The 144179-nt window shown below is 28.5% G+C and overlaps 5 protein-coding genes and 1 long non-coding RNA gene across 7 annotated transcripts; 3 read left to right on the top strand and 3 right to left on the bottom strand.

Moving 5' to 3' along the window:
* The first annotated feature begins 12494 nt into the window (after positions 1-12494).
* Positions 12495-14083, top strand: LOC135922282 (uncharacterized). The gene is made up of 3 exons (XM_065456688.1): positions 12495-12728; positions 12796-12897; positions 13898-14083. Exons 1-3 carry the CDS (start codon positions 12528-12530, stop codon positions 14054-14056), a joined length of 462 nt encoding a protein of 153 aa, XP_065312760.1. The 5' UTR covers positions 12495-12527; the 3' UTR covers positions 14057-14083.
* A 9407-nt stretch (positions 14084-23490) lies between these two features.
* On the top strand, positions 23491-41690 carry LOC135929403 (kinesin-like protein KIF23). Its single transcript, XM_065466000.1, has 23 exons — positions 23491-23504; positions 23574-23640; positions 23682-23804; positions 25583-25688; positions 30156-30292; positions 30459-30595; positions 30705-30869; positions 31076-31175; positions 31798-31932; positions 32367-32469; positions 32734-32969; positions 33959-34222; positions 34360-34512; positions 34883-35077; positions 35298-35520; positions 35880-36136; positions 36393-36446; positions 37126-37225; positions 38398-38540; positions 38673-38773; positions 39607-39722; positions 40270-40348; positions 41616-41690. Exons 1-23 carry the CDS (start codon positions 23491-23493, stop codon positions 41620-41622), a joined length of 3015 nt encoding a protein of 1004 aa, XP_065322072.1. The 3' UTR covers positions 41623-41690.
* A 28731-nt stretch (positions 41691-70421) lies between these two features.
* On the bottom strand, positions 70422-81909 carry LOC135922550 (uncharacterized). Its single transcript, XM_065456940.1, has 7 exons — positions 81801-81909; positions 77367-77522; positions 77220-77280; positions 76105-76246; positions 72753-72903; positions 72081-72164; positions 70422-70521 (listed from the first exon to the last, which is right to left on the bottom strand). The coding sequence occupies exons 2-6, from the start codon at positions 77478-77480 to the stop codon at positions 72144-72146; spliced, it is 489 nt and encodes a 162-aa protein (XP_065313012.1). The 5' UTR covers positions 77481-77522; positions 81801-81909; the 3' UTR covers positions 70422-70521; positions 72081-72143.
* A 543-nt stretch (positions 81910-82452) lies between these two features.
* LOC135931045 (uncharacterized) lies at positions 82453-82757 on the bottom strand. Its single transcript, XR_010572918.1, has 3 exons — positions 82691-82757; positions 82589-82652; positions 82453-82549 (listed from the first exon to the last, which is right to left on the bottom strand). It is a non-coding gene; the product is annotated as an uncharacterized LOC135931045 (long non-coding RNA).
* A 19724-nt stretch (positions 82758-102481) lies between these two features.
* LOC135922601 (F-box-like/WD repeat-containing protein TBL1Y) lies at positions 102482-123529 on the top strand. Of its 2 annotated transcripts, XM_065457006.1 has the most exons (15): positions 102482-102608; positions 102658-102803; positions 102851-103118; positions 103279-103402; positions 103542-103700; positions 104746-104932; positions 107085-107148; positions 116406-116503; positions 117166-117226; positions 117707-117828; positions 118908-118982; positions 119620-119747; positions 120587-120791; positions 122650-122751; positions 123307-123529. In XM_065457006.1, exons 1-15 carry the CDS (start codon positions 102551-102553, stop codon positions 123415-123417), a joined length of 1908 nt encoding a protein of 635 aa, XP_065313078.1. In that variant the 5' UTR covers positions 102482-102550; the 3' UTR covers positions 123418-123529. The 2 variants fall into 2 exon arrangements, with proteins under 2 accessions (XP_065313078.1, XP_065313080.1); XM_065457008.1 differs by lacking the exon at positions 120587-120791 and having other exon boundaries at positions 123307-123450.
* Positions 123530-124065: 536 nt separating this feature from the next.
* LOC135922812 (zinc metalloproteinase nas-34-like) lies at positions 124066-138745 on the bottom strand. The gene is made up of 11 exons (XM_065457292.1): positions 138707-138745; positions 137894-138049; positions 137596-137833; positions 136664-136791; positions 135663-135857; positions 132873-133002; positions 128144-128265; positions 127467-127621; positions 127269-127396; positions 126200-126596; positions 124066-124360 (listed from the first exon to the last, which is right to left on the bottom strand). Exons 1-11 carry the CDS (start codon positions 138743-138745, stop codon positions 124066-124068), a joined length of 1983 nt encoding a protein of 660 aa, XP_065313364.1.
* Positions 138746-144179: the final 5434 nt, after the last annotated feature.

Raw genomic sequence — 144179 nt, 5'->3', positions numbered from 1 at the left:
ATATAATTTTTTTTTTGAGTACTAACTTTTTGAGGTCGAATACAAAATGGGGGATTTGTAGTTTAATAGCATATCCTTGCAGGTGATAAATTTTGCGTCAATTTTGGGTTGTAACCTTGGGTTAGTAAAGTTTATAGTGTCATGTGCAAGATTGAAGGTTGTAACGCTGTTATTTCTCCAGATTGTCAAAATTAAAATATTAGTCCTTTGACTCCAGGGAACTATTTATGTTTCCGCGAGTCATTGGGGAACAATTTATTTCTCCAAATTTTACATTGTACCTGTATAATGGCTATATTGGCTGCTACGGATATTACTATAGACACGAAGTATACATTGTTAAATCTATGAATATATCGTAGACAAATCTCTGCTCATCCAAATGTTCGTAAAAATCGTAGATAATAGTTAAGTCACATTAAAAATCAAAGTGTTTCAAAATGTTTAGATTTCGAACGAGGCCATGACAACCCATACCTCATAAATAGCTAATTTACAACTGAAATTATTGAATTTAAAGTTTAAAGGGTTGTTCTATATTCTTCTGCACCCAATAAATCTTGATAATTGAGAAATTCAGCGGGACATCAAATGAGTAAATAGTTTTCGGTAAATACAAACTTTTTAAAAATGAGAAATACGGTTTATACAGTACATCAAGATTTGCGTGAATTGATATAAGGTCTCCTAATATGCTACTAAATAATTTTGAAAGAATTGAGGTGATTCGCTAATTGGTGACCCATAGGCGTAGCCAAGATTTTCCTAAGGAGGGGGGAATTAAAAAATTACTGGGGGCTTCGCCCACAGACCCCATTGGGTTACCTTAGTCTATATATAGTCATAAAATATTTTTACAAGATAGGAGGTTAATTTTAATAAAATAAAAATAAGCCTAGAACAAATATGAAATATATTTTTATTAGTTTATATAAAATATAATAAATTACTAGTATATACATTAATATAAAAGCATGGTAATAATTTATTCCAAACAAGTATAAGAAATTTATTTATAAAAAGTAAGTAGACATATAGTTGATATTCCTCTATTATATAGAATTAGTTACAAAATACTAAGAAAAATTCCACTTTTACAGACATATTTGACAGTTAGAAAATATATTCAGTTAATATTTTAACAAATTTTACTAATCAATGCTCTTGATAATATATATAGCAATTTGCATTCAATTATTTAACGCCATCTATTTATTTTAAATAAAAAATGATATAAATAATTAATCTTCATATTATTCATCCCACAATGTCTTTAAAAGATATTTTCTTATATCCTTGTCAATATTTTCTAGTTTTCTGTAAAATATATAATTTGCTATATTGGTAAAAATTACTTGATTGTCATATGATAATTGATAAAATTAGAAATACTGTAAATCTACGACCTATAATATTCCACTGTTTGTATTGTGCTTTAATTTTTTTATTTAATTTATGATTTAATTAAATCTATAGTTTTATAATTATATTTTTCTTTTATTGAGATAAATAAATTAAAATTACTCACTTTATAAAAAAATTTATTTGATATAATATATTATTTACTAATTTTATGGATCTATTATTAATAATTATAATACATTTCATTTTTGTCTTAATTGGCTTATTCCAAAAAAGCATTTCTGGTTTACTTTTTTATATATAAATGCTTTTTTTCAAAAATGCATAAATTATGATATAGTTTTATAAAAAAATATCAACTTTTACATTCTTTCTTTCATATTATTGTTTAAGATATATGCATACATTTTTGGGGGCCAGGGAGTGGGAGGAGGACTAAAGGGGATATTTTTTATTAGCTAAAATGTTCACAAAATGTAATAAATTACTGAATAGGGGGAAATTTCGCCTTGCCCTCCCCCACCGGCTACGCCTATGAATAAATATATCATTACCATGTAGCAAGAATTGTTTGAAATCGACTTTTGGGGCCAGAAATGAGAACCTAAACCCAGTCTTCAACAAACTTTTATTGGATTATAACCAAATTTTTTATAAAAAAAATTAGCGATCATATTCAACCTATTGAGCGTTTATGAAGGAATCTTATCACCAGAACTGGAAGAAATACTTCCTCTCATTTATATATATATATATGAGAATATTTTTATTTTCGTAATATTAAAAATATGTCAAATTTAAGTAATTTTAAATGATATAAATTTATATTGAACTATTTATGTTTTTCCTTAAAATTATATAAGTTTATATATTATGCTTATTTCAAATAAATTGCTTAATTATCTAGTATTTGATTTAATAGCCCAAACTTAGTAGCATCCAATATAGCACACGCTTTTTAATTTTTTTTAAAAATAATATACGCTATTTTTAATGTAAAATTTAAGAATTGTGAAAATTTTCACAAAAAAATTATAGTCCTAGCTTAATAGTATAGCACATACCTTTTCCATTTTTAATGTAAAATTACTTTGAATTATTAATACAAAAAAAATTTTCAACCATATTCACAACGATCGCAAAAAATATTCACCTTGAAAATAACCCAAAATCGATTTTTCCAGCGCTTACAACAGACTTTCCAGCAACACTTTCTCAAATTCCACTTGCTCTTGCTTCCCTGCTTACACCAAATTTTTTTCTTCTTGCTACCATTCTCCAACAATTTTACAATTAAACACGGAAAAAATACTTTCAGTCGAGGGTAATCAACAAGGAGACCCTCTATCTAGGATCCCTTCTTTTCAGTAGGAATCATTGATATAATAAAATCAATAAACTCCTTTTGTACACTATCGCTTCAAGCTTGGTACATCGATGATAGAATCTTAAGTGGTTCCCGCAGTGAAATTGACAAAGCAGTTAATATAATACAATAAATGGTTACTGCTATCTTACTATCTCTTAACTCGAGCAAATCCGAATTCATCCAATTGAATTCAAACGCTTCAAACACTCATAATTTCAAATTAACTGCTCTTGATGAATTATCACATCTAGGTTCTCTTGTAGGAGGACATGAGGCAATTTGTACCTTCCTTCACTCCATTATTTACATCATCCTTAAACTGGAGACATCTTTACTCTTCTTCCTTCAAACAAGTCCTTTTTCTTTTTAAAAATTTTCTTTTTTATACCAAGGATTCATTATGCATTCCGCTCAACACCCATTTTTAAAAATCCATCCCCACTAAAAACATACGAAAACGGATTAAAAGACCTAACCGAAAAAAAACAAACATAAGATTCAAAGAATCCGCCTGGGCCCAAGCTTCGCTCTTTGCGAAATCCGGTGGATTTGACATTATATCTCCTTATGGCTTAGCAATAACTTCTTTCATATCGAGTAGTCTCTTGTCAAAGAAAATAACCAAGACCCATCATTCTAAAAAAGACCCTTCCTTAATTGAGGCCATAAATATTTGGAAAACTCCGATCAATGCTGATTCTCATCCACCCACAACCATAGACACAAGGACTGGGATGCTCCGGAAGTTGCTCACTGCGTTGAATCTCTCTTATCTAGCAAACAATTAACTGACCGCACCCTATTCTCTTCGCTGTTAGATGGTTCAGAGCATGAGTTTCGATGCCATTCCTTCTGTCAATCTTCAACTTCAACTTTCCAACAACAAACTTCGTCTAAATTGCAATCACCCACCCTCACATCTGTTTGTAACTTGCCCGTTGACATGAATGGAAAACATAGATTACATTGTCGCTCCTCCAATAGTCGATTCATCAGACAGAGAATACAATTCAATCACCCAACATGTCTTGTAATAAGCACAAATCCCATCCCTATTAGAATCCCAGGGTATTTTTTAAATCTGATGGTAACGACCTGACGGGATCACTCAAATTCCATGGAGGAAAGGCCAATAATTTGTACGGGACAATTCATGGATTAAGCATCTTGTCCCATTTAACCAAGTCCTCACCATCATTGACCAGAAGGAACAGCTTAAATCCTCGAAATTCACAGAAATTACAAATGATCATTGTTTCATTCCAATCAATTAAACCACACTTTCCACCTTCAGCAAACCCTGCCTTAGCCTTTTTCAAAAATTTAGGATCTCACGTACGCATGCAGTCCGAAGAACATCGAAAGGGTTTTTTTTTCGACAACTGGCCATAGCAATTCTTAAAGCCAATTTTATCATCTTCAGTGATATTCTATTAGCCAAAGAACTATCATAGACCCTTTCTACCTCTTATTTTTTTTATCGCTTTATACCATCACCAGTCTTCATTGTTATTTTTTAAATTTTTCGTACATATTCATTTTGTTCTGTAGACTATAATTATACGTTCATATATTCATTTTCTGTTTTTAAATAAATAAAATAAATATTAAAAATTTCCCCGAGTTTCAGTGAGTTTCCAAAATTTTAAACGAAACGTATTTTAAAGAATATTTTAAATTTTGGACCTAAAAATTAGAAAATGGTAGCAGAATAAGTTTAAAACGGTGTAAATGGGCACAAAATTGTACAAATTGAGTTTAAATAAAACGTGTGCAAATCGTTACAAAATTTAGTACAAATTGCGTTTTAAATGGTATAAATGGGTATAAAAGTGAGTGTAAATTAAAAGAAGTCATTAGGAAAATAAAAATTGATTATCGCTTTATTTTGAATATTTAATCATGATATAATATGAATAAAATAATTATATCAAGTATATAAAAAAAAACATATAAAATATTTAATAAAAATAATAAATTACAAAAATGTAGAAATTTTATAACAGTTTGTATTAAAAATTTATTGTAAATAACTATATTTGATGAACTAGGAGGGAAATGGGAGTTTTTCGAAGAAACATTCGAAGTTCCCCATAATAAATATGCGGTCGCACAAATAAAATTTGATATTTTTTTCAAGTTATAACAATCTTAAAGAAAATGGATATGATCATTACCCTGAATTCATAGTGGCGCGATTGCGATCGCGATTTAACAGCTGATTGATTTTTAAAATCTGTTTATGAGATCAATTATTCTTTATTAAAATCATTATTTCTTAGATTATTATTAAAATTTGAATTAGAAAAGAAGAGAAGAAAATTAATATTAATAAATAAAAATTGATCTCATAAACAGATTTTAAAAATCAATCAGCTGTTAAATCGCGATCGCAATCGCGCCACTATGAATTCTAGATTACTCGGTCAATCACAGCAGAAACTCTATAGACCTAAATGATATATCGACCCATACTCAACGTATTGCGCGCTTATGGAGGCATTATTAAGGCGAGCATCCCGGAACTGAGAAAATCTTCATTCCTCCCATTAAATTTTTTAAATGATATAAATTTATATAGAACTATTTATGTTTTTTTTTCTTAAAATTATATATATCTATATATTATCAGTTTATATTATGTTTATTCAAATAAATTGTTTAATTTATCTAGTGTTTGATTTAATAGTCCTAACCTTAGTAGCATACAATATAGCGCACGTCTCTTTAAAAATTTTAGATAAATATACTCTATTTTTTTAATGTAGAAGAATTGTTAAAAAAAATTTTTACAAAAGAAATTATGGCCCTAACTTAATAGCATTTAAAACAGTATATTCCATTTTTTTAATGTAAATATTTAAGAATTGTGAAAATTTTTACAAGAAAAAAAAATATGAAATTCAATTTTTGAAAAACCTTTTGAGTAATGGAAACTTCGAATTATTATTACATCAAAAAATTTCCACCCCATAATAAGTAAAAAAAATAATAATATTAAAAAAATTCCTCGAGTTGTTTCAGTGTGTTTACCTTGCCTACTAATTTTCTTATAAAATACGTGATAGATATTTAGGTTAAGTAATATTATATTTGTTGTAATAGTCAAATGAGTTAAAGAAAAATGAATAAAAAAGATTTATTATTCAGATTAAATAAAGTTCAAGATTATTTCAGTTTGTTTTTTAAATATTATGTATATGAATATTATAAAAGTATATATAATCGAGGATATTTTTCATGTTAAATATAATGATTTTACGAACTTAATTTTAATTTTTTTTATATTATTTTAATTTCTTATTTTAATTTCTTATGTTAGTTATAATTATGTAATTAGTATTTATATTAATTAATAAAGTATTAAGTAGTTAATTTATTTATACTATTTATTTTATTCTCTAAATTCTCTCAACCACTATATTTGCTGGCCGAAACATTATGTTCTATGGACATATTCAGTCAACTTAAAATAAAAAAATGTTACAATAATATATATATTTAGTTATGAAATACACGATGAATATTTAGTAGTGAATTTTTTTGTTAATGTTGTTAATGATCAAAACAATGAACATCTTATTCTATAACAAAGCAAACAAACAATTTTAAAAAATTATAAACGATAATATCATCTTTCTACAGAGGATAACAATTTATTTTAGTTATAAGATTGGGAATTTTATTTTTAATTTTTCTACACCAGTTGCACCTAGCAAGCCCAGCCCGGCTCGGATACACGGGCAGTGGTGTATTTTAATTTTGATATACCCATACCCGATGAAACCCGACCTGAGCTCGGCCGAAAAATTTTTTTGGGCAAAATCCAGTTCAGGGGGTACGAATGTTATCTCTGAATGTCTCTGCGAAAAATGGCAATGCGTTTAAAATCAGGTTGGCCAGGTTGGCCTCATAATTTGATTTATCTATTGGAAGTACTTTTTAATTTGATTTTTACCATCACCGTTTTTGAGATATTCAAAGAATAAAATTTCGGGGCCAACTTCAAGGCTATCCTGTATTATTAGAATTTAGAAAATAAAACGTATATAGGTCGCTAGATAATTTTATATTGATTTTTTTTTACTGCATACTGTCACAAGGAGGAGATTTGACATTGGAATCAAAACCTAAATATAAAAAGAAATATATATATAAAAATAATAATTAGGAATGTTGAAAGTGGAACTTTTGAGACCTAAAAATAAAAATAGAAAACAAATATATATATAAAAAAGAAATTAATAAAAATTAGGAATCACGAAATCATGAAATCAAACAAAATTATAAAAGTAAAAATAATAAAAAAGATTAATAAAAATAAAAATAAAATACAAAAAAGTTAATAATTATAAAAGATATTTTTGTATGGTAAAAATTGGCCTTTTTATACTTTTTTCAATCTTCTTTATAACTAATATTCATAACTATTCAAATATAATATTTTTATCACGCGTTATAATAATAAATCCAAAAGAATTCTTTTTGCAAATTAAATATAAAGTACAAATTTAACTAATCTAAAATTTACAACACCTCCCTACTTAAATTAGACCCAACATTCTGCGAATAATCAATCTTCTTTCGATTTCGACTTTACTGACCTCGTATATACACCATATCTATTCTTCTTAATCTTTGCTGTCTTCTAAGTTCTAACGAAGGCTGACTTTTGTCTAGTATTCTTGGTTTCGAACGACCGTCTGTATTCGATCATCGCTTGAAATTTTTGAATTCTATCTTCTGTCGCTTGTCACCCTGTGCAACGATCAGCTTTTTATCTATGTAGGCCACTGACGAACTTGATACACGCCTGTCTTCCACTATCCACGATTGATGAACGATTATCGATGACATCCAGTTTCTTTTTCATCTCTTGTTTTTTGCTAGTCTGTCTTAATTGTTTTCTATCATTCTCTTGTAATCCACGATTAGCTCTTTATCTCGATAAACAATTGATTGGTCTGCGATAAACGATTGTTTTCACGAATTCTTGTTCCTATGATTGTCGATTTCCGTATCTTAGACTAAAGTCTCGGTAATAATTGGCTATATTGGTCAACGATTAACGATTGTAGCATAACGTCTTGACCACTTGTTCTACCTAGTCGCTTGTCCAGATATCCACGTTGTCTTAAGATCTCTTATACGATAATGATTTCTTGTATCTTTTGATCCAAAATAAAAAATCCGATCTCTAATTGAGCTCGATTGCGCATAAATTTTCTAATGACGAAAAGCCGTTTCTCTATGAATATTTTGGTTAATCAACAACCTGATATTTTGCTAAATATTATCAACTTAAATAACAGTTAATCGTATATCTTTATTTATAACGAATTTCTTTTAGCTACATCGATCACTTGTACGTATAACGATCTCTTGTGACGTATTCCTTTTAATTAAACGACTAATTCTATTCTTTTTCGAATTACGACCATTGATATTGACACCATGTTTCATTGACCTAATTCTTTGTCTTTGTGTCGATCGTCATTTCATACATCCCCTAATCTTTTTTCAGAGTTAATTAGACTGAATTATTGTAAAGGGCCGGTCTCCTCCGCTCTCCAGCACCAATGTAACATTTAGAAGTTTTTCTAAAGATTGAGTGATTAGAACCGTTGTCAAATAAAGAAAGGTTAGAACTAAAATGATACTAAATCAGACTAATATCCTCGATTATATATACTTTTCTATAATATTCGTCAAATAAGAAAAGTTAGAACTAAAATGATACTAAATCTTTATTAAATAATAAGATAAAAACATAATAAAAATAAATTAATATAAATTAAAATAAAAAATAAAATAAAATACAAAAAAGTTAATAATTATAAAAGATATTTTTGTATGGTAAAAATTGGCCTTTTTATACTTTTTTCAATCTTCTTTATAACTAATATTCATAACTATTCAAATATAATATTTTTATCACGCGTTATAATAATAAATCCAAAAGAATTCTTTATGCAAATTAAATATAAAGTACAAATTTAACTAATTTAAAATTTACAACACATACCATTACCGTTTTCAAATGTCTTTGTTATATTGATGCCAAAAGTTTAAAAAAATTTATGATAAGTTTTTTTAATAATAGAAAGCGATGGAGAATCGGTGCCTTATAATGAATTTTATCTTCAATAAAATCAAATTTGAAATATGGTCCCCAATCTATTTGCAATATCCTATTTTTTAGTACCTTAAATACCCAATCGCCACATTTTAAACTCGAGTCACACTAGGAGATAATTTTCGCCCTAGAAAGTTTTAGTGGTAAAAGATAAAATAAATTATTTTAAAAAAAAAATATTATTTAATAAAAAAAGGAAGAAGATAGAAAAATCTTTCTTTCCTAATAGTATTGTTAAATTTTGTAAACTTACCTAACGTTAGTCAACCATAAACCAGCGTAACCATATTTTTATTTTTTAAAAAAAATAAATATTAGAATCCATCTTCAAGCTGAGACTCAACTTAGAATCCTAATCAGTTTTTGGCTAAAAGCTTGACTCAAGCCACAATAGAGATAGTCAAAGTTAGGTAATTTAACAACTCTTTAAAAATAGTTTTTATCTTTATTAGTTTTTCTTCAAAAACTTGAAAAAGAAATAAATGTAAACGTGAAATTTTCATATATTTATAATATATTTTTAACAAAAAGGAACCCATTTGTTACCTTTCTAAAATTTATTTGTAACCATTATCATTTTTTTTAGAGATATTCGCGTTCAAGGTTATGGCGCCCAAAATAAAACATTTTTAAAAAAATTGGCTTAAAACCTTTTAGCCTTCCTAAACCATAACTATCTTAAACTTCATTTCATTTCGTTTGTTTTTTTTTTAAAAAAATAATACGTTTTTACTTAGTAAAGTTGGGCTAATTTTTTTTTTTTGATTTTTTTAAAAGAGGTTTAATTTTACGCGATTTGCATCATTACCCTTTTTCCGGATATCGTTAATTTTCATATGCCAAAAAAAAATAAATAAATATTCTAGATAAAATCCATTCCCCCACCCCATAAAAATTCCCCATCATTTATCGATATCCTACCTACACAAATGGCATTCGATTTTAAAATTAATATGGGATTCTTATGTTTCGGTAAAATTCCCATGGCTTGTGGGGCAACTAATTTTTCTAGATATTGCAAACCTAAAAAAAAACTTTTTGACTAAATTTTTAGATATTATTTCACCATTTTTCAATCGTATGGATTTTATAAAAGATGAGATTTTTATAAATCACACGTGTTGTTTTAATAGCGTGAAAATGGAGAAAAATGCAACTTTGTAATTATTTCTTACAAAATGGATAGTTGTATTTGGTAGATGCAATGCTGAGATTTGGCTCATGAGGAATATGAAATGAGCTATTTATTTGTGGGGTTTCAATATGGTTTTTTACTTAAATTTTGTTAGAACTTTCAAAATTACTAAATGTATATATGCTTTATATTTAAATATTTTCTTTGTATTTTGAAAAATTTGTTATTTAAATTTACATTTAATAATTGTGCGATAAGTAATCTTCGTATTAAGATATCATAAGATGTAAAGTAGTAACAGAAATCATATTGTTTATATATGTGGTTTGCACACTAATCCCATTATCGAGTAAGCATAATTTTGGCACTCTTTAAATGAAGCCATTATGTGGGATCATGATATGAAAGCTTTAATTCATGGTCATTGCCATAATAATCAAAATAACATCGTAAGAACTGGTTGGAAAGATATTAGTTCTCAGAGATTGTTTTATAAGTATATGGGATGAAGATATGAAAGCTATAATCGTTAATAATAATAATAATAAAATATCGTATAAGAATTAGCATTGATTTGGAATGTTTCAACTCCAACTAACATAAATATTAGGATTAAAATAACTATTTTAATTGCAATTTTAATTTTTAATTTGTGATTTAAATGTAAATGACTATTCAAATTTCCATGTAGTAATAATTGGTTGAAACCCTAATTTTAGTCAGAAATGAGAACCTTAACCAAAGTTATCAAATTTAGTTTTGTTAAACCCTATACCAGAACCTTTTTTAAAAATATTAAGGATTGAGGGTTGTTTATGGTAAGATTTTCTATTATTTAAAAAAACTTTTCGTTTTTTTTTAGAGGAATTATTTATATTTCAATTTTGTTTAGAAAGGGTTATCTATTTTAAAAAGCAATTTTTTTTTATAAAATATCATTTAAAAATTTTAAAAAACAAATATAATGTTATTTTATTTTTAAAACTTACTTATAAATAGTGAATAAACATTATTATCTTATTTACTGCTTAAAATAAATATCTTTGATTCTTGTTCAATTGGATCTCTAAAATCCCTTCGTGGTAGAGGATATGGGCCAGGCTTTGTGCAAGCTGGTGGGGAAGTCCCAAATAAATCCTGCATTTGCATGGTATGGTACTAAAAACGAAGGGCCGCTTATTGAAAAAATTGATGATTTGATAAGGTGAAAACAATTTTAGTATAATTTCTGCGTTTAGCAATGTTATGGTTACTAAAGACAACACATGGTATTTTAATAAAAACGATGATAGAAAACAATTGCCTTATATTCTTGCGCTCTCAATTGATATGGTATATTTAAGACGAAGAGTTGCGTATTGAAAGCATTAAATTTACACATTATTTGTACGTTCAAAAATCCATGAATTTAATTTTTTTTCTTGTTAAGCATTTAAATTGATAATTTTATTTTAATAACAATTGTTATTCAATATTTTTTGAATTTAACAAAATTGGTAAAATTAAATATAAATATGTTTTGTTATGATTTTCAAGTGAAAAGAAATATTAAAAAAAACAAATGATATTTGTCATAATTATTATTTTTAAACTTTCCTTTTGAAGAAAATAACTTACGTAAATGTTTGTATTTGATGATTTCGGTGAAAACATGGAGGAAGGGGGGAAGGGATTTGCACAGTTTTTGATATAGGTTCTCTTTAATATTTTTTTAGAGGAAAAAAAAGCAAAGGTTTAATGGATATTTTGGTCAAAAAAAATATTATAATTTTGATTTTGTAAAAAACGAAAAGAAAAATAACAATGCTACCCCAACACTTAAACCAAAAATAGAATGACTAGTTCCAAAATTATTAAAAATAAGTATCGAAAATAGGTTAATCCAGGGAACGGACTTATTTTTTTTTTAAACTACGGTTAAAGGTAATCAAGAAAATAAAGAAATACCTTCTAAAATAAATACATTTAAAAACTTTATATAAATTATTTAATTATGTTAGCACCGATTCACGATACTTTTAAGATTTCCGGTTTCTATATAAAAAAAAATTTAAAAAAGAGTTTTTTAGATTTGTCTCGGGTTCCGAGTGTTAATATATCTAATAATATGAAAGGGTTGCTTTTAAAATCGTATCATCTCGCAGAAAAATTTTTACGAATATTGTATATAAATATGTGATATAACTTTTTCTTTATAATTTTCTTATCTTTAATTAATTTCTTATTCTTCCGAAAATAAGTTTTTAAGTCATGTTTACCTTGAAATATGTGAACGTTTAGTTAACAATTAAATTTGTCAAATTTAAAACAAATTCTTTCAAAACAAATTTGTAGATAATTTGGTAGTTATAGGATGAGGTTGTTTTAATTATTTATTTTTGTCCGAATGTCGCTTAACAAGCCTTATGGTCATATTATATTTTTGTTAATAAGATTAATTATATTTTAAATTTAAATTTAGTTCAATATATGTTTTAATATGATTATTTATTAAAAAATTGTTTTAAATTTTGTTCGAAAATTCGATGTACATGGAAACAGTACCAAAATATCAATATCTCAAAATTTTAAAAATAGCCAAAACTTTGGAAAGCCATCTAAGGGCTCTTACTGCGTATAATATTAAATTGTTGGAAAATAATGAGTCAAATTCACATCATGCATCATCATGCCCTCACCAAGAAGAATCTTGCGCCAGTGACTCTGGCCTTAGTATTGAAAAGCCGGTAAAATTTTTCTTCGCCCACAAAATAAACTCTAAAATCCAATTTTTTTTAAATATATAAAATAAAGGATTTAAATAACTTGAGCCTCGTTTTGAAAGAGGCTTCTAGTATCATCGATGAAAGCCTGTACCAATTTTCTAATGCATCAGTTTCCCGCGAGGACTCAAAGGTTCGATTATAAATAACCTTTATATATTTTAGCGTCAATGTGTTTTTTTCAACTTCATATCATTTTTTTTTTAAAAACTGATTTTACCGGAAACGTATTTCATCATGTTTGAAATACCTACCATATAAACTTCAGACAACTTTGCCATGATCTTTTCGAATTTAATAAAATTTATATTAGATTTTCTATAAAATTTTTTTATAAATTATAAGGCCGCATTCATAGTGGATTCGATCCGACACGATTTAACAGCTGATCGATTTTTAAAATCGGTTTATGAGAATCAATTTTTCTTTATTAAAACCAATATTTCTTAGGTTATTATCATGTATAGAATTAAAGACAAAATTAATATTATTACAAAAAAATTGATCTCATAAACAGATTTTAAAAATCGATCAGCTGTTAAATCGTGTCGGATCGGATCCACTATGAATGCGGCCTAAATTACTCAAAGGTTAACTTCAAAGGAATTGCCTATGATTCATATAAGATAGGCATTCCAAACAAGGGAGAATCTATTTCCCCCTAAAATTAGATTTTTAAATTTAAAAAAAAAAACACATTTGAAAAGAACACATTGCAGGAAAAAAAACACATTGAATCAACATATTTCATAAAGTCCCATCTCTAAATCGCTTAAACTTGGGTACATTTCTTGTGTACATCGTTTGAGATGTTGTCATTTGAGTTAAAAAAAAATAATGAATTGGGTATGTTTTTAGCCTAATATAAACTAACAAGCTAATTATGAGCCTAACCTTCTTAGCCCTATTGCATTATTAATAAAAAAAAATATTTTGCACCCTTTAACATTTGAATTCGGAATTCCCTTTCTTAATTCATAATATAAGGTGATTGTTACATAAATAGACTTGTAAGTTTTTAAATTGTTTCCCAATTGCAAAAAATAGTAACCGTCAATCCATAATAAGTATTCTTTCGCTTCTGAATATAATTTATATATATATATAAATGTATTCTATAAATTTCAATACAGTCTCTTTCAAACCTGGAGTTCCTACCCGACTTAGGGTCTTCGACACCTGTTCGCGTTACGGATGACGATGCAGATGCCGTCATCCAAAAAGTAGACGAAGTTTTTAAAGAATTATATACCAGCTATTTTACCAGCGAAGAGAACTATAATCCAGAATAACCCTTCCACTACCCCCTCTTTACATTTGTTACCCTTCCTACCCATACATTATTTAACCACCGATTATTATAATTATTATTACATATTATATTTCATATATTTATCTAGTCAATAATATTTTTGTGATTTTGAAGTTTACATTTTTCTCACAATAAACGATAAATGACCCCCACCCCCTTTTCCCACAAGATAAATACGTCATAAGCATATTGATTTTACATATAAATATTTTTTAATCATATGCTATAACATAATTTAGTGAAAACCTTAATGCTTTGAAGATATTTTAGGCCCCTCCTAAAGGAAAAAGAAAGTTTATTGTCTCTAATTTTTAAGGATCCCTCCCTCATTTTAGTTTATAATTTTAAGTATTTAATGGCAAACACTTTCTTCTCGTTGGGATTGGTTATTTTCGAAAACAGAACATTAAGGGTATAGGTAAATGTACGTTCTATAAGTTATGAAAAATTTAACCTACCCTTCCTACGATAAACATTACTAACCAGAAATTATAATAAATAATATTTAAGATCAGCTGTAAAACCCTCGCATCTCCCCCCCCCTTCTATTTTTAATGAATGTTATATTAACTTGATATAAAGTAAAATCTATAATTTTTCCTATATTTATATAAAAGCTTGAACCCCCTTTCCTTTAAAATTTAGTAGTTTTATAATCTACATATAAATTTATGTCAAATTAGGAAGTATGAAAATGAACGAGTGGTAGAAACTTTACATAAGAAATGTTCCCTCCAAGTTTAGGCCTTTCAAGGCAAATTATAAAATAATAGGCAAACTGTCTTGTTTACCCTATACTGGCATCCAGCCCCGGGTCAAGAAATAATTCAATAATTACAATTCCTTTTTAGAGGCATAAACAAATAACCAATGAAGGTATATTTTATTTTAATATCAACCTTTTTTGTTCACACACTTGTTCTTTTACAAAATATATCCTTGAATTTTATAACAATATAATCATTTAAAGAAAGAAAATCTACTGAACCATCAAAAGATAGTCAACACAATTACTATATCATCTGTGGTTTTATTGTCACCCACTGACTTTTATCTTCACAAATGATATCATTAGTATATTAAACGATTAAAATACAATTTTATAAAGAATTTATGAATCAACAATGGTTGTACTAAGAAACTATGGAAAATGGCTCATAGATCCAAATAGCTGAAATAATGACCCTGCGTATGTTGGCTTATTTCAAGGCTGTAATTATCTAACCTAAAATTTTCCGATTTTTTAAAGTTTGATTCCAAATGAATCCTGAGATTGATAAGAACAATCACGATAATTTTCAAATTTGTGAGTTTTGATATTGAACTTGATTTTCTTACATATCTAGAAGATAATAGAGATCAAATAAATATGCTGGAAAGTTTTAAATGTCTTTCTATGATAAAGTCCAAATACATATGTTTGCCTTTATACTTTTTTAAAATTTTATTATTATTTTGATATCCTCTAGCCTGATTGTAACTGCCTATCTAAATTTAATAGTCAGAAGTGATCATATTGTTTTGCTTGAAAGGATCTCATGCTATTCATAACACACTTATACATAACCAATAAACAGAGGTTTGCAAGAAGTAGTTCCATTTCATTGCTGGAAAATGCATTCCAATCCTTTTGTGAGGGTTGTTGGATAATTTGCTCACTCTGTTGCATATACTGATCAATTCATTCCATATATGAGTAAAAAGGAACTTTAATAAAAGTAAGTGTATTATTTATTAAGCAATAAAAAATGGCAAAAGTGAAAAATACTTATGATGCACCTAGATTTTAATATTTCTTCCCTAACTTTAATATTTCTGTAAAACCAAAGGTTGTTCAAAAAGATGACGCATAAATTTGTAATTTCTTTTTCTAGAGGGGATACAAATTTATTTTTATGAAGTGTGAAATTTACTCATTTTTTTTTAAATTGTATTACTCTATTTCTTTATAAACCTAAAGCAATTTGTCCCTTTTGCTGACATAATATAATTATTATTTCATACTGCCCCAATTCCCATTTTCTGTAGTCATGAGCAGGGTTGCCATGTCTCCCTCCCATCAACTGGAGATTCCCGCAATTTTTAAGTTTACACGCAGACATTTTTTTTATCATCACAATGTACATCGAATCTTTTTCTCATGATATATAACAACTCCAATATAAGTGCAAACCTTACTTGTGGCAGAAAAAAAATGCGCAAGGCTATCACATAGTATCTGAATCCTGAGGTAAAATCTAGACGATTTGAAAGATGGGCATCTATATGCAATTCTAACAGATGCATCAAGGGATAATATTAAAACATTTCCCTCGATCCTTTGCTATTTCAACAAGAATAACAATATTTCAATAAAACTGTTAAAATTTTTTCCTCGGATAGTGAAAAATCCAACAATGTAGCTAGCCACATAATGGTAAATATAGCTGATTCAGGGTTATCAATGATTTGCATGTCAGCTTTCTGCGCTGCTAATGCCTCTGTAAATTTTGGCAAAAACCAAAGTTACCGAATTAGGGCAACACAATAATGAATTAATACCAATTGGCTGTATATGCCATATACTACATAATTCTTGCAAGAAGGTAATGAATGTACTATCAGTGGATGTTGAAATAATTGTGATGAAATGTTTTAACGAATTTAGTTCATCAACTAAAAGAGTTAATGAATTAAAAGAGTTGGTAAAGTGGTCTGACTTGGAATGGTGTAGTTGTTTAGATATATACCTATCCGGTGGTTATCATATAAACCTGCCATATATTGAATTTTAAAATTTTACAAACCCTTAAAAAAATACTTCTTAAATAGAAATTTTAAAAGCTGTCCTAAAATTTTAATTTGGGATTCGTTTCACATGTAGGAAATCTACTTCACACAGTTAATATTCAGTTGCAATCAGAATATTCTTTATTAAAAAAGATTCATAAAATCATGCTACAGCTCTGTTCATCTCTACAGTTAAAAATTGATAATAAATTTTATGGCGTTATTGCTAAAAATATTATATTAAAATGTTCAAATAATACTCTAATTAGTACATTTTTATTAAGACGATTTTAGAATATTTACAATCAAAATTTGTTTTTAATAACTCTATTTACAAATGTATAAATATTATGACCTTGGAACAGAAACCATCAATTGATGGTTTTTATAATTTAATAAATATATTAAAAATACCGAAAGACATTGATGTCTTGTTTGAGGAGATTGTAATTCTCTCTATTTTTTATGATTCACCAAAATACTTAGTTAGATGGTCTAAAAGCAAAGGAAAAATGGGTAGAATTTTTTCGTAATAACGATAAATCCCTATGCTTGGAAAAAATATGCGAGTATGTCTTCTCCTTACCTATTCTAATGCCTCACCCGAGCGCATTTTTAGCCTGATAAGGACTGCCTGGAAAAAGGAGAGAAATCGGATTGCTTTAACAACATTAGAGGCCGAGCTAACGGTTAAACAAATATATAATATGTCATGCCAGAAATTTTATAAATATCTCTATAACGACGGTAAATATTTAATTCTATTATTTAAATCTCTAATAAAATATAATTAAGTTTTAGCAATGGCGCCATAAAATTTATTGTCAAATATTAACTGTAAAGATAAACACATCTGCAGCATAATTTTGTGAATCTTTGTTAAGATTCTTCTGATTGCAACTACACATTAACAGCATGTAGTAGATTTCCTACATGGAAAATCATTCCTAAATATACTTCTCCCATTTATTATTTAAAAAAATTTTCAATATGCTAGGACAGCTTTTATAATCTTTATTTAAGAAATATTTTTTTAACAGTTTATAAAATTTTAAAATTCTACGATGGCGGGTATTAGGAACATATCGCATCCAACATTGTGCTGACTCAATTCTGTAAATACATTCTGTTTTTACAAAATTCACTAGCATTATCAAATCAGAAAACTGACATGCAATTTATTGATAATCTCGGGAAAAGATTTAATAGTTTTATTGAAACGATCTTAATTTTGTTGAAATAGCGGAGGATCAAGGGAAATATTAAAATATTTCCCTTATTAGATGCATCTGTTAGAATTGCATATGTATGCCCATCTTTCAAATCATCAAGAATTGACCCCCTGGATTTAGGTCCTTAAATTGATGATAGATAGCCTTGCTGATTTTTGTTCTACAAGTATAGATTTCATTTATATTAGAGTTGTTATATATTATGGGGAAAAGATTCTACCAACATTTCTCTGTGAACGTTGTACTACAAGATACAGTTTTGTGATAATTTAATGAAACATATTGACGATTATAACACTAACACCCATCCATATAAAATTATAATCTATGCAAAAATAATTAAAATATAGACAAAGCATTATTGAAATTTCTTTATTTATTCTTTTGTTATTTTAATTATTTTAGACAAAGATTATAATTTTATATGGATGGGTTTTAATTTAATCGTCAATATGTTTCATTAAATCATCACAACACTGTAAGTGATTACAATTACCACAACTGCAGTTGCATCTGTATTATTTATTTTTGAAGTACCTTATTATGTATTTAAACGTGATAAGTGATAATTAAGCGCCTATCCCTATAATGTTATGCATACACACGGTATATTTCAAATTGCGGTAGTTTTGCGGGACATTCGCAAATAATATATTTTTAATTGTAAAATTAAAATCGTTTTTTTTATAAAATTTTATCTTGTTTACATTCTTTTATATTTAAAAAAGATCGTTGGTTTTTTTTATAAATTAATATATTTTAATAAATCAAGATGTTATTTTATTTTGAAATAGTTACCGACTTTATATTTTTATAAACTAATTATAAAAAATAATAGGTGGGTAGGCCCGCAAAAAATTTTTGTTTAGCAATTTTTATATTTCTACCGCAATTTTCATATTTCTCCCGCATAATACCAAATTTCTCCCGTAACCTGAAGACTGACCCTGGTCATGATTCATGACTTCTTTGGTAAAGCTATGTTATTAATTTACAAATCGAATATTTATTCTAATATTATTCATCAATATAAATTAGGATTATTCGCTTCTCGAATAACATCTATTATTTAATTTTAAACTAATTGAAGTACCGAGATGGTTTGCTTAAATATCTCCCCCTTTTCAAGGACCTAATATAATGCTTGCCCTTATTGAAATAACTGTGCCTGCCTTAAGCATTTTAATATCGTTATATAAATTTTAATAGTAACTCAAGGGCATGGACATTAATCTTTTCTTCTTTCCATGCCACGTTCTATTTCTTAATTTTTAATCGAATTAGTCAAATTATTTTTAATTCAAGCACCGAAATATTTAGCTATTTATTGTTTGTAATAATATTTATTCATCTCGTAACTTCATCCTTTATCACGCTCATATAGTAATTTCTCTTCTGAATGCAATTTATGGCTACAACCTTTCTAGTAGAGTTATACATTTGCTCAGAATAAAATCACTAATCTCATCGTAAAATTTGAAGATATTTTAGTTTAAATTTTGGGCAGATCTTTTGAAGATTCTTTATTTAAAAATATTGTTGATCAATTATCTTCAATGATCTTCATATTTTAAAATGTTAGAGTAAATTATTATTTTTACGATATTTTTTTGAAAATTAGTTTCTACATTATAAAACATATGCAGGAATCATTTCACTTGAATTTAATACCCCACATTTAATCGATATTATAATAGGTGTATTTTTAATATTCGTACTGATCGAATTAATTGCATCAAAGTTTATTATTTTTATAAATAAAATAAAAGCAGAAAAAAGTAAAGAAAATCAGAAGAAAACAGGGTATATAAAAAAGATTACATCCATCTAATGTGGAATGAATGAGATTATTAATATTTTATATATTCTTCATAGTTAAAATAGAGGGTGTTATACCATTAACTGTTATTCAATTATATAAAGCATTGATTGATGCATTTTATAAAAATATTAAGATTATTATATCCTCTAACTGTCAAATATTCGTAAAATGACATTTAAGCTAATATTCTTTAACCAATTCCATATAATAGAGAATTATTTTAAAAAAATTAAATAAATTCCTCATTAATAAAAGGTCTCTTGGATATTATAGATTAAAAGTAAAAATTAACTAAATATTTAATCTTATTATTATAGATATTTTTTCATTGCTTGGTTATTTTGATATAAATTTTATTTCAATATTTCTGCATAATGGTTAAAACATTTTGTAATCTTGAATATATTTCAATATTTTATAAATCTTGCAGAAGAATAATTTAATGGCGATTATTTTGACAAAATTACTTTTATTTTCACTGCATTTATTTCTTTTTATAAAGTCAACAAAATACATGGCTGTTACATTATAGGAATTAATAAATTAAAATATTTTGGTTATTGAATAGTAATATGTTTTAATTTATATAACGTACATTCATTATGTTTATTCAAATTATATTTTTATTTTTATTACAATTTTATTTTATATGTTAACTTTTTAATATTGTATTCTAATTTTAGTTTATAAAAATATATATATAGCTGGTTATTATTCGGTAAAAGTTAGATATATTAAATAAAATAAATTATTTATTATAGGCTCACCATCATGGCTAAAGACTAGTTTATATATATTTATTTATTTAATGAAAACCATAAATACATATAAATTTATTTTTACATTTATATTACATTAATTAATAATTACAAACGTAAATTGCAATAATTATCAACTATAACTCTAAAGAAATTTTTAAAATATAAAATAAAATTATAATTATTTCTATAATTACGATGCTTTTCTTTAATTCTAATTTTCACCGGATTTAGGCTGCATTCAAGTTGTAGACGGATCCGTTTTTTACATCCGTTCCGTCAAAAGTCAATCTCATTAAAAATGATATATATTGATTTTCATTTTTAAAAAATTATAAGTAACGTTATAACGCTCTATAAAATTTGCCGGATCCGTTTTTAAGACGGGAGATATGGAACGGACGCACTTTGAACATATATATCATTTTTAATGAGATTGACCTTTGACGAAACGGATGTAAAACCCTTCTACTTTGAATGCAGCCTTGATTAATAAATTTTTTCATTACACCAATCTTAATTTAAAAATATGAATTTATAATAACTATCATTAGTTAAATTTAAAAATAAAAATCTTTTATATGAAAGTTCCTCTTGATGTTACATGTCAAAGAATAGAAATTTTAAATACCGGCCCGTTAAGAATATTTGCATAAGGTGCCTTGTCCATTCTACTATATTTATTTCTCCTGCCATTATAATTATTTCAAAAAATTTCCAGGGTTAGCCTTTAAACTTTTAAAAAGTAAAAAGCGGCCTAATAAAATTTTAAGAGAAGTCAGCATTGAGCAATTAAATGATTTTTTTTATGAACTTGCCAACGTTCTTAATATCGATATCTATTAAATTTATTTTACAAATGTCATTTAAGGCTCTTTTATCTCTACTTTATCGCCAAATTAATTGTGTTTGATATCTCTAATTGTCTATTTATGATAGGATCCCTTCATAAATAACCTGTTTATTTTATTGTGAATTTACCATATATATTATATATTAAATATTTTATTTAGAAACCTTAAAATGCAAAGAAATAAAGATTGATATTAATTTTCAAATAGTATTCATCAAAATGAAAATATTAGCTAGAAATTCAAAAAATTATATCTAAATCTTAATGTTCGGAATGGCCATTATAATTTTATGAAATATCGAGGTATTTGTATTAATTTCTAGCTTGGCCAGGTGATTATCCCTAAGGGAAATACGGTTGACTATAGAACACCCAACTAATTGTGACATAGTTACTACTTTTCAATTAACGCTTTGTAACATATATGCTCTATAAATCTGGCATTACCGTTTCCATTAAAAGTATTTTAAAGTAGCCAATGTAGTACTCATAAATAACACGCAGGCTTTAAGAAAGGCATAACTTGAAATACAGAATAATTTTGGGAATGCCCTTTAAAAATTTGAAAATACTATTTAGAAAAAATTCTCACAATATTGGTATTGTTGCTAAGTGCTTCCATATTCTACAATAAATAGAATTAGAAGTATTCCGGTCATATGTAATTTTTACACAAGAGTAAATGCCCCTTAAAAAATTTTTAAATGTTTTTTCATACATATATTTTTATTAAGTTTTAATTTTTATACTTTATATATATATATATAGCTCAGCTATGATCTATGTATAAGGCTCAACATTCCCTTTTCATTACCATATAAATGCAGAAAATGTCATGCTGATGATAACAATATGGCGCTAGATCTTTTACATTGCAATCATAATCCCGATCGGCAAACTTTACACTTGAAGTGCAATCAAATAATATATCTCTCAGGTCAGCTTGTTTTCCTACTTCATTGAAGCCGTGTATTCTCTTTTCCAATGGTAGGCGTACTGATGCAGTCTCACGAATCCCATGGTCTCAAGGAAAGTTTCTAATATTGGATTTCTCTTGTCTGTACATTAATTCCCCATCGAATTTTAACAAGAACGCTCTGAACATAGCTCTAAATTTTAAGATTGGCAAATACAGCTCGTATTCCTCTAATTACATATTCATACCCATCATTTGCTCCACCTTAACTACATATGATGATTTGGCTAAAAACATTTTTAAAGACATTGGTCGCCTAATCAGAAAAAATTATGGGGGCCTCGCGAAAGCTTTTACTTAAGGCAGAGGATCGCTATAGCCATTCTTAAGTCTAATTATGTTTATTTTATTAATTCGATCTCTCCTGATGAATAGGTGAAGGAGGTTTTGAATAATTGTGCTGCTCTCGCTCTTATTTATTTTGTATTTTACATTATTTTATGAATTATGCTCAATATTGTCCTTTTGTTATTATTATTTTTTTTTCGAAATCCTTTACTAATTATATACATATGAGATATAATTATTAAAATAAAATATAAACAAAATATATTATGTCATATCAAAATATTTAAATATAAATAAAACAAATTATTTTATATTAATGTTTTAAATTTTAAACTAATTGAAATTTTAATATAAAAAAAATATTAAGACTTATAGATTTATATCTAATATATAATTTCTTTTGTCATCTTTAATTCATTTTATATTATAATATATGATATTAAAATTATAAATTTTTTGGAGTATTATTAAATAAGTATAACTCCCAACTTTAAAATACATCAAAAACTATAAATATAAATAATAAATAGGGTTCACCTACATTTTTTGTATATTATATATATAATATATACGATAAAATATTGAATAAATTCAAATATTTATTAACTATTTTCCATCGGGTATCATTAAAAACATAAAGAAAAATAAATAATTTTTATTGGTCAATACATCAAAGCGTCAAATTCAAATGCCTTCTAAATATTAAAATTCTAAAAATGAAATCTGCTATGTAAGTGAAAGATTTTAAAATAATATAATATATATATATATTTTAATTGTATCAATACCTACCTTTTAGAAAAAATATTAAATCCATAAGGAAAGGGTTTAATAACAAGAATTTAGACAACAAAGATCCTGTAGAAGTAAAGTTAAGATTCTATATAATTACATAGCCTTAATATAGGTATATTGTCGAATTAAGCCTCCTTCAACCGATGATATTTGTTGTCAATATATTGATGAGAAAAAAATATTGCTATATCCTCCAGAAAATATTCAGAATATAAGAAATGTCAATATTAAAGAGGTTTAATATAATCATTTTAAATTTATGAAATATAACAGAATATTTATTATACAAAGTATAAATAAACGTTTTCTGAATTTAATCTCTCCCTACTATGAAATTATTGTAATAGGATTGTAAATCTATATTTAATCAAATATATTTAACCCAAAATTATGAATCAGAATCCTTAAAACTTGGACAAATATAGGAAACAGAACCTCGAACTCCATATTTTTTAAATTTTCCAAATTTGAACAAATGTATACATGTTCAAAATGCTGTGTGCTTTATTTGAGAGAATTTAGTGTTTATTGCAGGAACGGGGTTGGCAGGTCTACCCAATTTTTTTTTAAAGTGCACTAAATCAACTAGTACAATTCTATCATATTTTGAAATTTCTCAAACACCAAAAAAATTCCCACAAATTCTAAAAATAAATTCATAATTCATGTTTTTGATATAAATATTTCATGTAAAAGAGAAATTTTAAAAATCAAAAAATTCAATTCCTTCTTTTTATTAGATCCCCTATTCTTAAATTTAATATGTTTTATCTGATAACTAATAAAAATACTGGTACAAATTTTAAAATTATAAAACAATCACCAATAAAAACTTAATAACCCTTCACTACAAATCTTATAAACAAGTCACTTTAATATTGAAATTATAAAAATTAAGACAATATAAAATTTTAAATAATTTTAGAACCAATTGAGCTTTAGACAAACACTTCAAATTTGATGGGCAAAATGTGCAAATAGTACAAATAGATTAGGGAAAATTTCCCCTTACTTCTAATGAGTTTTCCCCTAATATACTGGTATAGAGGATATCAAAGAAAAAATACATATTTTTTGATTATCATTTGTAATTTTTACCAACAAGCTGTTCTAATTCATGAAGATAAGAGAATTTTTATGGGAAAATATTTTTTAATAAGAATAAATAATAGGAAGAAAATTATTATTTAAAGCTTGCCTAAATATACAAATTTAATTCTTGCCAAATACACTTTGTAATATTTACTAATATACGTAGTATACCAGGGTTAGGTAAAAATTCTCTCAATTTTAAAAAAATATATGAAAAACAAATTTGTAATTAGTCTTATTTTTATAAAAATCTGCCACCATCAAAAAAAAATTATTTGACAACCCTATGGCTGTGATCACTCTAACAAATATTGGTTTATTTAAACAAAAAAGAGACTTTTGAAACTGATTTGATGCTTATTAAAATTATTTAAAGAGAACTTTTTATTTAAATTTTAACACCTTTTCCTAAAATATAATACCATATATACAATTATTGATTTCAAGATTTTATTTGTCAAATTATCTATAGAAATAATAAATTTTATGGTTGAGAAAATTTCTATTATGCTAACAACAATATACAGAAATATCTTTTAATCCAATTTGATTGTTAGTATTCTTTCATGGAATTAGGATATCAAAAAGTTCAAACGTTTTTAGTAGGTTAAGGTTTTAGTTACAATAATTATTTTAATGGTTCATGTTTGGATTAGATTCTATAAATAATATTCCTTAAAGCTGTGTTAATGGTTTTGTTCAGGTTTGATTTTTGTTTAAAATTGTAGGAATCAAAACCACTTTTTAAAAAATATTTTGGAACCAAAACTTTTTTAAAAATCTAGGCTCTAATCTTCTAAATTTCACACTTAATATTTATCATTTGGTTAGCAATCATATCCAAAGGGCTTTATACATATATATTTTCAAAATTAAATTACAAAAATAATATTTTTTGGTTATAAAATTTTCTTCTTTCAGTCAGAATATACCTTCACCAAAGTGTTCCCACCAGAAGCTAAACAAAAAACGGTGTTTAGAAGTGTAGCAAAGCCACTAGTACAAGACTTATTAAATGGGAAAAATGGTAATATTTCTAATAGTATTTTTATTTTCCTATTTAAACAAACAGTAGATAAATATTTATGTACACGTTATACTTTAATCACATCTAATTTAATACCATTTTTATTTATTTTTAGTATACATCAGAGATCTGCAAAGTCAGCTTGGTCAATTTGAAAGTTAAAATTATTTTGCCAAAGTTTGCAAGCTGGAATATCTTTTTAATTGTCTGCCCAAGCCTGATAAAATACTAACTCCTTACCCCAGCCTGTTAAAATTTTGAAAAAAGTTCACCTTGGTTTTTTAGTTTTCTGTATAAATTTTCTGTCTATCATATTTATAATCTATATTTAATTGTTTCCACTTCTCAATCAAGGCTCTTATATCTCTACTCTATGAATATCTACTTCTCTAACAACAGTTTTAGAAATCAATTGTGTTTTGACAACCGTATTAATTTGGAATTGGATCATATCACATATAACTTTTTAATTTTTTTTTTGTGTATTTATTATTTTATTTGTAGATTTATTTTAGCTTAAAATGCAAAGAAACAAGCATATTATTTTAAAGGAATATTATATTCAAAATAGTAGTTTTGAAATTCAAAATTATATCACAAACTAAATGCCCAGCTGGGTACATTAAAATTTATTAAATTTCTGGCCCATCCTATAATTTACTATAAAATAGGTATAATACTTATAAGATATAATTTAGTTAAGCACTTCTTTAAAGCTATGTTCCAAAAAAAAATCAGATTTGCAAAATTTTGAACCTATATCGAAAAAGAAGAGATAAGCTTTTTTAAATATAAAATTAAAAACATGTCCAAAATATAAACCTAGAAAATTACAAAAATTTTCGAATTTTTATTGGAGATAAAAATATAATTTCAAAAAATATTTTAAATCCCGCCAGCTCACTCAAATGTATAAAAATATTTTTACTCGCCTGCCCTGTAGAACCTCTAGGACAGATAATGACCAAATTCAAAAAGTGCTTTTCCATTCTTTAAATTATTTTCTTTCTAACCTAAAATATTTCTTTCCATTCAGGTGCTAAATCTTTTTTTTTGATCTGCCACACGCCCCACTTTATGGTCGCGTCATCCGCTAAATGTATTTATGTTCCGCGGAAAATAACAAGAGTAAATGTCGGGCTAAAGTGTTTAAAATCCCTCCAAAAATCATAAAATTTTATAAGACGTAAATTTTTTAGAAATTTTAAATTGATGTTTATATTTTATATAATATTAGCTGGAAATTATATTCATATTTAATCAAATTTCTGATATTTTATTGAAAATTGACTATGATTGTGAACTAACTATATTCCCAACTATTCTATTAGGACATAGAGTAATGAATATTCTTAGCTAATGTGACAATTCCAGTGTTTATTTTTAATTTAACTCATACTGACGGCATCTAAATAAATTAACGAATAATTTCTGATATGGCTGTAATTGCAACTAAGAAAAAAAATCAATAACTATTTAGCGCTACAAATATATTCAACAGATTAACGAATAAAGTGAAGAAGCTTAAAATTCTTTATTACAGATATGTATGTTGTCGAATGGTAAAATCTTGCGAGGAACGTAATTAGTTCCTGCGAATTTTCTAGCCCTTGAAAACTTTATCTAATATATTATCCGCTAATTTTAAAAATATTTTATAAGTTGAATTACCCGAAGCATATCTTGCTTGGCAACATCTACTGTGTGTCATGTTCATTTAGATAATATGATTTCAAGATGAATTAAGTAAATGATAATCAACTTATTAGCACCACTAATGAATATGATGAGAATCTTCGCCAAGTGTTCTCATCTGACACACAAAGTCAACTTGAAAAAATATAGTCACTAAATTAAATTTCAAGGAAATGTAACTAAAGACTCATTTATGAGGGAAAGCATTATTTTAAAAATTCGCCGCGAATTCGCACTAACTGTGAATGCAGGGTTATGATAAAATTTGAAAAACAAATGTTGCCACGTATATTTAAAAAATTATGATAAAATTTGAAAAACAAATGTTGCCACGTATATTTAAAAAATTATTAAACGCTACGAAGAATTAGCCATGATTTCGATAGCGTTAGATAAAGCAACGCTTGAACATAACCTACTATAAATGAGGCTTTACTGTTAATTAAAATAAATCGTTGAATAGATATATTAAAAATTTTATCTAATTTATTTATATATTGACTTGTAAAAAAAAATATGACTACTATTAAAATGTATATTGATAGATATGTAGTTTATGATTGGAAATTATATTAAAAATTTTATCTAATTTATTTATATATTGACTTGTAAAAAAAAATATGACTACTATTAAAATGTATATTGATAGATATGTAGTTTATGATTGGAAATTTAATTAAAGTTCTATAAATTAGAAATTTTTTTCTCACAAACACGTTCATACCGACTTAGAAAATATGGCAGGTCTACCCACAGCTAGGGTCAATTATGTAGAGGCTCTTCCTCGCGTAATTATGTCGTTTTTTACAAGGGTATCAACAAGCCTTGTTACTCATTAAAGTAAATTACTTTATGAAGGGTGGCCTCTAAGAAACTTATCCTATTTCATTGTTTATTTTTTTTATTATAACCTCTACTCCCGAATATCCACAACAGTAAAGAAATAATTTGAGCAAAATTTAGGTAATCAAGGAGAATATCAATGCACTGAATTTCTACATTATAATTCCAGAAATTTATTTTACCTTAAATTATTTAACTATATCGTCTGTTATAATGAGCAAAAATTGAGCGCGTGCGCTTAAGAGAATTGGTTTTTTATAAATTATATTATCGTCTGCCTTTTTAATCCATTATAAATATTCCATTTTAAAATGATAGACTATTTTTTATAAAATTAAATTTACATAAAAATAAATTACTAGGCACGGATTTTTAGTGCCCCCCCCCCCCCCCATTATTGTATTCCTACAAAAAAAATTGAGTTAAAGAACTGTTAACAATTTTACTTACTGAGACATTTTATCATATCGTCTGTTATGCAAGATTTTATTAATATTTATTTAAATTAATGTAGATAGATAGAGGGTTAATCTTAAATATCAATTAATTTTTAATCTGAGTTCTAACTATTTAATCATTTTTTTAAATTTATTCCCCCACTTGGTTTCAAAGCAGGATTTTCTGGGTTGTTTCATATGCTTCTTCTTAAAAAAAAATTCTCGAATTATTTTTCCGTTGTTAGCAATTACGTTAAATCTTTGCCACGTCGTTCTTATTTCTCTTAACTTATTTTTGTACTTATTATAAAGGTTCTTAATTATACCTTCCACCCAAAACGACTTTGAATGGCCGTCCTAAAACAAACCCATATGACTTCCTTTACTTGTTAAAAAAGATAAAATAAAACAACTCATGTTTTCCATATTTTGTATTAACTACTGAAGCCCAAAAGAATTTAATGTTTTCATATTTTGTGTTTTTTTTTAAATAAAAAACAACTATGTTTTCTAAATTTTGTATAACTACTGAAGCCCAAAAGAATTTCATGGTTTCAGATTTTGTTGTTTTTTAAAAAAAAATAAAAGACAGCTGTTTTCCCATTTTTAAATATGAATTGTCTTATCCTTGCCTTTCGAGTGGGGAGGGGATAATAGCCTAAAATTTCAAAACTAACATTTTCTCACAAAAAACGACATTTTTTAGAAAAAAATTGAGTTTTTTTCCCCTTGTAATCATTTCAAAAATAATTTTTTAAGTTACCATTCACACGGAGGTTATAGGTTGTTCCCCGAGATAAATTAGTAGTGTTTTACTAAAAAAAACCCATGTTTAAAAATGGCTCCGATTAAGATTTTAGCCAAAATAATATCTTGTAAGCCTATGGCAGATAGGTTTTGAACCTCTAATTATACCAAATCTCAAGATTTACATAATTTTATATTGGCTAAAATCATAATCGGGCCGTTTTTAGGAGTCGACCCAAATCGGCCTTCTTAACAACACTAGTAGTAATCAATGTATCGCGAATGATTGGAATCCATAAGATTTTTCGGTATTCTTTATTGATCCTAAATAAAACGTTGAAACCCCTTTTAAGGGATTGCCTTACCTATTAATGAGGCTATTTATTTTAATTGATTGGTGTCGGATTTAAACTAGGGATACGTCGATCCGATCATATAAATAAGATACCCCCCAAGGGCCAACACTTAATTTTTTTTTAAAGTATCCGAGTAGGGCCAAAAATTCTTTTTTAAAAAAAAATAACCGGGCCGGACCGGATATTTTAAGACCAAATATTTTAAATCGCCATTATTAACTAAAAAAATTGATAATAATCCGAGCCGCGCCTGAAAAATAATAGTACCTTTGCAGGTCTATGATATAAATATTGTTTCCGTCAAATCAATTATACACATAAAATGTTACGAAAAACGACAAATATAATGGAGGAAATAAATTATATTTATCATTTACGTTTTTTTTAAGGTTTGGTGTTCGCGTATGGCGTTACGGGGTCCGGCAAAACCTACACCATGAACGGGAAATCCAACGATGAGGGGATCTTGGTTAGGTGCCTCGAAACGGCTTTCGATAATTTGAAGGATCTTCAAACGGAAAGATTCGTAAAATCATCACCATTTTTTTATGGAGGAGGATGGGCCAGAGAGATAAGATAGACCTCTTTGCCTCTAGGTACGTAAGATTAAGTAGTGGCTAAACAGGTGGTGTAGTTTGACCAAGAAGCATTTTTCCTTTCAGCACCATTATATATTCTTAAAAATTTTTTAGGTTTTCAAGCCTGACAAAAATAACGGCTACGATATTTTATCCCCGTCAGAAGTCCTCTACGAGAGGAACAAAGCCTTGCAATACTCCTCTTCCAATTACAATAGCCTCCCTAAATTGCCCCTGGCGACTCCTAGAAGGTTTATTTATACACACGCAAGGAAAAATAAAAATTTTAAGGGGGAAATGGGAGATTGGAAAAATAATGGATTTTATTTTATCGCCTTTCTTTTTTTTCCCCACTACCAGAGCTATAAGGGAAGAATTCTTTACTTGCCTTTCGCCCAACACCACGATGCTGCAGGAGGTTTGCGAGGATAACGCCTACGCCATTTTCGTATCCTTCGTGGAGATTTATAACAACTACATTTACGATTTACTGGAGGACATTAGCTTGGACCAGATTAACATGAAGTACGGGTCACGTGATATATTTTATGTTTTTATCATTCATATTAAATGAAGGGAATCTACTATTTGATAGGCGTTCTTCTTTGTCATAGTCACATGATCTCTTAAGTTTGATTTTAAATACGTGACCCTTTATTTTAAATTTTGGTTAGGAAAAATTTGGATATTGACAACCTTCGTTTTATATTATATAATTTTTTTGAATTAAGAACCCAAATATCTAAGACTTTGAGGGAAGATTCAAATCACTCAATTTATGTTAGTGGCTGTACAGAAGTTGAAGTAAAAAGCACGGAAGAGGCTTTAGAAGTTTGGTTTTTTTATATATATTAATTTTTTTCTCTCTCTTTTGATATATCTTTTTTGGCCGCACATCGTTGATAATGTCACGTGGTAATCATTGTTGCAGACTTTTACAGTCACTATATTTTCTGATGAAAGTGACTGCTCTCTTTATAATTCACTTGTAAAACGTATTAAAACGTTATAACTGATAAAAGTCTGTAAAGACAGGACCCGCTCAACCCTAAAATAATAATCTTTATTTTACGAAATATAATATTAATTATGCTGCTTTTAACGACGGGGGGTTTGTTTGTCCTCCAATAAGTGGTTTATATCAGGGATATCAACCTGAACCCGGATTCAGAAATTGGAAATTGTTTGGTTGGGCATTTTGAGACCTCAACAAAGACCAATTTATGGACAACGCATCGAACCCGGGGTAAAATGGACCCGGGGAGGGTTCGAACCTCTTTGGTTTATATTACTGAAATGAGTAGTCGAAAAATTTAAATCATAAACAAAAAACCCGATTTCGGTTTACGATTTGTTTGTTTTTTATGATATTTCAAAAAAATTTATTTTTCTCTCAAAACAGTTTTTCCTTAAAAAAATAATAACTTCTTAAATGGCGGGATAAAAATAAAAGGTCCTGTATAAGGGCATCAAAAAGAAACGCATGGCGTGCACGCATCTAAATACGGAGAGTTCGCGGTCTCACTCGGTCTTCAATATAAGATTGGTTCAAGCCCCACTGGACCCCACCGGGGAATACGCTATAGAGGTATGCATTTTTATTTCATTTTTTTTTTCGTGGAAAGAAGAGAAGGAAAGAAAGAAGTTGTTTCCTTTTTTAAAAAAAAATTAAACCAATATCGAATAATCCATCATATTTTGTGACTCCTATCATCCCATATTGTTCCGTTCACGTGATTGACTTTGGGCGCACTATTTTGTTTGGTTCATTTCCTGTGGGCCTTCCGTTACGTTTTATATGCACAGTTACATTTTTTAAACTAATTTTTAAAAAATATCCCTCCCAAAATGATATAGATAGGTGGTAATATCGGTATATTGATACCCGTTTTATCTGGATAGGGGATTGAATAGCCCTATAAAAAGCGATATCGATTTTTATTACCAATAATATTAAAAAGATTATGTATTACATATTCTTTCCTAAAATTTGTCTTCCCAAAAATAAAAATAACTAAATAGGACAAATCGAAAATATGCATGAGTCAACTCGCTTTGGTGGATTTAGCCGGGAGCGAAAGAACAAACAGAACTAATAATGTAGGGGATAGGCTTAGGGAAGCAGGTTAGCCATTATCATATTTTATATGCATTACTTAAAACTTTAATCAGCTGATCCTAAAATTGCCTAAATGGCATTCATACCAGTATTTTAATATTATAAATAAAACAAATATTTTTCAAAAAATTTATAAGGTAATTGTTATTATTTATTATGTTTCATATTATTTTTGCTAAAATCAGTTTTCTAAAAAAAAATAAATACTGATTATTTAATACAATAAATAACGAGTAAATTGTATTTTTTAAATACAAATTATGAATCCAGGAAACATCAATTCTTCACTTATGGTGCTGAGGAATTGTCTCGAAATTCTACGTGAAAATCAGAATTTGTTGATGAAGGAATCCTCTAAGGAGACTCCCAATGGGCAAACATACAGGATGGTTCCTTACAGGGACTCGAAGCTGACACATCTCTTTAAGAACTATTTTGAGGGTCGCGGCAAAGTGCGCATGGTAGTTTGCTTGAACCCCGATGGGAAAGATTTCGAAGAAAATATGGTTAGCTATTTTTTTTGGTTTGTCTTGGGGGCGGGGAATATAGTATAGTCAAAAAAATCGAGAAAGGGATAAAAAAATAGACATAAAAATAATCTTAAATAGGAATATAATAGGTTTATCTCATAATAAAATATAAAGTATTCAAAGTATTTTGATCAATTTTTGATGTGTACCCCTATTTATATATCATCTGACTAAATGTGTCGTAATAGCTGATATGACGTCCAGGTGAAAGATCTTATTGACAGATTTTCCTTGAGATCGTCTTGATTGAATATTCTTATATTCTTGAGTGATTGATTCGAGGATTATTGAAATCTTTCTGTATTGTTACCCCAATGAGTATTGGGGTCCGATATTTGATTAATTTTTAACCCAGTCCCAACAAATAATTTTGCATGAATTGTCTAGCCTAACCCTTAATAATTTTTTATGAAGAAAAAGGGCATAAATTGGCCCAATTAATTAGGCCTAGCCTGTAAAAATATTTTGCACAATTTTTTAAAGTCCAAAAATCTTTTGGCATATGGGCTCAGATTATTGGGGCCGGTTCATGCCGAGCTCTACTCTGTATTAGTATTATTCATAAACATTTCTCAAACCCATTCTTTAACGCGAGAACGCCAAATACTTAGAATTTTTTTTTCCAAAATTGATTGGATCTAACTTTATAAGTATAAGGTTTATAAACTTTGAATATCGACATATGAAATCAATCCCCCCCCCCTCATTGGCTCTCAAGCCCATTCTTCAACGGGAGATCGCAAAATACTTTTTTACAATAAAAAATCCAATTATAATAAGCGGAAATGGATAAACTTTAATTAAGATAAGGAATCAACTGACTTAACTACCCGAAGGAAGATGAAATAAATTTTTAAGAAGGAACGAAAAGGAAAGATATATTATATATAATTACAATTATGAATCTCGAAAATAGACCTTTTATTTCTAATATACCATACGTTGTACACTAAATATATACATAGCAAGTAGCGAGGTTTGCTGAACTGACCCAAGAAGTCCAAGTGAGCCGAGCCCTGCCTATCTCTATCGACACAGGGCTTACCCCTGGTCGGGGCAAACTGGCCAAGACCCGGCTTAAATGGGATAATTACGATATTCTCAACGAGTATATGGAGGAAGGCGAGAAGGAACCTGAAATGGAGGACGACTGCGAATATAAAATAGCCACACCAGCTACAACGCCTCCCCCGGAGTTTGACCTAGGTCCTAACTTGCCCAGCCTGGAGGTATTATCATATTCTTATCCTAAAAAAATCTCTCATTTTGGTCTTCTTTTGAAACCTGACCAATTTTGAGTGATTCTCTTACACTATCTATATTTATTTTTTTGTTTTTCAAAACTATCCGAAAATTTTTAAAAAAGTTGATTGGCAGGGATCTCAATATGATAAACGCTTTGCGGAATACGTTGATCCAAAAGAAGGAAAGCGTATCAGCCTTCCACCGCTTGACGTTAGCGAATTTTTCCAATTTACAGGGAGGTATGGGCGAGAAAGAATTGAACAAATTAAAAAAAGTAAAATAATTTGTTAATTAGAGATGGATAAAATTATTAGAAAGAGAAAGAAAGGGAATAAATATAATTTAAATATATGGCTAAGTGAACGTTTTCACCGTTTAATTTATTTTTTAAATTATGAAATGAGAATTCTATTCTGAAAAGTACTTAGGACACCTTATATTTTATTTTTTATACCATTAAATTCATCATAAATCTTAGTCTAAGGTTGCCTAAATGCATTTTTATTATTCTTCCTTTTTTTTAGTCTGAAAATCGAATTTTATTTCAGCTGCCTAGAATTCTAAAAGGGAGTCAAATCAGATGAGTCAGAACTCGGCTTATTATTTATTTAATATAAAATTATTATCACGATGTTTTAAAAAAGGGGTTCGAGGAAGCCAAAGCCGTGATTCTAGAATTGGATCAGCAGAACATTTCCCTGCAGTCCAGAGTACAAGATCTCCAAAAATTGAATACCGGTTTGAGCCGGAAGTTGACTTGTTTGGATAAATCTCACAAGAATTTCGAAACCATCTTGGACGAAAACGAATTGGCCAGGAAGAAAATGGAAAAAGACATGGTAAAACACCCTTCTTTATTAATTACCTCATTCCACTAGGAGGGGTAAATACATAGCCTAGGTTAAATGATTTCTAAAAGAAATGTCTTAGCTGAACATTGCCCCTTTCTTTTCGGCCACGTTAAGAAGTTTTTTTTATGATATAACTTAACTATAGTAACTTGGGAACCGACAATCCTAAGAAATATAAACCTAAAGCTAACATTTATATAATAAATAGGAACGGCAGATGAAAGCTAAAGAGATCGAAATGGAAAATTTGCTATGGGCTAAGAACGAGAAATTGAGGCACCTGAAGCAAATAGTTCAAGATGACGATAAAATGTGGCAAGTAAAGAAGGAGGTAGTTGAAGGTGGCGACTACGAAGCTCAGAGCGACGTTGAAGATGATCAACACGGTCCTAGGGTAAAGCGTTCAGCCGCATGCGAGAACGTTTTACAAGGTTATTTTTTTTTAAATAAAAATTAGATATATCGTAGCCTAAATTAGATTATGCTATATCCGCTTTTTGTAGAAAATAGAATTTTTTGACGTAAATCAATTTTTTTTTATAATTATACTATTCTATTTACACAAAATAAATTCCAATATAAAGGTTAAAGAAACTATAGAAACTTAATTTTTAAAATTTGGTCTCCCCTAAATTAACAAAAATTGGAGATAGGATAATCTAATTTTCAAGCGACGATATTAATAAATAGAAGGAAAAAATGCATTTGTTCTAATTTTAAGTTAGGTGTTGGGAAAAGTTTAAAATTAAATTATTCGAATAAACCGTCTCAAATTTATTTTTTTTTGCAGTCAATGCTCCTCCAACATGCGGAATTCGTGTAGAAGAGTCTCAAAAAACTACTATCACCAACAATCTGGCACTGCCTTATATTCCTCCAAAAAAGACTGCTTTAAACAACCATCCCCTCAAAAGCCTTAACCATTACCTAACGGTGCCCAATCATCCGTATTCTAGTGCCAATCCTAAAAGCAGCAACATCAGAAGCGTAATGATGAGTGCTCAATCGACCTCCAAACAACCAGGCGGTATTAATAGACTAGCAGGGGTACACCATTATTTTGCTATAACAATATTTATATTTGCCCTTTTATAGACATTATTATAAAATAGTGGCTAAATTTTCTTTCTGAGATGAAACGTTTTAGATTAAAAAAAATATATTTGCGTTTAAAAAAACGCAAAAATAGAACATTTGCCAATTTACGGAAACTATAACTTACCTTGGTCCACTTAGGACCTTTCTAATTTGAGCCCCACGTGATACAACTTATTTATTTTTTCTAAAATAAAATAAAATGAAGCACGTTGCCTCGGTAGCTAGAATGTATGACGCGAAAGTTGCTAATTTAGTGAAAGTAAATAATTTTATTTATTTTTTTTTAAAAAAAACATCGGTTCGGCTAAAGATCAAAATATTAAGACCCATAGGATCCAAAGAATCCCCATCTTGATACATGGTCCCTTCGTAGACACAGTGTTTCCTATTATCTTTGAAAAACTTTCTTTTTTAAAAAAATTAAAGGGAAGATTGTAATTGGAATTAGCCGGAAATTGAATTATAGAACGGTTCCATTTTATATGATTTTCCGAATAATTAATCTGCCATGGCCTGTTTTCGCGACAAAAAGAAATATTTTTTATATGGTTGGCAATTAGTGCTGTTAAAATGCCCGATTTTGGGGTCCGATTTTTCAAAATGGCCAGATTTAGAATATAGCTAAAGGTAATTATTATGTACTCATCGAGATTTGGCAAAAAAAAGATTTCCAAGCATTTTCCGCCAGCTATGAGCAGAATTTTTAGTATCGCATCAATATTATTTTGGTTATAATCTTTATCTTTTTAAACAACATTAGGTCTATTTCTTATATACCTAAAACGATTATTTGTTATTCGATATTCGATTCGGAATTTCGAATCGAATACGAATAATGCAATTATTCGATTAGTATTTTTGTAGGTATAATTTCTAATATAATAATATAAATATATTTATCTTTCTTTCTTTTATAATTGATTTTTTTTTAAATGAAGGGAGGCGTACCAGTGGCTAATTTCAGACACAGGCGGCGCTCAAAATCTGTTAATGACTTGAAATACTTGGAGCATCGACCAAAATATCAAAGCAAAACTAGTAATATTTTACCATTTAATATTTTTTTTTATTTATTTAAAACTTATCCTCCAATAATATAACCGTCCGAAGAAGCGCTAACCAATTAATCTAACACCCCCCTCCCCCACTCAACAATTCTCTTGACACATTTTTTTTAAAAAAAATAAATTATGAGCAAAAATTATTGAAGATCTTAAGGAAAATTGAAATAAATTTGTGATTTCATCTTGAAAAATTTTATTTCCCTAATCACGTGCTTAACCCCCCCCCCCCCCACCCCCTCACCATTTCTTTGGGTATCATTTTATTGGAAATTTTCGGTTGTGTCGTTAAGCAGCTCTATTTAGTCACTTTTTAAGTAAAGATTTTAGTGAGCCAAAATAATGCTAGGCGAATCTAGAGATTTTGTGTTAATAGATGTCCAAACATTTCTACCAGCTGTGAAAAAAAATCTCCTAGCCGGTGTAATATTTTTTTTGGCCAAAATTTTGGAATTAAAGCCGTTATGGTAATAAATAAGTTGATAGATTTGCAAGAAATAAATATGGAAATGTAAAGAAGGGTGTCCTTTACTATCAACCTAGATCTTGCATGAGAGCTGCGGGGATGTGTGTATATTTGTGTTAAGATGGAGGCCAATTGAAAATGTCGAATACTGTACAAAAATGTGAAGGCGCTATATATAAACTTTTTGACGCTATAAAAGATTTTTTTATCGTTTAAGGCGTGTTGAAGGCGTAAAATTTACGAGTGTTTTTATAAAATTACTTAAGCCACATTTTAGAAATAATATGTAAATTTTTATGATTTTAAAATGCACATGATATTACTTTTAAAAATCAATTTTTTAAGTAATAAGAAGAAAAAAAGACTTACGTAAAATGAAATGTTCTTATATAGCGCCATCTATATGTTCTTTATACATTAAAATTTTAGTTCGTTTGCCATTTTTTTTAAAAAAAAATTGAAAAATTAAACTTTTAACTGGACATAAAATGAGGGAGAGAGAATTTGTAGCAAAATCTCTCAAGTAAAATAATTTACAAACCAGTTTAAATTTTCCTTTTTAATCTAACTAGAACATATATGACAGCCTTACAAATTTATGTCAAAATTTTAAGGGGGTCTGGTCAAGATCTCAATTTTCTTGCTCACTTCATATCTTATTAAAACACATATTTTTTTTAAAGACGATGTTCTTAGGCCTAGAGTCAAAAATACGACCACAGCGCATATCTTGCAAAAGAAGGAGCTAAAGAAATGCGACAAATACTTCTTGAATAAGCAAGAACAGGATTCTCAAACTGGGGACCTTCGGACACAAATTTATAAAGTAATTATTACTTTTTTTTTGTTCATTCATTTATTTCGTCTTTTCCTTATTTTATTTTTATTCATTTCTTTTCTTTAATTTTTTCTTCTAATATATTTGATTAAATTTATCTTGTAAATATATATTTTTTAGGGTGATGTCATTGCCACACCATCTGGCGGAAATTCAATTATTTTCGACGATATTGAAGTACACACCCACGAGAAAGTAGAGTCCGACACATCTAATAGCAAGTTTTCAAAAATAAAATTTATTCTAATATGACATCCCCCCTCACCCTCCCCCCCTTCCTCCCCCATTTATTTTTCTAACATAAATTTTTTATTTTAATATTAAATTTATTAATCCAAATTTATAAATTTTTTTTTTAAAAAAACAAAATTTTTTAATGTGGCAACTTATACGAGATTTCTTAACAAATGTTAAAATATTTTATTTTCCTCTGATTTAATTCAAAATTAATTATGTAGGAGGTTAGCAACTAATATAATATTTTAAAAAAAATTAAAGTTTCTACAATAACCCTAAAAGAATTTAATTCTAGTGGTTATTAATACACATAATACGACATCAAAAGTAGCTATTCTATTTTGACGAGACCTGACAAGGTCGAAACCGGTCTACAGCTAGGAATAGTGTTGTTAAGCGGCTCGATTCGAGCCGAATTTTAGAAACGTCTAACCCAAAAATTTTATCCAGAAAAAATATTGCGCTAAGCCTTAAAAATTTTGGTCGAAGATGGCACGAAAGTTTGGACACCTATATTAGCAGAAATCTCGAGGTTTAGGCGATATCTTTTTTTCTGGCTGCTAAAATACTGAGTTGGCCGTTTTTAAAAATCGGCTCAAATCGACCCGTTTAAACGGCACTAATTGATGTGATAATATCGGTTTTTAAATTTTCTGTAAAACTTTTCTAATAAAAATTTAATTTCGAAAGCGAAGCTATGTTGCCCCAAAAAATAAATATAATTTTGACCAATTTACAACGTATTATTTTAATTTAATAAGATGTAAATTAGTTATAATTTATTAATTCATTTTATTTTTAAAAAAAACGTTATCAGGAAAAGGCTTTATCCCGATCTCGACGCACATTGTCACAGGGAAGACACGTTGCAGAAACTTTTGAGTGACCCGGATGGGGAAAGTCATATGATAGATTGGGAAGAGGACAACGAAGGTAGAATATTTTATTTTTTTGGCCATAATTGAGGATTCAAAAATGGTCGGATAGATAGTTTATATATTTTGTGGCAACCTTTAAAAAAATTATGATCGCGGGAAAGTTATTTTGATATTTCAAAAAGAGTTGTAAAAAAATAAAATATTATCAATCTTAACTTTAAAATAAATGTCAATCATTAAAAAGATTACTTCGTTAAATTACCCGGAAATTATTTTGAATTGCAGATAGGATTTTTTTTAACGGATCAATTGGAATGGGTCGGATTATGGAATCAGTAGGAAGAATGATAAATCTACACTCCCCACCCCCTTCTCCCAGGTCATTGTTTAAGTTATAAAGAAGATCTTCCAATTAGATCTTTTTTTACAAAAAGAGGCTACAAATTAGATTAGAAAATATTACTCTTTGGGTTAGGAAGATATGAATTTTGGCTATTTAGATTTATAATATTATAAATCTGGATACCTATATTTAAATATTGCACGATTACTTTTTAAACCATTTTTTTATATAAATTTTGGGAAAACTTGTTTATAAAAAGGAGGTGAAAAACCTAACAAGACGAGAAATTCCAATCCTTCCATCCTGGTTAACAAGAATGACTCAAAATCGAAATCTAAGTAATATCCCTTCCATTTTTATACAAATTAGGGCCGCAAAATTTTTTTTTAAAAAAAATTAAGTCAGATTTCTATTCATCTCTCTTTTTATCATTGCGCATGCGCCATCTTTTTAAGCACGGTATTGGTCGATACAATGGATACCAATTATCATTTTTGGAATAATAATAGTTCAACCTAACCCAAAGAATGTTTAATTGAAGGACATTTTTTTAAATGGGTCAGATGTAGTTAAAATTAAACGAGTATTTGAAATAAGGAATAATAGTTCCAAATTGAACGTTTCAACGCAGCGTTTTAAAACGCATATCAATAATTTAAAATACAAAACGCAAACGTACTCAATTTAAACGAATGCAATTAAAATGCATTGTTTGCGTTTTATAACGCAGCGTTGAAATGTTCAATTTGTGCGCACTTTAAGGTTTGTGGTTAGAGAGATATTGGGTTAGGGCTAAGATAGTTCAAAAAATATTTAACGTTTTTATTAATAACCCGTCAAATCTGACAAACCATGAGATTATTAAATGGCCAATATAAATTTTAACGAATCAGCTGTTGTAACAGAAATTTCGTGATAACCCATTTTTGGGTATCTATTATAACGGAATTGTCGGTTGATACCATGCGTCGTTCTCCCACTTTTTTTTATTCTGAGATTATTAAATGGCCAATATAAATTTTAACGAATCAGCTGTTGTAACAGAAATTTCGTGATAACCCGTTTTTCGGGTATCTATTATAACGGAATTGTCGGTTGGTACCATGCGTCGTTCTCCCACTTTTTTTTATTCTCCCACTTTGTATCTAAGTTTTGAAACCTAAATCCGAAAAAATTTTCCGATTTCTATAATTTTTTTAAAACAAGTTGAAGTTCCGGGTTTTAATTTCTCACCGTTCATGGTGTTTTGATTCCAATCTTTGCTTGCCATCTTTCCTTTTCCTACTCCCCCCCCCCACCCTAACCTTACTCCTTATACATATTTTAAACCTTTATAGCATTTTTAAACTTTATTATAATTTGGTTTTAAATAGAACCTACAGGAATATATCGTTCGCCTAAGTATGTAACAAGGCTGTTTTATTAAATCGAAACGGCTGTAATGTTGAATTGGGAAATATTTATAGACTTAATTCCATAATCGTTTTATTTTTTCCAAAAAAAAACTTGTTCATAATTGCAGAATTAATTTATTATTATCGTATATTTAAACTTTTTGTATGAGAAGAGAAATTAAAAAATATAGGTAATATTATTTTGTTTTAGTTCCTAGACCGCAGAAAACTCGTTTCTAAAGCATCCATCTCTGACAACAACCAAAAAATTATAAATGAATAAACACACGTATTTACCCCTTCAAGCCATTTTTTTTTTAAAAAAATTTCCTTTATATATAATTGTAATTTACTTTGTAATATTTTATTATAAATTATAATATAAAATTTTTTGCTCGTAAGCTAAAATACCTTCCCCATTGTCGCCATTTGAAATTATCCAAGCATTTCACCTTGGAAAAAGATAGAATCTTAAGGATTCGCGACTTTTGAGGATATTTAATAAAAATTTATTAATATTTAAAAAAAATCTCATTAAATCATACCATTCAAAAAAATCATTTTTATTTTATATTACAAATATTAGATATATTATCTATGTATTATTATTTTATGTAAACCTTCAATATAGATTTATTTATTTTTTATCATTTGCCGCAAATAGATATATCTTTAGATTATTATTCAATATTCTCCTTACTCCCCCTCCCCCCCCCCCCATTTTATGATAGAAAACGCTTGCTAATTTTATTGATTATGAAGATAATAAATATAATGCCATTTTATTGTGTAATAAATTCTAATAATACGAATATATTTTTTTCTAAATTTGTTTTCTTATATAATAAGTATATAGCTTAAAAAAATATATATATATTAATATTGCATGCGTTGATTTGGTTACATTTGTCTATCTAAAGATAATTTGTTTAAAGGGTTGTATATCATTTCAGCCAAACTTAATATTTATTTATAGCGAATACTATTATACACAAAGACTATGGCGTTTTTTATTAATGAATATTTTCACCAGCGGACTCTTATGAGCGATATAACAGCCAAACCATCAATAATCGTGAAAATTTTATTAACGGAGTCGTTATCAAAAAAGCTATCAAAGACCTTCATGGGCGGCCAGTCCACAGGCTCATACCCGTTTATTTTTATTAAATACAATAAATTAAATTGACAGGCGTTTTCCCCCGGGCTTGGGAAACTTTTTTATAAATAAGCTTGGACCTGGCTTAAGTATTAGATATGGGCCAGTCTTAGCTCTAATAAAAAATTTTACTGTGGGCCTGAGCCAGACTTGATTTAAAAAATTAAGGCCCATAAGGTCTCCGTATACTATACTTATGACTAATGTTTAAATGGGTCGATTTTTTGGATATCGAAGTTTACATAATAATATTTAGGCTTACTTTTTAATTTCGACCGTTTTTAAAAATAGACCCAATAGGAAGACAATAATAGCAAAAACTCTTTCCCTAATTTATTATCGTGAAAACAATACCACGATAACCGTGAATACTATCTAATATATTTTTGAGACCATATTAAGTAGGGGATACCGGGGTTATATTGTCCATAAAAAATTGAGAGGCTGTGAAAAGGAGGAGAAATAATTTATCAAAATAATTTTGATGTTATTTTATTCTTTATATAATTATCTACGGTAGAAATTAATATCTAATAAAAAAATATTATATATTTTTTTAAATTTTAAAAAAATGAAAATTTTTGAGTCATGAAAAAGAGACGGGGGACGTATTATCCTTTTGTGGGGCATGTTTTAGACTATCATTTTCTAAGCATTTTATTCATTTTTTTTCATACAAAAATCATAACAAACATATAATATTAACATAATACAACACATTTATTACATATAAAAAATGGATTAAAATCACAACATGATCCAGCCCATAAATGACAATTACGGCATTGGAACCAATCTTCATTATGGTGGTGAGTTTGATAGTTTTTGTGGCACACTGAACAAAATTCTTTTTTGCCAGCATTCATATTTAAACTTTTTTTATTATTGGTTTGATTTTTTTTCTAGATTATTAGTCATAGATCTGGCTATTTTTCTGTAAGGTGAAGAGGTTAAAATGGCTGAAGTCATTTGATTACATGTTGTTTTTTTAAATATTGTTGGATGGGGACTAATAATTTCTGGAGCAAAATCTTTTTCCACGTGAGAAGATGATGGAACAGGACTATCACTGACAGATGGTTGCGAAATAATTTCAGATAAATTTAAATTCTCATTTAGGATCGTTATTCTTATTATAATATAAAGGATTAGAATTTTCGTCATTAAAAATTAAAGTATTTAGGGGCCATATACCTGAGGATTCAAAACCCTTTTGGATATTTGAAGCTGAGGTGGCTTTTGGAAGGACATCCTTTACTACTCTAGGGATATCATATTTACTAAAACTTTTCCCTGGATGCATTCTAATCCAAGCATCCAAGGCACTGTTGTAATATTTTTTTAGAGGTTCAAAAACAGTTCTATCCAATGTGGCTATACTTGTAGCCTCTGGTGTTCTCAAAGAAATAGTTGGATTTCTTTTAATAAATGCTCCAAACCAGTCTTCACCAGCTGATTGAGTTATTTCCTAAGATTTTGGTACTTGTAAACTATACCTCTTGGCCATTTGATAAGCTAAAACTCTAACCTAAATTTAAACATAAGACATTAAATTATTTATATATTAAGGCAATTTAATTAAAATCCTAATTCTTAAATTTTATTCTGAATTTATTTTATAATTAATATAATAAAATATATCATACATAATTAAACCTCTAATGTATAGGTAAGAACCAAAATATGTTTTAATGCATGATATAATTTATGCTGAATCAATGAATAAATCATTTTAAAATTAATATACATGCAGCATCGTTTTATTTTAAATATATATCATACACACATAATTAAATCTTTAATATATAGGTAAGATATGATTTAATGCATGATATAATATATATAATGCTACAATTAATAAATCATTTTAAAATTAATATTAATACATGGCAGCATCATTTTAAAATTAATATATATACATGGCAGCATCATTTTATTTACATATATATCATACACACTTAAATAAATATCATTCTAATGTATAAGTTAAATTCTTACTTTAAAGTATTTTATAACATATAATGTTAATAATTTTAAAAAAATTTCTCAAGTTTATTATTATTTAACTAAAGAAATACCATGGCATAAATTTAAAGATTATAAAAAAATTCTGCTGACCATAACAACTATTCATTATTGTATATATTATAATGTACAATAATATTATCATCTATTGTGTATTAGATAAAATAAATTACTGTCGTTATTTTCTAATTAAAAAATAAAATTTTCAATTTAAATTTTTTTTTACTCTAAGACGCCATTTAGCGGATAAAATATTATCATTTTAACTTTTATAAAAATGAAATTTAGGTTTATACTTAATATAATTTTTTAAGAGTTGTGAGTGTTAGAGAAGGACTACGAGGTTGAGAATAATTGATTTATTTAAAGATATTATATAATGAAATCTAATTAATGTAAAATACAATCGATTAATAAATTTATTTTAAATATAAAATTAACAATTTCCTATATAACAAAAAACATAATGCTGTTTTTTTTATTTTTTCATGCTTTATATATCTATGCATAAAATATTTACAAAATATAATTTTTATACTTGTTCATATAACAATTCCTAAAATGTAATACTTTTCTTAATTTTGAATAATCATCTATGCTTGAACTTATCTCTTATCAAATATATTTTCTTTTTTGCTTAAATATTAAAAATAATCATTTGCATAATACAACATAATCTAGTTGCAATATTAATTAAAATATTAATAACTCGCTCATAATATGCTGAAAAAGATTGAATATAAAGTATATTTTAAACTTTAAATTTGTACTCTTCAGCATCATCTAATTTGAAATATTTAATTTTGTTACATATTTGTAACAAATTGTGTTCTATAATGACTTTTATTTTTGTTATTATTCAATTTACACTACCGGCCATAATTGACTGCCCACCTTGAATTTTTACATAAAAAAATTAATAACTTAAATTTTTTTTAACTTATTTGGGTAAAAGCGAATTGTTTAATTAATTTAAGATGTCTAGACATGTTTATAAATAAAAAACTCGGAATTTCTATAAATCTTTATAAAATTTTAGCCTTTGAAAATAACATGTCAAAAATGACCAATTTGGTAAAATAGGGTTCATTACTTTTTCTCAGCAAAAATTTTAAGTTGCTTATTATTTTTGGAAAAAAGTCAATAATCACATTCTAAATCTGCTTATTAATACCTATTTTTAATTATTATAAAAAAAATTCCTAGATTTTTTTTTTGCTTTTAAATCATTGTTTAAAGAAACTTTAAAGTTTCTTAGCACCGGAATTAAATTTATTTCCTCATTACCATTTATTTTTCAAACTCTTTATAGCCCATGAAATAAATGATTATAAAGACACGTTTTAATAATTTAGTTGATTGTTAGCCACTTTCTGAGGTTTTAAAACAATAATATCATACATATTAAAATTAAACATCTAATAGTTAAATCTAAAGCTTAAGAGCCGATTTTTAAAAACGATTGCAAAGCCTTAAGATTTTGCTCATAAGGTGGCACAAAGATTCTAACATCTTATAACGAAATCTAGAGGCTTTAGCTGGCTTATCTTATTGAGTTGTCGGTTTTTAACAAATCGGCTCAAATCGAGCCGTTTAAATATATAAAATAAAAACCTACCACTATTCGTTTCATATTTTACAGCAGCAAATAAATACGGATAATGGAATTATTCGATTTTTAAAATTTTCGGATCAAACACGGAAACTTTTATTTTTTAAAAAAAAATATTAGTTGTTTCGTGGCAATAATTGGTGTTGTGAAACGGCTCGTTTTGAGCCGATTTTAAAAAAAACGGCAAACTCAGTAATTTCATCCAGAATAGTATTACGTGCTAGCCCGACGATTTTAGTTTGTGGAAGGAACAATGGTTTAGACATCTATTCAGCGTAATCTCGAGGTTTAGGATAATATTTTTTCTGGCTAAAATATTGAGTTGGCCCTTTTTAAAAAAATCGGCTCAAAACGAGCCGATAACGTAATTATTTTGTGAGACTTGAAAATTATTTTTTTTTAAAATTTTTCTAAAAATTATAATTTTCAAAATTATTCGTAACGAACTCCTTCCAAAATATTCTTTTTAAAAAAAAAAAATGGAAAAGAAAATTGAATTATCGAATCGATTATTCTAGAAAAATCAAATAATGGTTTTAATATTAGTAGAGATAAGTGAAATTCATGGCAGGTGAAGATACCCAAAAAATCAAATTTTGGAGTGGAATTCACTGGCAGGTAAAGATGCCCAAAAAATAGAGCTTTTTAATATCCACCCCCCCCCACGCCCCACCTCAATCCTCCAAAAATTTTATTAGCTGGAAAGATTTATTTTTCGATTCTATTATAATACCTATATTATATTATATATATATATAACATACATAACTATGAAAAACTAAACTTTAGAAGAAAAAAAAGTAATAATTTATTATAGATTAGAAAAACATTAGAGAAAACTTCATTCGTAGTTGAACTTGGTATATAAAGGATGGGAAATATTTATTATTTTATACCCTTTAAACAATTATTTTATAGATCCTCCAAATCGATACCAAAAGTATAATTAGATCTTCTTACCTATATTTCAGTACACTGGCCACCCACCCATTAAGAAATCGATTGTTTTCAAAACTCTTAATATTTTAGAAAATAAAATGTCATTTTAAAAAAAAATAAAAAAGGATAATATTCGGTGGCGTAACTACGGGGGTGGTTTTCGGGTTTGGACCCCCCCCCCCAGTGCAAAAATTTTTTTTTAAGATTATACGTTCAAAAGACTTATAAGTGGTGACTTTATATCAAATAAATACCATTAATATTTATATATTTTTTTTGGTTTTGATGTTTGTGAAAGGATTTTATATTACTATCGAAATTATTCTGGGTAGTATTATTATAAAATTGTGAATTTATCTACTAAATTATAATAACATATTATTGATACATTTAAAAAAATATATTTATTATATATTATCGAAGATATGGTTATGATTTGTAAGATAAACCCAGGCCGAAGGCCCGTTAGGCTTTTATATGTATGGACCCCCTCTAAGGAAAATTCCTAGCTACGCCACTGATAAATATTAGATATTGTGTCTGCTGTTTTGAATATAAAAAAAAGAATAGAAAATTTTTATCTTATTTGGCTTTATAAAGTCGAAACACGAAAAAAAATGTCAATATTGAGTAAAATTAAATTCAAAAAAATTTTTTTTTAAAAAAAAATATTAATATTTCTAAAATTGGGATTTTTATATTTTAATATGATTTTTTAACGAGAAATGCATTTCGATATACGTGTACTTTTTAGATAATTTTTCGATAAGCCTTTGCTTATTATTTTATATATATATGTCGTATGGGGATTCGGAATCTCTTGATTTTAAATCCTTTACCGAGGGCAATTTAAAAAAAAATTTAAAATCCGATTAAACCGGTAATGTATTCTAAGCATGCGTAGAGTATTTATCCTTACAAATTTCAGCCAATTACAGCCATAGACATTTTAGTATTTTGAAAAATCCATATAAAAAAATTAATATAAATTAGAAGTAGTTTCTAAAGTTCATGGCAAAATTGGCTGAAATTTATAGGGTGTAAATACTCTACGCATGCTCGAATACATTTCCGGTCAAATTCGGATTTTATAAATTTTTTTAAAAATCGCTCTCGGTAGAGGATTTAAAATCAAGGAGATTAAGCATACATGGATTCCCTATTTTTTTGTATTATTTATAAGAATTTTGATAATTTATGAATATCAGTGACAGAACTACGATGTCAAATAACCTTGGAAATTCGATAAAATATGGTTCAATTTTGTAAAATGCTTTTTTTAAAATTATTATTCCTAAATATAAATTAGAATATTTTATCTGTAGTCAGAGTCCAGGGTCAGTCTTTCACAAATATAGTTGTGATAATTTATCAAAGCGTGAGAAGATCACGTGGGAACGATATAAGATATGTCGAATTTGATAAATAGGCTAAAATACTCGTACACTTCTTTATAAATTACCATTTTTTTTTTGATTGATATCTATCATCTTTTATGAATTTTAATAAATTCGTTGGAGGAGTTTAAAGGTGATGTCTGGATTTCATAATTTTATAGAAGTTTGAGTGATGATGCGCTTGAAGACACTGATTTACTTTATAGCCTACGACTTGTTAAAGCTAATTTTTTTTTAATCATGAATATAAAATGGCTTCTTTTTTTTATTAGCTCTCATTCGAGATACTCATTTTTTAAAATGAGACGAATTGATAATGATGATAAAAAGAATATTTGTAAATCAAATCTGTTGCTGAGTGAAACACGTGCTATTATTAAGGACAAAGTCGCGTTTGACCATTCTTTTAATTTCATAATCTTTTATTGTTAGAGGATGATTATCTTTGTTTTAATAATGTACCATCTAAAAAAAATGATGATGTTGATAAAATTGAAGTAGAAATAAATTATACCAAAAGATTCCTTGATACCAACAACCCACATAAATATTCATAATATCAAAAAAAATAATCTAAGGAATAACACTATTTTTTCCCTCTTCGGGACCAGTTGAATAGCTAATTATATTTGCAAACCTTGTCAATAGGCAAATTAGACAGATTATCAGATAAATCATTAATATTAAAAAAAATAAGTTTTTTATAAGAAATTTAATGTAGTTTATGTTTTTTTTAAAATATATATATGACATTACCCTTATAAATTACTTTTATAAAAATATACAATATCTTACAAATAATTGTAATGTACAATATTATACACTATATAAAAATATGTGAAGTGAAAAAATGAATGTAAATAAACTGTTTTGTTTAGCATTATGCCTTTTTTTTTAAATTAAATGTACAAAAATATATTATCTCAAATTATGTCAAATTTTTTAAATTATCTTTTTGAAGTATCAGTATCTAAATTAGTGATCTGCATCGGGGCAAATTTTTCAAGGCAGGTCCGATCTGAAATTTTTTCAAAAAGTTTTTCCCTCCCGGCCCGAATTTATTTAAATAGAAAATTAATTTTTATAATTACTCATAATAAAAGATTTATGTTATATGACGTCTTATAAATAAAATCAAGTATTTTAATTTTAAAAATTCAACTTAAAATTGTTAAATTTTAAATATATTTAAAAAAATAGTTATTATTTGATACCCATATCTATATTTTATTTTGATAAAAATATTCTTGGCCCACCAGACCTAGACTCGCCCATTAATGAGATTGACCTCCAGTTGAATAGATCTTTTGATTGGCTATCGAACGATACCTTATATTAGAGACTTATTTCATAAGGCCAAAAAAAACAACATTGAAGAAAAATATATAACAATTTTTTTTAAAAAAAAGCAAAAAACGCCTTTTAAATTAAAATTTTTCTATATCATGGTTCAAACGTGATAATAACGTATAGTTCTTTATCCTTTAAAAAATTGAATCTTAAAGGGATCCCTTTAAAACCCGTGACGATCCCGGATAGTTCTGAATCCCTTTAAAAATACGACATATCATGTTTTTAATTGTGCATTAGATAAAATAAATTACTGTCGTTATTTATTTATTAATTAAAAATAAAATTTAAAAAAATATATAAAATAAAGTTTTTCCATTAATTTTTAATTATAAAAAATTTTAATCTTAGACGCCATCTAGCAGATAGAATATTATCATTTTAACTTATTATAAATAAAATTTATAAAAAAAAAATTTTAATAAAGAAATGGTTGAAAATTAAAATATCTTATATATTACCCTTTTTCATGTCCTGACATTTAGGTTTATACCTAAATATAATTTACTTACAATAATTAATTCAAAAAAGTAATATCTCACTTAAAATATATAGAAAATTGAATATTATAAACATAAAATCGAATTATAAAAATAACAACTGTAAAAAAAATTGAAAAAATTATACTTGGTTGTTGAATACCATTGAATTTTTTATTTTTCTATAATTTTAATTATTATTACATATGAGATATCTGTTTTACATTTAATTTTTATCTTTTGTTATTTTAATATTTTTTTGAATGTTTACATTTTTATAATATTATATGAATTTGCCAATTGAAAGAAACATATGGTAATTTGTCATCGGTATTTGAGAGAATTCATGTAGAATTATTGACTCTTAATGCCGTAGTTAAAAAGAATATTGATTCTGAATGAATCATATAATATGTCTTTTATTATATTAAAAGGACTTTAAGCTAAATTTCCAAAAATGACTAAAATAATACCTGAAAGGGCCATACAAATAAATAATATTAATTAACAAAATGAATTTCCTCAATTATTTACCAAAGAATTTGGCTGTTTGGAAGATTTTAAGGCACAAATATTTATGAAAAACGAGAAACCAATTATCTGTAAATCATCTCGCGTACCATACGCATTTAAAGAAAAAGTTGAAGAAGATTTGAACAGATTGCTAAAAACAGGAGTAAGGGTAAAATATTAATCATTCACTTTATGCATCACCCATAGTAAATGTTTAAAAGAAAGATAAAATATTACGAAAAAGGGGGGATTTTAAAATAACTATAAATCAAAATATTAATTATGATTCATATATCCAATACCAAGAATCCAAGATTTATTAGCCAGTTACGGAAAAGATGAGGAATTTTAGATCTCAGATTCCTATTTTCAAATTAAAGTGGGGAAAGAGTCTCAAAAATATCTTGTAATCAATACGCATATGGGATTATTTAAATACACAAGACTATCCTTTTGGTGTATTGTCTTCTCCAGCAATATTTCAAGTTGCCATCGAGAATTTATTGAAAGGTTTAGAAGGAGTAGTTTTTAATTTTAGATGATATTATGTTATGATAGCCAGAAAAAAATAGAGGAAAGCACGAAACAAATTGGAAAAATATTTATAAAAAATAGTAAAATATTTTTTTTGTGGGTGTATGATTATATGTTCTATTTTCAAGAAATATTACCTTCCACCCTCACCCATTTCTACCTCCCTTAAAATTCGGTTGACCATAACAACTATAATGCACAAAATCATCATGTTTATATTTTATTATAAATTACTGTTTATTAATTAATTAAAAATAAAATACAAAAAAATAAACAATTAAAATAAAGTTCATTAATTTTTAATTTTTTTAAAAATAAATTTTAAGACGCCATCTAGCAGATAGAATATTATTATTTTAAACATTTATATCTAAAATTTCATGAAAGATTTAAAATTTATCGGAAAAATCTATTTTTTATAGAAGATTTAAAAAAATTTGAAAACATGCTGCCACCATAAAATTTAGGGAGCCACTGAAAAACGATACAAAATTTAGAATTATTTAACAAATCGTTTCAGGTTTGGTTTTGCTGAGTTAATAATCAAGCTAAACCTTGATATGAACTAAAAAGATTTTACAAAAAAACCATTGTTGAAACAAATAAAGTCATTGAAAAAATACAACAAATAAACTGAATTGTATTATTAAAATGTTAATTTTCATATATTTTTCAAATCCCGCATAAATTTTTTGAACTCTATAATTGTCCCATATATAATATTCTCTATAAAATTAAGATCTAGAAAATAATTTTCTATAAAATAATTCTCTACAATGTAATTCTCTACAAAATAATTCTCTACAATGTAATTCTCTACAAAATAATTCTCTATAAAAGTAATTCTCTTTAAAATCATTCTCTATAAACAACATTCTCTATATAAAACATTCTCTATAAAACATTCTCTATAAACTACATTCTCTATAAAACAATTCTCTATAAATGCATTCTCTGTAATTGTTTTCTCTATAAATGTTTCTCTATAAAATACATTATCTATAATGGTTTCTCTATAAAGACGTGGAACCATCTGTTTTACATTTAATTGTTTATCTTTATTTAATATTTTTTTGAATTGTTTACATTTTTATAATATTATATGAATTTGCTAATTGAAGGAATCATATGGTAATTTGTCATCGGTATTTGAGATAATTCCTGTAGAATTATTGACTCTTAATGCAGTAGTTAAAAAGAATATTGATTCTGAATGAATCATATAATATGTCTTTTATTATATTATAAAGACTTTAGGCTAAATTTCCAAAAATGACTAAATTAATACCTGAAAGGGCCATGCAAATAAATAAAATGAATTTCCTCAATTATTTACCAAAGAATTTGTGTTTGAAAGATTATAAGGCACAAATATTTATGAAAAACGAGAAACCAATTATCTGTAAATCATCTCGCGTACCATACGCTTTTAAAGAAAAAGTTGAAGAAGATTTGAACAGATTGCTAAAAACAGGAGTAAGGGAAAAATATTAATCATTCACTTTATGCATCACCCATAGTAACTGTTTAAAAGAAAGATAAAATATTACGAAAAAGGGGGGATTTTAAAATAACTATAAATCAAAATATTAATTATGATTCATATACCCAATACCAAGAATCCAGGATTTATTAGCCAGTTACGTAAAAGATGAGGAATTTTAGATCTCTCAGATTCCTATTTTCAAATTAAAGTGGGGAAAGAGTCTCAAAAATATCTTGTAATCAATACGCATAGGGGATTATTTAAATACACAAGACTATCCTTTTGGTGTATTGTCTTCTCCAGCAATATTTCAAGTTGCCATCGAGAATTTATTGAAAGGTTTAGAAGGAGTAGTTTTTAATTTAGATGATATTATGTTATGATAGCCAGAAAAAAATAGAGGAAAGCACGAAACAAATTGGAAAAATATTTATAAAAAATAGTAAAATATTTTTTTTGTGGGTGTATGATTATATGTTCTATTTTCAAGAAATATTACCTTCCACCCTCACCCATTTCTACCTCCCTTAAAATTCGGTTGACCATAACAACTATAATGCACAATATCATCATGTTTATATTTTATTAATTAAATGTTTTCTTGGTATATTCTTTGTTAATTAAATATTTTCTTGATCTGTTCTATAATTTAAGAATCTCCATTAATTATATAATTTTTTGGTTTCTTTATTAATTCAATCTTTTCTTCGTATCTTCAATAATTTACAAATCGAAAATTTTCTTCTTTTTTAAAACAAAAAACCAATTAATAATTGTTCCCATTGATTATAGTGAGTGGGCCACGCCTTTGGTTCCGATTAGAAAATCAAATGGAAAGTTAAGGCTTTGTGCCGACTTTTGGGTCACTCTCAATACGCGGGTAGTGGAGGTTAAATATCCATTATCTTGAATTGAAGAAATTTTAGCTAATTTAAAGGGAAGTAAATATTTCTCTAAAATTGATTTTTCCACAGCATACTTACAATTACCTCTTAGGAAAGATATACGTAAATTATTTACAATTACCACGTCTAAGGGTTTATTTGCGTTTTGTCGATTGCCTTTTGGTCTTAGCGTATCAGCTCCAATATTTCAACGCACAATGGCATCCGTTTTTCAAGGTTTAGAAGGGGTTTTCTATTATATGGATGATGTATTGATTACGGGTGTAACACCAGAACAACATAATCAGAGGTTAGAAGAGATTTTTAAGAGAATATTTGAGAAAGGTTTAAAGGCCAGTAGAGATAAGAGTGTCTTAGGAGTAACTGAAGTAGTTTATTTGGGACATACCATAAAGGGGTTGGAAGTAAGACCTTTAGACAAAAGTTTAAAGAATATAGCTAATTTACAACAACCCAAAAATAAGTCCGAAGTTCAATCACTCCTGGGTATGGTAAATTATTACCATAGGTTTATAGGAGAATTTGCTAGTATAGCTGCTCCATTGTATTATTTATTAAAGAAGGGTATTCATTTTGAATGGAAAGAATCTCAACAAATGGCCTTTGAATTATTGAAACAAAAGATTAGTGAAGAGCCAATTTTAAGTTGTTTTAATAATGATTTACCCATAATATTGGCTGTGGATGCATCTAATAGGGGTGTGGGCGGGGGGGGGGGGGTGCTTTATTACATGTAATAAATGATATGGAGAGACCTATTTTATTTTTTTTCAAGAGTTTTTCATGATGCAGAAACCAGATATTCAGTGATTGAGCAAGAGGCATTAGCGGTAATTTTTGGTCTAACTAAGTGTAGGGAATATTTAATTGGCAAAAGATTTACAGTATATACCAACCATAAGCCGTTAATTTATTTGTTCAAGAAAAATAACAAAGAATTAATGCTATCACCTAGGCTTCAAAGGTGGTTATTATTGGTTGGTAGTTTCAATTTGGAGTTTAAATATCGAAGAGGTAGGGAAAATCGTCTACCTGATATTTTATCCAGATTGGGATCGAACACTGAAATTTTTAAAATAAATAATATAGAATCTTCACAAGAAGATGCAACAATAATCCGTAATTTATCTCAAATATTAAAAGGGGGTCCTACTACGTGGGATGAACTCAGGAAACATAGTATAAGGGATAAGGAATTAAGACAGGTAGATTATGTTTAATAGGGACCATAAGGTGGAAGAATAATCTTAATAATTATAAAAGGAACAAACAGAATTATCTATAGTGGATGATTGTGTTATTAGAATAAATAGAGCAGTAATTCCTAAAAAATTAAGAAATAAGTTGTTAATAATTTTACATGCCGGGCATCAAGGCATTGAAAGAATGAAACAATGGGCTAGGGAATATATATGGTGGCCGGGTATGAATGAGGAAATTGAATATATTACAAAAAAATGTGTGCCTTGTAATACTTTTGCCAACATGCCACATAAGGAAGTAGGTAATATTTGGCCAAAAACAAGTCTTCCGTGGGAACGAATACACGTCGATTTTTTTGATTTAAATAAAAGATCATATGTAGACTCATATTCAAAATGGATTGAATATGAGGAGGTGGGCAAAATTCGGGATTCCCGAAGTCATTGTTTCTGATGGCGGTCCAGCTTTCATTAGCGAAAATTTTAAACAATTTTGTGCTAACACACAAACCCAACATATTTTGGCACCACCATATCATCCTAGTTCTAATGGACAAGCTGAAAGGATGGTGGCTGTTGTTAAGGGTTGTTTAAAGAAAACCAAATATGAAAGGGGTGAAGTGTGGATTGCACAATTTTATTATAATAATTCCAAAAACAGTGGAGGTTTTACTCCAACTGAAAGATTTTTGGGAAGAAGGACGAAAGTATTATTAGATCTTATAAAACCAAAATGTGATATAGAGGTTTTATCAAATAAGACCAATAGTCCATTATATCATGTAGGTCAAATAGTATGGGCTAGATGTTATAACAATAAGGATAAATTATGGGAAAGAGGGATAGTAATGGAAAATTTAGGAAAAAAATTGAATCGTATAAAATTTGAAAATGGGACGGAGGGTATTCGTCACCATGATCAAATGAAAATTAGAATAGAATAATTTATACATAGATCTTAGAATAGAATAATTTATACATAAAACTGGGAGGGGGAAGGTATATATATTTATTTTTGCATTTTTGAAAGATTTGATGGCAAAAGTTTCATACTTGCATTTTAAGACACACATCATGAAGAATGTGATATTACCCATGAATTATTATCCGTTATCGATGAAGTGGGAGGATAGATGGAGACAACAAATGAAAGGAAACACGAGGATAACGTGGGAGAAATTGCTGGAAGATGAAAGAGAAGAAGAATGTATGTTGTCGAACAGATGTGATATAAGACGGACGCGTCAATGTTTTCGTTGTAGAAGGTGGGGACATGTAAAGATTCAGTGTCAAGGAAAGAGATTCAGGAATAGAAAGAAAAGAATACAAGGATGTAAAATAGATTCTAGAAAGTTTCAATTTGAAAAGTATCCTTTAGGTGTCAAGGATAGATGTACAGAAATTGTCAATAAAGTGAATATAAGATCAAAGAAAGGAACATTAGCGAGTATGACTAAAGATAAAGATATACGGATACAGAAGGAAGAAGAGGAATTATTGGGTGAAATGAGAGGTGAATGGGAGATGGGGTATATCATGAGTCATATAGAAGAAATGACATTGTTGGAAGAAGAAGATTATATACACTAAGCCTCAATAGGGTGAACATGTTGTAATATTAATGATTATTTATAATTGTATTAAAATGATAAAATTAATTATTATAATATATATATTATGAACCTGTTGTTAGCCATGTATTTTGTTGATTTTTGTGAAAAGAAATACAAGTGGCAACAAAGGAAAAAGGATTTTTATTCATTAATTGGTTTTTTGTAAGAAGAAAATTTTATGATTGGTGCAAAGAATAAGGTTGGTGACGATATGGTGCGAGGTTCGAGTCAGTAAAAATATATTTTATTAACTTTATTGACTAATTTCTTTTTCTTTTCTTAAGGTATTTATACGTTTTATAAAATATAAATTAGAATATAAAAAATAAAATAATATAAAAAAAGTAAAGTTAAACCGAAAGTTATATAAATAAGGTTACGCAAAATAATAAGTAATATAAGTTGAATTACAAAAATAAAAAGTTAAGTTGAAAAGATAAATTTGAATTCATAAAATGTAATATAAAAATAAAATTAGATTACAAAAATATATAATTATAATAACGCAACATTCTCCCTCTTCTGATAATTTCATCGGGGAAGTCATAGAGAGTTTGTTGTTCTAGAAGTTTTTCCCGTTTCGATTGTATTCGGTTTCTTCTTGGTTAGCGCATAAGTCTCAAATGTTCTCGTAGGTTTGATGAAATCGTTGGACGTTATCGTTAGCTTGATATCCTTCACATTTCTCAAATTTCATAATTAATCCAGTCGAATATTGGAATTTGGAATAAATCAGAATATGTAATTTGGAATAGTTGATCAAATCAAATATATGAATAATATGCACGAATAAAATTTTGAATTTCGGAACAATAAAATATGTAATAAGGAATGATAAAATATGTAATAAGGAATGATAATTTATGTAATAAGGAATGATATTTATGTAATAAGGAATAAAATTTTAATCCAGAATAAGGAATGATAAATTATAATAATTATTATATTATTTTTAAGTTAATCATAGCGTTTTATACTTTTAGCGTTTTATATTTTTAGCGTTTTATATTTTTTGCGTTTTACATTTTTTAGCATTTCATATTTTATAAGCGTTTAATTTTTCGTGTTTTAGTGTTTAATTAATTTTTGTTTATTTTCTATCTCCCAGGTTAAAATATGCAAATAATATATTATTCACATTTCCCTCTCTTTAAATAAAATTTTAAATTTCACACCCTAATTTTAATTCAAAAAAAAAAATTCTTCATAAGATGTTTTGAAAATTCACCACATAATTTAAATATATTTTTCTAAAATGAATGTTTTTTTACATAACTTTTTGTTATCATATTAAGTATTACTTATAAGGGTTATTTGAATCAATCATGTGATTTAAAAATTACATTTTAACATATTTAAAATTAAGTTTTATCTTCTTGTTTAGGATTTTTAATATTTTTAATTATATTTAAGAATTCATCTTTAGGTTTATGTTAATTTACAACAATTGGTCATCATTCAAGAAATCAAAAAATATCAATATTATCCATTATGATTTTACATTTTAGTAATTTTAAAAATTTATAACATGCCTTTATCCTGGCATAAAATTTTAATTTATAATACTTCTTACGTGGATTAGAATAATAAGTAACCATCATTGGTCTCACAAAATAGAATTCATAACCTATCGTTCAACTTCCATATCAGTTCTTCCTAGGTTGTCACATTAGGTTAGGTGCTGGCTATTATATTCCAGTCCAACATCCAGAGCCGGGACACCATAAAGAAAGAAGCTTTTTGCATGAAAGAACGTACTAAGGTTTGATTCTTGGTCATCTCAGTAGTTTAGGTAGTCACAATAGATAAGGTAGTCATAACATCACAATAGATAAGGTAGTCATAATAGGTAGTCATCTCCATAGGTTAAGCACAAGGTAGAGTCATAATAGGTAGTCATCTCCATAGGTTAAGCACAAGGTAGAGTCATAATAGGTAGTCATCTCCATAGGTTAGGCAATCAACACAATAGGTAGTCATATAAATAGAGTCATCTCAATGGATTAAACAATCGTCACAATAGGTAGTCTAAATAGAGTCATCTCAATGGATTAAGCAATCATCACAATAGGTAGTCATATAAATAGAGTCATCTCAATGGATTAAACAATCGTCATAGATTAGATGGTCATCTCAGCAGATTAGGTAGTCATCTTTTTCTAGTCCACCACCCAGGGGCACCATGCAAAGAATAAGGTTGGTGACGATATGGTGCGAGGTTCGAGTCAGTAAAAATATATTTTATTAACTTTATTGACTAATTTCTTTTTCTTTTCTTAAGGTATTTATACGTTTTATAAAATATAAATTAGAATATAAAAAATAAAATAATATAAAAAAAGTAAAGTTAAACCGAAAGTTATATAAATAAGGTTACGCAAAATAATAAGTAATATAAGTTGAATTACAAAAATAAAAAGTTAAGTTGAAAAGATAAATTTGAATTCATAAAATGTAATATAAAAATAAAATTAGATTACAAAAATATATAATTATAATAACGCAACAATTGGAAAAATTATTGAAGATAATTAATAAAGAGACCAAGAAATTATATAATTAATGGGGATTCTTAAATTATAGAATAGATGAAGAAAATATTTAATTAACAAAGAATATACCAAGAAAACATTTAATTAATAAAGGTAAGGAGATTTTCAATTTAATTTATTTTCAATTTTATAAAAATTTTAAAAAATAATTTGTTCTAAATTTTATTCATAAATTTTCTAGCGTCTATTATTGTCTTCCGTAATTTTAAATAACTTTCATGTATTTTATATATAAAGTAAAAAAATAATATTCTATCCGCTAGATGGCGTCATAAACTTGAATTTTTATTTTAAATAAAAAAAATTAATGGAAAATTTTATTATTGAATGTTTATTTTTTTATATTTTATTTTTTAATTAATAATTAACGAGCAGTTATTTATTTTATCTAATGTACAATTAAAAACATGATAAATATTGTACATTATAATAAATACAATAATGCATATTATTTATGGTCAACCCCTTAGTTAATAATTTAAAGAGAGTGGGAGAATGGGGTCGGAGGTAATATTTCTTGAAAATAAAACATAAACATTTTACTATTTTTAATTAATATTTTCAAATGTGATTAAATATGAAAAAAATATAATAAACTCTAATATTTCCATAAGACAATAAATTAAAGGCTAAAATGGGACCCTTGAAGAGTATTTTTGGGGATCAGATTAAATTTTGATATAAATTTTTCAGGCTTAATCTTTATCAAATCGAATGAATTTTTGACTTAAAATATTTTATTTGTAATTATTTAACAAAATAATTAGTATATACTACATAACTATTTACTAACCTAAGATACTTTTAATATCCCAGTAAACTAAGATAGCTCTCTCGGAATACAGCGATTTGAGTTGATGGAAACATTATAAAAGAGGATCCATGATCACCATTAATTTGATAAATTTTTTTATATAAAATAAAATGCCCCTGTGAAAAAAAAAACTCTCAATTTTATAGTATAACGTAAAAAAAATGAACTTAAAAAAAACAAAATCTCGTAATCTTAAGTAAACTCTTCTAAAAAAAAAATTAAAACAAAATTTACGCTAAAAAAAATTATATGAATTGAATAAGTAAGACAAGGTTAAATATCAATAAAAGACCGGCCCGGGCGCAAACTTCGAATAATGATTGGTCTATCATAAGGTCCGATTACTGTCCAAGACCTATAGGACCTGACAGCTAGCGTTCACCAACTCACCGCTCTCTATATACCTTACAACTTTATTTTATGGCATTTTAGGAGAAGAGTCCCTTTGATCAGAACAATTAATGGACGATATAGAGTTTTTCTTTTTTTTTCTTCTTTCTATAATACGAGATTTCCGGTTTTTTAAAAATCTTACATAATATAAATGTTTTATAAAAGAAAATGTTATCCCTTTAATGGAAAAGGCGACGAACAAAACTGAGAAGATTTTCATTCCATCTGTTAAAAATTCCGTATTATTTTTATTAAATGGACTGAATCATTTCATCATTGAACGTACCATTAATATTGTTAGATAAAACTTTGCATTATTATATATATTTAGAATGTATAATTTTATCATGTTTATTATTGTGCATTTGATAAAAAAAAATAATGTCCCCTTAGTTTAAAATGTATTTTAAAAAAAAAGATTCAAAATAATGAAATTCATTATTAAACCAACTAGTATTAAAGTCAATATTATTATACTGACCTTTATAAATAAAATCCATGAAAATGTTTGATAATAGAAATGGTTATGCTCTGATATTTAGGTTTATATTAAATATAATTTACTTGCAATATTTATACCAAAAAGTTATAACTCACCCTAAAATATGCAAAAAAATATAATGTATAAAACTTCTCAATATTTAAACACAGTAGTTGAAATGTGTTAACTATTTTATTGGTTATTTCTATTTTTTTAATTTTTTTAAATATTGATTCTTTTTATTTATTCAAAAGAAAAATGATAAAAACAATAAAATATATATAAAAAATATATAAAATTACTAAATAAATATATATTTTATAAGTATCGAAGGCTCTAAAAATACCTAATGAATATGTACCTAAAAAATAAGTATAATTGAGTTAAAAATTTCTAGTTGATTGTTTAAGAAATATGGGTTCGCCATTTTCGTTTTGCTATATTAAAAAATTTTCGTGATAAAGTTTAAAAAAAAAGAATATGTAGACTGTAAAAAATTGCCGTTAGTTGATATGACTATTGGCTAAAATTTAATTTTTAATATTTATTAATTTTTTTATTTTCCCCACAAAAAAAGAGGGTTTGAATTAATTGATGAAGGAAAGAAGGAGACGCAGGTTGCGTCCCAAATAAGGGATTTCCCATTGGACCAGGGGGTGCAGGTTAAACCGTCGGGTCTGAGGCCGTCCTGTAATGAGATGTTGGTAGGTTCAAGGATGTTGGGTATTTTAGCCTTATTAAAAGCGTTATGTTGGGATGATTTTATTAAATGCTTTATGCCGGAGATAGCGACCTTGGCTGCGGAGCAGTTTCGGTCGTCTCGGGCGTTAGGTTGAACCGGTAAGTTGCATTGGTGGCAAGTGTGTGGCTGTGTAAGAGGGCATCCAAGTCTAAACCTTATAGTAAATCAATTTTTTTTTTCTATTCAAATTCATATAATGGTAATAAACCATTTATAATCTTTGAATAAAATTTATACATTGTAATTCCCAAATCTCACTGTTCTTAACCATATGAATACGAACTCCAAATTGGCAGACTTCGACAGCCACATTCAATTAAATCTTATATCAAAGAATACAGTGTAAAAATATGGAGGATTCTCTTCAAAATGCCGCGCCAAGCTTCATTAAGAAAAAACGTTGCTATAATTGTAATTTTCACGTGATGGGACAATGCTTTTATCCATATAAAAATAAAATAGAAAACCGAGCTGAAAGTCACCAATGGTTTCAAGATCGATAACCAGGGATCCCCGAAAAATTATGACCAAACGTCAACAAAACGCTTGATTAGGGAGTTCGTAATAAATTAGTCTAAGACCATCAATATCTCCCAATGGGCAAAGAGCTTCCATTTCTCAATTGAGGATGGATGTGCAAAGACCGGCTATATTCGAAATTTATATCCTTTATTCACCTCAATATCCCAATCAAATCCCCGAGAGCTTTGTCAAGTAAAATCTACAATTACTGATCAAGAGGAGAGATTAACGGCCGCTTCAATAATAAATCCCACCCACGTGCGGTAGGAGAATCTGATGTTACTATATATTCAGTCCTAGGTAAAGATATTATCTTACCTCTACTTGTAATATATTATTATTTTTTTATTGTTTTTATAATAATATCTTAAGCTGGGTCTGCTTCTGGTCCATAATGGGGTGAAATGAAATATCATGAGTAAATATATGTCTTCCTTCCTTCCTTCTTTCCTTCCTTTTACGTGTAATTAAGCATGCCTTAAAAAAACTCTCTTTTTTTCTTTCTATGACCGGTAACAAAATCACAAAACAAGTTAAATTTTTTTAAATTAAATTACTAATTTTTTTTAAATTGTATTCCTGCTCAACATATTATTCAACAAAACCCAAAATCTACCAAAATATTTTTAAAAAAAAAACAAACCAATTTAAGATTTTTTAATTTATGTTAACAAATATTTTAATTGTTTTTAAAAAAATTAGATTCCACGGTTAATACTAGGATTTGGTGGAGATATTAGATCAATACAGTAAAGCTAAAATCGAAAGAAAGTTGGTCGTTTGCAAGAATGATGGGTCTAATCTAAGTGGAAGGGTGTTGTAATATTGCTAGTGAATATCATTCAAATGAAAACCTTATTCAAATTATTACGATATTATTATTATACACTATATATAAATTAAAAAATATATAAATATATTTGAGGTTTTATGGATTCTAATTAATTAAATCTTTTTAGTTTTGTTAATTTTTTATTTTTAAATATTTCTTTATTTTTATTTTTAGTTTTTCTTTATTTTTATTTTTAGTTATTCTTTTTATTTTGTATACCTTTATAATGTTAATTAAATATATTTTATTTTATAATTTATTATTTATATAATTAATAGAACAATAAAGAAAAATATAAATTATGTTAATTGTTTTAAATTTCATATTAATTATTTTATTTATCTTTTTTATTTAGATAATAATGATATTCACAAAACTATACCTAAAACGAATTATTTGTTATTAGATCCGTATTTTACGAACACGAATAACACAATTATTTAAGAAAGAAAGAAAGAAAGAAAGAAAGAAAGAAAGAAAGAAAGAAAGAAAGAAAGAAAGAAAGAAAGAAAGAAAGAAAGAAAGAAAGAAAGAAAGAAAGAAAGAAAGAAAGAAAGAAAGAAAGAAAGAAAGAAAGAAAGGAAAGAAAGAAAGCGAATCAATAATCGCCGATTAATTTTTTATCTATTATTAAATCGAATTATTCGAGATTATTCGGCTAAAATAATTTATATATAAATTATTGGAAAATAATCATACATTTTATAATTAGGAATAACCTTGAAATTATTCTTATTTAATGAAATTTCCTATAACGACGAAACATTTTATATTTTCAAAAATTGTTGTTAACGGGTGTTTTAATTCGAATAACTTCATAATCCAAACCTCTGAGTTCAATATTCTTTATATGTTACAAATTATATTTTTCGGCATACTTTAAAGTGAGTTTATTAATTTTTTTTTGAATTAACATTGTAAGTAAATTATATTTAATACGAATCGAAATATCAGCAAATATAAAAAAGAGTAAATCTATAAGATATTTTAGTTTTATTTCTTTAATAAAAATTTACCGTTAAGATTTATTTATAGAAGTCAAATTGATAAAATTTATTCCGCTAGATGGCGTCTTTACAAATTTGGAAATTAATGTTTCTTTTTTAAATTTTTTTTTTAAGATTAATTAAATAATTATTGACAATAATTTATTTTTTTATAATGCATATATAAGCATGATAATATATTACATTCTAATATATTCAATAATGCATAGATGTTATAGTTATAGTCAGCCCCTTATCTAAGAATTCAGGATGGGGAAGTAGGGGGGGGGGCGGTGGATAGGGAGAAGGCTATATTTCTTTGAAATAAATAGTCAAACACTGGTTAGAATTTTTTGCTGATTTTAATGAATATTTTTAAATATGAATAATTTATAAAAAATATAATACTATAATGTGTATAAATAAGACAATTTTTACTTTTTGACATACAGTCATATGATTGTAGAACCCCTCTCAAATTTGGAGATTATACAATTCCTTCTGATAAGGGTGTACAACAAGGAAAAGTCCCGCCATATTTAGCTTTAGCAACTAATTCATTTTTTTACAAACTCATTTTTTTTTAACTTAGACATAAACATATGGTATCCTGGATCTAAAAAATATCTACCAGTGATAGATTATATAGAGTTGAATTCTCTAAATATAGGACTTAATCTAATATTAACTCCAAAATATGCTTTTTTAAATTCATTTACCCTTGAAGTTCAGGGAGTCTAAAACATTAAAAAAGTGAAATTAATCTTCTTACTCCTTTTAAGCAGTTTCTCCAGCTGTGAGGTATTCATGGAGAAAATTAACCCTTTCGCGCCCGAAATATTTCCCATGAACAAAAAATACTTGTACTTTGATATAATAAAATAATGATTTTGACAGGTTAATGATAAAATACGAAATAATAAATATTGTTTTATAAATTAATATCTCTAAGTACCAACCATTAGTTTCTTTAAATATAAAAATTAATTGATTAAAAATTTTGATGACAAATGATCTCGCTGGGCGCGAAAACACTTGAAAATATAATTAAAGAAATACCTTCACACCAAAGTTTTTCTCTTTTTAGAAGAATATTCATTTTTTATTAAAATTTTACTTATTTATAGATCTTTTTTTTAATATATAAATAATAATTTGGAAGATTTCAACTTTTTTACGATTACTCTCGAAAAATGGGAGGTTTAGATTTATATCCATTATATCTGAAACGATAGATTATTTAGTGTTGAATTCTCTAAATAAACTCCGAAATATGCTTTTTCTAAATTCAAATGCCCTCGAAGTTCAGGGGATTTAAAATCTAAAGAAAGTGAAATTTAATCTTACTTAATTTATCTTTTAAGCAGTTTTTCCAACTGTGAGGTTTTCATGAAAAGATTTTTTTTTTAAAGTCTTTATTAGGACTCGAAAATATTTTAGAGGAAATACATAACACTATAGTTTTTCTCCTTACGAAATATATTCATTTATACCAAAATTTTACGTATTTTTAGATCTCTTTCCTTTTTTTAAAAAAAAAATGAAATTACTAATCGATTTCATGAATTTTTTAAAACTTTATTAGAAAATATTTTAAATATTAAACTTAAAGATTTTAAATGGGTTTTTTTTAAACAATTATATTCGAAAAATGGGAAGTTTCGATTTAAATCCATTAAAATTTGATATCTATTTCATCATTTTTTGTTGATAACAAAGGCCATGATATCTTATTTTATCACTCCTAAAAATAAACTTTTAAATTCGACCATGACTGCTTGTATAAAACCTCTCCCTGAAGCTGTTTTACCGATAGTTTTAACACCTTAATCAATTTTTAATTTTTATTAATTTCACTCATCAAACCTCCTTTTGGAATATGGAATATATTCAACTATTACTGTACTAGTGGTTATAAATGGTTGGAGCAATACCAAGCCATAACCTCTTATCCAGATGAATAATGTTGTTAAACGGCTCGTTTTGAGCCGATTTTCGAAAACGGCTAATTCAATGTTTTCGCCAGAAAAATATTGACTAAGCCTGGAAATTTCGATACTATATGTCTAGACCATTGCTCCTTCTATGAACAAAATTTTTAGGCCTGCGTATTATTTTTCAGGATAAAAAATGGAGTTAGCCGTTTTGTAAAAAATCGGCTCAAAACGAGCCTTTTAACAACACTACAGATGAACAATTAAGTTTTGCCATAGGCCAGAATCTACATATATGCATAAAATGTAAAACAGTTGTTTCCAAAGGGAGACCATTGTTTTAATTGTATATATATATATATATTTTAAGGAAGACATGCAAGGCATTCAGCCCGTAATTCCGTTATTAACCGCTCTCTTACGAGTCTTGAATATCAAACATCCCAGAGCCTGTCAGATGAGTTAATTCAACTTCTGTACCTTGGTCTTTAGGTGAATCCTAGATTTTAAACTTCAAGCGCTTCTCTTCATTTCTAATAAATGCAATTGAATCAGCCGAGAAAAATAATAATTAAATGATGTTTTTTTTACCAATAGTTTTCTCTTCCCCCCCCCCTACTTATGTCAAGCGGAAAATGTAGGCGAGAAAATGAGAACCTTACATTGGAACCCACGGAATTTCATTTTTTTTTAAACAAAATATTCAAATTATCTTTATATATAATTATTCGTGTTTTTTGGGGAGTAACTTATAGTCACAATTCCCTGTTAATCAATGACTCATAATAATACCTAGACTGACGATGCATTCTCAATAATGTATTAGCGTCGTTGTATGCAAATCAGCTGAACCCGCCATTTTGGTAACCCTTATAGTGATTATTCTCATATTAAAAACTACTATTAAATTGATAACTTGATTCATGGTCTCGATGATCAGGCAATTTTTTGATAAAGTTTGCGTCAGACATAGGAATAAATTGGCCTCTCGTTTAAAATTTTTAACACTAATATGGGTAACCAAAATGGCGTCTCCAGCTGTTTTCATTGATGCACACTTTTATCGAATGCATCGTCAGTCTAGGTATTATTAAATGTCATTGATGTTAATAGAATGAGTTTTTCTAAATTATATTATTATAGTTTATGATTGACGCAAAAATTATTTTTCAACAAACAATGGACCAAATATTTGGTTATTTTATTAAGAAGTTTTATGCGTTATATTTTTAGGCACATATTTCAAGCGAGAAACTTTTTATAAACTCTTATTGAAACTGAGTTATGTTTAGTATAAAATAAATGTCAAGGCAAATGTACAAAAAAAATTAATAATTTATAAAATATTTTAGTTTCAGCCATTTTTTTTGTAAATACCTTTTTCTTCCATGAATTTTTATTTATTTTATAAAAGTCAAAATATAAATATTTTATCCGCTAGATGGCGTTTTTTGGAAAATTAAAATTAATTAATTACTTTATTTTGAATGTTTTATTTTAGTATATTTAAAATTTTTAAAATCAGATTAATAAATAACGAAATAATTTATTTTATTCAATGCTACAATTTTTAAACATTATAATTTTGTACATTATCGTCGGTCTAGAATTGTAGTGCTCCACTCGACATCTTCAAAATTTTTGAGTTAGAAGTGGATAATAACTTTTTTCAATATATATATATATATAAAATAAAAACTTGAATTAATAAAATATTAATTTTTGCCAGTTATAGCTCTGTCAAAATTGACCAATAAGGTTTTCCTATTATTGATTTCAAACCTTAGCTGATTTTCTCATTTTAAACATTCAAAATAATAACTTTTTTATTCCCAATATATATGTAAAAAATTAAAACTAGAATTAATAAAATATTAATTTTTGCCAAAGTTATAGCTCTGTCAAAATTGACCAATAAGGTTTTTCTATATTTGATTTTAAACCTTAGCTGATTTTCTCATTTTAAACATTCAAAATTTTTGAGTTAGAAGTGGATAATATATAAAAAATAAAAACTAGAATTAAAAAAATATTAATTTTTACCAAAGTTATAGCTCTGTCAAAATTGATCAATAAGGTTTTCCTATAAATTAGGAGGACAGGTTTGGCGGGGCCTTAGACGCAGCAGCTTAGATATTTTATATGAGATAACTGATGATTCAACCCGACCCTCTTCGATTTGATTTTAAACTTTAATGTTGATTTTCTCATTTTAAACATTTGCGCAAGTGGAGCACTCCAATTCTAGGCCGACGTTGTTTTTCATTAGCCATTTGAACCAAATTTTATTTTATTTTAACTTTCATCGATAATGCTCGATAAAATCCAGCTGAAATTCTTCATATAATTCTTATGCTACTATTTATTTGCATCTGATATTAATAATATTATATCGTGTTTTTCTTGCTACTTCCACCATATATTAAGGTTTAGTAAGGACTGGGGCCATTTGATCTGCAATAAAATAATTTGGGGCAAGAAAGGACAATGTTATTAAAACAAGAAACGAGGTTATAATCGTCTTTACTTCTAAAAAAAAAGGTTCAACAAAATAATAAATTATTTCATAGATTCCTTTGTTATCAAGATTTATAGGGGGTTTTAAGAAAAACCTTCGTGGGGGGAGCGGTCAGATTATTTTTTGAATATTTCTGCCATATTTATTGAGTAGAATGAGTTTTCATGTCTTTTATATTTTTAATACATTAATTAAAAAGTTAACACAATTCCTAGAATTCTAGTAACTATCGAACTGAAGAGACCTATTTTTTTGGATCGAATTGTTAATCGGTGTTTCATTTAATTTACAACGGCCAATATAATATATATTTATGAATCTAGACAAAAGGCCAGTAGCTTCGACCGAATTAAATCATTACTACAAGTCCTTGCATCTATAAGAGAATGTGGGGGGAGGGGGACTAGCGGAGGCCTTTATTAACTTTCCAAAAATTATATTAGATAGTACCTGAAATTCAAAAAAAAAAATTTGAATCGGAGAAAAACCCCTTTTTACTTCGTGATTCGAAATCAGAATAAAAACGCTGTCCAACCCTTGATGCAAAACATTGATATGAGATGTGAGTTCTCCCGCATCGTCAACAGCTATTGTTCTTATACATATCATTATTGTTAAATTTACTATTATATCTCTACTTAAAATTGTTATTATTATTATTATTGTAATAATTAAAATTTCCAAGGCGTGAATTTATAGTTTTCAATTTAGCTTATAACTTGGAATTTTGTTTAGTTACGCAAAAAAACTGATTTACGAATTATAAATAAAAAAAGTTTTATTTAGGCAAATAAATATTGGCGTGTTTCATATCAATTAGCTTCCAATTTTCCACTACAAGTTTTTAACCTCTCATGATAAAACATAAAAGAAGGAAACTAGTGTTGTTAAATTATCTAACTTTGACCATCTCTAATTGTGGCTTAATGAAGCTTTTAGCCTAAAAAAAATTGAATTAAGCCTCTAAGTTGGATCTCAACCTTGAAGATTGATTCGAATATTTTTGGAGTAAAACATGGCTACGCTGCTTTATAGTTGATTAAAGTGTTAGGTAGTTACTAAAGGAAACAGTCATGCCTAACAACATTAATATAATATTCATTTTTATGTTATAAAGTTTATTATATAGGAAAGAATACACATTTTTATTTAAAAAAAATATTAATATCATCGTTTTATTAAATTTAATACACAGAAAAATGGGCTTTTAATCTATTCTCGTCATAATTAACAAATTTAATAAGCGCGTTCTAACATAAAGATGAGAAGGAAATGGGGGGGGGGTGGAGTAAGTGGAACATTAATGATAATTTGAGGAATATTTCTATTTGCGGCTAATGATAAAAAAATAATCAAATATTGAAGTTTTTAAATGGTTTTCGCTAATAATAGTGAGCACAAATTGAGCGTTTACTTTTTGTCGTATAAAAAACGTAACGCGTCCCTTGTTTAAATTGAGGTTGTCTTTTTATTAATATCCGTCGATTCAAAATTTTAAATAAGTTTCTTTAAAAAAAAAGGATTTGTCTTTTGAAAATTATATTTATCGTCTGCGTTCTTATTTCTTTAATTTTCTAAAATATTTCTTCTTTTTAGGATTATAAGTAAGTTATTTAATATTACATTTTATATTATATTACAAAGCGAAGAATAAAAAAATAGTAATGAATAAGCAAACTTATTTGCATTTTTTTTTAAATGGTTGCTAACGCCAAATGGTAAATTTTACCGATTTGCACGAGGCCATTTTGAAAGGCATCATTGGCGGTTGAAACACAGCGTTTGATACGCTCAATTTGTTCGCACTAACTTCCTTAGATTCCATCTTTGTTTTTAAGGGTGAACGCTTGGATAATCAAAATAACAACAACGCGGAAGGTTTTTATTGTTAGCGTGTAAAATAAATATATATATATTTATAAAATTACTAAATTTATATTTTAAACGTTTTTTTTGAAATATTTTTATATATAAATTATAAAATTTATTTGTCATAAATAATAATAAAAAAAATTGTATAAATCAAATAAAAAATTTATAAATAATATATATTACAAAAAAAAATGCGATTTTTGGTTGTTGATAGAGATGGATGTTTTTTAGCAACGAGCTTTCAACGGACTAGGAAACTAAAAAAAAAAAAGAAGAAAAACAATAAAACATATGTTTTTTAAAAAAAAAATTTATTTATCTCTTCTCATTTAAAAAGTTTAAATATCCGATAATAATAATGAATTTATCCAACAATTATGTAAATTTTTAAACGGCCCGGTTTGGGGGTCGATTTTTAGCAACGGCTAACTCGAAATTTTAGCCAGAAAAATGCTGCCAAAACCTCGAGATTTCACGCCAATAGATGTCCAACCCTTTGTGCCATCTATGACCAGGCTAGCGTAATATTATTATAGATAAAATATTGAGTTAGCCGTTTTTTTTAAAAAATAGGCTCATAACAACACTAGTATTTTAGCCAAAAATAATATTATGTAAGCGATCTTGACAAATAGAGGTTCAAAAAAACTTATCTGCCAATCTACGAGTAAAATCTTCAGACTCGCCATAATATTTATTTTGGCTAAACAACATTAGTAAAAAGGAGGAGGTTATTTTTGAAAGAAAGAAAGAAAGAAAGAAAGAACGAAAGAAAGAAAGAAAGAAAGAAAGAACGCCGTTTACATATTTGAAAACAGCTGTTGCTAAATAGTTAGGCGAAAGATATTATTTTTGCGGGTTCAATTTAAAAGCGAATTATACAAACAAATTTTTAAAAAAAAATCCCGTTTCTAAATTGCCAAAAAATATAAAATTAGGACTTCCGGTTATATATTCTTTGGGAATCTTGGTGATATTTTTTCCATTTTTTTAGGGATTTTTTTTTAAAATAAACTATATTTAAATACAAGTGTTTCCCTAGCATTTCATAATATTATTTTAAAAATTTTGCCATAGATTAGAAATTTGCATATAGATGTACTGGAGAGCACGAAAAGTAAAAAATAGCAAGCAAAGGATTGGAACCGAAACTTAACGACAATGAGAAACCGGAAAGAGATTATTTTTTTTTAAATTATAAGGAGTCAAACATTTTTTTTAATATTCAGGTTTTAAAAGTTGTGAGGAAATAAAAAAAAGCGAAAACCGACTCACGGAGTCGGCCGACACTTTCTGTTATAACCGATACTAATGGAAGATACCCAAAAATGGATTATGGTCCAAACTCAAGGAAATTTCCGTTACACAACAGTTGATCCATTTATTCATCTATTTATAAACACACTGGCCTTAAAACTATCTTTAATGTATCTTAAAACCTAACTCATTCTTAATAGTTGATCTTAACCCCACTATTTCAAATACATGTTTAATTTTAAATTACATTTCACCCAATTAAAAAAATCTTCTTCAATTGAACATTCTCTGTACTTCAGCTATTATTATACAAAAAATTTGTTACATTAATAATTTATTTAGTATCGTTTGTAATCGGCCAATACGGCGTTAAAATATGGCGCATGCGCAATGATAAAAAAGAGAGCTGATAAGAAGAAAAGATGAATATAATTTTATCTTTTTTTCATATTTCTTCAAGCAAAAAGTTATTTTCCTAGAGAAATTTTAATTTACATCCCCCCCCCCCCCCAAATGGGAAGGGCATATAAGAGCAGTATTGAAATTTATTTTTAATTACATAGTTTTCGATCTTGATTTTCGAGCAATTGTTGTTAACCAGGGATGGAAGGATTTGAATTTCTCATTTTGTCAGATTTTTCGTCTTTTCAAAATTGTCAAAAAAATAAATAAAAATGGTTTACATTTTAAAGTTGTTAAATGATTCCATTTTTTTCTAAAAAAGTGGGTAACCAACATATCCGCCGTAATTAATCAAAAAAATATGGTGGTTGGTTAGCTTTGATTTAAATCAAATTGATTTATAAATCAATGATTTTATTATATTTTTTTTTACTGAGATATCTTATTTTACTGGATTTTAATCATGAGAGGCCCTACTAGCTTGCTTTTTCATGTTGCATTTAAAAAGTCTTCCATATTTATTTATTTTTGTGTTCGAACATTCTAAAAAAGAGTATTTGCGTTTTTTCTTGCATTGTTGATATATGCATAGTTTTAATAATTTATAATGCGCAAATATAAATTCACTTTCAAGAGCTGGGTTTTAGGGCTAAAAAAATAAATAAACGTTTTAAAAAAAAACTTAATCAATTTTGGCATTACATAAATTAAAAACAAATAAACACGATACAAGTTTTGATTTTTGTATCTTTTAACATTATAAAAATTTTCTTTTTTTTGGCCGTTATGCATGTCCGGGCAGTTAAATATTAATGTTAATACATAATACCAAGAATCGATTTCTCCTCTTGGCGAGATCTTCGTCGTAACAAATTATAGCTTCTTCTATATCTCCCATTTTTATCGCCATAAGCTTGTCCGCTTCATTTTCAGGGAGAGTCAGGTGATTTGATTTGGAGACTTTTGAAGTTGCTTTTGCGCTTAAAATATTTTTTTTTTAAAAAAAATAATGTTTTTGTTGCATTTTAAATTCATTATTGAAGATATTATAAGACTTCCCCCTTTCACAATTTGAATTTTGTTTTTTTTTAAAAAAAAGACGTTAGTTATTAATATCCACTAGGAAAAACTTGCGAAATGTTAAAATCATTTTTTTTCCAAAACATAAAAAAAAATCTAACGCAATACGAACACAGCCAAATCGATAGCTTTGGTAACTCACCCCCTCCGCCACCCATTACGCAAGCCCGCCTTGAGGGATGTTATAGAAAATATTAAGAAAGAAATTATGAGTAATAAATGGGTAGGAAATAATGAAAGGACAGAGGCAATTATATGTTATAATTGTGGTCAAGGCGGTCATATTTCACGAATGTGTGGTAATAAACCTGTGAATTGTGTAAGATGTGGTCAAGGGGGGGGGGGCATTTAGAAATAAATTGTAGAGCCATAAGATGCAATAAATGTAATAAGTTTGGACATTTAGAAGATAAATGTTTTGTAAACATGAACATATGACTAGATAATAATAAAATTAATAGTTATAGATTGTTATTAAGTAGTAATATAGATAATGAATGAATTGATAATAGTAATAATAAATTTAGTGATAGTGATAATTTAAAATTTTGTAATGATATAAATTTAGGTAAATGTAATAAAAATATAAACAGGATAGATTTTGAGGAGCTAGAGGATAAATGTATTAGGATGTAGAGTCAAATTTTTGTTAGATACGGGTTCGGTATTCAGTGTCATGATAAGCAATTCAATAAGATTTGGCCGGGGCATACATTTACAAAGGAAAAGATGAAGGTAACTCAGTTTGATCGATCTATAATAATAATTTTAGGATTTTATGTAATAAAAGTACCAGGTATAGATAGTAGTAATAAATTATGGTTGACCACCCAGAAAACGGAACCGATATTAGGATGGGATAATATTAAGATTCTAGGTCCAAGTAATGCATGGTAAAATTTATTTAAGGTACAAAAAAGTAAGGAGAAATTTTATAAAAATTGTGTGAATAAAAATAAAAATAATGGTAATATTATTGAGAAATATGTTGACGATGAACATGTTAAAAATCGTATTAATAAGGAGGATAATGAATATAAGATTAATGAAAAAGATAAAATAAAAGTGGAAAATTATAATATTAATGGTTTTCCGAGATATATGTGTGCAAATAAATTGTATAAGATAATAATCGGGGTAATATGAAAGTAGAGGATGAGTTTAAAATTAGTAATAAGGGTATAAAAGTAATGAAAGATTTTGCATGTTCGGAATTGAAGGAGGTACTAAATAATAATAATTTTAGTATGCCTGCTGTTTCCTTTTGGACTAGCTAAAATTTCATCGATTCGCGGCAGCGGAAACTTGATCTCCTGCACCCATTGATTTATCGTGATCCGGAAATCAAAACATACACGCAGAGTACCATTGGGTTTTCTAATCGGTACTAGTCACCCAATTACTATTATCCACTGACGCTATAATTCCCTCCTGTACCTATCTGTTTAACTTCTTTTCTATATCAACTCGCCATTCAAAAGGAACTCGACAAATTGGACAATATTTAGGTATCGAATTATCTCTCAATTTTATATTCACCTCAAAATTGTTTAATGTACCCAGTTCCTTTATAAAAATATCATTTAAGCGTATCAATAATCCATTCATTTCTTGTGTATATTTATCTTCCAGCACCTTATCTGCTTCCTATTATTGTCATTTATTACTATTACTTCATTTCCGTCTTTATTCATCCAAACCTTGTTCCCCCTTTCAATATCTTCTCCCGTATCCTCTATTTCATTATTTTCCCTTAAACCCCTCTCCTTTTCAGAATTCATATTTACATTATCATTATTTGTGTCATTTATTTTATCATTATTTTCGTTATCCGTTTCCATAACACCATTATTACTTTTGCATATTTTATCTTCATCAGTATCTTTGTTATTATTATGTTTGATATTATCTTCTCCCTTTGGTAATTTGTCTCCCTCATTATAGTTATTTATATTATCGTCACTAATCCTTTGTAATTGTTCATCATATATTCTCTTTATTCAGTAATCTATATTTAAGAATTTATCCTCGCCACAAATATCTTGAGAATGGAAAGAAGCTGTCTTATCCTTCACGTTTCCATGGCAAAGACTTCATTTTCAGGCATACTAAAATTATTAATATTTAGTACCTCCTTCAATTCCGAACATGCAAAATCTTTCATTACTTTTATACCCTTATTACTAATTTTAACCTCATCCTCTACTTTCATATCCCGATTAATATCTCCTTTATACAATTTATTTGCACACATATATCTCGGAAAACCATTAATATTATAATTTTCCATTTTTATTTTATCTATTTCATTAATCTTATATTTATTATCCTCCTTATTAATACGATTTTTAACATGTTCATAGTCAACATATTTCTCAATAATATTACCATTATTATTTTTTTTATTCACACAATTTTTAAACTTCTCCTTACTTTTTTGTAACTTAAATAAATTCCACCATGCATTACTTGGACCTAGAATCTTAATATTATCCCATCCTAATATCGGTTCCGTTTTCTGGGTGGTCAACCATAATTTAATACTACAATCTATACCTGGTACTTTTATTACATAAAATCCTAAAATTATTATTATAGATCCATCAAACTGAGTTACCTTCATCTTTTCCTTTGTAAATGTATGCCCCGGCCAAATCTTATTGAATTGCTTAACACTCATGACACTGATTACTGAACCCGTATCTAACAAAAATTTGACTCTACATCCTAATAACATGACATCAACTCTAGGACATTTATCCTCTAGCTCCTCAAAATCTATCCTGTTTAAATTATTATTACATTTACTTAAATTTATATTATTATAAAAATTTTAAAAATTTTATTATTGCATATTCCCCCCTTCCACCTCCAAGATCGAAATTTTTTAAAACGAAGAGTGGGTGGGCTTATTGGCCTAAAACCCGATAGGAACTGGATTAGCGATATGGATAAGTGATGTTTTATACGAATTAACTATAACGGTTTGGGTTATTAATAGAGGGGCGATAATTTCTTAGGGTACGGCAACCAGAAACATTGAAAATCTCATCATTTAAAATGGAGGCGTTCCATGTGTTCGTGGATAAAAAAAAATTCACTTTTGGATCAAAACATCGATAAGTTTTTGTAGGGTTTCTCGACTCAACGCAATCAAACGCTCCAACGTATTAGATGGTACGGCAATCTGGCTTTCATCGATAGGCGTCATCTTCAAATCGTTCAATCCCTCACATATACTATCTGTTTAGAGAAATAAAATGTTTATAGTAAATTTCAAGAGGTAAAAATATTTAGAAAATTATCTAAGTTCTATTTCTCTTCCTAAAATATTTACTCCGACGTTTTTTTCCATTCATACATCAATTATTTAGAGATACGTCGATACTTATTGTATCGATCAGTATCGGAACCAGCTGGCTCATACTCATTTCGTTAGATCTTAATCTATTTTTTGACGAGAGTGTTCAAAAAATAACCTCGTGGCAGTTTGATCGAAAATAGATTAAGAAAGTTAACAAAAAGTTAAAACAATATTTTGGACGTATCGGATCGGTTAATATCGAATCGGTTTTCGCTTAATATCGGCCCGGTTTTGGGTTAATATCGGATTGGTCACTATAATATTTTTAGCGGATGAAATTTACTAAGAAACTTTATTGGGTTAAGGTGCCGATCTCTGAAAAAATATAATATTTCGAGGATTGCATATTCTAGTTTTTTTTTCTTCCTTACATCAATTATTTAGAGATGCGTCGATACATATTGTATCGATCAGTATCGGAGCTAAGTGACTCATACTGTTCGTTAGCTCTAAATCTATTTTTGACGCATGTGTACCTCGTGGCAATTTGATCGAAAATAGATCAAGAGTTAACGAAAAGTAAAAGTTAAAAACGATTAGTTATAACTATTTACTCAATTTTAAAGGGTTTTAAGATCAATTTATTTTTTTTGGCTAAAAGATTGGCTTAGCCATTACGGAATGGAATTTGTCCAAAGTTGGGAAAGTAGGGGGGGGGGGGGGGTATTTAATTTCATTATATATAAAATCCCTAAATCTTACCCATCAAATCTTATAATCTTCCGTTTCGTTAAACGTGTCATTCAAACTCCTAATATAACAATCATTATTCCAACAGAAAATATGATGATTGGTAAATAATCCATTCGTACCCCCCAATAATTTCAATTTGTTTTAAAAAAAAAGATTTACTTAAATTTGTGGGCCGCAATAAGGTTTGAGGTGAACAGCTGCCTAACCGTTTCATAATTTCCTAATGGATGCATAAATTATTGAACAAAATATTTAAAAAAAAACATATATATACACAATTCATTAAAACGATTATATTTATATTACGATGAATGGCACGAGTTGCATATTAGTGAGCTTGTCCATCTCCTCCCCAAAATCAGCTAAAATATTAGCGATTTCTTGTATCAACGCGAAATTATTTTCCAGCATGAAGCTCATAAATTTGAGCCTCGATCTTTGATGATTCAATGATGTCAAAATCTAATCGTTATTTATATATACATATATATAACATCTTCAAGATAAAAAAAAATACGAATTTGAAAACTATACTATAAAAAAAAGAATGATTGGCATTATAACTTAGTGATCTGTATCGCCCGTCGGTTTGAACTGTAAAACGCGAACCCCTTCGTATCCGAACATTCTTTTTTCTTCCCCCCCCCCCAATCAAAAATGAAATTTATCAGGAATTATCTTGCACTCTTTCCAGGGTTAGGCTTTTTTTTATTACAGTACACTTTTAATGAATGCATCGTCAGTACAGGTATTATTATTATATGTCATTGGGCTCAACTTGATCATAAATAAATTTATTCGAAGATTCTCGAAAAAAAAATTTTTTTTTCTTTATAAATCTTCCGAGATCAAAAAATATTACGAAAATATTCAATTTTTAAAAGTAACCATTTCGGAATTCTGGTATTTTTTTTTAGTTATTTAACCTACCGTTGTTAAACAGGCCCATATTTAACGGTCCGAATAAAAATTTAAGCCTAAAAAACGGACCGAATAAGATTTTAAGCCTAAAAAATGGACTGAATAAGATTTTAAGCTTAAAAAACGGACCGAATAAGATTTTAAGCCTAAATAAACGGACCGAATATAATTTTAAGCTTAAAAACCGGACCGAATAAAATTTTAAGCTTAAAAACGGACCGTTGAAGATTTTAAGCTTAAAAACGGTCCGAATAAGATTTTAAGCTAAAACGGACCGAATAAGATTTTAAGCCTAAAAAATGGACCGAATAAGATTTTAAGCTTAAAAACCGGACCGAATAAAATTTTAAGCTTAAAAACGGACCGTTGAAGATTTTAAGCTTAAAAACGGTCCGAATAAGATTTTAAGCTAAAACGGACCGAATAAGATTTTAAGCCTAAAAAATGGACCGAATAAGATTTTAAGCCTAAAAAATGGACCGAATAAGATTTTAAGCCTAAAAAACGGACCGAATAAGATTTTAAGCTTAAAAAAGGGACCGAATAAGATTTTAAGCTTAAAAAAGGGACCGAATAAGATTTTAAGCCTAAATAAAGGGACCGAATATAATTTTAAGCTTAAAAAACGGACCGTTGAAGATTTTAAGCTTAAAAACGGACCGTTGAAGATTTTAAGCTTAAAAACGGTCCGAATAAGATTTTAAGCTAAAACGGACCGAATAAGATTTTAAGCCTAAAAATGGACCGAATAAGATTTTAAGCCTAAAAACGGAACGAATAAGATTTTAAGCCTAAATAAACGGACCAAATAAGATTTTAAGCCTAAAAAAAGGACCGAATAAAAACTGACCGAATAAGATTTTAAGCCTAAAAAGGGTTCGAATAAGATTTTAAGCCTAAAAAACGGATCGAATAAGATTTTAAGCTTAAATAAACGGACCAAATAAGATTTTAAGCCTAAAAAACGGACCGAATAAGATTTTAAGCCTAAAAAACGGTTCGAATAAAATTTTAAGCCTAAAAAAATGACCGAATAAGATTTTAAGCCTGAAAACAGACCGAATAAGATTTTAAGCCTAAAAAAATGACCGAATAAGATTTTCAGCCTAGAAAACGGATCGAATAAGATTTTAAGCCTAAAAAACAGACCGAATAAAGATTTTAAGCCTAAAAAACGGATCAGATTTTAAGCCTAAATAAACGGACCAAATAAGATTTTAAGCCTAAAAAACGGACCGAATATAATTTTAAGCCTAAAAAACGGTTCGAATAAGATTTTAAGCCTAAAATAATGAGCGAATAAGATTTTAAGCCTAAAAACGGACCGAATAAGATTTTAAGCCTAAAAAAATGACCGAATAAGATTTTAAGCCTAGAAAACGGATCGAATAAGATTTTAAGCCTAAAAAACAGACCGAATAAAGATTTTAAGCCTAAAAAACGGATCGAATAAGATTTTAAACCTAAATAAACGGACCAAATAAGATTTTAAGCCTAAAAAAAGGACCGAATAAAAACTGACCGAATAAGATTTTAAGCCTAAAAAGGGTTCGAATAAGATTTTAAGCCTAAAAAACGGTTCGAATAAGATTTTAAGCCTAAAAAAATGACCGAATAAGATTTTAAGCCTAAAAACGGACCGAATAAGATTTTAAGCCTAAAAAAATGACCGAATAAGATTTTAAGCCTAGAAAACGGATCGAATAAGATTTTAAGCCTAAAAAACAGACCGAATAAAGATTTTAAGCCATAATAATAATATAATCTTAGCCTCGAGCTCTGGCAAAGGTTCCTAACCTTTCTGCAACTTACGGGGCAAAAATCTCCAGTCTTTACATTAATGTTTATTTTAGTTAAAATCTCAAACAACACCAATTTAATCGAATAATTTAGAGGAAAGTTATTTAAAGTATACCCGTGTTTTGAAATACAAGTAACTTGTAATTTTATTTACGATTTTTTTTTCAAATAAGTATACAAATTACATGATACTTTTTATTTATTATATTTTATTTTAAAATTAATTTTTGTGAATCCGGTATTTGGAAGGAAGGGGTAAGCAAGAAAAATCAAGATTTTATCTTTCTCGACGTCTTATTACATTAAATTGAAAATTGAAGAAAAGAAAAAATAAAAATTTTGAAGAAGCATTTTACAATATGCCGTTCATGAGGGATCCGAGATCTTTAACTGACTGGAACCTATTTCCTTCATTCTCACATTTATCTAACTATATTGAAGGAATAATGACTCTTAAAGAATGTCATCCAAATATCAATAAAATTTAAAAAAAAATTTAACAAAGGTATTATTTCAATGTTAGTTACATGGCTCGTTTTTGAGCCGATTTTCAAAAAACGGCTAACTCAATCCAGAAAAAAAATATTACCCAAGCCTGAAGATTTTGCTCATAGAAGGAACGAAGGGTCTAGAACATATATTATCGAAATTTCGAGGATTAGGCAATATTTTTCTGGTTAGAGCCGTTTAACAACACAACTCTCATCCTTCTCAAATTCTATACTTCATCTAAAAAGAAGTTATATATATAATATCTCTTTAAACCTTATATTATAAATGCATTAATATATTCGCGTCCCGGTGACGTCACTTGTCTTGGGCTAAAAACGTGGCCATGCATGCTTTATAAAAAAAAAATACTAGGCGCGTCTTTATTTATTTTATTTTTTTTTCTAGGGATCCAAAACCGTAACAATTATCGGTTCGGTTCACATAAAATAAAAATAAAGATTCGCGATTCAGGTTCGATTCGTAAAAAAAAATAATGATATCACTTCCGGTCTGAACCTTCAAAAACCGGTTCGAACCCTTTCCGCGTATAAGCACAATTAGGAATTATGTAAATAAATACTGATAAATTATTATCAGTCATAACCGACTTTTTAGCCAAATAACTATTATTGAAACCCCCTCCCCATCTTTCGCCAAAAAGATGGCCAGATCCCTTCTAGTACGTTTTAGCGTAATCTCGGGGATTTGGGTAATATGTTTTTCGATAAAACCGTGATTTAAAAATGTCCTAAATCAAGTTATTTAGCAACACTAATTTTAAATAATTCAAATTATTTCTTCACATAAAAATGGTTGAATTGTTAATATTAGTATTATAATTTAAGGTAAAAAAAAACATCAATTTTTGGGTTTAAAAAAAATTTGCTTTTTTTTCAAGACAAGTAATTTAGGCGTGCTGCCATGTGGCAACCAATATTGGTTGTGTAAAAATTTTATATTTTATATGAGATATAAATATATATTCAACTATATAACTCAGGTTACATGGAAATAATTGTACTAAGCATAAAGATTTGGCAAAGATGTGTAAGCATTTCGAGCAAAATCTGTAGTCTTACACAATGTCATTTTGGTTTTAATCATAATCAGGCAATTTTTTTAAATCAACCCAAATCAGGTGCTTTTTAATAACACTAATCACCACTCTCTCCATCTTATCATTCTGATAGTTTTAAAGTAAAAGGGCTAGTGCAGATAATTTTTTCATTGTCACACAGATTTAATACTTCTAAACCAATTTTCAATTAGAGACAGTGCGGTGTAAGACCACATTTATAGTAACCACAATGATGATAAGATGATTTAAGGTTAATGGCTAAATTGTAACCGTTATATTTGATAATTATATAATATTATTAATTTTGTTTAAGCAGCTAAATAAAATATCACGATATTTTGTGATAGCTATAAATGTGAGGCATAAAGTAAAATCTTAGCATATTTTAAGTAAATAAGTATTTTAAATTAACTAAATAATATAAATTTTAAAATAAAAAAATAATAAACTTTAGATTGTAATTTTAATATATAGGAGTAAGGTGCTTTAAAATCTGCATTAGCATCATTGATAATCAAGCATTTGAGGCAATCTTCCAATTTAGGTAAAAATTTTAAATAATTTATTTTATAATTATATTCGGCATTATTTAATTCATTGACTACATTATCTACCCTTGATTTTGTTGTATCTCTATGATTCAAAATTAATTTATATTATTGAAACATTTAAACTTGAAGATTTCTTTATAAAGTAATTTTATATATTCATTCAAAGTTTGCATATCATTGCAATTATCATTTATATCTTGATATAGGGAAAAATGTCCATTAATTGCATAAATTTGGCATGATAATTCACCATTCTTTATATATAAATTTGATAGACTAGTTATATAATGATCAATGGTTGAAATAATAATTTTATACCCTTTTAAAATATGTACTATATCCAAATCATAAGTTTTATGGTCTCCAATGGAATATTTATGAATGTTAATGATAGAATTATCATGAATAGACTAAATTAAAAAAGTAGAACTAAGTTTATTATGCAAAATCACTTCTAATGACTTGATATCAGTAAAATACATCTCAGATATAGAATTATATAAAGATGATTCATCTTCTATATAATTTTCTAAAATAGTTTCTTGGCCTTTTATAGCCAGTTGTGGATTGAGAATTAAATTCTCATTAAACTTAATTTCTGATATATCATTTAACTTATTACCCATTATTCGTAACTGGTCCACCTCCTAATATTAATTAATAAAACATTCAAAAAAATAATATACTTCAATCAAATTAACAGGTATAATATTGTTATCAACATTTTCATTAATGGTTTCAATTCTCTCTCTAAATTTAAATAAAATATGCATAATCTGTATAATTACTTTAGATCACGGTTAGTTTGTTGTAGATAGTTTAACTCAATAGAAGAATTCTGGATTAATTTATCAATATGTTTTTCAAATCTAAAAAATAATATAAATAAATGATGAAAGAGAACAATACAATCCATCTATTTCTTTGTTATTTATTTCTTCTGTGTAGTATTTTAACATATTGCATATTTTATAAAAGTTTTGAGAATTATTTTCCCACATTTCAATTTTGTGAATATTGAAAACTACCCTATAATATATATTGTATTTTAAAAAAAGCAAATAATAAATTTATCATTCCCAATAAAATATAAAAAAATTCATTGGTTGAAAAAAAATTTTTAAAAATTTGAAATTAGCGAAAATTTATAGAATATACACTACCTAGTATAAATAATGTTTGACTTGACAGGAGAGTTTGACATAAGAATATTTATTTTTTGTTTTTAATAGATATTAATTAGTTTTTTTTACTTTTTTATATTAACATTAATAAGAGACATTAAGATTTTTTTTTAAATATATTTACATTATATAAATTAAATGTAAACTTTGGATTATTATGAGCGCATGTAAAAAAATAGTAATATTTCTTGTTTTTATTGGTAAAATAAGAATTCAAATGTAAACTTTTGATTATTATGAGAACATTTATATTATAATTTTCCGATTGGATAGGTCATGTTCGGTAGGTATTTATTATCTTTGTAATTATTTTTCTTTAGAAAAACAAATAGAACTAAGCCTCAGTTATAGTTAATGCACTATAGATAATAGCGAATTCGATAAAAAGGTGTATGATTTTTATTAAAATATAATATTTATCTCTATTTTCGCCTTATCTTAATTAGTTTTTTAAACTGAAACTGATGATAATAGTTTATTTTATATTAAGTTTTATGAAAATTGATATATTTAACAATACTATATATTTTAGGGTAAAGATTATCAGTATATGGACTACATAAAAAACATTCTTCATTATAATATTCGCTATTATTATAATATATACCTTAGTGTTTTAATTAAAAAGTTTAATATTATGCTTGTGTTACCTCATTTTATTATGGTTTTTCTTTTGATTTATGTACCACATCATTAGATAAAGCATTACTAAAATTATTGCTTGTGCTTGGCTCAGTAATTATATGAATTAATCGCATTTTGGTAAAAAAGTTAAATTTCCGCTAGATAGCGCAAGTTATTTAAAATAGCTATAAACTTTATTTTTGTAAAATTTGTCAGTCGAGGTTTTTATTTAATTAATATTTATTAAATTAATTCATAGTAAAACTACTTATAGTATGGGAGCTATATATGACATTATAAATTGATATAATTACTGAGCCAAGCTAAAGCAATAGTAATTTATCTAATGGCGTGGTTCATATTAGTGTTGTTAAATTGCTGGGTCGGGTCGGCTTGGCCGAAAACCCAGCAAGGTTTGAGCCGAAAAAAACGACCTAAAACCCGAGCCAACCCATTTAGCCATAGATCAGACCCGACCCGACCCAATGGGCCACATGAGCCGACCCATTGGGCCGACCCGATGAGTCGGCTTGCTGGGTCGGCTTGCTGGGTCGGATTGTTGGGTCGGCTTGATGGGTCGGCTTGTTGGGTCGGCTTGGTGGGTCGGCTTGCTGGGTCGGCTTGCTGGGTCGGCTTGCTGGGTCGGCTTGATGGGTCGGCTTGATGAGTCGGCTTGATGGGTCGGCTTGTTGGGTCGGCTTGGTGGGTCGGCTTGCTGGGTCGGCTTGTTGGGTCGGCTTGTTGGGTCGGCTTGCTGGGTCGGCTTGATGGGTCGGCTTGATGGGTCGGCTAGTTGGGTCGGCTTGGTGGGTCGGCTTGCTGGGTCGGCTTGATGGGTCGGCTTGCTGGGTCGGCTTGCTGGGTCGGCTTGCTGGGTCGGCTTGATGGGTTGGCTTGCTGGGTCGGCTTGTTGGGTCGGCTTGATGGGTCGGCTTGATGGGTCGGCTTGTTGGGTCGGCTTGCTGGGTCGTTTGCTGGGTCGGCTTGCTGGGTCGGCTTGCTGGGTCGGCTTGTTGGGTCGGCTTGCTGGGTCGGCTTGTTGGGTCGGCTTGCTGGGTCGGCTTGTTTCGTCGGCTTGCAGGGTCGGCTTGCTGGGTCAGCTTGCTGGGTGGGCTTGCGTTAAAATTTGTCATAATCGTCATCTTTAGGTTTTTTCGAATTTTTTTGAAGCAAATAGGTAAAAATATATTTTGTGAACATGAATTAAATTTTTAGTGAATATGTACCTTAGAAAAGTGACAATTGTCATAATCTTCATTTTTAAGTTTTTTCGAATTTCTTTGAAGCAAATAGGTAAAAATATATATAATTAACATGTTATATTAAATTTTCAGTGAATATGTACCTTAGAAAAGTGACAATTGTCATAATCGTCATTTTTAAGTTTTTTCGAATTTCTTTGAAGCAAATAGGTAAAAATATATATATTAACATGTTATATTAAATTTTCAGTGAATGTGTATCTTAGAAAAGTGACAATTGTCATAATCGTCATTTTTAAGTTTTGTCAAATTTTTTTGAAGCAAATAGGTAAAAATATATATTGTAAACATGTTAAATTAAATTTTCAGTGAATATGTACCTTAGAAAAGTGACAATTGTCATAATCGTCATCTTTAAGTTTTTTTAAACTTTCTTTTAATCTTAGTGGTTTTTAATATTATAAAGTTCAAAAATTTTATTTTTTTTATCACCACGCTTGAAATGTAAAAATTAAAAAAACATTTTATTTAGGTTTAAAGTCTTGTAAAAAGTTTTGGATATTTAATAGATTTTCTAAAACCATTGAATCTAGTAATAAGGTGTCACTGCAATTATATTTTATTCCAATGAGGAAAATTTTATTTAAAATTGTTTTAAGCCTATTTAAAAAAATTTTGATATTGGAAAGATGTTATAAAATATTTGGATTCAGTAAGAAATTTTTTCTTTCATTACTTTTTGACTCCACCCTTAAAAATCTAGAAATATAAAATAAATTATACTTATTTTCAGACTAGTAAAAAGTTTTTATAATTAGAAAAATATTTCTAAATCTCTAATATTGATACTGCTATTATATTTCATTCTTTTTTTTTTTAACTTGAACTTAGTTTATAATATTTGTTATTAGATATGAGTGGTATATCCTTTGAAACTTTTTAAAGGATTGCTAGATAATAGGAAAATACAGGGAAAATTGAGCAAGGAACTCATTTTTAAATTTAAGACATTCAGATATATTTTTTCTAATCTTATAAAAATATTAAGTAATATGTAACTACTATAAATTTTTTATATCAAATTTGATTTGAAACACAAGATTTTAATTATTATTTGATTTAAGATCATGGATATAATTCTTGACAAATTTTAAATTATTTTTCATAATTTCTGAGTTTTACAAATATTTTGTTTACATATCACGATTGTTAAAGCGATTGTTAGCGGGCCTTGCTAAACCCCCTAAATACTTTCTACCACTATTGCATCATTATAAATTTTAATTGATTATTTTTCTTTGGTAATTGTGTGGATGACTTATGCAAAATCCAATTATTCATACTTAAGAATGAATATCATAGAAAAAATTTGGAAAACATTTAGATCTTCAGAGATACTACTAATTAGGAATTAAAAATTTTTTATCTATAAACCCCCCCCCCCTTTTCTTTTTAGAAATATTAACTATTATTTTTTTAAAAATGATATATTTATTATTCATTTATCGCAAGTAGGCTCTTATATTTTATAAGTAAAAATTTACAAATGCAAAATAAATAAGGCACATTTTCATATCTTTATTATTTTCATAAATAAAAAATAAAAATTATATGAAATCAAATAACAAATAATTGAAAAATAACAAATTATACAAAAAATTCGTCACGCAAATTTAAAACATTAACATCTCATGAATTTATACATAGGCATTGTTTTAACGTTGAGGCTGACATCCTATTCCTCTTCTTAGTAATGGTTGCGCCGCCTCGAGAAAAAATACGTTCGCTTGCTACGGACGTAGTTTGTTCGCATAAGTAATCCTTGGCCATTGTCGACAGCTTTGGAAAACGATTAGCGTTTCGAGACCACCAATCTATAATATCAACAGAGGTTTGAGCAACCGGATCTGTTAAATATTCTTCGATTTCTTCTCCGTCTAAATTTGGCATAATGTATGATTTCCTTAATATAAAATATTTAAATTAAATTAACTATTTATTATATAATCAAATCCATTGTAAAACCTTGTAACAAACATATTTTAAAAATGCCTATTTTGCAACTATATGCTTTATTAATTTTATAAGTTCTTAAGTCTCTATTTTTTAATGTTTAATAAATATTTATATTAACTCAAATAACTATCATAATTTTTGTTTAATGTAAGCATAATATTTAAATTTAGTCACTCCAATATAGCTTCAAAAATGTTTGTTAGAAGTTTTTATGAGTATTCTATATAATTAAGTATTTATATTTACCTTCTTAACTCATTCAGAATATTGACAGACATTAGATTGGATTAATTATTATCCTCCTCCTCGAAATCATATATTGATTTCGATGTACCATAATCATCAAATACTTTTTTGAATTTTTCATAAAACCCAAGGTTATTTATGAAATTTGGTAAAGATGTTTTCTTAATTCTTGGATCAAGAAATGATGATGCATAATTTGAAAATGTGGTGAAATATTCGATATAAATATTACATTTTTCTTTCATTATATTAGCAGCACTTTTTATAATTATATTTTTATGTGATTGGGCATTAAGCGATAAAGAATTCGCTATATTATCTAAATATAAGGCTGACATCCCAATTGTAGATGATGACGCCGAACTTATTTCACATGTGATTTTATAGAATGGATATAAAAATGACTCTAGCTCAATCAATAACTTAGCCTCCTCCTGGTTCAAATTATCTTTATTGGGTAAATATCGCCTACTTATATTAATGATGGCATCTATATTCTATTAAAATATGATTATAAAAAATATCAAATAATAAAATATTACTTTATTAACAGTAGTTATCATTAAATACATACTGTTCCATCTAGTGGCTATATCTAGTGGTATCCTACAACCTCCACTTAAATTGATATACTCTTGCATAAACTTTGGGCTTTTATGCATTTTGCTAATTAAAATATGTTTGGCAAGATGAGTAGATAAGCTGTCTAAGCCCGCTTGAACGATAATATTAATTACGTGTGCTAAGCATCTATTATTATTTGCATTGGCGTTACCATTATTTATGAAATAATCTACCAACAAATCGGCAGCTACTATAACATTTGCAGCATTATCATGGGTTATAGATAATATTTTTTTTTCAATTTGGAATTCCTCAAGAGTTGATATTATCAACTCAAATATATCTATTCCCGTGTGAGGATGCGCGAATTCTATTATATCTAGTAAAAAAAATTTCAACTTCCAATCCTTATTTATAAAATGGACTGTTAGTGCACAATATGATAGAGAATTTAGCCCAGTCCAGATATCTGTAGTTAATGATAACTGACATTCTTATATTGTATTATAAAAGAAATAACAGTGTTATTTATAAAATAAAACTAATATTCATAAAAATGTAAGATAAATTTTCTTTTAAATATTTTAGATTACATTGACAAATATAATTCATCAGGTATCTAAAAAAAATTTCAGGCTTAAAACAAACAAATTTTGATATTACAATCTATTCAAGGTATCTGTCATTTTCAATAGAATTGGTTAATTTTATTTTATTTTACTAATTTTTAAAATTTATTTAGATTAATATTAATAGTGACAAAGAGGGAGAAAGAAGTAATAATCAATGAAGCATCAACAAGTTCCGACATTGTTTATCCATGACAATTTATAGAGCATATTTTAAAAAATATTTCAAAATAATGAAAACATATCTGCCATGTCTACCAAAAAATATGAAAATTTTAGTTAGCATTACCTCAACTTGCAAGTTGCAACACTGCAGCCATTTTCAGTTGTTGAAAATGTTTCATTTATAAAAATAATCAAAACATTAGCTCCACAAAAAAATATAATTTGCCGACATACAGTTGTTGGCCGATTTTTTCAGCAACCCATAGCAGCAGATATGAGTGTTTAATGATTTAAATTTTGATACAAATTTTAAATTATTTTTTCAAAAAGTCGAGATTTTAGTATTTTTAAGCGCCGAAAGACTTAGTAGTATAGCTAAAAATGTCTTTACAAATAAACGAGGGTGCTTTAATGACCAAAATTTTGAAAATATTTTATTACTGAAATAAATAATTATTTATAATCATATATTTCGATTTCCATATATTAAATTAAAATCTAGTGTTGTTAAACGGCTTGAGCCGATTTTTTTAAAAGCTGAAAACGAGCTGTTTAACAACAATATTAAAATCTAAAAATCATTATTTTAGTTATATTTTGATAAATATGATAACGAGTCAATATTTTTAGTTCATTTCATTAATTTTTACAATAGAATCTAATTTAAGATTATACAAACTATATTAGTAGTGTTTAAAGTCCGGTCGGACGTCGGGCCGACGGTCCGGTCCAAGTCGGTCCCATCATGCTCTTGTGTCTAATGGGACGGTCCGGTTCTACAACACGGTTCTGTGTTCCGGTCCGATTGAAGACCGATTAAAGAAAATAAAAGTTTACAATACTATGATTAAATTAAATTTTTGGAAATGATTGAATACATAAATCCTAATATTAAAGTGTTCACTTATAATACCTTTCGAAAAAAAAATTCTAAACAATTACCTAGGTAAAATGAGTCATAAATATTCATACTAGCAAAATTGCCAGGAAAAACTTTTGTAGCTTAATAAAAAAAATTATATGGGACCGACCGGACCGAACCGATAGTCACACGGTCCGGTCTCATTTGACTTAACGGTCCATTATTCCGATCTTATTTTAGAAAAAAGGGACCGGACCATTGCAAACACTATATATAAGAGTATAATAAAAATTGTATCTATATCTAGATAAATTTTCAGACGATGTATCCGTATCTAGATCCATTTAAAAAGTATCTATTAACAACTCTGATATAATTGATTATTGAGTAGGTATTTTATATTTAACATGTATATTTTATTTTATAGTGCTATATATAACTATATTTAATACAAGATATATATGTGCAATGAATATGAATTTAGATAATCAATTTAAAACAAAATATATATATGATGTCATACTATTATTTTTTTTAAAATGTAAATAGTTAGTTATAAAAATCATATAATTTGAAGAAACCATTTAAGGGAACAAATGAGGCCGTTATAAATGAATGCCCACGAGGCCGTATCGTAACGAGTCCACCCCCTGCCGGCGCGGTTTAAATTTTTTAAATTATTAAGCCCGAACTAAATTATTTTTATAAAATAGGTCTCGGGCCAGGAATGTTTAATATATTAACTTGTAGTTATAAAGAATATTTGAGCAACCTAATTTAGCTAGTATACTCATGTTCTGAATAAATTTTTTCACTCAAAATAGCGATGGCACACTATTTCTACATAATTATAATTTTTAACTTAAATCTGAATAAATTTTTTCACTCCAAATGGCGATGGTACACTATTTCTACATAATTATAATTTTAAAAATTATTAATCAAAAGTAAATTTTTGCTGAAAAGTCGGCTAGAGCAACTCCTGAGCCAACTCATATGGCTTATTGAGCCAGCTTGTATCTGAGTAATTTTTCTACTCAAAAACTGGCTGAGTTCGGCTTAGCCCTTTTACAACACTAATATTTTATTACGTAAAAACAAAGGTACAATAAGGTAAAAAAAATATATTTAATTAAATCATTCGTTAAAAATTTTTATGCTAATTTTACGTATTTTATATATTAAAAAAAATTTACTTGATGATGTACTTATGCGATAGGTTTTGTTACACAAAGTACATTTTCTATTCCCTTTTCTTGGTGTATCCAAAAAAAATTTTTTGACACAAGGATCATTGGAAGATTTCAGCGGAACCAAACTTTGATCTATGGGTCAGGATTTAATGTTCACTTTAGCTAACTGAAATTAGAGACCTTCATGGGTCGGGCCGGCCCACGGCATTATAAATTTTCTAGAGGGCGTGGGCCGGGATCTAGACCCATGAAGGTCTCTAACTTAAATATAATTTTACCTGAAAATCTTCACCAAATTGAGAATGACTTGAATTTTCAAATGGGGAATCGTATAAAAAAGATAGAATGTCAGATGGAGAGGAATCCATAATAAAAAGTAAAAAAAAATTTTTTAATTTATAAGAGTAAGGAAAAAATATTATATTTTAAAAGTAATAAAAATATTATATTTTTTGAAATAATTTTGACGGGTTTCGTTTTGTTAAACCAAACCTTTAAATTAATAATACCCCCATGTGGGATTAAAAAAAATTTTCTATACCAGCGATAATAAAATGACGGTTTATGGTATGGATAAAAAGGGAAGATTTGAAATGTAATTTTGTTATTTATTAAAAATAAGTCATAAAAAAAATATAAATTGAATAAAATGATTATTTTTTTGTTGACCATTTTTATTTAAAAGAAAGGAAAAAAAGAAATGTGTGTTTTGAGATAAATAGTTACAATAGGTCATATTGAAAAGTGATTTGGTTTTTTGCTTTTTTTTAAAAATATTTTTTTAAATTTAATTCGAGCCGTGCATGTGTTTGTTTTGTTGTGAGTATACATATAAATTTGATTGTCTTTTTTTTATTTTTTTTAAAAAATATGAAATGAATCCTTTGACTTTGTATAATTAAAATTTATAATGAAATAAACAATTCATCAATCTGGATGATTAATATATAATTTAAAAAAATTAATAAATTAATAATTTATTGTGATTTTATTTTTAGTTTATTTTTAGTTTATCAAAGATTAACTGTCAATGCAGGGTAAAAGAAACCCCCATTTTTCTCAAAAAAAAAAGAAGATATATATATAGAATAATACCACATTACAATTGGCCAAACTACCCCTTCTACCATATATTTTCTTTTAAATTTCTAAAAATCTACTACCACACATTTTTTAAAAAGACAGAAAAAAATGGCTAATTTGAAAAAAAATATCAGATTTTACTTCGATTTTTATTTATTAATGTTGATCTTGATCTTTATATTTATAGATCAATAATTACATCTAAACTTCCTTAAAGATATTCTCTAAAGACTATCATTTATATGTGTGAAGCGGTATTAATAATGTCTAAAAATTAGAAATGACTTATACTCTCATTTTTTATATTTAAATTAGACAGGTTTAAGGTTTTATTTCTTTAAACAAACAATCGTTGCCAAAAATACGTATTTCCTGATGACAACCCCACATGTATAATATACCTATTAGAGATCTGCAAAGTTAGGCCCGGCCCGTACCGGGCTCGAGTCAGGCCCGAACGGGCTTCGGTCCGGGCTCGGGCCTAATTCTATTTAAAATAATCGGGTTCGGGCCGAGCCTAATATTTTAAAAAAATTTGGGCTAGGTCGGGTCGGACCTTGCAAATTTTATTAAATATATCTAAATTTATCAATTTTATATTGAAAATTTTTGATTTAATTTATTGAAACTAAAGGCTATATAACATATGTCTTTTATTTTAAGTAATTATAAAAATTAATTTCTATATTTGAATAAATTCGGGCCAGGTCGGTCCGGCTTTTTTTAAAATAAAATTTTCAGGCCCGGCCAAGATTTTTTTAAAATAAATTATATTTATTTTTGATTTTTATAGCGAATAATAACGATTTCAAATATAGGCTGTTCTAAAAAATACAGCCCGGCTTGGGTGTTTTTTTAAAAATTTTCGGGCCCTGGTCGGGTATATTTAAAAAAATCAGGTCTCCGAAAAACATACCAAGAAGTACAACATCTGAAAGTAGATTTAAAGGTTTGATCTTTTGAATATTCATAGGCATTTGACAACAAGCAAGAATGAGATAATTGAAAAATTAGCTCAATCACAACGAAGATTGGATTTTACATTGTAAATATATAACATACAAAATGCAATTATTCCTAAGAAACTTTTTGTGTAAAGGCTCAAAAAATTCAAATTTCTATTTTGGGTCATTTAAGTGATTTTTTACATATAATTTTTTTATAATTCACATTAATTTAAAATTGTGTATTAGAAATAGTTATTAGTCCTGATAAATTTATGCTTGATATTTTTAAAAAACAATAATATTTCTTCAAAATTTATTATCCCCCCCCCTCCAGACCGAATTCCCGCGTACGCGCCTGAGTCGATATATTTGGTATAATATGGGATTCAAATCATATTACTTATATTTAAAGAGCAATAACTATTGTTCTAGTAATCTTCAGTTTAAGATTCTAAAAATATTAGCTATAGGGTTGTTAAACGGCTCGATTTGATCCGATTTTTATCACATCCAATATTTTAAGAAAAATATTGTCTAAACCTCTAGATTTTTCTGATAGATGTTTAAATTAAAGGTCAGCAACAGGCGAGTTATCTCATGCCAGCCTATGCCCGGCTATAAAAAATTATTTTAAATATTTTAACATCCTTACAATATATTTTTTTAACTATTTAATTTAAAAAAATTCGAAAAAACTTAAAAATGACGATTATGACAATTCACTTTTCTAAGCTACATATTCACTGAAAATTTAATTTAACATGTTTACAATATTTATTTTTACCTATTTGCTTCAAAAAAATTCGAAAAAATTTAAAGATGACGATTATGACAAATTTTAACGCAAGCCGACCCAGCAAGCCGACCCAGCAAGCCGACCCAGCAAGCCGACCCAGCAAGCCGACCCAGCAAGCCGACCCAGCAAGCCGACCCAACAAGTTGACCCAACAAGCCGACCCAGCAATCCGACTCAGCAAGCCGACCCAGCAAGCCGACCCAGCAAGCCGACCCAACAAGCCGACCCAGCAAGCCGACCCAACAAGCCGACCCAGCAAGCCGACCCAGAAAGCCGACCCAGCAAGCCGACCCAACAAGCCGACCCAGCAAGCCGACCCAACAAGTTGACCCAACAAGCCGACCCAGCAAGCCGACCCAGCAAGCCGACCCAACAAGCCGACCCAGAAAGCCGACCCAGCAAGCCGACCGAGCAAGCCGACCCAACAAGCCGACCCAACAAGCCGACCCAGCAAGCCGACCCAACAAACCGACCCAACAAGCCGACCCAGCAAGCCGACCAAATGGGTCGGCTCAACAGGCCCATTGGGTCGGGTTGGGTCGTGGTCGATTTTTCAAGATTTCTACGACTTCGGCTCGGGTTGTGGGTCGTAAAAAACCAACCATTTAACAACACTAGTTCATATATCAAAAGAAAAAAAATTGATAAAATGAGGTAACACGAGAATAATATTTATTTTTTTAATTAATAATTCAAGAAATATATATTATAATCATAGCGAATATTATAATAATTGCGAATATTATAATAATAGCGAATATTATAATAATAGCGAATATTATAATAATAGCGAATATTATAATAATGGATATTTTATATATAATAATAAATATATTTTATTATATAAAATTATATAATTATCTTCCATACATAGGTTAGAATTATTTAGATTTTATTGATAATATATTTATATGAACATTACAATATTTATTTAATCATATCATCCATTTAGATAGACTTCATACTATAGTGATACCTGAGAATATGATTGTAAAACAGTTGATACTAATCCACTGCAATGGATATGCTATCTAAGTGATATTAATGCTAGTACCACTATTACAATAGGAAAGCACTTATTGACTCCCTCTACAGGTTTTATACTAATATACATAAATAATAATAAGTTAAATTTATTCTTTTCCTCCTTTCCTTCCTTATCTCTTTCCCTTTTCTTCTATTTTCTTTTCCCATTCATTCTTCCTTTTTCCCTCTTTTTTCTTACCTTTTAATCTTTTAGGGTTGTTAAAAAGCTGATTGGGGTCGATTTTCCAAAACAGCGCGATTAGTATTTTATTTATAATAATATTATGTTATCGAAATTTGGCAAAATAGAGGTCTAAACCTTGATGCCATACACGAGCAAAATCATCAGGCATACACAATATTATTTTATCTTTTTTAAAAAATCGAAACAGGCTTTTTAACAACCCTATTTATTTTCCCCCTTTTCTTTTTCCTTCCCATTTTTCTTTCCCCTTTTCTTTTCCTTATGCTTTCCCTTTCTTTCGATTTTCATTTCTCTTTACCCCTTCCATTTCCTTTGCTTTTTTCTTACATTTCATTTTTCTTTCTCCTTTCCTTTCCTTGATATTTAATTTTCTTTCTCATTTACCTTTCCCATTTTTTATCCATTATCTTTTTCTTTCCATTTTTCTTTCACTTTAGCTTTTCCTTTTCATATATTTTTTCTTTCACATACATTTTTTCTCTATTTTTTCTTCCTTTATTTCATATTCCCTTTTCTTTCTATTCTTTTATTTTTCCTTTTTCTCACTTTCCACTTTTATTTCGCCTTCCATCCCATTTTCCTTTACCTTTTCTTTACCTTTTTGTCCTTCTCATTTATCATACCTGGTTTCTTTTTCTTTCATAATTCCCTCTTCCCTTTATTACTTTCCTTTTTCATTTTCTTCTCTTTTTTCTTTCCCTCCTAATTTTTATTTTCCTCTTGTTTCCTTTTTTTCTCTTCCTACCTTTTTTTAAATTCTCCTTTGAATTTGTCATTTTCTTTTTCTTTACCTTTTCCTTTTTCTTTCCCATTCTTCCTTTATCTTTTCCCTTCTTACTCTTCTCTCTTCCTTTCCCCTTTCCGTTTCTTTGTCTTTCCTTATTCATCTTTCCTTTTTACCTATTCCTTTTTTCCTTTCTTTCTAACAAATAACAAAATATAGAACGTAAAAAAAACGTAAAAAGGACAAGACTCAATTTATAATTAAAGATTAAATTAATAAGAAAAGTCTATAATACTAAATATTAAATTAATAAGAAAAGTCTTTAATACTAAATATTAAATTAATAAGAAAAGACTTTAATACTAAATATAAATTAATAAGAAAAGACTTCAAAAGTATTTATATTTTATTAATTTCATCAAATTAAAAATCATTTTTTTAAGAATCAAGAGAAAAATTAATAATTTAAAATTTAAACACAAAATTAATAATGAATTAAAATTCATTTTCAAAAAAAAAAACGCGATAATCATCAAATGTCAATCACTAATAATTGATATAATATAAAAATGTTCATATGAACAAAGAAATATCTTACAAACTATGACACTTTCCATTTTTTTTCTTTCTCCTTTTCCTTGCTCTTATTCTTCTCCTACTCCTTTTTTATTTCCCTGTTCTTTTCTTTATCATTTTTCCATCACTTTCACTTTAATCTTTTCTTTCCCACATTTCTTTCCGTTTTTCTTTTACTTTCCCTCTTTTCTTTTCCATTATCTCCCCTTATCTATTTCTTTTCCTCTCTTCCCTTTTTAATTTTCCTTCTCTGTCCCATCTCTTTCTTTCTTTCTTACTTCCTACTTTTTAATTTTTCTCTTATTATCTTCTCCTTTATTCTTTTTTACACTCCCATTTCCTTTCCCTTTTCCTTTCTTTTTTCTTTATTCTTTCCCTTTACCTTTCTTCTTTTACTTTTCTCTTTTCTCTTTTCATTTATTTATTTCTTTTCCTTACCCTTTTTCTTTCTCATTTTCTTTTCCTTTCTCTTTCCTTATTTCTTTCCCTCTAGCCCTTTCTTTTTCTTACTATTCTTCTTTCCCTTTCCCCTTTTCTTTTCCCTTCTTTTCTTCCCTTCTTATCTTCCCTTCTTATCTTCCCTTCTTAACTTCCTTTCCATTTTCCTTTTCTTTCTCCTTCCCTTTACCTTTACCTTTTCTTTTCTTTTCTTTTCTTTTATCTTTTCTTTCTCCTTCCCTTTACCTTTTCTTTTATCTTTTCTTTCCTTTCCTTATTTTTTTTCATTTCACTTCCTTTCCCATTTTTATTTTTTTTTAATCAATTTTCATCTTTATTTTATCTATTTCCTTTTTTTTCACCCCCCCCCCCCGCCAATTTCTTTACACCTATTTCTTTTATGGTCTCTCTCTTTAGTGTTTTCTTTTACCTCGTTTCTTTTTTCCTTTCATTTCCTTTACTCTTTTATTTCCCACTTCTTTTCCTTTTTCTTTTACCGTCACCCCCTCCCCTCTTCCCCCGTTATCACTCTTTCCCTTTGCTTTCTTTTTTTCTTCCTCTTTTTTATTTATTTCCTTCCTAATTTTTTCATTTTTTTCCCCTTTCCTCCATTTCTCTGTTCCCTTTCCTATTTTTTTCCCCTTGTTATCTTTCTTCTTTCTTTTTTCGTTCCCCTTTCCCCCTTTTCTATCCCTTTCACTATTCCCCACCAACTACCTTTCCCTTTTTCTTTTCAGCTTTTTATTTCCTTTTACTTTTTCTTTTCATTTATGTTTCAAAATTCCTTTCACTTCTCTTACTTCTTTCTATTTCTATTTCATTTTCATTTTTTCCTTTCTTTCCACCTTTTCTCTTTCTTCTTCCTATTTAACATTATAGTTTTTATTCTTATAAAAACTTTAATTTTAACTGATTCTAGCTTGCCATTCTCTTCCGAGCATTTGTAATTTCTCGTTTAATATCTGATCAAAAAAGGAAAAGTTTCAACCAATAAAGGAAAAAGGTCACTGAAAAAAAGGTGATGGTCTGATCAAAAAAGAAAAAAAAATAATCAAAGAAAAAGTATCAATTAAAAATAAAAAAATGGCCATATCAAACAAAAAAAAAGAGAATTCACATTCAAAAACGGTAAATCGTTAAATTTTTAAATATTTTTTTATAATTATATTGTCAAGGATCCTGCTTTATAGATAGCTCGTCAAAATAGTTCTCTAGCATATATACATAAAATATACTCATTTATATCATGACAATACATAAATTAATAATTTTATTTTTTCATATGCCTCATCAGCCTTATACCTATATTATTTTTGCATAACTCTAATATCTCATGATTTGTAATGCATCGCCATTTGTTCCTCGCAATTTTTTTATATTAAACCTATGATTTACTTATTAAAAGTCAGCAGAATATCTATAAAATTATTTTTAAATTTTTTTAATATTATTTGAGTTTTGTGAAACAATAGAATCGAATAAAAATATATTATATAATAATAGATATAAGTTTTTATAATAAAAAAAAGAATATCTTTAAGAATAAGAGAAATTTGTGATTTATATACAAAAAAACTCAGATATCCTTATTTATTACCATGATTATTTCGACGTATAAGATTTGAAAAGAAATATAGAATCAAATAAAACTAATTTGAACAATAAATATTATATAATTTGGAATACGGAAAAATACATGTATTAATTTTAAATTAATAATTGTGAAATTAGATTTTAATAAATGTCTTGAAATTTTTAAATTTTAATTTGATTAAAATTAAAAATTCCTTAAGAATAATTAATAATCACGCACCAACCAAAAATGAGGTCTAAGAAAGGTATATAATTATAAAATATGTTTCTTTAGGATAAATTAACATATATGTGTATGTATATAATTTATTTTTTATTGGGGGATTTTATTTTGTATCGGGCATAAATTTTCTTTAGGAATTTATAAAATAAGTAATCTATATTATAGAAAATAATATCTCATTGAAAAAATGTTGGTATTTTTAAAATAATATCAATCCTCAATTTTGATCTATTTTTTTTTTAAAAAAAAATCGTGACTATAGGGTATTATTACGATAAAATGTGAAACAATTTAATGGATAACATTTGATTTTAATATGAAATAATTTTTAAAAGTATACTAAATGTAATGAATAACATTACATGTCAAAACTTTAAATACTCGCCTATTTTTGTTAAAAGTTCTATTTGGATCAATTTTTAAAAAGATTAAGATTTTAGCCAAAATGATATTATTTGTGTGGCATTTAGTTGATATGAAGGTTTTAACATCTATATGAAAAATCTCTAGCGACTAAAATCATAATTGATATTGCATTTTACGTGATACGTGATATATAGCGCTTATGCCCTCTAGTGTTGAAATGCAACAGAGCTACGCTAGGTTTTCCTCATTTTCACCTTATTGGAACAATTAAATTTGGGTATAAAAGTTAAAATATGAGGAGCCCTCCACACGTTTGTGGGCAAGCCGCACGTACTTGTAGGCGCAACATTTCGAAAAATATTACTTAAACCTCTATAGGCTTATATAAAAGGGAATGGGACAAAAAAAGAGCCTATATCCAATAACTACAGTGAAAGTTAATTACGTTGTGGTGGGTTGAGGACAATTTACCATTAAAAATATTTACTATATTAAAACAATTTTTAGTAAGGACATATAAAATATACTTATGAGAGGATTTGAATGTATGATGGTATTGGAAATGTTTGATAATGATGAGTTTAAATTTTTTGAAATTTATTACGATGGTAAATATACTATAGGATTAATGGGTGATGATAATGTAACATACATTATGAGAATGTATTTTTGTATTTATTGAAGGTAACTTTTCTTGATGCGAAACAGTTTTTTAATGGATCTTTTATTGTTGTTCAGTTTAATGAATTGTTTCATGTTAACGTTTAGATCCATTATATCTTTTATAGTTTTATAGTACCATAATGTTTTGTATTTTGTGTACTGTTTGCCTTTATATGAGTACAGCCATGTTATGGCATCATGGACTAAATTATTATCAGAGTTTCTTATTACATGGCCTAATAACTGAATCCGTCTTTTCTTAAGAGTAATATTCACTGGTGTGTGAGTAGACTTCCTCCAAAGATTCGAGTTAGAGATTACTCTTGGATAGAAAATCCCGTGTATCGTACGAAGACAATTATTTATAAAAGATTGAAGCCGTCTAATCTCTGTTTTGTTTGCCTCCCAGATATCTCCACCATATAATGCAATTGGAACAATCAACGAGTTGAATATTCTCAATCTAGTAAACACTGAAATTTCGCTAGCTTTCCATATTTTCATATATCTGTTGAAAGCACCTCTAGCTTTCTGTATTCTCATCTTCATCTCATCTTCATCTCATCTTTACAACTTCCTTTGTTATCCAAGATTACCCCTAAGTATTTTATATTCTCTACTATTTTCACTGTATTCCCTCCAACTGTAAAATCTTGAATTGAAGGCGCATTTGGGGAGGGAAGAATAACCGTTTTGTTAAAGTTGATCCTAAGTCCAACTCTATAGCTTACTGTCTCAATTAGATAAAGTAGATTTTTGATCTCTTCAATGCTTTTCGAAATCACTACAATATCATCTGCATAGGATATTATCCTATTAACAAAAAAAATTTTCTCAACAGATCCTATGTCTACTAGATCTGCAGCTCCCAATACTTCTTTTATTATTTTATTGATGATTATGTTAAACAGGAGAGGTGAGAGGGTACAGCCTTGTTTTACCCCTTTTTAATCCTGAAAAAGGGAGAGATTTTATTATTTATTTTGAAACAAGCGAATAAATTCGAATAGTGATTTTTTAAGATACGAATTATCTTGGTTTCAATACCACATTCTACAAGCGTTTCCCACAACGCTTCATGATTAACATTATCGAATGCTCTACTGAAATCAATAAATGTGTAAAATGACGGAATCTTATATTTATAACACTTTTGCATTATTATCTTCAGAGATAATATGGGTTCTAGTATATTTTTATTTGGCCTGTAAGCACAAATATATTTAGAAAAAAGATTAGGCGTCGAATGAACAATCTTATTCTTTATAAGTACCATAAATATCTTTGACACACAAGATGTTAAAGCACACGCCCGATAATCAGTGAATTTCAGAGGGTTTGCAGTTTTGGGAAAATTGCATATAAGGGACTTGTTCCATTCAGTAGGGGTACTTCCGTTTTCCCATATTTTATTGAATAGGGCTAGTAGGAAAGAAGATGTCGTTCTAGGTGCAATCTTCAGATGTTCCGCCGTAATGTTGTCAAGCCCCGGAGCTTTATTGTTTCGTAATTTCTTTATTACATTCATAATTTCCATTACAGTGAACCCAGACTGGGGTGAAGCCATATTTATATTTACACTTGTTGCTCTAGTTACTTTACGTCCATCGAAAACAGTAATATAGTAATCGAGCCACAGCGCCATCTGTTCATCTTGATCAATTATTATTTTACCATCATTTAATACTATTGAGGGTACCTTCTGAAAACTGTTAGGTTTACAAAAATATTTTAATTTCTTATATGCATCATGTAGTCTATTTTCTCTTACATCTTTGTCAATATCAAACGCTTTCTTCGCACTATAAACCCGTCTATCTCTTCGCAGTAATCTTTGTATCATCTTCCAAAGATCCTTATTAGAGCTAAACGCTGTTCTTAACTGGTTTATTTTCTCCAGGGTATCATTCGCCATCCACTCCTTCCTATGGATAAGACTTACATCTGGCAATACTTTGTATGTATCGACTAGGGCATCTTTAAAAAGATTCCAGCTTTTCTCAACACTTGCAAGCCTAATAGTGTTCAAATAGCTGGCTTCTTTCCCACTTAATATCTCATCAAAATATCTTGCATCATCTAATGTTCTTATTTTACTCAGTTTGCGAGTTATTACATTACACAAGGGAGTAGCGCTAGATCTAGTAGAAGATTGTCTATTTCCGTTATGATACCCCCATAAATTTTTAACTATAATAATTGCTCTAAGCAGTCTATGATCTGACAAGTTCATATTAGTTAGGGCTTTAACATCCACGAACCAACGATGAATATTCGAGATGAAGAAGTCAATTTGTGATTGCTGCTGAGCTCTTACAAAGGTATACGTATTCCTATCACTATGACTAAAAAAAGTGTTTTCAATTTTGAAATCTTTATTACAACAGAAGTCAAGTAATTTCTTACTGTATTCGCTATTACTCTGTACTAAGGTAGCGTGCCCAGTGACATTTCTATTCATATATTCCACTTCTCTGCCTATATCCATATTTAGATCTCCCAATATTATGATGTTATATCTCTCTGGTAAGGAGTGTATTATGTTGATCATTATATCTACAAAGGCTAATCGCTCATTCCTTTTAGGTGGGACATAGAAATTTACGATTATTGTAGGCTTGAAGTTCGTATGTAGGTATAGGAGCCCACACCTTTCCGAGATGGGTACAAATTTCATGACATATTTCTGCATTCTTTTATTAATGAGGAAAGCAATCCCTGACCAGCTATTGGAGGTAGTACCCGAGCAAAACATCTTATATTCATTGAAATTAGCCGTAATATCTCCAGGGTAGTGGGTTTCCTGGATGCCCAAAATGTCAATTTTCTCCGCCACTAACATCCTTAAAAGAACTGCCAGTTTATTCATCAATCCATTAATGTTAAGAGATGCTATTAGGATCTTGCCTGTAAACTTGTTCTCCATATCTCTGTGCCCGTTTGGAAATCGAGTTGACATAGACATTTAAATAGAAGAATATTTAAAATTTGAAGGGAAATAAAATTCAACTTAGCATATAACAAATGTATGAGATAATTAAAATCATAATTTTGGATATATTCAAATATTTAATTAAAATTAAATAGTAATTTTATACAGATTCGATATGTTTTTTTTATGATTTTATCTGAATATTAATTCTACATTATCATACTATTTAGTTAATAAAAGCATAGACGCAAGTAATATAAAACATTTGTCTATTGTTTAACAAGTCATATGACATGTGATAATGTCAATCGTCATATTTTAGCGAAAATCAACTATATTCATATAATTTTTAAAATATAAACATGAATAAAAACTTTCTTCTTATAAAACAATGAATTTGAGGCCCGAAGAACTTAATTTTTTGGTGTTTAGATACCTACAAGAATCAGGTTAATAATATATTCCATAGATCCTAAATATAAAGCTTATATTTTTAAGGATTTCTTCATTCTGCTTATGTCTTTGGTGAAGAAAGTAAGATAACACGAACATCTTTTAACGGAAAAATTATTCCTACAGGCTCATTGGTTAAACTTATATATAAAGGGTTATTATATACAGAAGTGGAAAATAATATTAATGAGGTATTACAAATTTTTATTACCAATATAAATTTATTTTGATTGACAAGGATGGTACTGAAAAAAATAGTATAATACCAGAACTGACATTGTTAGAGGCAATATCATTAAAAGTTATTGCAAATAATGCGAATATCAACAATCAAAACACAAATGTAAAAACTGGAGTTCCAACTACCCATATCAATTTGAACTCAAACCTAAATGTATCTGAAAAGTCTAATAATAATATAAAAACTAGCAATTACTTTAATACACACAATCCTAATAATGACAATGGTGCAGTTGTTGAAGCAATTGAAACTAATGCCAATAATGGTATATATTAATAGATATTTTATTAGCCAATTTAATAGAAATATATCAATTTTTAAAATGTTTATAATTAGACCTATCATCACTCATATTTTAATTTTACTAACTTATATTACCTTTAAATAATATTGCCAATTTTATATAGTATTTATAAATAAATAAGATAATACACAAATGGAAGTTGTATCAACCAATTGTATTATCTCCAAAGCCAAAGAAAATGAAACAAGTATTATCACCTCACTTCCTCTAACACCTACAATTGAAAATTCATCAAACAGTTTAAAGTATTATAATCAGAATTTAATATTTACTCTAAATTTAAAAAAAGAAGATTATTTGCACAAAAATTGTGAAATATTGTTTTACAAAAAAAATGTAATTTTTAGGAAGCATTTAAAAAATTTTTTTTTTTATTTCATACAGCCATCAACCCTTCCATCTCAAAATGTCTGCTGGTAGTAATATTCCATTAACCGTATCTTCCACCATTTTGTCTCCAAATAACGTGATCACCCTGAAAGGCCACTTGTCTGAAGTTTTTATATGTGCGTGGAACCCAGTCAGAGACCTATTAGCATCTGGGTAATTCTATTTTTAAAAAAAATACTCATTAACTACTAGTGGTTACAAATTTAAGTGTTTTTTCGTTTTTTCTGGCTTTTTCAAATGTTATAGCCCATATTGGTAGACGCTTCAAAAATGTTTTTTGCTTCATCATTTTACAATAAGCGTTCTATAGAAAAACGATATGCCGCTAAATTAGTGTTGTTAAACGGCTCGTTTTGAGTCGATATTTAAAAACGGCAAACTCAATATTCACCCAGAAAAATGTTACGCAATCCTGAAGACATAGACATATATTATCAAAATCTCGAGGATTAGGCAATTTATTTCTGGCGAAAGTATTGAGTTAGCCGTTTTGAATTGTTGGCTCAAAACGAGCCGTTTAACAACACTAATGCTAAATTTGTGCACAATTTTTGATGGGTTCTATTAACCTATAAGTAGTTTTGAAAAGCGGCTCGATTCGAATCGATTTTTAAAAAAGTCAAAATGTTTTGACTTCAAAATTTGCCAGATCCGTTAAGATGGAAGGTGTCATAATGGACACACTATGAACATATATATCATTTTTATTGAGATTGACTTTTGATGGAACGGATGTAAAAAACGGATCCGTCTCCACTTTGAATGCAGCCCTAAACTTTATATCCATCTATGAGCATAATCTTTAAGCTTACATGATATATTTTTGAATTGAATAAAATAATTAAGTTGGCCGTTTTCTAAAAACGGCTTTAATAGGCCGTTTAACAACACCATATAAGTATCCCCTCCCTCCTTAATGTTATTATTTTAAAAAAGTCGGATTAGTAAGATTGGACCATAACCTAAAGATTTTTATCAGTGTTATACCATTAGTTTAAGTTTATAAATTTCATAGTGTTTATATTTATATTTACTATTTTTATTAAATCTTGAGTGTTAAGAAAATACCTAAACAAAATCATAATTCCAAAAGCGTTGCTTGGAGCACGTTTACTAATTGGGCTTCGTTAACATTTTTTTTATTATAAAATATATTTTTTCGATTATATTTCTTTAAAAAAATAAATCAATTACAAAGTTCTGGGGACTCGACTGCCAGAATATGGGACTTGTCGAACTTGAATAATTCGATTCCAACTACCAATAACCCAGCTAACCTGAGCACCACATACAATTTTGACAAACACCTGATTCTCAGGCATTGCATTCAGAGGGGTGGCTCGGAATTCATGAGCAATAAGGACGTCACCTCCCTCGATTGGAACGTGAATATTAATTTTTTTCTTCTTACAACTGATAATAATTTCTTAAAATCATTGCAAATATGAGTGGCAGGATCCTCGGTATAACATGACACCTAAACTATCGCGATATAATGGCTGAATATAGAATTTGCAGCTACCATTTTGGAAAATGGCTAGGACCGGTTCAGACTACTCCATAATAAAAAAAAAATTAAAAAAATGGCATTTAGACCGAATTTAGTGTATACACTGATTTCGGGATCCATTTGGCTTGGTCACTTAAAAAAAATTTCGGTTTGTGGTAGCTTCTGGACAGATCCTGGTTGACTCTAATTACATAAACCAATTCAGTATTGGTATTGAGCCAATACAGTATTGGTATTGAGATATCTATTCACATATACTTTTGATTTTAACAAATCCCATTGCTCGATACTTCAAAAAATGATATTTAACTCTCGTTAATTTTTTTTTAAAAGTATGTTATAGCCTACATTTTAACAAATATCTAAACCGATGAGAAAGAAAAGAAGGTGCTGTTAATCCCCCCCTATAATAAATACATTTCGTCAATTGAGTATTATAGTGATCTATATCAACTTACCTTTTATTGGCGAAATGCTTTTTGCTTTATAAATGAATTCATTAGTTACTTATATTCATATATATCCACAATTGTAAAAAAAATTAATTGTTAGAATATAATTGAGAAATTTCCATTTTATTTGCTTTATTTACATCGTGATTTCCTATTTAAATCAGGGACCCAGAGTGAATCAGAATGAATCGCGAAACCTTTACAAATAGCTAAACCGTAACTGAACAGATATAATTATTTTTTGAAGGAGTAAAAGAAACCCCTTTATAAAAAAGATAAATAAACATTCTTTTCCTTGTGGTGTATTACAGACCTTATTTGCGTCGTTATTTGTAATTATTAAATAATCAAAATATTTGTTTAATACCCCATAAGAAGTCTATTAAATTTTATTTTCAGTGTGGCCTAAATTGATCCACAATCTTTTACCTGCTTCATATAATACATGAGAATTCCTATTTTTTTTTCTATTTTTAGTATGCAAAATATCTAAATAACCAAATTTAATTTATTATAAAACAAAATCATTAGTTTTTTATATATATATATTGGAATCAACAAAAAAATTTGAATATCCAGAATTATATAAACTTGTTCTTATAGTACTTGCCGTTCCCGCAATACAAGTTTCTGTTGAAAGAGCCTTTTCGGGGCTAAAAGTCAAATATGAATCCACTTTTATTAGAAAAAAAAAATTACTTATACGTTTCAAATAATATATTTAAAAATGAGTTATGATTCATATATTTTTTATGTATTATTCATAGATATACTTTAATAATCAAAATAAATGAATTTCATTCTATTTTATGAATAATAAACAATATAATAACTTAATGTGATTGCAAAATATATTTTTATAAATAATGTTCATATTTAAAATGATTATACATACGATGGCGTTGCTTCTAAAAAAAAATATAAAAAATTATTTTTTTTTACAATAATTTTCAAACCGTAATGAACCTTTATAAAACCTTTACGCTTAACCGAACCGAAACTTTGTAAAAAAAAATTTTCAACCGAATCCGAAACTGAACCGACATTTTAGAAACGATTTCTCAAGAACCTATCCGAACTCGAACGTTATAACTAAAGGTTCGGGTCCCGGTTTAAAATACCGAGAAATCCCTAGTACACATGCTTGGTATCAGTGATATTCCTCGATAGTGGCATTTTTTTTAAGCCAAAATAATATTACACTAGCTTCGAGATTTCGTTAAATAAGATGTCGAACCCTTTCTTGCCCATCTATGAGAAAAATAAAAAATCTTCAGAGCTGGCATTTTTTTCGACTAAAATATCTGGTTAGTCGTACTACTCGATATCATGTTGATATTAGTATCGATTTTTTATCCGATAATTTTTTGGCATTTTGAATTTAGCTCGAATGTATACGGTATGAAAGCGGGAGCATAAATAATGTGCCATTACAGTTAACGCTTATCATTCGGACTCGGGCCTGTCACTGTTAAATAATTTCGTATTAGTCCCGTGTACCGGTCGAACATATGGGCCAGGGTCACTTCCTCTAAATAATAATCGGTAAAATTTTTTTAAAAAATAAAATTTTAGTCAGATGGAACCTGCTTGGCCACGGGATCGTATGATGGATACGCCAGAATATGGACTTCCGATGGTATCAATTCATTCCAATTTTTTTTCGAACATTTTAGCTTTTAACCATTGAATTTGTTATTTTTTAAAAAATAATTTACTAACACTAGGAAAATCGAAAACGTAATATCCCTAGTTCTATTATTTATTTTGTGGTTTTGAATTTTTTTCAGGGCTGTGAGCCTACCTTCCAACAAAAGGGGGGGGGGGAGGGAGGTAGTTCTTGTTCCGTGAAATATCTATGAACTAATTTCGGGTTCTAGTGGATTCAGAATTCCTGGTCCAGAGAAATAAAGACTTAGAAAATTTAGTAAAAAAAAATATAAAAAATAATATTCTATTTTGTTATTTAAAATTTTTACGATGTTAAAATCAGGGACCCGGAGCGAACCGCGAAACCGTTATAAACCCTTATAAATATCTGAAGCGTAACGAACCGAAAATATTTTTTAAAGGAGGAAAAAAAAAGGTTAAACTAGTTTAAATCAAAATAAAATTTATAATCCTAATTTTTTTACATTATTTTCCTTGTGGTGTTATATTTAACCATATCTCCGTCGTTATTTATAATTATTAAATGATCAAAATATATGTGTGATCTGATATCCATATTTATATCCTTAATAAAGTATGTATTAATTTTTTTTTAACTATTACTTAAATTTATCCACAATCTTTTAATTATGCAAAATGCCTAAATAACCAATTTGTAGATTTTTGATTCAGTTGTATTTATTAAATTAATTTAAGTATAATATCACCACTACCCATGAGTGGTTTGATCTATGACATATATAATACCTAGACTGACGATTCATTCATTAAAGTGTACATCAATGCAAATCAGCCGGAGACGCCATCTTGGTTACACTAATCATTATTAAAATTTTAAACGAGAGCCTAATTTGTTCCTATATCTGATGTAAACTTTATTAAAAAATTACCGGATCATCGAGATAACAAGAGAGCAAGTTATCAATTTATTAGTTATTAACATGAGAATAATTACTATACGTGTTACCAAAATGGCGGGACCAGCTGATTTGCTTTTAACGACGCTTAAAAATGCATTTAAATGAATGAATCTATATATGTCATTGGGTTTGATAGAAGGGTCATGGTTCCCATATGAATTTCCAAACTTATAAGTCCGTAATTTTATATATTATTTACTGAATTTTGGCAATATGACATGAGTTTATTTCAAAGAATTAGTAGTTATTTATGGCCTTTATTATAAATAATAGAATTTGTGTTACAATTATAAATTCTAATTAGTTTATCAAATAATTTTAATATATTTGTTCTGACCTCATTTTTTTTGTATTTATTTCTTATAGTATTAGGACCATATTCCTATTTTTTTATGTTTTAGTATGCAAAATATCAAAATAGCCAATTTTTGATTAAAGTTGCATTTATTTAATTAAGTATAATATCACCACCCACCCTTGAATTTGATAGTAGGCCATTATTTAAATTTTCAAAATTACCAAATTTTTGAGGGTTATGTATTATTTATAAAAGTATTACTTATCAAAGTTTGTATCAAATGGTTGATAAATTTGATGTAAATAATGCCTTAGTGACAATTTTATTGTTGGTCCTACGTATGTGTTATATATTATGATAAAATTTTTGTTTGAAAAATGTACTCTGGTTTTTAAGTAATAATATCCATATTATTTGGCTTTACAACTTGGCAGTGTTATCAATTTCAATTTTACAATATTTGTTTGCACAAATCTCATATTTTTTTTTATTGTATTTACGTTAATAATTAATAAAAATTTATTTTATTTGCTTTTAGAATTTAAATGGTCCGTCCATAAGTTAACCCAGTCCGTTCATTTTTTTTAGTTATACTATTCTCTTAAATGAATCAACATGTATAATAGATAATTGCATAATAATAATTAAAGGTGACCTTGCAGCTAATTTAGAAAGGCATCATTCTAAAGTATATGAATCCCTAACTACAAAAAAAATTAAAGCTCTCCAAGCCTTTGAAATCAATATCAAAGCCTAGCCATAATATTTCTATTGAGCAGGCATTAAATTCTATCATCAAAATTAAAATGGATAAAAACACATTAGTAAATTCTTCCACAGAACTTATTAATGTACATGGCCGGCCATTTAGCTTATTAGATGATTTCGCTTTTAAAAAAAAATTATCAACCCAATTATAACAGGACTTGGGGGATAATTTTTCTATAAATTCAGAAAATATGAAGAATAATATTAATAAAATGGCCAGCAAATGCCTTGCTAATATATATAAAAAAAGAAATCTTCAATAAAATGGTTTCTGTAAAATTAGATATTGCGACAAGGTATGACAAAGCTATTCTAGGCGTCAATATTCAATTTGGTATCTGATGGGAAAATACCAGAGTTGTTAAAAGATACTTTTTAAATGGATCTAGATACAGATACATCGTCCAAAATAATATCTTGATACCGATATTTTAATAAAAAATCTATCTAGATACAGATATAGATACCACATTTTTATATCTAGATACAGGATCTAGATAGTTGTATCTAGATCTTTTAACACTGAAAAATACAATTACGATCATCATGCATGAGAGAACATACTGAAAAGCATACCTCGGGAAATATCAAAAAAGTTATTTTAGAAATATTTAAAACACACAACATACATATTAACAAGATATGTAGCATAACTACTGATAATGCATCCAATATGGATAAGTTAATCAAGCTTTTAATAGAGCATGAAGATATTGACGACAAAGATTATGATATTATCACATGAGAATAGTTTATCAAATATTAGAAATATCGACGACATTGATGATAGTGATAATATTATATTTAGGATGACTGGATCCTTGCTAGTTGGAGTTCGATGTGTCTCCCATACATTTCATTTAGCGATCAATGATTGCATCAAAACATGACCTAATGAACTATTGAGATCATTGTGCAGAAAAATTCGCACTCATACTTCATTAAATATCTTCTTAACCCACTTTAATCTTAAAAAACTCCTTATTGATTGCTGTACCAGGTGGAATTCTATCTACCTCGTGCTAGGAAGATTGGTAGAATTAAAAGTTTATTGTGATGAAATGGAAATGGATCAAAGCATTGATCTATGTGAAGATGACTGATAAATAATTAAAGATATTTTGAAAGCTATGAAACCAACTATTACGTTGTGCCGTATAAGTCCGAATAGAAAGCAAAACTCCGAGTATAATAATTTTATTGAATTTCCCACACAAAAAAAATGAATAATTTTATTTCAAAATTTATATATACTAATACAACCAAAAAAAAAATATATTAAAAACAAAAATAAAATAGTTAATAATAATAAATACAATATTTCGCTTCCCTTTTATAGGGAAGCGCATAAAATACAATTTCATCATGATTCAACAAAACTTAATTTCTATATCTAAAAATAAAATAAAACGAAATATTAAAATAAGGTTTAATAATGAACCGGCACAATTTATTTATTAATATTCACGCAATAAATATTTTCAAAATTATCAAATATGTCACTCATTTATGACATTTCCCCCCTTTATCAGACCTCGTTGGCTCCAACAACTGCCTATATTCCTCTTCTCCTACACGTAACACTGGCGTGTCTGGCGCCATTCGTTGATATGATTGTATCGCTCTGCTATCGGAAGAGGCTGAGGTTGGCTCCAACTCTTTTCGGGTTCGCCCTCCCACCGTTTCATACCGCTCCCTGGGACACCACCGGCGGATATGTCCCGCCGTTCCACAACCATAACATATAACCCGGTCTTTTTCTTCACGTATTGTTTCCCTTGAGCGCTCCAGTGGTCTTCTTTCCTTCTCAATTGATCTCGTGCCTTCCTGTGCTAGAGCCCTCCATTCACTAGCGAGTGGTTCTACATCCGCGCTGATTATCGTATTACGCATCAAATGAGTACCAAGGTCTACATACTTTTCTCAGTACTTCTCTTTATTACATCATCCCATCCACCTATTCCCATTATTCATACCCATTCTATTCCTGCCTCCGCCCCTCCGTTTACAACAAGAACCTTCAACTATTTTCGCTTCAATATTATTCCGCCGCTTATTCCTTCTTCGTTACCGGTTTATTCCACCTACTATATTTCGAAAATTTATTTTACTTAATATACACTTTCAAAACCCTTTTCCCTTTACATTATTTTATTTAACCTAAACTTCCAAAAAATATTTTTTTTAATAATTTTATTTCTCCTTAATTTATTTAATTCAACATTTTTTTAAACATTTCTTTAATATTTATTTCAGCTCCACCAAATTTCACAAAAAAAAACAATTCAAAAAAAAACAATTTTCCTTTTACTATTTTACTCTGATACATTATAATTTTTCTTTACAATTTGACTCGATCATACTTTGACTTATATTCCCACCTTATATATATATACCCCTCTTTATATCATACTTCCCCTTTCCCTTCCGCCTTTCGGAACGACCACCTACACCACCCCCGTGACCTTGACCTATATATATTTTTTCTTAACTTCGGACCTCTCGTTGACCTCTTGCCCCTGTCACTTTCGCCCCGCTTCCTTTCCTCTGCGTATCTGATCTTCATGTCTCACACCAACCTTACCATCCTGAAAACGGACCCGACTTAACTTTTTTCCCACCTTTTCCATCACAACTCCGGCTCGCCATTTCTCCTTTTCACCATATACCCTCGCCCACACCGACTGTCCCACCATAAACTTTGCTAGTCCCTCCTCCTCCCGTTCTCTCCTCGGACCCTCAGACTCTGGCCTCAGAGCATCTAACCCAATCCTCGTTCTGCGCCCTAAAAACTTCTCTGCTGGAGACAAATCCTCTCCCCTCCTACTATTATTATAATACATCACCGACGTCCATACTTCTCCTTTCCCATACTTTGCCTTTCGTAACCAATCTTTCACCAACCCCACCATCCGCTCTGCCTGCCCATTGGAGCTTGGGTGGTATGGAGGAGATAAAATATGCCGTATCCTATTTTCTTTGCAAAATTTCGCAAACTCTGCACTACTAAACGCTGGTCCACCGTCGGACACGATTGATTTAGCCACTCCAAACTTTGCCCACAAATTCTTCAATTTTCTGACCACTACTTGCCCCGTCAACCCTCCTACAACTTCAAACTCCACCCATTTAGAAAATGCATCAACCACTAGAAAATAATCCTTTTTTTCGTACTCGAAGAAATCGACATGAACCCTCTCCCATGGCTCCGTTGTTTTCGGCCAAGTCCCTTCTCTATCTCTTGCTGGCATCCTGGCCCAAGTATTGCATACTACACATTGTCTCGCTAGTTCCTCAATCTCCACATTCATCCTCGGCCACCATACATATTCTCGTCCCCATTGTTTCATACGCTCCATTCCCTGATGACCTGCATGCATTGTTAACACCATTCCTCTCAACTTCCCAGGTATCACTGCCCTATTTCCCCGGACTACACATTACGAGATCAATTGAGGAGGAAAGAAGACCACTGGAGCGCTCAAGGGAAACAATACGTGAAGAAAAAGACCGGGTTATATGTTATGGTTGTGGAACGGCGGGACATATCCGCCGGTGGTGTCCCAGGGAGCGGTATGAAACGGTGGGAGGGCGAACCCGAAAAGAGTTGGAGCCAACCTCAGCCTCTTCCGATAGCAGAGCGATACAATCATATCAACGAATGGCGCCAGACACGCCAGTGTTACGTGTAGGAGAAGAGGAATATAGGCAGTTGTTGGAGCCAACGAGGTCTGATAAAGGGGGGAAATGTCATAAATGAGTGACATATTTGATAATTTTGAAAATATTTATTGCGTGAATATTAATAAATAAATTGTGCCGGTTCATTATTAAACCTTATTTTAATATTTCGTTTTATTTTATTTTTAGATATAGAAATTAAGTTTTGTTGAATCATGATGAAATTGTATTTTATGCGCTTCCCTATAAAAGGGAAGCGAAATATTGTATTTATTATTATTAACTATTTTATTTTTGTTTTTAATATATTTTTTTTTTAATTCACTCTTCCCTGCCAACAAAATACAACATTATAATACAAAAAACATTATAATACAAATCACTCAACCCTAACCCCGTTATCTTTTTTTACTATTACTTTTTTTTTTAAAATTAATTTTTACTTTAGTTTTTTGGTCACGGCACCAACTATTACGTTGTGCCGTATAAGTCCGAATAGAAAGCAAAACTCCGAGTATAATAATTTTATTGAATTTCCCACACAAAAAAAATGAATAATTTTATTTCAAAATTTATATATACTATTACAACCAAAAAAAAAATATATTAAAAACAAAAATAAAATAGTTAATAATAATAAATACAATATTTCGCTTCCCTTTTATAAGGAAGCGCATAAAATACAATTTCATCATGATTCAACAAAACTTAATTTCTATATCTAAAAATAAAATAAAACGAAATATTAAAATAAGGTTTAATAATGAACCGGCACAATTTATTTATTAATATTCACGTAATAAATATTTTCAAAATTATCAAATATGTCACTCATTTATGACACCAACTTTTATAATTGACAAAAATTCTTCAAACAATTAACATTGGGTGACTTATATGATGCTTGGCTAAATTGTCTAATAGAAACACAAAAGGTACAAAAACCTTTTCAACATGTACCAAGGCAAGAGAGGCGAATATTAGACCTTTTGTGTAGCCTTATATATGGACCCACGTTATCAGGTAAATGCTGACAGAAGATGAAAAATTGACTGCTAAAGATCATTTAAATAAAACATGGAAAGCAATTCAGGTCCACATATTTTATTTAGCCTTATTTTAATTAATGTCCGGATTTATTTTGATAGTTATTTTTCATTTAAAATTTATATGCCTTGGAAAATAATGATGATAGCTTAGAAATGTATATATCGCAATCTACCTCTAGCTCCAAAGATTTTAAAGCACATGATGAGTTATAAAAGCTTCTGATAGCCCCGTGAGTCGAAATTTAAAAAAGCTACTTCAAATGCACACAAAGAACAATAATATTAGAAATATTATTGATTCGTTCGAGGGTGTTGAAAGGATCGACAAAAAAAATAATCAGTTTTCATATTTTGGGAATCGAAAAAATTTGAATGTCCAGAATTGTATAAATTTGCTCTTATAGCACTGGCAGTTCCCGCAACCAGGGACTCCAACCGTTATATATAACGGTTCAGTTTGGTTACAGTTCAGTATGTAAAAAATTATAATGGCTACGTTTTGATTAAGGTTCTTAAGAATAAATTTATATGTTCGGTTCAGCTAATTATAAAGGTTCATTCCGGTTAGAAATTTTTTTTTATTGAAGCAACATCATCATATAATGATTTTAATTATAAATTATTTAAAAATTTTGCCATCACTAATTTATTTTTTTATTATAAGCATATACGAATTATATATAAAAAAAATATGTGATTCAAAATAACTTATTTTTAAATAATTTTGAACGTATAAGTAATATATTTTCTAATATAAATGAATTCATATTTGTTCGTTGGGGCGATAACACGAATTTTGGCCCCGAAAAGGCCCTTTCTACAGAAACTTGGGTTGCGGGAACTGCCAGTGCTATAAGAGCAAGTTTATACAATTCTGAAATATTCAAATTTTTTCGATTCCCAAAATATAAAAAACTGATGATTTTTTTTTTGTCGATCCTTTCAACACCCTCAAACGAATCAATAATATTTCTAATATTATGTTCCTTGTGCGCATTTGAAGTAGCTTTTTTCACGGGGCTATCAGAAGCTTTTCTAATTCATCATCTGCTTTATGATCTTTGGAGCTAGAGGTAGATTGCGATACATCCATTTCTAAGCTATCATCATTTTCTAAGGCCTACATATTTTAAATGAAAAATAACTATTAAAATAAATCCGGACATTGATCAAAATAAGGCAAAATAGACCTGAATTGCTTTCCATGTTTTATTTAAATGATTTTTAGCAGTCAATTTTTCATCTTCTGTCAGCAATATCTGATAACGTGGGTCCATATATAAGGCTTCACAAAAGGCTTCATTTCTAATATTCGTCTCTCTTGCCTTGATTCATGTTGAAAGGTGCTGGGAAAAAGGTGTTTGTACATTTTGTGTTTCTATTAGACAATTTAGCCAAGCAGCATAAAAATCGCCCAACGTTAATTGTTCAGTTTGAAGAATTTTTGTCAATATAAAAGATACTAAATATAACAAAATAATTACACGAAAAAGATCCAAAAATGTTTTTTTTAAAAATTAATATATAAATTTCAGCGAAACATTGAGGGTTCGGGTTCTAGTCACTGGTTAAAATTAAATTTTGGAATTTTTTTAAAAGCGCATTGCAACTCGTTTAAATAAAGCTTATTTTTACCTTATGATTTTGTTATATTATTATATATATATATATAAAATACAAAAATAATATGATTGGTAAAATTTAAAATTAAAAAATTTTTTTTTACATTTATAATTAAAAAGGATTTCCACGAAAAAAAAAAAAGTTTTTATATTTGTAAAATAGAAAAAGAAAATAAATAATATTGTTTTTTAAAATATAATTTACACGTTTTTTATATATTTCAATTTTAATATAGTTTTTATATACGCTATTTTTAAATATATACTTTAAATAAAAAATTTGATAATAAAAGTTATTCGATCTTGAACCCTAAATTTTTAGGAAAGGGTTCTGGTTACGGTTCGCTAAAATATCTAGGGTTCGGGTTTCGGTTCGCTAAAATATCTAGGGTTCGGGTTTCGGTTCGCTAAAATATCTAGGGTTCGGGTTTCGGTTCGCTAAAATATCTAGGGTTCGGGTTTCGGTTCGCTAAAATATCTAGGGTTCGGGTTTCGGTTCGCTAAAATATCTAGGGTTCGGGTTTCGGTTCGCTAAAATATCTAGGGTTCGGGTTTCGGTTCGCTAAAATATCTAGGGTTCGGGTTTCGGTTCGCTAAAATATCTAGGGTTCGGGTTATGATACCCAAACCTATTTTTTTATGGTTAATTGAAGTTTCATATATATCATATAATGGATGTGGATTAACTTGAGATTTGAAAAAGAATGTATCTTATTAAAAATTTCATATCTTATATTTCTGCCCTATGATTAGGTTGCACTGCAACTCGTTACTTTTCAAAAGTTACTTCTTATTGGTATTTTTATTTTTTTGGTTCTCAGCTCTTGAAGTTATAACTTTTTTTTTCATAAATCATTATGTTTTTAATTTTTTTTTTCGACATTAAGGGAACTTGAAAAGCACGTTAGGTCAGCACAAGGGTCCCATCTTTGCCCTCAAATGGAACAAAAAGGGTAATTACATTCTGAGCGCAGGAGTGGATAAGGTATTTATCGTTATCCATTCAATTTTTTTTTAATCCATATAAGTCAGAATGTTAAGTCTCGTTAGAACCAAAAATATATACTGGTTTTTATTTTTTGCATACACTATAAATATATATGTTGCGTCAATGTGTGTTTTTTTCCAGCAATGTGTTATTTTTTCAACTTTAAAATCATTTTTTTTATCGCGTTTTTCTAAAATTCATAAGATACGTATTCTAGACATGCTGGAATTAGTGTTGTTAAACGGCTAACCTAATATTTTAGCCTGATAAATATTGTCCTGAGCCTCGAGATTTCGCTAATAGATGTCCAAACCTTCGTTCCTTCTACAAACGAAATCTTCGAGGCTTATGCGATATTATTCTGGATGAAATATTAAGTTAGCCGTTTTATGAAGTCGTTCAACAAACACTAGCTGGAATGCATTTCCGGTTAAATCCGATTTCTAAATGCGCTCAAAAAATGATTTAAAGTTGAAAAATATAACACATTGGCGCTAAACATATACTCTAAAGTATCATTCCAGATACTTTAGATTTACTCGTTACTTTTCGAGAAAAAAAAACATGAATTTGCTTTTACCGAAATGCCGAAATTGTTAACGATCTTTATTACGAAATTTTTGAACTCCTCACATCTTTTTTTTTTGGATAATTATCAGACTACCATCATATGGGACGCGAGTTCTGGTCACTGCACCCAGCAATTTTCCTTCCACTCGGGTTAGATGCCATTATTAAAATAATTCATTTTTTTTTCAAATACGCCATTTTTATCTAGGGATTTATCTTCTTGAGAGATAGAGTAGGGTTGAATACCCTAGTATTTAGGATACATCTTCCACCCTTTAGGGGATAAGCACGTTTTGCCAAAAAATATGTTTAAATATTTATTTTTTCGACGCAATGTTTTGCGAGATGATGGGTTTTAGCGACCCCCTCCCCCCCCCCCGCTAATTTAAATTTATTTCGGTTCGAACCCTCCCAATTTTATTATTTTATGTCCCAAGCTCTGATTGCTCGAAATGCTTAATTGCTATTTCGCGGTAAGGTAATGCATTTTGCCGAAATATTTTAGTAACTCATTTTTTCTTGGAAAAATTTTCCAGAGACTAAAAATTGACCATGTTAAATTTAAGGCTTAATGAATGAATATCCATTTAAACGTATTAAATGAATGAATGAATGAACGGCATACTAAAGCTCCCGCCTTGGATGTGGACTGGCAAAACGACACCACCTTTGCCTCGTGTTCGACGGACCAAGCCATTCACGTTTGCGCTCTGGGCTCCGAATCGCCCATCAAAACGTTCAAAGGACATGGGGTTTTTTTTCTCATTCGTTCATTTAATTACAAATTATTTTTTTTACCTACTACCTCTATAAAATCGTTTTAATTTACGTTATATTTAGTTAAATTAATACCAAATCGTGGTAAGCGATAAGCATTCATTCGTTTTAAAAAAAATTGAATTTTTTTTTTTGCTTTTATCGAGCCCAATTCGAAAATAGTGGTAGTGAAAAGCTATACGAGAAATGTAGCTTAAATTTATAAACCGATATGATTGACAGTAAAGTTCTCCTCCCCCCCCCGCTGCAAATCTAACCAAGTACGGCCATTTTGATCGGACTGCCCCAGTGTTAGGACCTAGAAGTTTTTACCAATCTCGGGCTTATAAATAATGAAAAAATTAAATTTATATTTTGATTTCGCGATTTAAAACCCCCAAAAAATCATATATTTTAAATTTTTTTGTGTCCACATCCTTATTACTCAAAACCGATATTGTTTCATCTTGCCCCCGTAATTTTTTATTTACTCTTAATCGATTCGTGATTTAAAATTTACAAATTTTCGGAGGTTATTACTAGTGTTGCTAAACGGCTCATTTTGAGCCGATTTTTTTTAAAAACGGTTAACTCAATATTTTTTATTAGGAAAATTATTATGCAAGCCTTAAGATTTTGCTCATAGGTGGCACATAAGATCTTGCTCATAGGTGGCACATAAGATCTTGCTCATAGGTGGCACATAAGGTCTTGCTCATAGGTGGCACATAAGGTCTTGCTCATAGGTGGAACATAAGATCATGCTCATAGGTGGCACATAAGGTCTTGCTCTTAGGTGGAACATAAGATCTTGCTCATAGGTGGCACAAAGGTTTGAAACATCTATTAACGAAATCTCGAGTCTTAGAGACGATATTTTTCTGGATAAAATATTGAGTTAGTCGTTTTTTTAAAAAAAATCGGCTCAAATCGCCGTTTAACAACACTCGTTATCACGGTGATGCTGATAATTATTTAAGAACGGTTTTATTTTCCGGACAATTATTCACGTTTTACAAAAAAATATTATTATATAAAATATCATTTAAAATAAATTTATTCGAATTGGGTACAGAACGAAGTGAACGCTATTAAATGGGATCCACAAGGAAAGTTATTAGCATCTTGTTCGGACGATAAGACTATCAAGGTAAGTCAAAAATATAATGTCAATCAATATCATTTTTTTCTTCCTATTAATGGGTCATTGATTTATCGTCATCGGAAAATCAGCGTCCAAATAAAAATCGCGCTCAATTTTTTTGAAAAATTTGATATTTAAATATAAAGGTATTTTAGTAATCATGTCCTAGCGATTTTTAAAAAAAATCTGTCCCGAATGTTGATTTTGCCGGAAATAGGAAAACGTTGTGAATTGGAATTTATTTATAAAATGATATTATAATGAAGATTGCCCCCTCAAAAAATCTCTCTTTTTTTTTGGTTGTTGATTTGTGATGATTGGACTCATAGTCCCAATATTTTGTTGGAATTTTTTTCTTAATATTTACAATGATCATATTTCGCACATTTTGTTAAAATAGAACTGTCTATGAATTTAAACATCTTTTATATACATTTTTTATAATTAATAGTTTAATAGATTTAATACAAAAAAATAACTTGATCGAATGCGAAATGTAATAGATAAAGTTTAAACGTATGAATGAATAAAATTGTGATTTATATGCTATACAACACCTTGCTATAAATCAAATAATTTTATAATTGTAAATCCCATAAATGAACAATTATTTTCTTTAAACATATTCGTTGTAATTATCAAGATATGGACTATGAAGCATGACGTCCCCCTATACGATATTAAAGCCCACGAAAAAGAGATTTACACTATCAAATGGTCTCCCACGGGACCTTGGACCAGCAATCCCAATTCACCGCTCTACCTCGCAAGGTTTGGCTACCCTTGTATTTTTTGCGCGTTACTTTTTCTTTTTTTTATCATTTAGCCCCTCCATTTATTTAAAAATAAATTACTCAAAAAACTAGTGTCCCTTAAACTGCTCATTTTGAGCCCCATTTTTTAAGAAAACGGCTAACTCAATATTTTATTAGTGTGCGAGTCTTAAGATTTAGCTCGTAGGATGGCGCAAAAGGTTTGAACATCTACTAACTAAATCTCGAGGGCTTGGACGATATATTTTTTTTCCGGCTAAAATAATTGTAAAATAATTGTGTTAGCCGTTTGACAACACTACTCTCAACCATGGTCTAAAATTTTTACTTATCTAACCTCTCCATGTTGTATATACTCTTCATCGAATATATATAATGGATAATAAGGGAATTCTTTTCCTGTCACTCAAGTTGATTGATAAATCGTCCCAAAATCTGTCACCAACAAAAAAATATATATAAAGGGGAGAAAAAAAATTAAATGTAAAGAATAAGGTATTTGATGAAGGAACCCTATTGATTGCAAACATGCAAAGTATCCATTAACAAATTTTTTAGAAAGATTTTGTACAATTCAATCTTTAATTTAATATTAACTTTCCAATATCGATCTTTTCCTCCTCAAAATCAGATTTCACCTCCCCCCCCCCTCATCCTCCCATTTAAAATTTATTTATCTTAAGTTCTTTTTTGGGCGCCTTAACGGCCTTGGTTTGTCAGCGTATTGCCGTCTTCACATACCCCCTTTCAGGATTCAACATCCATAGTTTCTCCCTCTAAACATTCTATTTTGAAATCTTTTTTTTTGTTTTTAAAATTATTATTCTTCAATTTTAGCGCATCCTTCGACTCTTGCGTAAAATTATGGGATTTGGACAAGTGCTCATGTCGTTTGGATTCGCCATTGTATCCAGTTATAACCCTTCCCGTTCATACATTTACCCGCCATCAGGAGCCCGTTTACACTCTGGCCTTCAGCCCTAGTGGAAATTTATTAGCTAGCGGTAGTTTCGATAAATTCGTTCTCATTTGGTGCGTTAAGGTTTACGAGAATTTAAAAAAAAAATTTATTTGTTCCTTTAAATATAAAAAAATATCGTTTATTTAATATACAATTTAAAAAAAAAAAGCATTGACATGAAGCTATGAGAACCAAAATAATTTTAAGAAAAAAATATAAATGTGGTTCCTAAAAAGGAACAATATGTTCTGCTTTGAGGGGGTAAGAATTCCCTAGATTCAAGTGGTTTAAATTTTTTTAAGAGACCGAAGGTGATAGGAACAGACCCGTCCGTTGGTTGAAGGGGGCTACAAAATGGCACCACAATAGATATTACCTAATTGAATTGTATGAAAAAAAAAATCAAAATATTCGGAGGTTAGATTTCTTATCTAACAACTTTGATTTTAAATATAATGTCACAAATTAACCTTCGAAGGAATGGATCGAAAATTATAACTAAAAAAAGCAGTGACTTTACGCTAGCTCATATTATTTAGGCACACGGAAAACACTTTTACCCTGCTTTGGTATAGACGGGTAATCCCACCATTTTTTTAAAAGCTGATTGCCAAAAATCGCTAATCCTCGTTTTACAGAAAACGATCACCTCAGCCTCGAGATTTCCTCGAGGAAGATAGCTCTTAATTTTAGAAAAGACGGGAGAGTGTGGATCAACCACCGCCCCGAAGATACGCCTATCATCTTTGACAGCTCATTGTCATGAACAGGTTCAAAAATGTATACTAATAAATGCCACTTTTTGTGAAATCCAATTTTCGATTTTTTTTTTGCTTGGATCATGTATTGCATGCATTGCTGCGATGCTCATAATTATTCTTGTTTATTTTATTAGAATTATACATGAAAAATTAGAACCTACAAATTGCAAACACACTATTATCGCATAAATTTTTTAAATATAAAAGGTCTCATTTAGAAATTTAATAATACATTTTTTTTTGAAACTATTCATGACATCTCACCCGTTTCATAGTCTTTTAGACCTTAGTGTTGTTTTAAAAAAACCGATTGACCCGATTTAAGATTATAACCAAAATAACATTATCTAAGTCTGAAGATTTTGCGCATAGCTGGCAGAAATGCTTGGCAATCTATTTGCCAAATCTCGATGCTTATATATTATTATTTTATGCTAATCTAAATCGGCCTTTTTAACAACATAGCCTTGATAGCCCCCCCCCTATAAAAGTGGTGCATGTAAATGATAATTATTATTGTATTTTTTATTTATTTTTTTTTGAAAAATTTTGTTTTTTAAAATTTATACGAATAAATTGATTATAAAAATTTGGTGTGGATATTTTAAGCGGTTCACGAGTGATAACTCGTGTTTGTTAAACGGCTCGATTTGAGCTGGTTTTTAAAAACGGCTAACTCAACATTATTAGCCAGGAAAATATTACCTAAGCGTCGAGATTTCGCCAACAGATGTTTCAATCCTATGTGCCATCTATGATCAAAATCTTTAGGATTTCATAATATTTTTGTGGATAAAATATTAAGTTAGCCGTTTTTAAATATTGGCTCATATTGAGCCATTTAACAACAACATTAGTAATAACCAGAGTTGTTAAAGGATCTAGATCCTGTATCTAGATATAAAAATGTGGTATTGGTATCTGTATCTAGATAGATTTTTGATCAAAATATCTGTATCTAGATAGATTTTTGATCAAAATATCTGTATCTAGATATTATTTTAAACGATGTATCTGTATCTAGATTCATTTAAAAAGTATCTTTAACAACTCTGGTAATAACCCATAAATTATTGACCAAACCTAATTATATATTCCTGTACTATGACATGTTGGCCATATGATGAACAAATTTAGGAAATTTTATTAACAAACATTATTTTTATTTTTGAAAATAGACTGGTAATTTGGTTAGCACTTTTCAAGGGACTGGTGGTATCTTCGAGATATGCTGGAATTTTACGGGGGATAAGGTCGGTGCCTCAGCGTCTGACGGAACGGTAAATTATCACGAAACTTACCCTCCCTTAGTTTTCTAATTTTTTTTATGGGAGTGGAATATACTAAAAATTTTTTAGAAAAACTCTGAAATATTTTTTTACTCCTCTAGGTATGAAAAATCAAAATTTTTTTTTTGTCTTATGGAAGTTTTTTATTCTAAATACATTATCTCCTTCCGGTCGAGGTTCAACTTGCCGTAATGGAGTTGGGTCAAAGTTAGGATTTTAACAACTATTTTATGGTGTATTAGCTATGGTAATAATATCAGAGACCTGATTTGTAGGTCCCGGCCCGGATTTTTTTTCAAATATTTTTTCCGGCCCGGATTTATTTAATATATATTTTATTTATTTTTGATTTTTACAGCTAATAATGGCGATTTCAAATATTTGGTTTTTTAAATATACAGCCAGGCCCGGATATTTTTTTTTAAAAAAAAATTTCAAGCCCGGTCCGGGTAAATTTAAAAAAATTAAATACCCGGGCCGGGCTTAGGCTCGGGCCTGCAGGTCTCCGAATAATATTAAATATTATATTTTTTCAAAAACAAAAAGGTATTTGTATTGAATTTGCGAAATTTGAAGCAAGCTCATAAGCAAACTCAGAAGCAATTTACATCAAGTTCCGTTTCCTCTATCCCTATAGCCGCCGCCTCAACTTTATGACACTCTTTCCCTTATATATTTTTTTAAAAAATAACTAATGAATAAGGATAATAAATATTATATTCTTCTATTTCGTTTAAAGTGAGTATATTTTGTTTTTTATATAAAAAAATCAGCATAATAATATAATTACAATTATAACATTATTTAATTACATGTAAATATTTGTATATTGTATATAAAAATGTATTTAGTTTAGTTTTTTTATTTTTTTTAAATATAAAAAAAAATTTTTTTTTATAACATTTCATTTTAAGTAAAAAGAGGCATCATATAAAAATATTTTGTTAATTATAAATAAATATCAGAGTTGTTAAAGGATCTAGATACTTCTAGGTATAAAAGTGGTATCTGTATCTACGGTATCTAGATATTATTTTAAACGATGTATCTGTATCTAGATCCATTTAAAAAGTATCTTTTAACAACTCTGATAAATATCAAAATGAAATTAATGGATATTACTCATTATCACACATATGTGCATTATTAGCGAACAAGAGATCATCGATAATTGGTTATATAAAAAAAATAGGTTAAAAATTTTTTTTTGTGTAATTAATATATATTTATATGATTAAAGTAGCCAGTATTACTAATTATTAACAAAAAAATGATAGGCATAAATATGGTTTTTTCTTTCTTTCTTCAATTTATGAAAATCCTACCAGTGGAATCTATATGATTGAGTATAAAGTCGAATATAGTTTTATCCTTCCTCCTTCTAGATACAACTTGTTGGGACTCATCATTTTCCACGACGTTCTCCGCCCTTACTTTGTTAATCCTAAATCTGGTGGGAATCCTAGACTTACCCAATATTTTATTTCTGATATCCTCCGGGTTTATCACCTCTAGCTGCTGACATGTGTTATTTTGAGCTGAATACCCATAACAGCACTGTTCTGTCCTCTGGCAAAAACAATCGTAGGTCGGATAGTACCTTTATTTATTTATATTTTGGAAGATGTGATGGGGGGGAGGTGTAAATTTAGTATTGGTAAATCGTCTAACTTTGACCAACTCCCAAATATGGTTTTTTAAGTTTTAAGTAGCCAAGAAAATTGGCTTAAAACTTCTACGGTAAACTTTAACTTGTCTTCTCCTTTTTTCAGAACGAAACCTTGGCTAAGTCATTTTGAAGTTGATCAAAGTTAGGTTATTTAACCAAAACTATGTAAATTATTATGTGAGATCTCTTGCAAAAGGAAAGAATAATAGAAAATATTAAAAAAATTTAGTGTCCAATAAGATGAGATATTTTGCCGATTTACTTTATTAATGATTTTAGTTCCTTACGTCGAGAGCCAAAAAAAAATTTTTTTTATAGAGTTTTAAAGGAAGAAATTTGCCAAATATAGGAGATACAAATTGACGTCGATTCTTAAGCATTTGGAAGTGTCGATTCAATCTTTATGTTATAATCAGTCAATCGACGTTCGATTATTGGAGTTATTTAAATGTTCAAGAAAACATAAAAATGGCTCATCGGGTCATTTATTTTTGATATTTTCTTCAAAAAATCGAATTATCGGCATCGATCCGATATTGCTATTGTTGCTAGAGGTCCCTAACAGGTGTGTTTTTAGTTCACCCTCCCAATCTATTTGGTTGTTTAAAATTATTTTTAAAACATTGGAGCTGATAAATTTAAAATATTTTTCTAAGTTTAAAATATACCAACGGGCTTTTGTCTTCTAATATTGGTTTTTTTATAAGTTTAGAATAATACAATAAAATAAAGAGCCCAAACTAACAGATCAAATAATTTTTAATTGATCGGGCAGAGTTATACCAAATTTTTTATATAAATGGATCTAGTGAAATTTTTTTTAAACCAATGGGTAAACGGGGTTTCGGTTTAATATGTCTCTCACTGCATCTAATGGGTTGAGACCCTTACAATTCAATATACTACTTAGTGATATCATGAACACTAATTAAATCCTTGTTTTTTTTTTAACCTTTCCAACACTAATAGTATATTCTCTTGGAAATGAACGTTTATTTTATTTGATAGGTCTACAATGGACAGGTTTTTAAACCCAAATGTCTACTTGCCCACTAAAAAATTGTAAAACTCTTTTAGTCTTCTTTTTCTCAAAAATTTGTTTAACTTTTAACCTAGTGTTGTTATTAAAACGGCTAAACTATCTTTCTAGCCAATAAAAATACAGCGCAAGCCTCGAGATTTCGTTAATAGATGTCCAAGCGGTTCTACATTCTATGAACAAAACATCCAGGCGTGCCTAATATTCCTGGCCAAAATAATGGGTTGACCGGCTTTAAGAATCGAGTCGTTTAACAACACTACTTTTAACCCTAACCTCACGATGTTTTGAATATATTTGAGTTGTTGGTATTGGCTTCTGTATTTTATTTTTAACATGCTTTTATTTTATAAAACTTATAAAAAAAAAATTATTATTATGAAATAAAAATAATTTTTAAATAAATTCGCCAGGAAAAAAATATTTCCGGTATTCACCTGTCCCGTTTGAACCATTTTTTAAAAAAAATTTTAAACCCGCTCGTCGAATAGACTTGTTTACGCTAGATATCTATAAAAAGAATTTTTTCACCTTTAGGATCGAAAGTTCATATCCGGAAAAAAATCATTCAACATTCAAGCTCAACTTTCCCCACTGTCCTTATTTTATTTGCTGTAAATAATTTAATTAAAGCTCCAGTGCCTCATTTTCCAGCTGATAAATTGATCATAATTTGAATTTATTTTTTTTACGAAAAATGGGGGGCATGATTTTTTTTTATTATAACGAACTTGGGTACGTGGCAAATGTAGGTTTTATTAACGTCGCAAGGCTCAGCCTTGCAGCTTCTAGTCTTTATCCATTCCGATTTATGGATGTTGGGTAGACACCGTCTTAGGCTAACTTGCTTTCCGCAGCCTCCGCATGGTTCGGTGCACAAACTCCAATCAGTCCATCGCGTACACGGTGGACGAATAGGTGGGATGGGGGTGGTAAGATTGTTCCTATTTTGAGTAGGACATGCGGGTTTACTATCGCTAACGTTGGAAGTGGATCCAGTCTCATGAGGACTACCCGTCATTGTTAAAAAAGAGGGCTCTGTGTAGGCCCATCGGTAGGTCACCGTGAAATCTTCGGGGTCAAACTGGGACGATATGTTTTGAGTAGCGTTGGGGGTGCAATTATCGCCTAAATATTTATAAAATGATGCATTTTTATGGATGTGTATATAATCTGATGATCGGAAATAATCACTTTTTCAATATTTTGTTTTTATTAAAGATGAAATAGATTTTCATTTCTTCTTTCCTCTCTTTCTTTCTTTCTCTTTCTTTCTTTCTTTCTTTCTTTCTTTCTTCTTTCTATCTATAATTTTTTTTAAAATTATTTCCCCTCCCTATCTAAAACTGCTGATGGAACCAATTAATATTTAAAACTAAAAAGGCATATGAGATAGATTAATTTAGGGTATTTGAATTAGAAACGAATGAATGAGTTTATTATTCTATTTTTGTAATCGTAAAAAAAGAAGAAGCTGATAGCAAGAAATCAGGGTCCTTCTAACATAGGGGAAAAGGAGAAATTGAAGCCAATAAAATCTCCGGGGGGGGGGGGGTAAACATGTTAGTCAATTTCCGGTTCACCTTTCTAAAATTTTGAAAGGTGAGTTACGGTTTTCTATAAAAGACGCTTCCTAAATTGTGACTCGCGGATTAAAAACTCGTGTCAGAACTAGTTATAATAAATTTTAAAAGCTGTTCCGTTTCCGGTTCCCATAATTGCCCCTGTTTCGATTTCTATTTCCGGTATTTATAAAGTAAATTCTAAAAAAATTAGTTATAAAACAAATTTTTTTTTTACAATATGTAATGATAGCCTTAAAGCCCAATGCGGTATAATTGGTGTGTTGGGAATACGACCGAAATCCGAGGAGGAGCGTATCCGTGTGCGATATTATCATGTTGGGATAGGAGGTATTTCCGCAAAACCTAAATTTTAGAAAAAAAAGAGAAAAAAAATGTAATTTATATTTTTATTTAAATGGATAGATGGTTAAACCTTGGCCCGGTACCGGCAACATCGATGGCATATTTCACCTCGAGGAAATGTCGGCAAGAACCCGATTTGTTAGATATGACCATATCGAATATCGGCGTTTGGTAGAATTGAAAGATGAGTTTTGGGGTCGAAGATGTGTTGTTCGGGTCTACAGCCTGTATATTTATTTTAGAACAAATCAGAGGTTTAAAAATCGTCCATATTTCCTTGAGCACAAAAAAATCTTTGAATATTCATAACACTTTTTAAAAAGAATTTTTTTATGTCTCAAAATCCCAAAAAATTTGCCATTTTTTTTAACCAAATTATTTTGGCGGGAATTTTAGGGTGTAATTTTGAACAAACATCCGGTTTGAGTATTTTCAAAAAATAAAAATAACAATGGTGAACGATGAATGCTTCTTTTTTTATCAATGTTCTTAGAAGCGGATCATCGAAAAGGATTTTGAGTGTCCCATCTCAATATTGGCCTAAAACTCCCCCATATTTTTAAAAGGATGAAGAAGAAGAAAAAAAAATTAGATCTTACCGTTATAACCCCTTACCCTTAAACTTTAATTAAATACTCTCATATTAATTTTAATTATTACCATAACTAAGAAATTTCGACTCCCCCCCCCCCTCCCCTAGAATAATCTAGCTATAACATTCTTATCAATAATAATCTGTTTTGTAACTTTTATTCTCCAATTGCATCGGCTACTCAAAGAATAATTATTGGGATAATTGAAAGAATTGATAATCGCAGTAGGTGACGATGGAGTCAATACGACATCCCCGACATTGTCAGGGCAATCACCTTTTTTTTTTAAATTAATTTTTTTTTTTTGGAATAAATATATTATGTAAAATTTTTAAAAATCTGATCTTACCTGTATCCCAGCTGGTTTAGAATACGGTACCTAACTCTAATGAATTTCTGAAAATTTTTGCCGTGAACTAGTTAACTTAATATTATTTAATATTTGGTTTTTTTTTTGCTCAGAGCTTTTATTATAAATTATGAATGACTCGAGGTTTAACGATAAATCTGTCTAAAAATTCGATAAGATAGGTAAACGACCTAAACTTTAGTCAACTATAAAACGGTATAGAAATGTTTTTAAACCAAAAAAATATTCCAATCAATCTTCAATTTGAGATTGAACTTAGAGGCTTAATTTCAATTTTTTAGGGCTAAAAGATTGACTAGGCCACAATTCAGAGGGTCAAAGATAGGTATTCTAAACATGCCGAAATAAATTTATGGCAAAATCAAATTTAATATTTATTTATTTTTTTTTAAAAACGGGCTCAATTAATGATTTAAAGTTGAAAAAAAAATAAATAATAACACATTACCCGCTAAAACATATAACATTAATCATACTTTATTAACTGTGTGAGGTGGGGAGAAGTTCGAAGAAAGTCAGTTTTAATAAACGAAATAGGATAATGAAGTATTCTGAACGTTAGTAATCTTACCCCTTCCTTTAAGAGCCTGGCATAATTTCCGTTTGCGCTATGGCAGAGTTGGTACTAGTTACACTTGTTGTAACTAAAGATCTCTATCAACAAAAAACCTACTATAATACCCTAAATCTAGCAAACCAATTAAGATTCATAGTCACATAGTTATGATATAAGGCAACAACTCTCCCCGCGAAAACTTTATTAAATTGTCATATCGAACTAGAAGGTACAGAAGCTCGAATAAAATAAAAATTTAAGTGAGATTAATCTAGAAAAAAAACCAATAATTACTGTAAATCTCATTACAGCTGTTATTTTCACTACTTGTGAGAGTCCTACCGACTAAGATTTTAGCCATAATAAATATTGTATAAGCCTCTAGATTTTGGAATTCGAGGTCCTAAAGTTAGGAGCACACTTCCAGTGGCTTAGCCAGAATTTTCCAATCTGAAGGGTGAGGTTTAAAAAAATTTTTATGGGAGCTTCGCCCCCAAACCCCCTTTTACCCGAGTTCAGCCTGTCCTTTACTATAAAAAATTATTATATATTATTGATTGGTCTATTAAAGTTGGCTGAACGATTCCCCTAATTTCCAAAATATGGCAATTTTTTGCGCATTATTAGTGTCCGCCCTTGACCAGTATGTATAACCAATCAGAATAAAGGAAGAATTATTATTAATAACAAGGATTTCTGGCCAACCTTAAGGAATAGAAAGTTGACACTGAAAGCATTTATTCAGTAAAATTTTCTCAATGTTTAGATCATAATTGTATATTAATTTGCTATCCGTTTGGTATAGCAAAATTTTTATTCTAAAAAAATATAGTCCCTATCTATAAGTTGAGGCTAAACTTAGACGTTTATGTCAATTTTTTTTTAAGGGGTAATCTTGACCACGCCATATTGGATTCAGTCAAAGCTGGGTGATTTAACATATCACTAGTTTGGTAGGCAGTGTAAGAAGAAGAAAATTGACAAAATAAACGTTGCGCTTAAAATGGAAAAAAATTTAGAAAAGCTATATATCCCTGCATACGCTGATGCCTGATGACTAGTGCTTTCAATTTCCTCACTCAAATATGAAAACCACCAAAAAGAAACTGAGTTAATAACACACTGCGTAAAAGTCAGCCACGCTTTTTGTGAAGGACTAATTATGGAACTTATGCTAAACCATTAAGTTTTGTGGCTTTATTAGTATAATTTAGTTGCTTTATTCTGTTGGCATCATGCCAGAACGGATAATAATAGAAGTTCTAACGATCTGGTTTGCGTTAATACTTAATTATCTTTAATCAATTTTCCAGCCAATTAAAAAGTAACGTCTAGTTATGAACTATACGATATCGCGTCTTATGCCTAAAGTTAGCCGAACCATCTAGAAGTGCTATCTGGGGAAATTTATGCCAATAATTTTAGTACGTATTTCATTCTACTTTACCGCTTCAAACCCGTTTGGTGGATAGTTTAAAGATGAAAGAAAATATTTCTACAAAATTTAACCGATTTTCAAAAACGGCTAAACTCAATATTGTAGCCAGAAAAATATTGTCTAAGCCTCGAGATTTCGTTAATAGAGTCCAAACCTGTAAGCCACCTATGAGTAAAATCTTAAGGCTTGCACTTTCTTTCTTTCTTTTCTTTCTTTCTTTCTTTCTTTCTTTCTTTCTTTCTTTCTTTCTTTCTTTCTTTCTTTCTTTCTATTTATTTTCTTAATAAAATATTGAGTTAGCCGTTTAATATGATTGGCATCATGCTAAGAAGAAAAATTATAGTAGTGGCAATCATACGTTATTCCCGCCAATTAAAACCAGTTATAAGAGAAATAAAAATTACAAACGTGTCTTACGGCTTGAATTATTAAAATATCGATTTTAAATTATCTAAAAAAATCATTAGAAATATGACAAACTAGATGCGAGATAATTTAAAATTTATTTTTTAAAAAAAATAAGATCAAATTTAGTAAATTTATAAAATATTTTATGAATAAGGGGGGGGGGTTTAACCCCTAAACCTTCCATCCATGCCTACGTCACTGCCTGCGTTATATTATTTTGGCTAAAATCTTGATCGGGTCGGTTTTAAAAATTAATCCAAATTGGGCGGTTTAACAACACCATTTGAATACAATTTTAATTTTGAAACAAATTTTTATTCGTACAATTACGAAAGATTTTGAAAAATATTTAGGCAAAAATATGATTGAAAAGAAATTCTCCCTTCCTCCAGGAATAAACAAAGATTACTTTTTCTTTGCCAATTCTGGTTGTCATTACAAAAGAACTTGAATATTGGGGATGGGTCAGAAAATGAAAACCGTAAATTTAGTATGTATATTTATATAACGTGGAACCTTCGCTAGGTTGGACTTCGTCTCATAATCTTCCGGATAAAATATTGGGACATTTGCATACGGAGCAGTTGTTGGGATCCAAGTAGCCCATATTCTGACAATACAAATCCGGAGCACCTCTGCACTTATCTTTCATAAATAGAAGTGCAAAACAATATTTTATTTATTTCTAGCGTTCCTTTATATATATATATATTTTAATTTGTATTTTGATAAATGTGATATCTAGTCGATAAAGTTTTTAGCTTCATTTCATACATTTTCACAATAGAATCCTAATTTAGGTTTATGCAAAGCTTATATAAGAGTATTAAAAATGTATCTGTATCTAGATAAATTTTTTAAAATGTATCTGTTATCTGTATCTGGATAATTTTTTTAGACACTGTATCTGTATCTGGATCTAGATCCATTTAAAAAGTATGATCGCGCTTTACAGACTGACTGCTTTATTATGTTCCTTTTTAAAAAGTTACTATATTTGTATCGAACTACTCATAGGTAGGTAGATGATATTATATGCTTAAATTAATAAAATAAATCAAGCAACCAAAATAAGCTACGAATTGGTTATTTAGATATTTTGATTTTGCAAATATTAAAATAATAGAGAAAGTAGGAATGCTCTGTAATACTTATACGAAGCTATAGCGAAAATAATGCAGATTTCTTATGGATATTAAACGAGTAATTTTGATCATTTAATAATTAAATTATAAATAACGACGCAGATAACGGTAAAATGCAGAGTTGTTAAAGGATCTAGATACAAGTATCTAGATCCTGTATCTAGATATAAAAATGTGGTATCTGTATCTAGATAGATTTTTGATTAAAATATCGGTATCTAGATAGATTTTTGATTAAAATATCGGTATCTAGATATTATTTTAGACGATGTATCTGTATCTAGATCCATTTAAAAAGTATCTTTTAACAACTTTGGTAAAAGGACAACACAAAGGAAAAGAATGTCAAGAATTATTTAATTTTTTTTTCGGTTGAAACCGGTTTAACTTTTTTATAACGGTTTTGATATTGGTTCGTCCCGTTATTCACCGAAGAGAATGGCGGAAAGGATATTCGTTAAGGAGATGATATTGAGGATATCTGTGAATTTTACCATTCAAATTTAAATCAAGTTTTTTTTGGAAAAGGTGTCTAAGTTTAGAAATATTTTTTATTATGGCTAAAACGAGGTACGTAATTTTAACACGTGACCTGTGAGGTTAGAGTATCTAAAGATTTGTCATATTCTGAGAATTGTATACTTTTTTTTTTTAAATATATATGTTGATATATTATTTAGCTACTTCTGTTTCTCCTGATGATGATATGATTCAACCTGGGACCTTATCCTTTACCTTTAAAAAAAAATTAATTATCTGCCTTCCCTTGATTTATTCATTTTATATAAATATATATTCACCATTTCCTATTACCTAATGTACCGCCAAAAGGGTGTCAAAAAATAATTAATATTATGGCATGCATACCCCCTTCCGAATTATAGATTAGGCTCTGTCGGCTCCGAAATTACCCGTTAAAGCTATTTTAAAACGGGTTTTCCATCGGGACCGCCAGCTGGGAAAAACCTGAACAATAAAATCTGTTGGCAGATCTTGAATCGTAAAATGACAGTTCCGTTCCGCTTCCTATCGTGGTCTGCATAAGAGAATCCGTAGTTCTAATGACGGGGCCGACAAATCCCTTTTGCAAAAAGGCCTTTAATTTAATGAAGAAGAAGAAAAAAAATATGAGAGATTAGAAAATGGGTACAAAAAATAAATCTGACCTAAATGTATAATAAAAAACTAATTAAATTCAAAAATATGTATGACGTCATTTCTTGAGATTATTGAATCCATCGTGATTTGGTGGAACCTTCCTATTTTGAAACATTTAAATTAGATTTGGAGGTGGTTGTTCTATTTCAATTTAAAGTTTAATGTTTATAAAAGGCGTTAATGTCATATTATAATATATTTCTTCATTTATTTTTTTGTCTAAAGCGTTAATATACATACATGTATACATTTAAATGTTTACTGTTTAAGGCAATAATTGTAGAAGGTGATATGTAAATTGGACATTTAATTGTATTAAATTATGCTTAATTTTGATACATATTAGATACGAAAATGAACCTGTTCTTTAAATAAATACTATTATCATCGATTCTGTTTTCTCAAGACCGTTATCAACTACAGATTCCGAGACTGTTCTCGACCAATTCTCAGTGCAAGACCACCCCACTTGCATTAATATTCGTATTCAGTTTTAAATTAAGCCGCTATTTTTTTTTGTTATATATATAAAAAAAAAATATACAATTTAAATTTTTTTTTAAAATGAACCATCTTGCGGAAATATTTTTGTTACTTTACTTTATTTTATTATATACAATTTTTATTAACTTGCACTTAGGTCAGCTGGTTTTCTACCTCAATGGAGCCTTCTGGCTTATTTACCGATAAGTAGGCGTTTCTGATGGGGTCACACGTATTCCATGGTCTCAAGGAAAGTTTTTAATATGGGATTTCTCTTGTCTGGACACTAACTCCCCCTCTAATTTTAACAAGGACGTGTTGTAATTGTGGTAACATGCAAATTTACTAGATTAAGAAAAACGCCAGACAGGCAGATTATTTTTAAACAAAATTACGAAGCCGAAAGATATTCAAATCTACTCAAGAAAAAAGAATTAAATCTCGGTAACAAATTGAGACTACGCAAATGTTGATTAAAGAAAAAGGATATATAATGGAGAAATTATGATGCGAAAAGGATGATTAAATTAATATTTTTAACTTTTAATTTACTTTTTAATTTTCTTTTTTTATATTAATTTTAATTTTTCTTTTATTTTGATTATGTTTTTTACTTTGTATTTAATTATATTTATTATTATTTAATAAAGGATTCAACTATAATTTTAGTATATATTTCTTTTTATATTTAGGTTTTGATTTTCCAATGTCAAATCTCGCTTTCTTGACAGGACACTTTGAACAGAGCTCAAAATTTTAAGATCAGCAAATACAGCGCTGATTCCTCAAATTACATATTCGTACCCATCATTTGCTCCACCTTAACTACATATGGTGATTTGGCAAAAAACTTTTTTAAAGACGTTGGCCGCCTAATCAGAAAAAATTCTGGGGAGCCTCGCGAAGTTTTTTTACTCAAGGCAGAGGATCGCAACAACCATTCTTAAGGCTAATTATGTTTGTTTTATTAATTCGATCTCTCCTGATGGTTAGATGAAGGAGGTTTTTGAATAATTTCTGCTGCTTTCGCTTATGCCTCAATATTGTCCTTTTGCTATTATGATTTTTTTTTTTCGTAATTGTTTACTAAATTATATATTTTTCAATGATGATTTATAATAAAAAGTGGTTTCAATAATTTTGTATTTTATATAAATATCTTGTTTTGTATTTTATATATAATATAATAAATATCTTATTTTGTATTTTATATATATATTAAAATAAAAATAAAGTTATTATTAATAGAACATATATATATATATATTTAATTTTCTTACATTCATTAAAAAAAATAATTTTCGAAAAATTTTATATCTTGCAAATTTATATTATGCGATTTAAATAAAAACAGGAAAAAAAAATCATAAATACAAAATGAAATATTTAACGGCCAAATTAATTTTATTAAAATATGCTGATCTCAAAGCTCTAAAGATAATTTAATTGCAAAGATAATGTCTAACGATTCGACCTTTACAAGAGTGGCAATGGAGGTTATGTCTTACATTACCCACAGAAGCAGAACTGCAACCTGAACAAGTGTGGGGTTATGTCATTAGGCAGTCCATCATCAATATACAAGGCATGCAAGGATAATGAACACGTCGAGTTAATGGATTTAACGATGTCGTAGATGCCTACACAGAAAAATAAAGAACCAAGAGGATCTTCCTGTTGAATGCCCTCAATGGAAGGAATTATATAAATATTAAATTGCGGGGTTGTAGGCAGATGATAACAAGCATGAAAAAATTTTGTGTAACCGGGGAAAAGAGTACAAAAGGAACTCAGAAAGGAATTCCGAGTAAGTGTTATTATAGGTATTGGAGAAGTCAATTTTGACTAAAGACTCATTGGTAGGCTAATTTTCTAAATGTATACTAGTTAAATGTATAACAGCATTACAGCCACCAGTTCCAACACCAAGTTAAAAAGGGCTTAAGAGACTTGAAGCTTCGTGCTTTATTCGAGAAGATATCATCTTGGCAACTAAGCGGCGAAGCAATAGGTCTAATATAATCATTGGGATTTTGAAGTGCAATCAGCCATCAATAATTGTATTATAGTATATAAATAAATTACCAAACTATTGAAGAAATGAAAAATACTAACATTGGGTCCGTAGTGCATAATGGAGCCGTGATCATATGGAGATCCGTAATCTACACCTTCGTCGACGTGGAAGCTAGAAGCCGCTAGAACGTTAATGGCGCTCATGTTGATTAGTAAGTAGGCATCCCTGCCTGGTCTAGACTGTTCGTGGAAAAAACCGACAGAGTGACCTATCTCGTGAGCTATTATGGTCACCTTCAATTTTTTTTTTGGTGAGCAATAAATGTAGAGCATGCGATCGTTGCAAAAATAATTATTTCGAAAAATTAAGATTTATATATTTTGTGCGTTTTTACTAGTGATGTTAATTGTAAGTTACATTTTGGCTAAAAAATAACTGTAACTAGTTATATTTTTAAAATCGTAACTAGTAACTGTAACTAGTTAAAAATTTTGAAATGTAACTGCCAAAAGTAACTAGTTACTTTTAAAGATATATTCAAATAATTAATTTTATTTTTAATATGTTGTGATAAATTAATTTAAAATATTGTGAAAATGTCTGATTGTTCCCAAGAATAACACAAATACTTATATGTATGGCAGATGTGCAGGGATTAAAATATTGTCAACCTCTAAAGGATACTATATAAGCTAGTATTGAAAAAAGGTAACTAAAATCAAATAATTATTTATATATTAATAATATCATGTTATAGGTTTAATAATCTTTATGATAATGACAACATCATTGCTGCAATTCTTCACCCTTTATTTAAAACTGACTGGCCTTGGATTAGGCAAGAAAGGAACAAAGCAAAAAAGGAGGAAATTTTAAATTTAATAAATACCTTAATACCTCAAAGTGAATCCCAGACGAATGAATCATGCTCAAAACCAACATCACTTGATGTAGTTGGATTTTTTGACCTAAAGCGCCAAAATATTCTGGATAATGAACTTATAGAAAACTTTATCAAATCTAATAACAACACTTTTTCTTTATATAACGATTTTCCGAAGTTAAAATTACTCAATATTAAATATAATGTTGTTCTAACATAAAGTGCTCCCGTAGAGCGCTTATTCAGTCTAGGTAAGCTCATTTTTGGAGATAAACGAGCACGTCTCCTACATAATAACTTTGAAATTAATTTGTTGTTAAAAGCAAATAAACATTTATTAGATTCTAATTTTTATGAAAAATAAATGTTTTTTTTTCAATGCAAATATATATTTTTATATTCGATGTAAATATTCAATTTTGCGATATTTTTTTTTATAAATAAATTGTATATTATTTTAAATAACTGATTATACTTTGTTTATCCTAATTTTTTTTATATTAAATAAATGCATTCAATAAATAAATAATGCGCATATAAAGGATGTATAAAGTAAGTAACTAGTTACTTTTGAAAATAACTGAAACTAATAACTAGTTACTTTTGTAAAAATGTAACTAGTAACTAGTAACTGTAACTAGTTATGTTTTTGCCAGTGTAACTAGTAACTGTAACTAGTTATGTTTCAAAAGTAACTTTTAACATCACTAGTTTTTACATAATAAATTTTTTTTTATCGTCTGCTTAAATTGACATATTATTTTAATTCGAAATAATTTCCATATTTTAAAGTAATACGATATAATATTATATAATATATTTCAGAGACCTGGCCCGACCCAACCCGTATTATAATATTTTTAAATAAACACCGGACCGAGCCAAAAAATATCCGGGCCGGCCTGTTTAATTAAACCAAATAATTGTAATCGATCTGAGTTTACGGCATATTTTGTAGAGCCCCATTCGTGGTTAGCGCAAAATGGCGCCGATTATGAATGAGGGGTAACCCAGATTTCTAAAGTTTTCTTTGGGTTCTAGTTTCAGTTCCTAAGAAAATTTTTTAATTTTTACCCAGATATTGTCCTCTGCCCCCCCCCTATGAGTTAGAATTTCGGCTTGGGGTTTTAAATACCGAAAATAATTACGCGTACTTAGATCTTCGTGGAAATCGTATTTGATAGGTAATTCCCACTTCATCCCCGGATAATTACGCGTACTTAGATCTTCGTGGAAATCGTATTTGATAGGTAATTCCCACTTGTATTCATCCCCGGGTATGACATTTCTTTTGGATCGACTAGATACGTATTCGGGATCGAAAAATCTTCTTTGTCTTAACACGGGAATTATGTCGTCGAATTTTCCGTCCCACTGTGCTTCGATCTTTACGTTTTTTTCAAATATTTCGCAAAAATTATGATAAAAAATTTGAAGAAATTAAACCTGCTTGATATCCATTTTCAATCCGTTCATCTTGAGAACATTCTTCAATCTCTTCACCCATATCTTCCTAAGTTGGTACCATTCGTGTACAGTTCTACCCAATAGAATATTTGGTGGGGGGTATTTTTTGATATCTACGTATTTGTTCTCGGGTTCCTTATATAATATATAAATATATATAAGATAGGTATTTGAAAATTTGAAGAAGGTATTTATACGATACCAATAAATTTATTTATCTAGTTGAAAAATTTATAAAAAATAAGATGGGTTAGGACAGCTGATAATTTGGTTGTCACGAGATGTGTCAGAACTCTCTAGGTCACCCCTCCTCTCTCTGTTCGTGCCAATGACGTAGAACCACGTCATCTCCCTATCCGGATGAATTAATTATATAAAATGGATGCTTACTACGTAATGAAAGAGATATCTCAAACTCGAATGCTTGTTTTAATTATATGCATTAAGATTTTAAAATATACACTATTTAATATATATTTTTATTTTTTAAATGTTTTAATTCCCTAAGCTATTTTTGTACGAAGTGGGGGCAAAAGTAACGAAAGCCACTTAAAAATTTTTTTTTTACAAATTATCGGTGGCGCGATACTTTTGATAGTATCCTTTTACACGTGTTGTTTAAGTTGCGTTTAACAACAAGGGCAGTTATATAACGTGTTTAAATATAATCTTTTAATTCTATTTCTAATGCTGTTCTTTTTTTTTAAACTTTGATTTTAGCTCTAATCTATTTTAGATGTCAATTAGACCCGACAGGATGACACTTAATCCTACGGAACTAAAATATACAACTTTTTCGTAATTACCCTCTTGCATAGATCTTTTTGCCATATTCTTTTCTACTAACTTACCTCGTGTGAGTAGAAAATATAAAAAAAATCTAATAAACACAGCTACCTAAACAATATATTCTTCGTTCGACTAATTTCAGACACCCTGTTATAGAGGTCTGCATTCATTGGGCGGGTTTTTCGCTCGCCCACGCCCATGCCCGCCGATACCTTGAATGGACATGGTCGGATTTTTAAAACATTTTTCAACATCAGGCGAGCGGCGTGTAAATTTTCGATATTTTTCAAGCGAAATGAGCAGAACGGACTTCAATTTATTAAAAAATAATCGTTTTCATTTTATAACATTGCATATTATTATATAAGGTTTAGTTTTAATAAAAATAAATACATTTGAAATGAATAAATAAAAAGCCAAACCAGCCATTAAAACAATTTTTAAACCATAGACCGGCCAGCGGGCTAAACCAAATTTATAGATAAATGGACGGGTGGGCGGAAAAACAACGAGTGAACGAGCTTTTTGGCTAGGAACCGGCCCGTTGCAGACCTCTTATATATTTGGACTACAAGCACTAAATGTATTCAAAACACAACAGTTACGTTTTGATCAACCTCAAACGAGAGCTATTATCTACGGAATATTGTTTTTTTTTGACCCCTCATATACGGTTAGCGCGAATCGGTGGGTAGTATAATTTTTGGCCGCCGCGATTTCGCGCTAACAAGGAATGCAAGGGTCAGCTGATTTTAAATATTACGGAGAGCCGCTAGATTTCGTTAATAGATGGTTCCAAACCATTCTGCCATCTACGGGCAAAAGGTTCGTAATATTATGTTTTTTCTGCCCAAAATATGGGTGGTTTGTAGTTTTAGAAAATTTGAGCCGTTTAAGCAAACTTAAATTTTTTTTATTTGTTTAATTTTTAAATATGATATAGAGATTTATAGTATACTTTTTTTAAGGACGTTTTCTTCTACTAATGTTCATAAAATTAAAACGGGTTTATAGCGGTTATACAGTGCTGAAAATGTAATTTAAGATTTTTTTTTTTGTAAATAATGGTTATATAATTTAAAAATATAAATATTTTTTTTTGTAAATAATGGCGATATAATTTTAAAAAACAATTTAAATTTAAAAAAAAAAAATGTGACCCGGTAAAAGTCTTGAAACATTTTGTCCTAAATCTCTGGAATTCGAGATCGGGTAGGACCCGTGCCGCGTGCTGGGATCTAGCTATAGGTCACTATCGGCCGTAATTTTTTAAATTCAATCTGCATGTCAGCTGACACTTTTTTGAAAATTTTTATAAGATCCATAAAAGAACCATCGATTTCGAAGCCATAAAGACTGATAAAAGATTCCATCTTTCTTAATTTCTTCTCTTTTTTTAAATTCTCTATTTTTATTCGTCTCCCCCTTCCCTTTCTTTATGTCTATCTAAGGTTAAAAAAAACAAATAAATAAATCATAAAACCGGTATTTTGATATTTTTAAAAAATACCCGGGCCGGGTCTGAAATTTTTTTTAATAAAAATATCCGGGCCGACTAAAAAGATAAAATCCGGGTCGGGCTTTGCAAATGGTACCTCTGCAGGTCTTTGAAATAAATAAAATATGAAAGTGTTTACTCCGAAATAAGTTTCATCTTTATTAGAGCTTTCATCTGAATATTTAGAACTCGTCCAACTTGTTGTAAGGACAACAACAAAGTATAGGATAAATATAAAATAAAATGGTGTCTTCATATTCCCAAATTTAAATGTTTTTTTTTAAAAAAAAATTGATTTATTGATTGATTGGGTATCGATTATCGGTTCTTAAAATTAGATAAATTTGTTGAAGTCCAATATCTTATTGATTTTTTTATCATTTAAAAAAAAAAATTCTATGACCATCAAAAAATTTTTTAAATAAAAAGACAATAATTAAATAATTTATTCATGTACTTTCTTAGTTTTTTGTCCAGTTAATTTATTATATTTAAAAAAATTTTTTTTTTATAAAAAATAAAAAATCACAAAATACACCTATATTTGTCCACTTCAATCTGGCATTTTTTGTACTGTATTTGTCGTATGTAAATTTTACCCCTCTTGTTTCACTAATCGTTAAAAAAAATATGATGAGTTTAGAGATTATAATTTTAAATATGGGGTTGTAAACAAAAATTAGAAAAATTATGCGACATAATTATAAGGTATTTTTATTTAATAATTTAATTAATAAAAATCTTTGTTTTTTATTTAATTCTATGGTTTTTTATTTTTTTTAATCTTTCGAAATCGTTAATTAAACCAGGGGTTCGAACCGAACCGAACCGCAAAACCGGAATGAACCGTTATGATTTTCTGAACCGTAACCTTAACCGAACCGTTATGAAGAAAATATTAAAAGAGCGAACCGAACCGTTATAAATATTTTTAACCGGTTTAAACCGGTTCAAAACGGTTTTAAAAATAATTAATTTTAAATTATTAACCTAAATTTAAAATTTTAATCTTCCTTGGGGGCATTTTTTAAATTGGTGATTTCTTTTCAAATTAAATATTTCCATATTATCAACATTATATATCAAATTAAATATTTTTATATTATCAACATTATATATCAAATAATACCAGGTTTGTTGTTTTTTCTTTAAATACTTAATTTATAAGATATTAGACAATTTATCTGTTAATTAGATAAGATATCTTAAAATCAGACATAATTATTCTTGGCTAAATTAAATTTTTTATCTCATTATAAAAACTTGGATCATAGAATTTAAATGACAATAAATAAAATAGTCAAAAATATTTTAATGATATAATAATTTTTTATTTATCATCATTGTTTTTTTAAATTCAGAATTCTAATATTATAAATTATTTATTATTATAATATGTTAGTTAGCATTTACCATTATCATATATGCAAAATAAAAAAATATGATTAAAGAATGGCATTTGTAATGAATATTTTTCTAAATCTGTATTTTTAAATAATAAAAATCTTACTATAAATCGTTTAAATAAGTTAATTAACATTGCATTAAATTATTTTTATACTTTTATTTATTTATTAATGTGTTTTATATTTAAATAAACTTACAGTGAATTAAAAATAGGAATTACATTTTGATGTTAAACTAAATATAAATACTATAGCTTAACTTAAATTACCTATTCTGTCATATTATATTAACATCTAACAGAAATAAAGTACTGACCAATTTTCATATAATATTGTTTTACAATAATTTCTTATTAATTGATATATTCAAAAAAAGTTTATCTTAGTTTATATAGAATATATCAGAGTGGGTAATTTGAATTAAACTATACTAGTTATATTTAGTTTAACATCAAAATGTAATTCCTATTTTTAAATGTAAGTCTATTTAATATAAAACACAAATAAATAAAAGTATAAAATAATTTAATGCAATGTTAGTTAACTTATTTAAACTGAAGATTTATAGTAAGATTTTTATTATTTAAAAATACAGATTTAGAAAAATATTCATTACAAATGCCATTCTTTAATCATATTTTTTTTTATTTTGCATATATGATAATGGTAAATGCTAACTAACATATTATTTTAATAATAAATATAGAATTATGAATTTTAAAAAAAATATGATTTTTATAAATAAAAAATTATTATATCATTAAAATATTTATTGCTGACCATTTGATTTATTGTCATTTAAATTCTATAATCCAAGTTATTTAAAAAAATTAAAATGAAGGTAAAATTGTTTCTATAGCTTTGTTAGTAGTCTTGATATTAAAAAATTTATAATAATCAAATTTAGTTCCACGAATCTACCCCGCGAATTCTTAGTTGAACAAAGCTATGATGGTGTCTCAAACATCAGTGAAAAGATCATAGGAGTACAGGCTTTTAAAGCTGAGTTCTCAAGGACAGCCTTTATTTGGTGTTATTGTTATTGCTTAAATCGAATCATTGTTCGATTACAATTGATAAGATAACTTAGAAATGTTTTAGGGATCTTAGCCAAGATTCACGTGTATTTTAATAGTGTTCAAATATATAAAGTGCTCAAAGCATAACAGGGTGTAATTATTTTTTACGCATCAAGAATATTACTCGGTAACATTATCTTACTTGTTTAGATTTAAAATGTTTATTTTATATTTATAGAAGCTGGCTATCATCATATAAAGCTATTGTAAAACTTTTTCTACTATATAATACTTTGAATACAGTTTTGAAAAATTTAAAGGATTCTGGAGAATCCGCCAATTCTACTATGACTAGTGCTATTGTTTTTTAGAATAGAATTGGATAAAAAATTACTGATTACAAGCTTGGCTTGTACAAAAATTGTAAACCATTTCGACTAGGTTTTGCAATAAATAAAATTCCTAATTAAGTTGAGAGTGTATGATAAATTATTGTCTTGTATTATTTTTTAATCCTAATAGATAATAATACTGAATATGTGAATTTTTTTTTCAAAGGCACAAGATTTTTATGACGGGGAGATATCTGCCTTTTGATTCTGAAGGTTCCGGACTTCAAACATTACAAACCAAAAAGGATGAGGTGTATATATAGTGATCTTCATCGGGCCTAATTTTTCAAGCCCGCTCAGCCCAAAATTTGTTTAAAAAAATTTTGCTCGGCCCGGCTAGAACCCGAAATTTTTTCTAAAACATTTTGCCGGCCCTGCCCGAATGTTTAAATATAGAAATTAATTTTTTATGATTACTCAAAATAAAAGATGTATGTTATATGGTGTCTAGTTTCTATAAATAAAATTAAATATTTATATTTTACATAAAATAATTCAACATAAAATTGATAAATTTAGATATATTTTTTAAAAAAAATCCAAAACCCGACCCGGCCCGAATTTTCTTAAAAAATATAAAGCCCGACTCGGCCCAAACAGGCTTCGGGCCCGGCCTACTTTTGCAGATCTCTAGTATATACTTTTATAATTAAATATAATATTTTATTTTAACTAAAAAACCAGTTTATGCTACATTCGATCTGACATTATGCAGTTTAATGAAAGATTCAATAATAAATAATAGGAAATTTTTAAATCAAAGATAATTTTTTTCCCCAGGGTCCTTAACTTTTATTTATAACTTTTTGGTTACGGTTCTTATATATTTTTTTATAAAATTTCGGTTCAGTTAACTGTAAAGGTTTATAAAGGTTCATTACGGTTTGAAAATTTTTTTAAAAAATTATTTTTTATTGAAGCGACACCATTCTATAATAATTTTATTTTTGAATATTAATTATTAAAATTTTTGCCATCACTTAGGTTAAATATATTGTTTTATAAAAATAGATGGTATTAATTAATTTTTTTATTATAAGTATTATATCTATGAATAATATATATAAAAAAAATATAAAAGAGTCATAAACTTATTTTTAAATATATTATTCGAACTTATAAGCAATATATTTTTATAATAAGTGAATTCATATTTGTTCG

Source organism: Gordionus sp. m RMFG-2023, chromosome 1, assembly GCF_954871325.1.
Source record: "Gordionus sp. m RMFG-2023 chromosome 1, tfGorSpeb1-WG-v2, whole genome shotgun sequence".
Lineage (NCBI taxonomy): Eukaryota > Metazoa > Nematomorpha > Gordioida > Chordodea > Parachordodidae > Gordionus > Gordionus sp. m RMFG-2023.
Note: the sequence above shows the minus strand (reverse complement) of the source record. Positions and strands in the feature narration are given on the sequence as shown.

What these genes read in the sequence shown, in the direction of transcription:
- LOC135922812 (XM_065457292.1), bottom strand. Translation starts at nt 138,745, where the DNA reads ATGGCAAAAAGATCTATGCAAGAGGGTAATTACGAAAAA. An exon ending in GCTCTACGGGAGCACTTTAT is followed by an intron (nt 135,858 to 136,663) that starts GTTAGAACAACA and finishes AAAAAATTGAAG; the next exon opens with GTGACCATAATAGCTCACGA. An exon ending in TACATTTGCCACGTACCCAA is followed by an intron (nt 124,361 to 126,199) that starts GTTCGTTATAAT and finishes AAATAAATAAAG; the next exon opens with GTACTATCCGACCTACGATT.
- LOC135922282 (XM_065456688.1), top strand. Translation starts at nt 12,528, where the DNA reads ATGTACATGGAAACAGTACCAAAATATCAATATCTCAAAATTTTAAAA. An exon ending in GCCTTAGTATTGAAAAGCCG is followed by an intron (nt 12,729 to 12,795) that starts GTAAAATTTTTC and finishes TATAAAATAAAG; the next exon opens with GATTTAAATAACTTGAGCCT. An exon ending in TTTCCCGCGAGGACTCAAAG is followed by an intron (nt 12,898 to 13,897) that starts GTTCGATTATAA and finishes ATTTCAATACAG; the next exon opens with TCTCTTTCAAACCTGGAGTT.
- LOC135922550 (XM_065456940.1), bottom strand. Translation starts at nt 77,480, where the DNA reads ATGAGCTTCATGCTGGAAAATAATTTCGCGTTGATACAAGAAATCGCT. An exon ending in TGCAACTCGTGCCATTCATC is followed by an intron (nt 77,281 to 77,366) that starts GTAATATAAATA and finishes TGCATCCATTAG; the next exon opens with GAAATTATGAAACGGTTAGG. An exon ending in ATTGCGGCCCACAAATTTAA is followed by an intron (nt 76,247 to 77,219) that starts GTAAATCTTTTT and finishes TTCTCTAAACAG; the next exon opens with ATAGTATATGTGAGGGATTG.
- LOC135922601 (XM_065457006.1), top strand. Translation starts at nt 102,551, where the DNA reads ATGAATTTGAGGCCCGAAGAACTTAATTTTTTGGTGTTTAGATACCTA. An exon ending in AATTCATCAAACAGTTTAAA is followed by an intron (nt 103,403 to 103,541) that starts GTATTATAATCA and finishes TATTTCATACAG; the next exon opens with CCATCAACCCTTCCATCTCA. An exon ending in CCTCAGCGTCTGACGGAACG is followed by an intron (nt 122,752 to 123,306) that starts GTAAATTATCAC and finishes AAAAACAAAAAG; the next exon opens with GTATTTGTATTGAATTTGCG.
- LOC135929403 (XM_065466000.1), top strand. An exon ending in AATTGAACAAATTAAAAAAA is followed by an intron (nt 34,513 to 34,882) that starts GTAAAATAATTT and finishes GTTTTAAAAAAG; the next exon opens with GGGTTCGAGGAAGCCAAAGC. An exon ending in TTCGGACACAAATTTATAAA is followed by an intron (nt 38,541 to 38,672) that starts GTAATTATTACT and finishes TATATTTTTTAG; the next exon opens with GGTGATGTCATTGCCACACC.